Here is a 144,179-nt window from a genome sequence, read left to right as displayed (position 1 = left end):
ACGCATATGTCCCTTCATACTCCGTGATTCATGGCACACAGTGGTTGTCCATGGGCAATCCGTGATACGTGATCCGTACTCCGTGATTGCTTATGGACATATACTCACCTACCCCCGCTCCTGCTCTCTGTGGTGCTGAAGAGTCCCGCGAGTAAACGGTACAGGAAGCAAGATGGCAGACTGGGGAGAAAGGAGGAAATGTATGCGGACACAGTATGGAGAGTGAGGGTAATGAGTACGGAGGTAGTGATGAGACAAGCGGTAACAATGAAGGAGAAGGAGGATCCAGCACAAATTCCTTTAGTTAAAAATAATTTCTTCCTTTATTTAATGTATTAAAAACATTCTGAGACCGAAGATGAAGACATATTATAACGGATAGGTACCTATAGAGTACCTATGCCTTATAATATGTCTTCATCTTCGGTCTCAGAATGTTTTTAATACATTAAATAAAGGAAGAAATTATTTTTAACTAAATGAATGTGTCCAGGATCCTCCTTCTCCTTCATTGTGACCGCTTACCTCAGGCTGGCCTGGACCTACCAGCGGATCCATGCACCCTGAAGATCTGAGCAGTCTGGCTGGCAGGTGAACTGAATTTTTTTTTTTTTTTTCATTCACGCTCAGTAGTGATGAGATAGTATGGGATGAATGAAATATGAAGGGGCACAAAATAGAGACTGGTTAGTGGGGGTATGGTCAGGGGTAGCATGGGGGGTAGTGTGAGGCTATAGCGAGGATGGGTGTGTGAGGGAGGACAGTGTGAAGAGCGGGCTTAGTATGGAAAGGAGAGGGCACTAAGGAGGGCATGCACCATTAGACCGACAGTCTGTGTGTCATATTTTGTGCAGAGAACACAGTGAGGGGCAATTATTTATTCGGTGGCACTGCGTAGGGAAAATATTTTTAAATAGGAGTATTACAATCATTCTGCTATTTTTAAGGGCATCGTGTTGGGATGTGATGCAGAAGTCCACAGAGGATAGGAGTCTGCAGAAATGAGATGTGGATGGGAAAATTCATCATGGTGTCTGGACAAAATGAAGAAAAGAAAGGAGTTCTGCGAGGAAAATCTGCATATTCCCAGTGCATTCTGGGATAAGCAAAGAATCTTCGCGAACTCATGGAGCACCGGATTTTGGCCGTTCCAGCTGAAAGGAAGACTTCTGAAAACCGCACGCCGCTAGGCCAGTCTTTACCCGCTTTCACATCTAATACACATTAAGTACATGGAAGAGGCCAGGAGCCATTTGGTGTGCTGCACTTCATGCTACATGTTCACAGACTTACCAGTGGAGCAGCCAAACTTCACCTGCCAGAAATGCAAGCTTGTGTCCCTGTTGGAGGAGAAGCTACAAAGTCTAGAAGAGAGAATAGCTACACTGAAAACTATTAAAGAAGGTGAGGAGTTCTTAGACAGAGCAGAAGTATCTCTTCAGAATACAGAAAGAGAAGAAATTTGAAGTGCATCTGAAGAACTAGAGGAATGGAAGCATGTGACCCAGAGAAGTAAGAGGATTGGGAGACAGTCAGCACACATATCTCTCAGGAACCAGTATCAGACACTCACAGACGAGAACGATGATCCAACATATCAAGATAAGACTTTGCCCGTAAAGTACATCCTTGAAAGCACTCAGAGTCCTCTTGGATGGAGAAAGAAATACGTTGTTGGTCTACTAGGCATTGCTCCCACCTGGCCAGAATCCTACTCCACACTGATGAGGGGCAATACCCCGAAACAGCTGTCTGTGGATGTATACCTGGCCTTGGTATTTCCCTTGTCATATCTTTAAACTTGTCAAAGAGTTGGATATTGACTAAAAGGGCCACTTAATATGGTGGTTATGGTGGTCTCCTAAAAAGAGCCACTCCTTGGCTAGGTCCTTCCCGGAGGGATATCTGGCTAGTTTCTGTGTCGAGACTCTTAACAGAGGCTCCACAGACTTTTTTCAGTTGTTGAGAAGAAGAAACGGAGAGTGGATGTCATGGAGGATTCACTGTTGAGAGGAACAGAGGCCGCCATCTGTAGACCGGATATAACTTCAAGAGAAATGTGCTGTCTTCCAGGTGCAAAAATCAAAGATGTGTCTGACAGGATATCGGGACTCTTCAGACCATCAGATGACTACCCATTCCTGCTAATACATGTGGGGACAAATAACACTGCAAGAAAGGAGCTGGAAACCATCTGCAGTGATTTTGAAGACTTAGGCAAGAAAGTGAAAGAACTAGGAGCGCAGGTGGTCTTCTCATCCATCCTAGAACTGTGTGGGAAGGGAAGAAAAAAAAAGGCCAGGGAAAGCCATACAGGTGACAAATACTATAGAAAACCCTGCTGTTAGAAATGGAAAGGAAGAACTAAGACAAAAAAATTAGGGTAAAGAAAATATGGGGGAAAGAATACACAATCACAAACTACAATGTTTTTATACAAATGCACAGAGCATGGGCAACAAACAAGGAGAATTGGAGTTACCGTATTTTTTGCTTTATAAGACGCACTTTTGTTCCTCCAAATTTTGGGGGAAAGTAGGGGGTGCGTCTTATAATCCGAATATACAAATTATATACTGCAGGGTCCAGGGGAGGTGAGGGTAGCTCTGGAGCGGTGCTGGAGGCTTAGGCAGGCTGGTAGAGGCTGGTGAAGGCTGCAGCGGGAGATCTCCTGCTTACGCTCATATAATATGCACTGCCGCTGTCCATCACCGTGGTGCTGAAACTGCACCGCGGTGACGGGCTGGGTGAGCGGCGCATATTGTATGTGCCTGTGCTCCCTTTGATGGCACATGCCCCCCTGTGTGAGATATGGCCCCCAGGCTGCTGCCCATAGTAAAATAAAAAACTCTTTACTTACCTCCTCCAGCGTGTCTCCCCGGTGTCTCCCTCCTGCCACTGTGATCATGCACGCAGAGATGTCACGCTGCTGTGCCGATCACATGACCGGCACCGAGAACCAGGAAGTGCAGGAGCTCAGCAGCATGGAGGGAGACACGAGGGAGGACAGCACTGGAGAAGGTAAGGAAAGAGTTTATTTTACTATAAGCAGCAGCATGGGGGCCATATCAAACACAGTGTGATGTGTGCCATCCACAGGGGGCCATGGGCAGCAATAGGGGATGTCTGCAAGCCACAGGGGGCCATGAGCAGCAATAGGGGCCATGTGCCAGCCACAGGGGGTCATGGGCAGCAATAGGGGCCGTGTGCCAGCCACAGGGGGCCATGGGCAGCAATAGGGGCCGTGTGCCAGCCACAAGGGGCCATGGGCAGCAAGAGGGGCCGGGTGCCAGCCACAGGGGGCAATGGGCAGCAATAGGAGCCATGTGCCAGCCACAGGGGGCCGTGTTGAAGCTACATGGGGCTGTGTGCCAGCCATAGGGGAAGTGTGCCAGCCATAGGGGACATGTGCCAGCAATAGGGGACGTGTGCCAGAAATAGGGGAGATGTGGCATCACTGGGGGACGTGTGCCAGCACAAGGGGGCTATATTCAATATAAGGGGGCCATATCCAGATTAAGGGGGCTAATTTTAGTTAATTTTAGGATGGGGGGCTATGAGGGACATATACCCTATATGATTTGTTAGACCAGGGGTGGGCAATTAATTTTCCCATGGGGCCGCATGAGAAATTGGGATGGTTTTAGAGGGCCGGACTAATATAATTAACTCGGTTCTACATATATATATATATATATATATATATATATATATATATATATATATACACACAAACACACATATATACTGTGCGTGTATAATATATATACACATACACACAATGTATACATACACACACAATCCCCATATACTACATCACTACACCCGCCACATACTACACCTGTAATATACATCAGTATACACTACACCTGTAATAAACTACACCTCTATATACTATACCACTATATATTACATCACTACACCCCTATATACACCTGTAATATGCTACATCACTATATACTACACCTGTAATAAACTGCAGCACATCACTATATACTACACCTGTGATAACTTACATCACTACACCCCTATATACTACACTTGTATTATACTACATCACTACACCCCTATATACTACACTTGTATTATACTACATCACTACACCCCTATATACTACACTTGTATTATACTACATCACTACACCCCTATATACTACACTTGTATTATACTACATCACTACACCCCTATATACTACACTTGTATTATACTACACTCCTATATACTACACCTGTATTATACTACACTCCTATATACTACACCTGTATTATACTACACCACTACACCCCTATAAACACCTGTATTATACTACACCACTACACCTGTAATATACTACACCACTACATCCCATATACACCTGTAATATACTACACCACTACACCCTTATATACACCTGTAATATACTACACCACTACACCCCTATATACACCTGTATTATACTACACCCCTATATACACCTGTATAATACAGGTATATATAGGGGTGTAGTGGTGTAGTATAATACAGGTGTATATAGGGGTGTAGTATAATACAGGTGTATATAGGGGTGTAGTGGTGTAGTATAATACAGGTGTATATAGGGGTGTAGTATAATACAGGTGTATATAGGGGTGTAGTATAATACAGGTGTATATAGGGGTGTAGTAGTGTAGTATAATACAGGTGTATATAGGGGTGTAGTATAATACAGGTGTATATAGGGGTGTAGTATATTACAGGTGTATATAGGGGTGTAGTGGTGTAGTATAATACAGGTGTATATAGGGGTGTAGTATTATACTACACTCCTATATACACCTGTATTATACTACACCACTACACACCTATAAAACTACACCACTACACCCCCCCCCATATACCACACCTGTAAAACTACATTCCCATATACTAAACCACTACACCCCAAATATTTGTCAAAAGTTACCCCTCTCCCCCAGCCCCCCGCCTGTCCGCCCCCATTGTCCCCGCAGGTTACTAGTAACCACTCACCTCTCTTCTTATCGTTCCCGTCCTCAGACACCTCCGTACGAGCCCCCCGCTGAGCTGCTTCTCCTTCACATGGCCAGGCTGCGCCGACGCTGTATTCCTAGGAGCCCCCGCCGCTGCCTCTCTCCATACGGCCCCCGCCTCTGCAGCTTCTCCTGCCGGGCGGGAACTTTTCAAATGACACACGCGCGCTGTACTGACGATATCAGGGCGCGCATGTGTCACAGAGAAAAGTGTCGGGCAAGGAACAGAGGAGAGATTCCTGCGTTCCGCTGCCTACACTGTGCGGAGCTTCAGGATCTGTCCTCTGTTTCCTACCCGACACGCAGCGTGTGATGAGGGTCAGGGCCGGCTCCAGGTTTTTGTGGGCCCCGGGCGGAAGAGTCCCAGTGGGCCCCATCAACACGCAGACACACATACGTACACATACATATTTAAAGACAAACTCACAAAAATACATATAGAATGGACACATCTATACAGCCATATACACTGACATACATAGATACACATTATACATGCCTACAGACACACAGCTCTGCTGCATACATACAGACACACATAGCTCTGCTACAGACACACATAGCTCTGCTACATACACACATAGATCTGCTACATACACACATAGCTCTGCTACATACACACATAGCTCTGCTACAGACACACATAGCTCTGCTACATACATACACACATAGCTCTGCTACATACATACACACATAGCTCTGCTACATACATACATACACACATAGCTCTGCTACATACATAGCTCTGCTACATACATACACACATAGCTCTGCTACATACATAGCTCTGCTACATACATACACACATAGCTCTGCTACATACATACACACATAGCACTGCTACATACACACATAGCACTGCTACATACAGACACACATAGCTCTGCTACATACAGACACACATAGCTCTGCTACATACATAGCTCTGCTACATACAGACACACATAGCTCTGCTACATACAGACACACATAGCTCTGCTACATATATACATACATACACATTTCTCTGCTACATACACACATAGCTCTGCTACATACATACACACATAGCTCTGCTACATATATACATACATACACACATAGCTCTGCTACATATATACATACATACACACATAGCTCTGCTACATATATACATACATACCCATTGCTCTGCTACATACACACATAGCTCTGCTACATACATACACACATAGCTCTGCTACATACATACACACATAGCTCTGCTACATATATACATACATACACACATAGCTCTGCTACATATATACATACAGACACACATAGCTCTGCTACATATATACATACAGACAGACACACACGCGGCTCTGGGGCCCAGCACATACGGCACCGGGGAGGGGGGGGGTTTGCAGGGAATACACCTAGGGGGGGAGAAGAGCCCATACAGCTCACCAGGGCCCATAAATCAGGGGGTGGGGAGGGCACATACCGCTCAGGTCACGGTGGAGAGGGGGCCCACACAGAGCCGGAAAGAAGCACTGTGCTGGGGGTCGCTGGCTGGCACTGCAACTCTCATCTGTGGGATGAGCAGGACGCCGGCTGGTAGCTCCGCCCACAGATTAAGTCCAACCAGGAAGTCTTTGCTCCTTAAAGGGACGGTGCTGCAGATTCCTGCCGAGGACTGCGGTCCCCGGAACTCGGCCCGGGGGCAGCAGAACTAAGGCGAGTGGGCCCCGGCCAAGGGGCACCAGAACTGACGAGGCCGAGTGAGCCCCCCCGGCTCTCCAGGGCCCCGGCATTTGCCCGGGCACTGATGAGGGCAATCTGACCACGCGCCTCCCGGAGCCTGGAGCTCCGGACAACAGGTCAGATTGCTCTCATCAGTGACCGGCCAGCAAGGACGCCCTGAGCCAGGCGGGCTGGTCACAGAGAGTAGGCGGGCCGGATGTGGCCTGCGGGCCGCCCCTTGCCCAGGTCTGTGTTAGACGGACACTGGCATTATAAGACGGACCCCATTTATTAAAAAAAAATTCTCTTTTCCTTCACCATATATGGGGGTGCGTCTTATAATCAGGTGCGTCTTATAAAGCGAAAAATACGGTACTAACTCAGGAAAAGAAATATGATGACATTGGCATCACTGAAACTTGGTGACTAGAATACAAGGCTGGAAGGATACAACTTATTTTCAAGAAACAGACATAGTAAACGAGGAGGAAGTGTCGCATTGTATGTTAGAAAATCATATATCTCCACAGAGATTGAAGCTTCAGAGACTGGAAGTTCTGTGGAAGTTGTTTGGCTAAGAATACAAGGAGTAAACAAGGGACAGAACACCATTGTAGGTGTGTACTACAGACCGCCTCAACAAGCGGAGGACATGGATAAACTCTTTATACATCAGATGACTAACTTCTCAAAAAAATGTTGTAGTGATCATGGGAGATTTCAACTATCCAGACATCTGTTGGGAATCTCTCTCAGACACAAGTAACAGTTCCAACAAATTCTTATCCTCTGTTGCTGACAACTTTATCTTCCAAAAGGTAAGAGGAGAAAACAAGGGGATCTGCTACCTTGGATCTAATCCTTACAAACAGGCAGGAAATGGTTGAGGAGGTAAGGGTGGCTGGGACCCTGGGAAGCAGTGATCATGCTATCATAGTGTTTTGGATAACTAGAGGAGGAAGACCTGTGAAAACTCAGACTTCAAGGCTGGATTTCAGAAAGGCAGATTTTAAGGGACTCAGAATGAGGACAGCAGGGATTCAATGGCCGTATGTCCTTAAGGACAGAAATGTCCAGGAAGGATGGGACAACTTGAAAAAATGAGATTCTCAAAGCGCAATCGTTAACAATCCATAAAAGAGGGAAGAATAAGAAACATTTAAGGAAATCAGGATGGATGAACACAGAACTTAAACACATGCTAAAAAGGAAGAAAGATATGTTTATCAAATGGAAAGAGGGAGGCATATCTAAAGAAGAATATAACAGTCTGCAAAACCTGCAGGGCACGCATCAGATTAGCCAAAGCTGATAATGAAATAAGGCTTGCAAGAGATGTCAAAAGCAATAAAAAGGATTTTGAAGTTATGTAAAAAATAAAAGAAAAGTCAAAGATGTTATAGGAATTTTACAGGATGATAATGGTGAAGTTGTAAAAAAATGATGTTGAGAAGGCCGAACTTTTAAATTCCTATTTTGCATCTGTTTTCTCTGAAAAAGTAAATGTAAAACCAACTGATCTTCACCGTTCTATTGAAGGATTAGAAGAATCCAGGCCATCTATAAACAAAGAGATAGTGAGGGAATACTTGGCTAACATAAATTAATTCAAGTCCCCAGGTCCAGATGAATTACAGCTCAGAGTACTGAAGGAGATAGCAGAGGAAATATTAGAACCACTTTTCATAATTTTTGAAAATTCTTGAGAACAAGACAAGTTCCAAAAGACTGGAGAAGAACAAATGTTGTCCTTATCTTTAAAAAGGGGAAGAAATTGGACCCAGGGAACTACAGGCCTGTGAGCCTGACTTCCATACCAGGCAAGATCTTTGAACAAATTATTAAACAACATTTATGCAAGTACCTGGATGAGAATGAAGTGATTAACCAGAGCCAGCATGGGTTTGTAACTAATAAGTCATGTCAGACTAACTTAATTTCCTTCTATGACAGAATCACTGCCTGGGTGGATCAGGGAAATGCAGTAGATATCTTGACTTCAGCAAAGCATTTGACAAAGTATCTCACACAATCCTTATTGAAAAAATGACCAAGTGTGGAATGGACAAGACAACTGTTAGATGGATTCGTAACTGGCTTAGTGATCAGAGTCAAAGAGTAGTCATAAATGGCTGCACATCCAGTTGGAAGACTGTATCAAGTGGGGTACTACAGGGCTCTGTCCTGGGCCCCGTGTTGTTCAACATCTTTAGCAATGATTTAGATGAAGGAATTAGGGGTAAACTGATTAAATTTGCTGATGACACAAAGCTAGGAGGAATAGCTAATACTAGAGAAGAGAGAGAGGCTTCAACAAGATCTAAATAAGCTAGAACAATGAGAACAATGGGCAGCAACTAATAGAATGGTTTTTAACAGCGAGAAATCCAAAGTCATACATCTTGGCAAGAATAATGAAAAGAGCATATACAGTATGGGAGGAATAGAGATATCCAACAGCATGTGTGATAAAGACTTAGGTATAGTAATAGATCACAGACTGAACATGAGTCAACAGTGTGATGCAGCAGCAAAAAAGGCAAACACCATTCTAGGATGTTTTAACAGAAGCATACATTCTAGATCACGTGAAGTCATTATCCCCCTTTACTCCTCTTTGGTCAGACCTCATCTGGAATATTGTGTCCAGTTCTGGGCACCACATTTTAAAAAAGACATCAACAAACTGGAGCAAGTTCAGAAAAGAGTGACGAGAATGGTGACTGTTGTGAATACGTTTTCCAGTTTGGGGCTCCCTCTTGTTGTCAGTGCTGGCGGTGCAGTTGATGTGTGGAGTGAAAGCTACACACCTGTGGAGGACTGGCAATCAGGGTCAGATTGGGCTATTTAACTGAGTAGTTTTCTCGTTACTTGCCGGTGGTCAATGTCTCGTGTGTTAAGGACATTCTGTAACCAGCTCTACTCACTTCCACAACTCCTCTCAGATAAGTGGTCTTTGTACCTCTGCTGTTTGTTTTCCAATTTCTTGGTGTTTATTCTGCTTTAATACCAAGGCTTGATTCCTATTTTGTCTGTGTGGAGTTCTTGGTGGAATGGGATCATTCCCTGCTGGGAGTGTCTGTATACTTAGCTCCATGATTCTGCAAGGTATTGTGTTTGTCATGCTTGGTATTAATTCAGTCCCTCATCTGTATTAGTGTTTTTGGATCCTAGTAACATCAGAGTGCTGATACAGTGGGGGAGAGGTTGTGTGACCTCAGGATTTTTCCATATCAGAAGTGCTGGTATATAATAGGGTTTTTACGGCTGCAGACAGTTGCTCTTTTCTATCCTTTCCTATAAAGATAGTTTAGGCCTCACCTTTGCTGAAATCTGTCTTTTCTGGCTTTGTATTGTGTTTTTCTATATCACCGTAGCCTTTACTTGTGAGGGGCTATCTATCTATCTTTGGAGACTGCTCTGAGGCAGATTAGCTTTCTTATATCTCTATCTGTGAAATTATTTAGTTCTCCGGCTTTGTCGAGGCGTCCAGGTCATCATAGGCACGCCCCACGGCTACTTCTAGTTACATAGTTACATAGTTACTTAGGTTGAAAAAAGACCTAGGTCCATCTAGTTCAACCTTCCTCCTCCTAGTTGTGTGTCAGTATTAGGTCTGCAGTCCGTTAAGTTTCCAGTCACCCTGTTACCTTTTTGGGATTCCGCATTTTTTGATCCTCCTCTGTCCCTGAATCATAACAGGTGACTGGTCTGCAAACCATGTCCTATGAGAAACGGTTAAAGGATTTAGGATTGTTTAGCTTGCAAAAGAATAAGAAAATATCTTAAAGGCTGTCACACTGTAGAGGGATCACTTTTATTCTCCTTTTCAAAAGGAAAGACTTGAAGCAATGGGATGAAACTGATGGGGAGGAGACACAGATTAGATATTAGAAAAAACTTTTTGACTGTGAGGGTGATCAATGAGTGGAACAGGCTGCCACAAGAGGTGGGGCGTTCTCCTTCAATGGAAGTCTTTAAAAAGAGATTGGACGGACATCTGTCTGGGATGATTTAGTGAATCCTGCTTTGAGCAGGGTGTTGGACTAGATGACCCAGGAGGTCCATTCCAACTCTACCATTCTGATTCTTTGATTCTACAGTCATGGCCAAAAGTTTTGAGAATGCTACAAATATTAATTTTTACAAAGTCTACTGCTTAAGTTTTTCTAATGGCAATTTGCATATACTCCAGAATGTCATAAAGAGTGATCAGCTTAACAGCAATTACTTGCAAAGTCAATATTGGCTAAGAAAATGAACTTCAACCCCCAAAACACATTTCAACATCATTGCATTCCTGCCTTAAAATGAGCAGCTAACATTGTTTGAGTGATTGTTCCATTAACACAGGTGTGGATGTTGATGAGGACAGGGCTGGCGAACAATCAGTCATGATTAAGTAAGAATGACACCACTGGACACTTTAAAAGGAGGCTGGTGCTTGGTATCATTGTTTCTCTTCAGTTAACCATGGTTATCTCTAAAGAAACACGTGCAGCCATCATTGCTCTGCACAAAAATGGCCTAACAGGGAAGAGTATCGCAGCTACAAAGATTGCACCTCAGTCAACAATCTATCGCATCATAAAGAACTTCAAGGAGAGAGCTTCCATTGTTGCCAAAAAGGCTCCAGGGCGCCCAAGAAGGACCACCAAACGCCAGGACCGTATCTTAAAACTGTTTCAGCTGCGGGATCACACTACCAGCAGTGCCGAGCTAGCTCAGCAATGGCAGCAGGCTGGTGTGAGTGCTTCTGCACGCACTGTGAGGCGGAGACTGCTTGAGCAAGGCCTGGTTTCAAAGAGGGCAGCAAAGAAGCCACTTCTCTCCAGAAAAAACATCAGGGACCGACTGATATTCTGCAAAAGGTACAGGGAGTGGACTGCTGAGGACTGGGGTAAAGTAATTTTCTCAGATGAATCCCTTTTTCGATTGTTTGGGACATCTGGAAAACAGCTTATTAGGAGAAGAAGAGGTGAGCGCTACCACCAGTCTTGTCTCATGCCAACTGTTAAGCATCCTGAAACGATTCATGTGTGGCTTTGCTTTTCAGCCAAGGGAATCGGCTCACTCACAGTCTTGCCTAAAAACACAGCCATGAATAAAGAATGGTACCAGAATGTCCTCCAAGAGCAACTTCTCCCAACTGTCCAAGAGCAGTTTGGCGCCCAACAATGCCTTTTCCAGCATGATGGAGCACCTTGCCATAAAGCAAAGGTGATCACTAAATGGCTCATGGAACAAAACATAGAGATTTTGGGTCCATGGCCTGGAAACTCCCCAGATCTTAATCCCATTGAGAACTTGTGGGCAATCGTCAAGAGACGGGTGGACAAACAAAAACCAACAAATTCTGGCAAAATGCAAGCATTGCTTATGCAAGAATGGACAGCTATCAGTCAGGATTTGATCCAGAAGTTGATTGAGAGCATGCCAGGGAGAATTGCAGAGGTCCTGAAGAAGAAGGGTCAACACTGAAAATATTGACTTGCTGCATTAACTCATTCTAACTGTCAATATAACCTTTTGGTACTCATAATATGATTGCAATTATATTTCTGTATGTGATGTAAACATCAGACAAACACAATTAAAAACCAGAGGGAAACAGATCATGTGAAAATATAATTTTGGTGTCATTCTCAAAACTTTTGGCCATGACTGTATGTCTCTGATCAGAGACAACGTTATCTAAAAGGTACCTGAATGTAAATTATTTGTGATACTTACTAATTCTCATCAGTAATGTGGTTCCTTTATGACTGCAGACTGATGATAACTGATAACAATAGTAAGGAGATACTGGGAGTTAAGGATGTACTGGAGGTTGTAGGTTCATGAAATACAAATGTAAATGGGACTAACCTGATCTTACAGTTGATCTACGATGGTGGTTCTGGTGATGTATTTCTGTACTGGGGAAGGTTTTAATGCTGTGTTTCTCTACTGATGGGGTTATATGGATGGATTTATGTACTGCTGATGGTTCAGGTGAGGAATGTCTGTACTGCTGGTGGTTCTAGTGAGGAATTTCTGCACTGCTGGTGGTTCTGGTGAGGAATTTATGTACTGCTTGAGGTTGTGATGCTGTGTTTCTATTCTGAGGGGTCCTAATTATGTATTTCTGTACCTCTGATTGTTCTGGAGATTGTATTCCTATACTGTTATTAGTTGTGATCCTGTACACAAGTAACAATTCATAACTTGTAAGATTATATTATACATGGCTATATTATAGAGGTTGTCCACTACTTTAACATTGATGGCCTATCCTTAGGATAGGTCATCAATGTCTGATGTGAAGGGGTCAGGACCCCCTGCCAATCGGCTGTTCTAGTTACTGGCGGCGGCAGCAGACAGCTGGAGTGCTCAATTCCAGAACTGCTCCTTTTCTTGATAGAGGCCACGGCTGGGTACTCCACATCCGCTCCTATTTAAATCAATGAGGTGGATATGCAGTATCCAGCATACTTGTGCTCACATGACCGTCCACTCTTGCCACTGGCTTGGGAGAATCCTAAAAAGTGCAGAGCGAGCGTTGTAAGAATTCAGAAGCCTGCATTCACCTAGAGTGACTATAGACATTCATCATAATATGTATTATACAATTTTAATCCAAATGGACAACATATTATAAGAAAACTATATTTTACTGGTAATAATTATATTGGTGTCACACAGTGCAAGAAAAAGGGTGCTAGATTAAAACCAATGCATAAAAGATACAGAGAAACAGCATCACAGGGCAGTGTGATCCAAATAGAAGTTAAAAATGATTTGAAACAATCCTATGTGTATGTAGGGTTTGCATTTAATACAAAAAAGCTCTAATACATTTAAAAGCCATAATAATAATGTGTATATTGATATGACCCATACAGTAAAGTGCTTAGCATAGTGCAATTATTACCTATAAGTCATTTATATGGCATATATACACTTTCCCCATAGTTGATATTTTAAAAGATTGAAAAAACATTTTCAATATTAACAGTCTGGGGCATAAGTCGACCTCATAGGTTTCCCACCCGCTGTTGCCATGCTGTTTGATGGAACACACTGCCCTGCACCTCGATGGGTTTCGCCAAAGCTTCGTCCTGGAGCATGTTGTATATGTCTGTTTGTTGCACCCCTACAGCCATGGGTGGGCTGTAACTGTGTATTTTAGTCAAAGTGGGTGGTATGTAATTGTGGGTTTAATTGTATATAATTCAGTATATGCTTTTCATATTGATTACATGTGCTAGTATTATATTGTGTATTAAGCATAACCTTATTAGCAAATATTTTATTATTATAACAAATTGTCTTGAGTGTGCGCTTGTTTGGAATATACCTGGTAGGTAGGACAAAGCAGTAATATTAACAGAGAAAATATACCCTTGGAAATATATACAGTATAACTGTGGTGTGGGAATAGGCAGCCCTTTTACAAGGCTGGGTGGTATTCCCTTTTACAAAGATGAGGTTTTTCAGAACCCTTTTACATTCCATGGATCCAGTTTTGGGCTCCACATTTTAAAAAGGATATTAAGAAGTTAGAGTCATTTCACAGGCGGGCAACTAGATTATTACAGGGAATGGAAGGCCTCCCATATGAAAAGAGGTTGAAAGGGGCGGAGCTAGACATGGCTGAGTGAGGACGTGCTTTTCTGGAGCTCCTCTATATAATCCCCCATAAAGCCGGCTTTTACATAAAAAATGGGCAAATCCACTGCCAAAAAGAACAAGCCCAATACCCCAAGTCGGCCCCCTGCACCCCAGCACAATATTGGGGCTTATTTCACCCGTTCCAGGGAGTCTGGGGCACCTCCACAGCCGGAGCATGAACTGAGGCCTGCAGAGCCTGAACCGGTCCCTGCTCCTGTCCTGGTGCCCGAGGATACCGGAATGCTGGAGGCCCAGAGGAAGGAGGGCGCAACAGAGACCCCCCGGGATATAAACGGTCCCACCGAGAGACCCACAGCGGCGGAGCGGTGAGTGTGCCGGCGCCATTCCAAGATGGCGCCCGCCTACCTGCGTCACGGCCTGGAGGATCAGCGCTCGAGGACGGGACACCCGCGACCGCGACCTTGCCTGCCCCACACCCCAATGCGTTGCCGATGGGACCGGGGAGCGCCCACAATCCACCTGCAGCCGGCGCCAGCGAAGTCTGGAGAGCGGCGGCCCATGAGCGAGGAGTGTACGCGTGCCCGGGCCTAGGTGATGACTCACCGCTGCAGCCCCGGGCACTGAAGAATCAGATGCCGCGCAGCGCGGCTGAAGTCCAGGAGCTGACAGCCTCCCACACAGGGGCGCCTGATGCCAGCGAGGAGGCAGTAGCAGACACCCCTGAAGGACTGCCTGGCCCACAGTTACAGGTGCAGGGGTGGAGGGGAGACATGCTGACAGGGGCCCATATCAGGAGCGTTGGCAATGGCACAAACCACACTCCCTCACCAGGGACCCCACAAACACCAGGGGGTCCTGGAGATGGGGGAGGACTGCACGGCTCTCAGATGGCGACTACTGAATTCTGGGGGATACCTCCAAAGGAGGTGCCCCCCACCTCTCCAGACAGTTGGCGCTCGGGATCCTCCTGGGCCGAGGGACAGATTGCCGCAGATGGGGTTCTGGATGGGGGCACTTTGATACCAATGAACAAGGGGCCCATGGCAATGGGAGCTCCTCCACGCCGTCTTGTAATCGGGCCACCGCTGTGGGAGGGCATGAACAACCCCCAAAATACACAGAAAATGATATATGGCCCAGCTATACAGGACTCTTTTTATGCATACCCCAATAAGTCTCATGCTACTGCCTCGACGAGTAAAGATCGCCAGGCATCCTTGGCAGATCTGCGAGCACTGTTACAAGCAATCCCCACCAAAAACGACATTGCAGCACTGGCTAATCAAGTGGTGGCGGAATGTAAACAGGAATTTATCCAATTGCGGTCTGACCTCTCTTCACTTAAGGCCCCGTCACACTAAGCAACATCGCTAGCAACATCGCTGCTAACGAACAACTTTTGTGACGTAGCAGCGATGTTGCTAGTGATGTTGCTGTGTGTGACATCCAGCAACAACCTGGCCCCTGCTGTGAGGTCGTTGGTTGTTGCTGAATGTCCTGGGCCATTTTTTAGTTGTTGCTGTCCTGCTGTGAAGCACAGATCGCTGTGTGTGACAGCGAGACAGCAACAACTAAATGTGCAGGCAGCAGGAGCCGGCTTCTGCAGAGGCTGGTAACCAATGTAAACATCGGGTAACCAAGAAGCCCTGTCCTTGGTTACCCGATATTTACCTTCGATACCAGCCTCCGCCGCTCTCATTGCCTGTGCTGCCGGCTCCTGCTCTGTGCACATGTAGCTAGCTGCAGGACACATTGGGTTAATTAACCTGATGTGTGCTGTAAGTAGGGAGCCAGCGCTAAGCATTGTGCGCTGCTCCCTGCTCTGTGCACATTTAGCTGCAGCACACATCAGGTAATTAACCCGATGTGTGCTGTAACTAGGAGAGCAAGGAGCCAGCGCTAAGCATTGTGCGCTGCTCCCTGCTCTGTGCACATTTAGCTGCAGCACACATCGGGTAATTAACCCGATGTGTGCTGTAGCTAGGAGAGCAAGGAGCCAGCGCTCAGTGTGCGCTGCTCCCTGCTCTCTGCACGTGTAGCTCCGTGCAGTGGTAACGAAGGTAAATATCGGGTTGGTTACCGATATTTACCTTAGTTACCAAGCGCAGCATCTTCCACGCGGTGCTGGGGGCTGGTCACTGGTTGCTGGTGAGCTCATCAGCAACTCGTGTAGCCACGCTCCAGCGATCCCTGCCAGGTCAGGTTGCTGGTGGGATCGCTGGAGCGTCGCAGTGTGACAGCTCACCAGCAACCTCCTAGCAACTTACCAGCGATCCCTGTCATTGTTGGGATCGCTGGTAAGTTGCTTAGTGTGACGGTACCTTTACTCATAGGGTTGATGCCCTTACCGAGCAGCAGTCAACCTCTCAAGTCTCTATTCAATCCATCCAAGAGACAGTGCTGAACCAATCTAAGCAATTATTTGCCCTTCAACAACACGTAGATGACCAAGAAAAGAGAAATAGAAGGAACAATCTACGTATTAGAGGACATCCTGAATCAATTGTGGCCCCTGATATCCCTAGTGTCCTCCGTTGCATTTTTAACAATCTGTTAAAGAAGCCACCAGGAACCCCTCTAGAGCTTGACAGAGCCCATAGGGCCCTACGCCCCCCGGATCCACAAGACCCCCGCCTAAGGTATGTTGTGTGCAGGGTTCATTTCTTTGCGGCAAAGGAGGCCATCTTACAAGCAGTCAGGAAGAAACCGAACCTAACATATAACGGCTACGCCATCCGCATTATGCCTGACCTCTCAAGACACACCCTAGCCCAACGTGCTACCCTCAAGCCCCTCCTGGATGTCTTAAAAGAAAAGGGACTACCGTTTCGGTGGGGATTCCCATTCTCACTATCGGTGCAGAAGGACTCTCGATGGTGGGTCCTGCGCTCCCCAGAGGACGTCCCGACATTCACCAAGAACTTGGGACTGCCCGCAACTCCCATCGCAGCCTGACCACTTACTTTACTCCAGCCCTGGGTCCCCAGGAAAAGACTCGCCTATACCAGACCAACCCCACCTTCTGGGTCCAACAGGGGGCTACCTCCGAGAGGAGAACGGGGCCGTGGGGCGGGTCGCCCTCGCTACCCGACTTAGTGAGGCTCAGAGGCTGCATACGCCCCTATGACCTATCTTATTTACAGATATTCAAAACAAAATGGCCTTTACTTGTTGCTTTAAAGTTTATCCACTGCCCATATTATATCAGCATTTAATTTTTTTGCCGGTATTTATGGTTATCTCTAACGTTTTTAGTATATCCAGAGCTCTACTTGGTTATGTCTGACATCCTTTTTCCCCAAATAGGTCGGGATCCTCTGTCCTGCCTAGACAAGCCGAATATGTTCCCTAGGAACGTTTGTTCGGATTTAGGTTACTGTGCAAGGTCTTTTTACCTGATGCTCTTTTTGTTTTCTTCCCCGCTTTACTCTACCTATCTAAAATCTCTTCCTTTCCCTTTCTTTGACGACCGGGCTGATGGTGTGCGATCCCCTTTCTCATATATCTCTAATGTCTTACTCTTTTATAGATGGTGGACCTAACTATCGCTTCTTTCAATGCCAGGGGCCTCAATGTTCCGGAGAAACGATCGCAGATATTGTACCACCTTCATAAACGGAAGGTGAGCATGGTGTGTTTTCAGGAGACCCATTTCAAACAAGGCCATGCCCCCATTCTTAAAAATAAGTACTATCAGACATGGGTATCCTCAGACAACCCGGATTCCCGCTCTAAGGGTGTGGCAATAGCTATCCACAAATTCCTCCCACATCAAATCCTAAAGTGCACTACAGATAGTTTTGGAAGATATATTATCCTCTCACTGAGGGTGGGGGATCAAACACTCACAATCATTAATGCATACGCTCCAAATCAATAACAAGACAGCATTGTTACACGTTTGGTAGAGGCTGCGATCCCCCTGATACAAGGTACAGTTATTTTATGTGGCGACCTCAACGTCAACCTTGACCCCACTTTGGATAACTCCAGGGGGAAATCTAATATTGCTTACACCACTATTAAACAGATCAAAAAAGCTTTATTGCGCATTCAACTGTTCGACGCCTGGAGACTGAAATATCCGTCCGACAGAGACTATAGTTTCTACTCCCATACCCAAGACTCGTATAGTCGCATAGACTACATATTATTACAGCACAGTGCTCTCCCTTGGATTCAGCACACTGAGATGGATAGCATATTGTGGTCAGACCATGCATCGGTCTATTGCACGATTGAGATTCCCTCCCTCCAGGCCCCCAGAGGGTCGTGGCGGCTGAATGAGTTGTTGCTGCTGGATGAGCTCTGTGTTAATGATGTTCAGACCTCTATCACAAGGTTTGTAGAAGACCACTCAGTAGATGACACAGCCCCCACTTATAAGTGGGAAGCATTGAAATGTGTCATACGAGGTATTTTTATCAAACATGGGTCCCGAATCAAAAAAGAACGGGCACAAGATATAGTAAAAGCTCTTCAAAGGGTTTCTGAACTGGAGCTCATTCACAAGCGAGCCTTATCAGCTGCAAACTTACAGGCTCTTCTACAGGCCAGGATAGAGGTTAAAAAACTATTGGATTCTTCATATAAGCGCCTAATACAGGTAGGAAAGGGGAGATTTTATGAGTTTGGGGACAAGCCAGGCAGGTTGTTGGCTAATGCATTGAGAGAAAGGAGAGCCCACACCCTCATACCCTGCATCAAGAACTCACGCGACGAATTACTCTATGCCACCCCTGACATATCTAATACTTTTCATGATTTCTATTCCAAGTTATATAATTTACCTGTCGAGCCCCCTGAGTTGAGTGACGGATGCCCCGCAATATCCTCACCTTTTCGGCGTCTCAGTAGCTCCATAATTGAGGACCTGGAAAGTCCATTTATATTGAATAATTTGTTGACGGTGATCCGCACACCGGGTAACAAGAGTCCTGAACCCGACGGATTCCCTGCCAAATTTTACAAGGCCTTTGCGGAGCAGTTAGCACCTTTAATGCTTCTCTCCTTCAATTCAATTTCGGACTCTGTCCCTTTCCCGCCTTATTCAACCACTGCCCATATTTCCCTGATCCGTAAAGAGGGAAAGGACCCCACGGCATGTGGTAGTTTCAGACCGATATCACTCCTTAATGTTGATTTAAAAATCTACGCCAAGCTACTGGCAAATAGATTGGGCCCTCTGCTCCCTGACCTGATTCATCTAGACCAGGTCGGGTTTGTCCCGGGTAGGGAGGCAAGGGACAATACTATAAAGACCCTAGATCTAATCCAACACGCACACACTAAGAAACTCTCTCTTATGTTACTATCTCTGGATGCCGAGAAGGCTTTTGACAGAGTCTCATGGCAGTCACTTTCACAGACACTAGAGCATATAGGCCTGGGACCTGTTTTCTCATACAAGATTTTGGCCTTATATCATTCCCCGACTGAATATCTTAAGATTAATGGCACTCTGTCGAGACCCTTCCCCATCCGGAACGGGACCCAACAGGGATGTCCCTTGTCACCTTTACTTTATGTTCTAGTAATGGAGCATCTGTTATCGGCCATCAGGAATAACCCGGATATACAGGGTATTCGGATCGCCAACCGGGAGCATAAATGTGCCGCGTTTGCCGATGATCTCCTTATTTATCTATGTAACCCTCTCACATCCCTCCCGTCTCTACTGCTGGAGCTAAACCGCTTCAGCAAATGGTCCAACTTCAAAATCAATTTTGATAAATCAGAGGCCCTAAATGTCTCTCTGCCCCTAACAACGGTAAATGCTCTTAAACCAAATTTTCCCTTTCGATGGCCGGCCCACGGCAGTATTGGATACTTGGGTATAAAGATCCCCGCTGACCCAACCAGGCTCTTTCAATTAAATTATCAAACTTTTCTGTCAAGGCTCGAGGGAGATTTGGCCTCATGGCAAAAAGGTACCCTATCGTGGTTTGGCAGGATTAGCGCTCCCAGGATGACGGCCTTGCCACGACTGTTGTACTTAATACAGACGGTCCCGGTCTACATCCCGGCAGCATACTGGGCCAAGGCACAACGCCTATTCAATCAATTTGTTTGGTCCAAAAAGCGCGCTTGCTTGAGATGCAGCGTCTTAACTAGGACCAAGAACGCAGGAGGAGCGGGTCTGCCCGATTGTAGGCGGTACTACATGGCAGCCGCTTACGCCAGGGTTCTGGACCTTCTGCACTGCTCTGGATCTAAGCTCTGGGTTGGTCTGGCGCAGGATTTGTGCCCTCTGTCAATATCGACCCTGCCGTGGACCTGGCCTCTCCTCACCAAACATAAAATTGAGATGTCCTATAGCACCGAACAAACATTGAAAACGATACATTCTATGTCATCACGCAACCTCATGATCCAGCCTAGAGGACCCCTTATGCCATTAACTGACAACCCAGAGTTCCTGCCGGGAGCATCGTCCAACAATTTTCTGGGCAGCACAAAACTAAACCCCCTGAGATTAAAACAGGTGGCCCCGGGGGGTTCCCTCCTTCCGCTCCGGGAGATTGTAGAGAATCGCAACTTCAAACTGCGGTTCCATTTTGAATATGCCCAACTCAAACACTTTATAACCTCCCCAGACACTGTCATGGCCCACTGTCTGCCCCAAACACCTTTTGAAAACCTTTGTAGTGGGTCTTCTGATACACGCCATGCAATATCAAGGGTGTACAAGTTTATGACGGGCACGGCAGAGACGTCCCCCCCTCGCTTTTGTGTGGCATGGGAAACAGAGCTCAATCAGACGTTCCCTAGGAAACAATGGGAGCGTTGTTTCCGTCTGACCCACAGGTCAGTGGTGGCCACCAGGATGCAAGAAACCAGCTATAAAATTCTTTTTAGGTGGTACAGGGTCCCAGCATCTCTCCATGCGTGGTGTCCCGAAGTTCCTGACGCGTGCTGGCGCTGTGGAGCGCAGGGGGGCACCATGTCACACATCTGGTGGTACTGCCCGAGCTTGTCGGTCTTTTGGAACAAAGTATTGGTGGCCATTCAAGAGGTCACCGGGATGGTAGTTCCCAGACGCCCAGAAGCAGTTTTGCTGTACATTTTTAACATATCCGAAAAGGTCTATAAAAAATCTATCCAAGGTCACCTCCTCCAGGCTGCCAAGACAGTGATCCCACGACGTTGGAAGGATCCTACCCCCCCTACGCTGGATGAGTGGGTAATGGAGGTGAATGTGATTCACCGAATGGAAATGGTGATGGCCCAGTCACGTGGGCAGACGGTAGAGACAGCCACCAAATGGTTTCAGTGGGATTCATTTCTGTCGGGTAAAAAATTTCTGGAACTAATCTAACCTCCGGAGGACAGGTACCCTGGCCCCCTTATTCTTTAGATAATATACTACCCTTTTGGCAAGTTTTGGTCCAACAGACAATGTATCAGTCCTGGTCGCCGCGCACTACTTACTTTCCTTCCACTTCTTTCTCTGACCCGCTCTTTTTTCTCTACTCTTCATGACTGCCTCTTTTCTTAAGCTTTCTTCTTTGTTTCACTATTTTCTATAGTTTAAAAATGATTATCCATGTATTCTTGTAATCATCCATATTCCATTATGAAGCCCATGATAGTTTATCGTTCAGACTATCGATGAATGCTATTTAATGCAGCATGGTTTTGTGTTCTTCTCATGTATGTTTTTTGAAAATTCAATAAAACTTTAAATTGGAAAAAAAAATAAACAAACTTACAAATAAAATTTCTCCTCCCACACGGAAAAATAAAAAAAAAAAAGAAAAGAGGTTGAAAAATTGGATTTGTCTAGCTTAGAAAAAAAAAGACATCTCAGAGGAAATCTCATTTATATGAAATATTAAATACATGTGTGGTCAATACAAAGGATTAGTACATGACTTATTCCTTCCAAAAACCATACTGAGGACCAGGGGGCACTCACTGCGAGTGGAAGAAAGGTGATTCTGGAAGCAAACTAGAAAATTGTTCTTAACAGTTAAGGGGGCTTTACACGCTACGACATCGCTAATGCGAACTCGTTGGGGTCACGGAATTGGTGACGCACATCCGGCCACATTAGCGATGCCGTTGCGTGTGACACCTATGAGCGATTTTGCATCGTTGCAAAAACGTGCAAAATCGCTCATCGGTGACATGGGCGTCCATTCACAAAAATCGTTACTGCAGCAGTAACGAAGTTGTTCCTCGTTCCTGCGGCAGCACACATCGCTCCGTGTGACACCGCAGGAACAAGGAACCTCTCCTTACCTGCCTCCCGGCCGCTATGCTGAAGGAAGGAGGTGGGCGGGATGTTACGTCCCGCTCATCTCCGCCCCTCCGCTTCTATTGGGCGGCGGTTCAGAGACGCAGCTGTGACGTCGCTCTGACACTGAACAAACCGCCCCCTTAGAAAGGAGGCGGTACGCCGGTCACAGCAACGTCGCCGGGCAGGTAAGTAGTGTGACGGGTCTGGGCGATGTTGTGCGGCATGGGCAGCGATTTGCCCTTGTCGCACAACAGATAGGGGCGGGTACCTACGCTAGCGATATCGATACCAATATCGCAGTGTGTAAAGCGTCCTTTAGAGCAGTCAGACTGTGGAATGCCCTACCACAAGAGGTAGTAATGGCTGAAACTATGGCCTCTTTCACACGTTCGTGAAAATCACGCACGTTTTTCACGGACGTGTCAAAGGTGCGTATTGCCCTGCGTGAGCCGTGTTTATGCCACACGTGTTCTCTGTATTATCCGTGATAACACACGGAGAACGGCAACTTTCTGCTCACCTGCCCCTGGCATCGCTGTCCGTGGTGCTGATCTTCGGTCTCCGGTCCTGCCGACTCCCCGCTGCTGCTGCTTCCGGCCGCAGTGAAGTGAATATTCGTACGTGTTCTCTCCCTATCTGCTCATTCACGGTGGTTATGCCAGTTCCCATTCCGATCACCTTGACTACTGGGGTGAGGACACTGGGGGATGGTGTTTTCACGCATGTGCCTAGATATGTGGTCAACTGACAAGTAAGTACCAATCATGTGATCAGTACATTGGACATATAAAACCACCTAGACCACTGGGTGTTGCATGTTATCTCTTCCCCACCTGATGAAGCAAACAATTATGAGAATCATATGTCAGAGCTGATTCAATCCTCTGTGCTGCTACTACTGGGATTCTTAGACCTTTTAAATCATGGGTATGTTACTAACTACAGCGTTGTGTCAGCCTTGTGATAGCATTTGTTGCTACCTTTATTATTTAGTATGGCCAATGTGAAAATGAGCTCACAAGCTCCATGTATACGATCTTATACTCCGGCTCACTTTTTTGTTTTTATGTAGTTTTTTTTGTATTCAGTACAAATAGGGTGCGGCCCCCTTCTCAGTGAGCTGGGCATTTCATTCTGTGCATCCCCTGTGTGTCCGGTTGGGACCTGGTCACTCTCAGCTCTTAGACACATTGAGGCCTATTTTAGACCCATGGTAAGGTTTTAATATTAGAGAGTGTAGGCACTATCCCAAGTGGGTACACCTTGGCGTTGGTGGGATAGCTTTATGCTTTTTTTTTTTTTTAAATCAAAAAGTGTTTACTAAGTACCCTATGTTTATATGCACTATGCTTTTATTTAGTTACAGCAGGGTATGTTTTCACAATTTGTCCCTTGGTTTCTTTTTTTCCTTATTATTTATTAACCATGTTCAGATTCTAATCTGTTTTCTGACACTAATGCTGTTAGATGGCAGATTGTTATTAGCACGTTATCTTTATAGATCTCTTGATTTGATCATGCAGTTTATATGGTAAATTGTGCCCAGGTTGTAATCTCTTGCTGGAAGGTCACCAATGTAATTTTGTGTGGTTTGGTGGGGTGATTATTCTCCATAGTCCTTTGATGTCGCCCTGCTATGCTGCACAATTTTTACCTCACCTTAGGTTGTTCCATCATTGATCCCAGTACATTCTGCAGCCTCATTTTTGTTAAACTGTCTTGTCACTGCGCACACTTGTTATATGTATGTTAATAGTATGTTTTTTTGCATTATACGTCTATGTTCTCCAGTTTTTCAGTTTGCAATGGAGTGTTTGCTGTCCCATTAGAGCATACAATAAGCTGCCTAATGGTTACATCTTTCATTATCCTTATTAAGGATTTTGTGTTCATCATTCATCGAGTAATTGGATTTTTTTTTTTATGCCAGAATAAAAATTATTTTCTCAGTAACACGTCGCTTGGTGTAAAGTGCAGGTGTGCTGCTTCTAACCTAATATGTATGGGAACAGATTAATGGGCAGGGAACAATCACTAGTAGGTCATTCTTCCTCATCATATGTAAAGAGAACAGTAAATAAGCGCAGAAAAACTTGAATATTGTAGCACTTGAATGGCCTTAACTCAGCCCTTGTAAATGCAACCTAAAAGTTTGTATACAACCGTGCAATATTTAGCATTTCAGACCCGACTTAGTCTAAAATCAGTCCGACCTGCATGAACTGTTAGTTTACTACACACCACAAGCCAAAGCACCAAGAGGAGTCATACAAAGTAATTATCCCAGATCATGTCAGTACCATCACAGGATTAGGGGGAAAATGAGTCCTGAAAGACCTTGTCTTGGGTTTCTGGTCATTTCCTTTTAAAGACAATTGCGTTCATCTTTTTACTGTATTTATTTTTTTTTTTAATAATTAATGAAGCATTGTTAATGTTTTTGTAATGTTAAAACTACAAGTAATAAGTTATCTCTCATGTTCTTAAACTGATCCAGGTGCTAATCTTGATCAAGAGAACGGAGGAAATAACAGAAGGCCTCCTCTAAGGCCCCCCTCACACATCAGTGAAAAACAGTGACGTGTAAAACACGCACATGTCCCTCAGTGTTCCGTGATTCACGGCACACGTGGGTTGTCCATGTGCAATCCATGATCCGTGATTGCAAATGGACATTACTCACCTGCCTTCACTACTGCTGTCCATGGTATGGAACTCCTCGGCTCTGCAGCGTCCGCCCACCGCTCTCTGCAGCTACTTCTGGGTCGGCTGTTCCTGCTTTCATGAATATTCATGAGCCGGGCAGGAGCTGCAGAGAGCAGAGGCTGCACAGCGCGTCGCTGGAAAGGTTAGTTGAAAATATTTATTATTTGATATGTCAGTGTTTTTCTGATACGTGTTTCATGGATCACACCACAGTGTGGTCCGTGGGTCATCAGTGATGCCAGAAAAAAACTGACTTGTCTCTGTGCAGAACCATGGACCTGCGTGTACGCTACACGGAGACACGTTCAGTGAAAAATCACTGATGTGTGAGCAGACCCATTGATTATAATGGGTCTGCGTATGTCAGTGATTCTGGTCCGTATAAAAAAAAGTAGGTAGTTGCAGTTCTAAACGCATCCTCTGGCAGAAATGGTTTTTGCCAAACTTGGTTTTGATCATAAAAATGCGATAAATACGCGTGCGTTTTACCGCGTTTTTAGCGCTTTTTACATGCTTTTTCATTGCTTAAACTCAGATGCGTTTTGAACATAAGGACACTGCTAAATAAAGTTTATACATACAAACACTTTGAAAAAAGGGAAAAAAAAGAAAACAAATTATTTATATGGAAACGAAAATAGTTATATTTAATATAATTATTACGGTTTTATACTATCGGACTGTGTGTGTGTGTGTGTGTGTGTGTGTAAAGGGACATATCATTCCATTATTTTGATGTCAGAAACGCATGCGTTTATGTAGTCCAAAACGCATGTTTCCTGCACCTAAAAAGCAGGTAAAACGCTGAAATTTTGAAGTTTCTTGCTTTTTCTACTTCTCATTGACTTCAATGTTAACAAAACGCAGCTCAAATGGCAAAAACAATTGACATGCTGCTTCTTTGAATGCTCAGTTTTTGCCCAAAATTATGCAAATTAAACGCAGCGTTTTGAACACAATGATGTGCACAAGAAATCCCTATTTCTCATAGACTTTGCTTGGAAATCAAAACGCATTAATTTTGGCATTAAAAACGCTGCTGAAAAGCATGTAAAAACGCATCGTGGACACATACCCTAAGAGTTAGCTCTCAAACCAAACTTTATGGTTTGCAATTTTGGTCGATTTGTTAAGTGTAAGGCCACGTACACACCTTGACTATTTGAGGTTTTTTTTACCTCAATATCTGCGATCCAAAACCAGAAGTGGGTGAAAAATGTAGAACTGATATGTGTTTCTATTATACTTTTCACATGATTGTTCCACTCCTAGTTTTGGCTTACAAATACTCAATGTGTACACATGACCTAAAGATGCACAGTGGGGTGGGTAACCATTTTAGACTAGGTGGTTTTGTATTGGTTACACCCATACCACCCACATGTCACACTTAACTTTAGCGATGTGGTCATGACAATGAATAACAGACATTATTGCAGATTCACTGCAATCAAATATGAAAAAATACAAGGTTAGTGCCATTTATAGAACTAGAATAGGCTCCCATATATTAATATCTCAGCCAGGTGCAAACAACAAATTGAGTGGCAGTGTGCAACGATTGACAAAAGATTCAGAAACGGAGTATTCAGACAGGATTATTAAGAGAGCTAGAAAAAAAAAAAAGCAGATGAGAAAAATCGGGATCAGTATTTGGGAAAACAAAAATAAAGATTTCTATATCCCTAAATCGGTCAGAAAACACATTAACAGTTTTTTTTCTACTAAATATACAAATTATTATTTTAACATTGTGGGTATTATTAAAAAGTATCTTCCTGTCCTCTCAGCCAATGATATCCTCAAAAAAAATTCTGGATCAGGGTGTCAGCTTTGTTTCCAAAAGGAATATTACTTTGGGAGGGATCATTTCACCTAGTGACTATACCAATAGGTCTAAAAATGCTGATCATAAAAAAACACCTGGTTACCATCTGTAGGATCCTATAGATGTGGCAAAAAAAAACCAAACATGCGGCCTGTGCCACTATATGATTAATAGAAAGTCACCAGCTCATGTGTATCCAAAAGAGAGTACAATATCACATCACTAATCAATTGCAGCACCGAGAATATCGTATACATCATTACATGTAATATTCAATATATCGGCAGCACTACACGAACATTGAGATGTAGGATTTCTGAGCATAATATATACGGTGTATGTGTGTGTGTGTGTATATATATATATATATATATATATATATATAAATAATGGTAACTGTGACAGTCTAAGGGCTTGTTTGCATGTACCTGCTGAATATTCTGCAGTGATTTGACAGCACATGTGCGCTTCAAATTGCTGCAGAAACACTGCATAATGGATGCAGTGTTTCAGAAAAAAAAAAGCAGATTTCATGCGCTATGGATGCTGCCCCCACCATAGACAGAGTGGGAGCTGCATCCAAAAGGGCACAAATTAATTGACATGTTGCTTTTTTGAACGCACAGATCTGTGTAAAAATTTTGGCATCCAAATCGCTGCGTTCACAAAAGCATCGGGCGCATAGATTATGCACAATCTTCATAGATTGTGCTGGGGACACAGGACGCATGCATTTACACAACGTGCGCACAAAGCCTAAAGGTAAATGCAATTGAAAAGGTTTCCTTGCCAAGGAGAGGAAGCCATCTGAAAAAACTGTTATTTTCCCTATAATGTAAGTGGATAGTGCTAATAAATACAAGAACCCCATTAGGTATGAACATAAGAAATGATTTAATTTAGGTCTATTGATCTTTATTCACTTTGTCTCCTTTTTCATTTGAGCTGTGTAGTTAATTTCCCATTTAACCCATGCCGCTATCAGTAACATCACATTTGCATAATTAGATTTGCACTCACCTGGTTTTCTGTTTCCATCAAATCTTGGGAATAGCTTTTATCTGTGTATCCATTTGTGTCAAGAGAGAGTTAAGGTACCGTCACACTAAGCGACGCTCCAGCGATCCCACCAGCGATATGACCTGGTCAGGATCGCTGGAGCATCGCTACATGGGTTGCTGGTGAGCTGTCAAACAGGCAGATCTCACCAGTGACCAGCCCCCAGCCAGCAGAGACACGTGGAAGCGATGCTGCGCTTGGTAAATATCGGGTAAACAACCAGATATTTACCTTGGTTACCAGCGCTCACCGTTTAGCGCCGGCTCCCTGCACTCCTAGCCAGAGTACACATCGGGTTAATTACCCGATGTGTAGTCTGGCTATGTGTGCAGGGAGCAGGGAGTCTGCACTGACAGCGTGAGTGCGGCGGACACTGGTAACTAAGGTAAATATCGGGTAACCAAGGAAAGGGCTTCTTGGTTACCAGATATTTACATTGGTTACCAGCGTCCGCAGAAGCCGGCTCCCTGCTCACTCAGTTGTTGCTCTTTCGCTGTCACACACAGCGATCTGTGCTTCACAGCGGGAGAGCAACAACTAAAAAATGGTCCAGGACATTCAGCAACAACCAGCGACCTCACAGCAGGGGCCAGGTTGTTGCTGGATGTCACACACAGCAACATTGCTAGCAACATCGCTGTTGCGTCACAAAAGTTGTGCCTCAGCAGCGATGTTGCTTAGTGAGACGTGGCCTTAAAGACCCCTTTACACACTGCAACATTGCTAGCGATATCGCTGTAACGTCACTGGTTTTGTGACGTAATAGCGACCTCCCCAGCGACATTGCAGTGTGTGAAACACATCAGCGACCTGACCCCCGCTGTGAGGTCTCTGATCGCTACAAATCTCTCAGGACCATTTTTTGGTCCTTTGTTTCCCGCTGAGCAGCATGCATCGGTGTGTTTGACGCTGTTACTACGACTTAGTTAGCGACTTCCCTTTCAAATAGCTGCTTTGACACGTCCCCAACGACCAGCTAGGTCATTCTTCAGGTCCGTATCGCTGCTGCGTCGTTGGCCAGGTTTCCCTGTTTCACAGCTCACTAGGCCAGGTCAGGATCGCTGGTGGGATCGCTACAACGTCTCAGTGTGTAAAGGGGCCTTAAGGACACAGTCTGAAACTAGTTCTTGCTGGTCTATTTTGATCATTGGATTTTAACAGACTTTAAAAGTGTATGGAGTTTTTATTAAACTTTGAATACAATTTTGGGATTTTAATATGACCAGATCGTGACTGCTGGATATTTGACCTGAATTTACCTATGTGAGTGCGTGCCTGCTCTTCTATATTTGTGCACCGTTCGGCCGAGTGATCTCCTGGCGACTGGGTGAGCTGGATCTATTTTTTTCCCTCAAGTTATACATGTCAGTATTAGGAAAACCTAAGACAAATTACCATTTTCAGTTTACCATGTGTTCATAGGCCACATTGTAGGTCTATCCAAAATTAAAATGTCCTCTCAAACAATGCAGGACCTAAACCAGGATTCTATGATGAGCTCAGTATTGGTAAATATGGTTGTGGTGGTTAGGCAAATACACATAGCCATACAGTAGGACTATGACTATCTGTTTGGACATACCAGAAATACTTATCTTCAAAATCTTGACTTGGAGAAATTGGATTGAGAAGTTCTTTTAATGCTGAATGGAATTAACCCAGCTCTTAGAAGTCAGCCTTCAGTGAGACTAGCCTCAAATTTTACAACAATTAACAAGTCCTTTATTACTATACATCTGAAATATAGATATTATTAAAACCTATATATTTAATTAGAAATAACATGTTTAAATTAACTTGCTCCCATCATCTTCTTGCTCATGCGTTTCCTCCCCCAGTTCAGCGTCATATTCTTCTTGGTTGTCAGAGTACAAGTCATGGTCTGTTGCCAGTAAATAGTCTTGTGGATCCACAGGTCTGTGTTCTGCCCACCTTTGCTTTTTCATTTTTTTCTTTAGCAGTCTTTGCTTCCTAATCTCTACAAGCTGTTCTTGTTGCTGCTGTGAAAATTCAGGAGCTTCCACTTTTTCTTGCTTCTCCTTCAATCTTTTCTTGTACTCGGCAATTTTCTTGTTAAATTCCACATGGTCAATTCCAAACACACTAAGAGATGTGGTCACCGGCACTTCAGCAACGGAGGAAGAATCCAATTTACTGAAATAAAATTAAATAAACAATTAACTGCAAAGTAAAGAGTAGGAACTAATTTTGTTATAGTCTGCAATTGTACCAGATCTATTCAACATTGGTTTATGGTTCAATTCCCATAATAAGGGCATATTAGGGCAACAGCAGGGAATGTATACTCCCCATAGGTCTACACTCTGTATGATTTTTTTTTTTTTGGTAAGGCCAGTGTCACACTTGCAATTGCCTCGCGTGAGTTTTGCAGTGCATCATCTGGCACAGACAAACACTCTCCTCATAGGAGCGGGTCGGTTGCATGCATCTCTATGCAGCTGAGACACTCCTGTGAGGAGAGTGCGAGACCGTGCCGGGTGATGCACCGCGAAACTCACGTGAGGCAATCGCAAGTGTGACACTGGCCTAAGAGAAGGACTTATAGTATACTGCGGGTGGAATAAGTATTGAATACGTCACCAATTTCCAAGTAAAAGGGTTTCTAAAGGTGCTATTGATGTTGGTAAGAACCCATTCAATACACACAAGCAAAGAAATCAAGCCACAGATGTCCATAAATTAAGTTGTGTGTAATAATGAAAAATGGCATATGGAAAAAGCATTAAACACGCTCATTGAAATCTAGTTAATACTTAGTATAAAAGTCTTTGTTGGTGATGACGGCTTCAACACGCCTCGTGTGGAGAAACTAGTTACCGTATTTTTCAGACTATAAGACGCAGTTTTTTTCTCCCAAAATTTTTGGGGAAAGTGGGGGGGGGGGGGTGCGTTTTATAGTCCGATGGCTGGGGGGGTGCGGTGGTGGTGGAGCTGGTCATCAGAGGCAGGAGCAGGCTGTAGTAGCACCTAACGTGACCACGTGGGCCCGCTCATTCGCCTCATTTCATATGAACTGCATCCCGACGCCCATCAACTCTCAGCCCTAAAGCCGGCGCTCAGAGGTGGGCGGGATGATGGGTGGGGGATGCGAGCATACTAAACAGCCGGCCAGCGTGATCATCCCTGGCTCCTACAGCCTCGAGTGAACATATGTGGCTATATTCACTACCCCCTGCATATCAACATCAGCGCAGGGGTAGTGAATAAGTATACTCACCTGTCTGCCTGCCCACGATGACGATGACCTCCTGTCTCCCTGCCCGCTGATGTGTGTGGAGAGCGATGCTCACAGTGATGACGTCATCACTGTGCGCACGGCTCCACACAGGTCAGCGATGCTGCTGCTGGCACAGACAGGAAGTCTAGTGATGCTGCATGGAGTGAGGAAAGGTGAGTATACAGCAGGAGTCCTCCACTTGTGACCGCATATCAGGTTTGTGGCTGTAGTGAGCATGAGATTGAGCGTGACTTCAGTCAGGTGATGTGCGGTGACAGCTTTAGTCCCCGATGATCTCGCACAGCTCACTTCACTTGTGGCCTGACCCTCACAGAGAGCGGTCGTGCTCTATGGCTGCTCGCTGAGATTCTCAGATGTAGCAAAGCTGGATGCGACGTGGAACCTCATGTGGATTACTCTGACCTGGAGGGGTGTCTTAGGGGTTAATAAAGTGGTGAAAGAGTGGTCTTTTTTGTGTTTTATTTTAAATAAAGGATTTTTTGGGCGATTGTGTTTATTTACTTTCACTTACAGCTTAGTGATGAGGGGATGTCAGACTCCTGCCATCACTAAGCTAGGACTTAGTGGCAGCTATGGGCTGCTGCATTAACTGCTTATTACCCAGATTGCTACCGCATCAGGGCAATCGGGATGAACCGGGAAAAAGTCCCGGGAATGTCGCATCTAATGAATGCGGCAATTCTGGTCAGCTGCTGGCTGATATTTTTAGGCTTGGGGGGGCTCCCAAACACGTGGGTCTCCCCAGCCTGAGAATACCAGCCACCAGCTGTAAGACTTAATCTTGGCGGTTATCAAAATTGGGGGGGGGGGGGAACCACACGTCGGCTTTTTTTTTTTCATTTGTTTATTTAATTTACTATACGATGTAGACCCGGCCACCGGAGTCTGTGATTGGCTATAGTCAGACAGCTGTTACTCAGCGGTGGGGCGGGTCTGCCTGCAACCAATCACAGCCACTAGTGAGCAGGGAAGGAGTGAATATGTTATGAGCCTAATGAGCGGCTAGCTCCGGAAGATGAAAGAGCTGCCGTGGCAGTAGTGTAACAGCCGACTGGTGATCGTTGAGTATGAAGCGCTTGCTCCTACCCCATTGCGCCAGATTCTGGTCCCCATAGACTTTATATGGGGAGCAGTATCTGGCCAAATACCAGCCCTCCGACACGCAGGATCAAAGCGCAAAAAGAATTGACATGCTGCATCTTTGTGGTCACCACAAAGACGCAGCCAAAAAACTGCAATGTGCGGACAGCAAAAATGAAATCTCAGACTTTGCTGGGGAAGGAAATTCATGCAGTTTGAGACCAAAACTGCACCCAAAAAACGTGTCAAAAAACGCAGCGTGCGCACATAGCCTAAACGTTTGTTTTTATGTGATGGGGACATATATACAAGGGTAGGGATAACATACAAGGTAAGAGGATCATTACCAGGATGGAGTACCTTAGTATAGAATTTGGGGACATTACCCCCATAACAGTGTCAGCAGCAGCTCCTCGCCCCATAACTGTGTCACATTTTTTGCTTAAAATTGTATTTCTCTATTTTCCTCCTCTAAAACCAGGGTGCGTCTTATAGTCTGAAAAATACGGTACATGCATTGCTCAGATGTGATTTTGGTCCATTCTTCCACACAAACATTCTTCAAATCCTATTGGATTCAAGTCAGGTGATTGGCTTTGCCATTCTTGCAGCTTTATTTTCTTTCACTGAAACCAATTGATAGTTTCCATGGCTGCATTCCTGCAATTACATAGCATTTTCCAGTGCCTTATGCAGAGAAACCGCTTTGCACCATGATGTTCTCACCTCCAAACGTCACTGTTGGTATGGTGTTATATGCAGTGCCATTTGGCCTCCAAACATAATGTGTATTCTAAAGAGTTACATTTTGGTCTCATCTGATCAGACTTCTCCCAGTATTTCACAGGCTAGATTAAATGTTGTTGGTCAAACTTTAAGCATGCTTTTTGCTCACCAATGGAGTCTTGCATGGTAAGCGTGCATCATGGAGGTTGAGTAAATTACTTATTATTTTCTTTGAAACAATTGCACCCATTTCCAGGTCTTACTGTAGCTCTCCAGATTATGATCCCAACAGTGCTCATTGAAACCTTCAGTAGTTTAGAAATTCTTCTGAACCAATGCCATCAGTATTTTTTGGAACAATAATGCTGCGAAGGTCTTGAGACAGTGCACTGGTTTTACCCATTAGGAGAGGTTTCTTTTGTGGCACCTTGGTAATAAGATGGTTCAACTGATGGCCCAGTAAGCTAAGTGATATTTTTCACTAAGTGGAAGGATTGCTTTCCAAAGATTTCAAATGGTGTTGTCATGATCCAGGCCGGTTTTTCCCTGCTGTGGTTACACCCAGCTCTGGCCTGGTCATGTCAGGCGTTAACTTCCCTTGCCTCGTTCTGGATACCAGGACGCTATATCTTGCCTCGCTACCTATGGCTCAGTGCCAGTGATATTTCTGCCTTGCAGCTTGTATACTAGTTATGGTGAGTGTTCCTGATCTGTCCTGCCTCCCTGCTACTGTATCCTGACTTGTACCCTTCACAGTTCGTCTGCTTGTCCCTGTCTTCCCTCTCCTGTCTGTTTTTTGTGTTTATCTGTATACCTGATCTCCCGGCTTCCGATTCCGTTCTGTTTTCTGATGTGATTTTGATCCTCCCTTTGCAGTAAACTTGACTTTTCTAGCTAGACCCAGAAGGTTTTGACTACTCTATTGTCCCCTGGTGGTTCGCCTGTTTACTGCCTGTTGAAGTTACTCTGCTGTACTTCAGCTGCCTTTCTGTTACAGTGCGACTTTGTCTCCCCTTCACTACTCTGCTGCCACCTAGTGGGGAATATGCTGTACTATGTCTTACTAGCCCTTTGTACAGAGTGACAGGTGTCATGATTTTCAACAGCTTTTGTACTTCTCTTTTGTCATGTGTTCAATACTTTTCCCCTGTGTCATTGCTGATTACTATAACACATCAATTAAGTTATGTACATGTATGGTTTGATTTGCATCTTATTCTGTAGATGAGGGAGATTTGCAGATACCAGGAAAGGTGTCTTGTAGCAGCTTATTCCCTTCTCCTCTTTGAAAAGACTTGCAGGCTCGGCAACTTAATTACAAATTATACTGATTTGCTCAAATACTATTAGTGAAATAAAAAAAAAATAAAATCACTGACACTGGAAAAAAGCGCCTAATTTTTACGGATGGACCAAACTACTTAGTTGGAAATGAAGCAGCAACAAAGATGGAATATCAAGGACAATCAGGGTTATGCCCTATCCCAGCGGCTATAGTAAGTATCAGATATATTACAGCACACATCCAATACTTATAGCTTGCACAATAATATGAACATTGCCCTGTAGCAAAATGAAAATGCTATTTTATTAAACTGAATCATGATGTATTTATGCATTAGTAACCACCTGGCTAAACGTATCATATAAAGTATATTTACAATGTAAGATTACAATATTAAATTTAGTCTGGGAATTCCCAGCGCAATTTGAAACCATTTTAACTTAGAGAAGACAACTTTTAGGATAATTAAATATGAATAAAAAAATAAGAAAAATAAACAGATATGCAGGGAGAGAGATATAGCAAGTCCTCAAAAAGCCAGAAACAGTTTGCAACCCAAATTTGTAAGCAAGTTGAAACTTGGGTGTCTTGGGTTTGGTGGTGCAACTCCCCCAAAATCAGTAAGTTAGCCACAAAATAGGGGATAATTTGACAATTTGGGAATAAACTTTAAAAAGACCACTGTACATATTTTTAAATAGTGTAAAAGCTAAATCTAAGGAAACATCTAAAATATATCTGCCTAAATGTTTCACTACTATAAACAAAAATATTAAAATAATTAAAAGTAATACCTGGGGACATCATCGCTTTTGACTGTAGGATCATTAGTATGATCATTACTTTGCCCAAAATCAAGAGTTGCAAATAAGTCTTCCAACTAGATATGGGAAAAAGAAAAATCAGTATTTTTGCCACGTTTTAGCCATTTATTTAATCTGGTTAAAAACCTTGCTAAAATTCTTGAAAGAATTGACATGCTGCAGAACTGAAATTAATTCAAATTTGCACATAAAATAAGCAGCACGAGATTTCAGAAAAATACACATACAGTAAAAAAAACACAGTCTGTTCATTCTACGCTTTTTTGCGACATGTGAACAAACACTAACCAATGCAGGATATAAAGGATATAAAATAAATGGAAAAAATACGAGTAAGGCCCCTTTCACACATCAGTTTTTTGCCGTCAGTTACAATCCGTCAAATTTTGAAGAAAAAAAAAAAAAAAAACGGATCCGGCAACTGATGCCGCTGGATTCGTTTTTTTCCTCATCGACTTGTATTAGCGACGGATGGCCTCACGTTTCATCAGTCGTTCGACGGATCCATCGAAAATTGTTAGTCCGGCGGTCGGAGACGATGACCAAAGTAACGTATTTTATCTACGTCGAAAAATCGGACAGAGACAGATCCGTCACTATCCATAGTTTGGTAGAATGGAAACCTATGGGCACAGGATCCATCGTAATCTGTCAAATGACGGAATCTGGCAACAGATTCCATTTTTATTTTTTTTAACTGAACATGCTTGAATTCTTATTTAGGGTTCATTCAGCTGCCCACACTGCAGTGCGAGCAACCGCAGGGCTGATGAGCGTTGCAGTTAGGTTAGTAAAGTTCATTACCTGCGGTGATCAAGTCCTGCACTCCTGACGTCAGCACTTGTCACTGACTTTTATGCCCATCGCGTCCTCTCGCGGGCGGCCCGCGACTGTGACTAGCAGTGACTTCACGGGCTGCTCGTGATACCTTTGTGAACACTGTGATCATTGATCTCAGTGACCCCAGCGCTGACGTCAGGAGTGCAGCAGCTTCCATCACCGCAGGTAATATACCTAGCTAACCTCCTGAACTCAGTGCTGTTCATGCCCTATAGCGACCTGGGCTGACCTCATGATGTTAGCTCAGGTCACTGCACTGCTCTCCCAGCCAATGGGGAACAATCTGTTCTTCACTGACTGGGACAGTGAGTATGGATTGTCGTGGGACCCCTTCATTGGATTACGCCAGACCTGGATTTGCTTTTTCTTTCCAAAAAATTGGTGAAAGAGGGAATGTGTTGGGGAGTGTTTTTTCAAATTAAAAAAAAAAAAAATACATACACGACACATTTTTATCACTGACTGAGTTAGTGATATCAGGTATCTGATAGACGCCGTGACATCACGACCTCAGGGCTTGATGCCAGGTGACATTACACATCTAGTATCAACCCCATATATTATCCAATTTGCAACCGCATCAGGGCAACGAGATGAGCCGGGTAAAGTCCCGGGACTGTCGCATCTAATGGATGCGGCAATTCGGCCGGCTGCTGGCTGATATTTTTAAAGAAAACCCAAAAAATATTCAAAGGAAACAATGGTAACAAGCATATCAAATTTTTATTCAGCAAAAAATATTTAAATGACATAAAAACAGACATTTAAATGAAACTGAGAAATGATCTCTTGGTGTGTAGGGGGCACAAACATCAGATCGGCAGTACAGTGTCAAAATATTATTCTAAAGATTTGCAAAACTTTTCACTCAAAAATATCACTGGTTGTCCTCTTCATCACAAAAAGATATATATGAGGAAAGGGAGGTGTATTCAGCAAGAGATTATATATAATTATGGCATAATAGTGCGATCAGATAAAGTATTTGAAATAATGTTTAAGTGCCATACCAATATCATGTGTGGCCCCACACACCACTCCAACAATCGTTTCACGATTGATATTTTTAGGCCGGGAGGGCTCCCGATGACGTGGGTCAGCAGCTGCAAGGCTTTATATTGGCTGGTATCAAAATTGGGGGGGGCAGGACGTTATTTTTTTTTAAGTATTTATTTATTGAACTGTATGAAAAACTGTACATACAGTGCTGGCCAAAAGTATTGGCACGCCTGCAATTCTGTCAGATTGCAATCACTTTCAAGAAAAAATTGAGTACTATCACAAATTCTTTGGTCTTATCTTCATTTAATTTGTCTTCAATGAAAAAAAAAAAAAAATTGTCATAAAGCCATATTGGATATTATTCCAAGCCAAACATAAAAAAGGGGGTGGACAAAAGTATTGGCACTGAAAAATCATGTGATGCTTCTCTAATTTGTGTAATTAACAGCACCTGTAACTTACCTGTGGCACCTAATAGGTGTTGGCAATAACTAAATCACACTTGCAGCCAGTTGACAGGGATTAAAGTTGACTCAACCTCTGTCCTGTGTCCTTGTGTGTACCACATTGAGCATGGAGAAAAGAAAGAAGACCAAAGAACTGTCTGAAGACTTGAGAATCCAAATTGTGAGGAAGCATGAGCAATCTCAAGGCTACAAGTTCATCTCCAAAGACCTGAAAGTTCCTGTGTCTACGGTACGCAGTGTCATCAAGAAGTTTAAAGCCCATGGCACTATGGCTAACCTCCCTAGATGTGGAAGGAAAAGAAAAAAAAAAAAAAAAAAAAATTGACGAGAGATTTCAACGCAAGATTGTGCAGATGGTAGATAAAGAACCTCGACTAACATCCAAACAAGTTCAAGCTGCCCTGCAGTCCGAAGGTACAACAGAGTCAACCCGTACTATCCGTAGGCATCTGAATGAAAAGGGACTGTATAGTAGGATACCCAGGAAGACCCCATTTCTTACCCGGAGACATAAAAAAGCCAGTCTGGAGTTTGCCAAAACTTACCTGAGAAACCCTAAAACGTTTTGGAAGAATGTTCTCTGGTCAGATGAGACAAAAGTAGAGCTTTTTGGGAAAAGCCATCAACAGAGTTTACAGGGAAAAAAAAAAAAAAAGCATTCAAAGAAACGAGCACTGTCCCTACAGTCAAACATAGCGGAGGTTCCCTGATGTTTTGGGGTTGCTTTGCTGCCTCTGGCACTGGACTGCTTGACCGTGTGCATGGCATTATGAAGTCTGAAGACTACCAACAAATTTTGCAGCATAATGTAGGGCCCAGTGTGAGAAAGCTGGGTCTTCCTCAGAGGTCATGGGTCATCCAACAGGACAATGACCCAAAACACACTTCAGAAAGCACTAGAAAATGGTTTGATAGAAAGCACTGGAGACTACTAAAGTGGCCAGCAATGAGTCCAGACCTGAATCCCATAGAACACCTGTGGAGAGATCTCAGAATGGCAGTTTGGAGAAGGCACCCTTCAAATCTCAGGGACCTGGAGCAGTTTGCCAAAGAAGAATGGTCTAAAATTCCAGCAGAGCATTGTAAGAAACTAATTGATAGTTATCGGAAGCGGTTGTTCGCAGTTATTTTGGCTAAAGGTTGTGCAACCAAGTATTAGGCTAAAGGCCCCTTTACACACTGAGACTTTTCAGCGATCCCACCAGCGATCCCAACCTGGCCGGGATCGCTACAAAGTCTCTGGTGAGCTGTCAAACAGGCAAACCTGGCCAACAACGCAACAGCGATCCGGACCTGCAGAACGACCTAGCTAGTCAAACACTGGAAACGAGTGATGTGTCACAATATCTGTCAATCACTATTCTCTGTCAGTCGGTCTCTCCCTCTCGGTCGCTATTCTCGCTCTGTCGGTCCGTCACTATCTCTGTCCCTCTCACACAGTCTGTCGGTCATTTTCCCCTCCTCTCTCATACTCACCGATCCCCGGCGCGGCGCTGCACGGCATTCACACTGCTGCGGCGGCTTTTACTATTTTGAAAAAGCCGGCCGCTCATTAAACAATTTCGTATTCCCTACTTTCCCCGCCCACAGGCGCCTATGATTGGTTGCAGTGAGACACGCCCCCACGCTGAGTGACAGGTGTCTCACTGCACCCAATCACAGCAGCTGGTGGGCGTGTCACTATGGAGTATAGAAATAAAAAATTAAAAAAAAAAGAGAATTTTGTTTACTTACCGTAAATTCTTTTTCTTATAGTTCCGACATGGGAGACCCAAACCATGGGTGTATAGCTTCTGCCTCCAGAGGACACACAAAGTACTACACTCAAACGTGTAGCTCCTCCCTCCGGGCTATATACACCCCCTGGATGACAATCTAACCAGTTCAGTGCAAAAGCTGAAGGAGGACATCCACCCATAAGTAGAGATAGAGTAAAACTCGGAAAAAACGGAACTCTGTCTACTAACAACAGCCGGTGAAACACACGGAACAAAAAACTGCCAACAGGCAACAGGGAGGGTGCTGGGTCTCCCATGTTGGAACTATAAGAAAAAGAATTTACGGTAAGTAAACAAAATTCTCTTTTTCTTTATCGTTCCTTATGGGAGACCCAAACCATGGGACGTTCCAAAGCAGTCCATGGGTGGGAAATAAACCAAACTGAGAAGTAGGCAAAACCTAACTTCACAAATGGGCGACAGCCGCCTGAAGAATGCGTCTGCCCAAGCTCGCATCTGCCGAAGCATGAGCATGCACTTGGTAGTGCTTCGAAAAAGTGTGCAGACTGGACCACGTGGCAGCCTGACAAACCTGCTGAGCCGTAGCCTGGTGCCTGAAAGCCCAGGAGGCACCGACAGCTCTGGTCGAGTGCGCCTTAATCCCCGGCGGGGGAGGCACCTGAGAACACTGGTAGGCATCGGTGATAGCCGACCTGATCCAACGAGCTAGGGTCGGTTTAGAAGCAGCGAGACCCTTGCGCTGACCAGTGGTTAGCACAAAAAGTGGGGTGCACCGCCTAAAAACGGCGGTGCGTGACATAGATTCGGAGCGCCCGCACCAAATCTAAGGAGTGCAACGCCTTCTCAAAGAGATTCACAGGGGCCGGACAAAGAGAAGGCAATGAAATGTCCTGGTTAAGGTGGAAAGGAGACACCACCTTAGGGAGAAAGTCCGGAGTCGGACGGAGAACCACCTTGTCTTGGTGAAACACCAAAAAGGGGGATTCCGAAGAGAGCGCAGCCAAATCAGAAACTCTCCTGAGAGAAGTTATGGCTACTAGAAAAACAACTTTCTGTGAAAGTCTAAACAAAGGAACCTCCCTGAGAGGCTCAAAGGGGGGTTTCTGTAAGGCCGTGAGGACCAGATTAAGGTCCCAGGGATCCAAGGGCCGCCGGTAAGGAGGAATGATGTGAGATGCGCCCTGCATGAAGGTGCACACCTGGGCCAGTCGGGCGATACGCCGCTGGAACAATACCGACAGAGCCGACACCTGTCCCTTGAGGGAATTGAGGGACAGTCCTAGCTGTAGACCGGACTGTAGAAAAGACAGGATGGTCGGCAAGGAGAACGGCCAAGGAGCATGGTCGGAAGAGCGGCACCAGGACAGGAAGATCCTCCAAGTCCTGTGGTAAATCTTGGCCGAGGAAGACTTCCGAGCCTGAGTCATGGTGGAGATGACCTCAGAGGGAATGCCTGAAGCCGTCAGGATCCAGGACTCAAGAGCCACGCCGTCAATCTGAGAGCCGCAGAATTCTGGCGGAAGAACGGACCTTGAGAGAGAAGGTCTGGACGGTCCGGGAGATGCCACGGCGCCTCTACGGACAGACGGAGCAGGTCTGGGTACCAAGCTCGCCTGGGCCAGTCCGGAGCAATGAGTATGACTCGACGGCCCTCCATTCTGATCTTGCGCAGAACCCTGGGCAAGAGCGCTAGAGGGGGAAACACATAGGCCAGACGGAACTGAGACCAATCTTGAACCAGTGCGTCTGCTGCGAAGGCTTGAGGATCGTGGGAGCGAGCCACGTAACCGGAACCTTGTTGTTGTGCCGGGATGCCATTAGATCCACTTCCGGAGTGCCCCACTTGCGGCAGATTGATCTGAACACTGACGGATGCAGGGCCCACTCGCCGCTGTCCACGGTTTGACGGCTGAGGTAATCGGCCTCCCAGTTTTCCACGCCTGGGATGTGGACTGCGGATATGGTGGACTTGGAGTCCTCCGTCCACTGGAGGATTCGTTGAACCTCCAACATCGCCAGACGGCTGTGAGTCCCGCCCTGGTGATTGATGTAGGCAACCGCTGTCGCGTTGTCCGACTGAACTCGAATGTGTCTGCCCGCCAACAGGTGGTGAAAGGCTAGGAGAGCTAGAAACACAGCTCTGATCTCCAGCACATTGATCGAGAGGGCTGATTCGGACGGAGTCCAAGTGCCCTGTGCTCGGTGATGGAGAAATACTGCTCCCCAACCGGAGAGGCTGGCATCCGTGGTGAGGATCACCCAGGACGGAGTCAGGAAGGAGCGTCCCTGTGACAGAGAGAGGGGCCGAAGCCACCACTGAAGGGAGCTCCTGGTCTGTGATGACAGAGCCACCAGCCTGTGCAAGGAAGAGATCCGCTTGTCCCAACAGCGGAGAATGTCCAGCTGCAGGGGACGCAGATGGAACTGGGCAAAGGGAACCGCTTCCATTGACGCCACCATCTGACCCAGCACCTGCATGAGGTGTCTGATGGAATGACGGCGGTGCCTCAGCAGAGAGCGCACCGCCAGACGAAGGGACTGCTGTTTGACTAAGGGCAACTTGACAAGTGCCGGCAGAGTCTCGAATTGCATCCCTAGGTACAAAAGCACCTGGGTCGGGGTCAGAGTGGACTTGGGCAGGTTGACAAGCCACCCGAACTGAACTAGCGTGGCGAGAGGGAGAGAGACACTCCGCTGGCAGTCTGCACTGGATGAAGCCTTGACTAGAAGGTCGTCCAGGTAAGGAATCACTGCCAACCCCTGTAGGTGCAGGACCGCAACCACTGCTGCCATGACCTTGGTGAATACTCGAGGGGCCGTGGCTAAGCCGAAGGGGAGAGCCACGAATTGGAAATGTTCCTCTCCGATTGCAAAGCGTAGCCAACGCTGGTGTGAAACCGCAATAGGCACATGCAGATAGGCATCTCTGATGTCGATGGATGCCAGAAAATCTCCTTGGGTCATTGAGGCAATGACCGATCTCAGAGATTCCATGCGAAAGTGCCGCACCTGAACATGCTTGTTGAGAAGCTTGAGATCCAGGATGGGCCGGAAGGAACAGTCCTTTTTGGGGACTAGAAAGAGGTTTGAGTAGAAACCGCTGAACCGTTCCCGGGCGGGAACCGGAACAATTACACCGTTGGCCTGCAGGGATGCCACGGCCTGAGAGAAGGCGGCGGCTTTGGAGCAGGGGGGGGGGTGGACAGAAAAAATCTGTTTGGCGGGCTGGAAGAAAATTCTATCCTGTAGCCGTGGGAGATGATATCCCGCACCCACTGATCGGAGACGTGTTGAAACCACACGTCGCCAAAGTGGGAGAGCCTGCCACCGACCAAGGACGTTGCTGGCGCAGCCAGATAGTCAAGAGGAGGCTGCCTTAGTGGCAGCGGCTCCTCCGGTCTTCTGAGGACGCGGCTTTGCGCGCCAGTTGGATTTACGATCCTTGGCTGCGGTAGTGGACGAGGTCGAGGGCTTAGAGGAAGACCAGTTAGAGGAACGAAAGGAACGAAACCTCGATTGGTTCCTGCCCTGGACAGGTTTCTTGGCTTTAGTTTGTGGCAAGGAAGTACTCTTCCCGCCAGTAGCTTCCTTAATTATGTCATCCAGCTGTTCCCCAAACAGCCGGGACCCAGCAAAAGGGAGACTCGCAAGGTACTTCTTAGAGGAAGCGTCTGCTTTCCACTCTCGAAGCCACAAGATCCTGCGGATCGCGAGGGAGTTAGCGGAGGCCACCGCCGTGCGGTGAGAAGCCTCCAGGATGGCAGACATGGCGTAGGATGCAAAAGCCGAAGCTTGAGAAGTTAAGGCATCCGTCTCAGGAATAGAGTCCCTGGTGAGGGAATGTATCTCCGCCAGAGAGGCAGAGACTGCCTTAAGAGCCCACACTGCCGCAAAAGACGGGGAGAACGAGGCTCCTGCCGCCTCATATACAGACTTGGCCAGAAGGTCAACCTGGCGGTCAGTGGGATCCTTAAGAGAAGTGCCATCAGCCACAGCTACGACTGTGCGGGCTGAGATTCTGGACACCGGAGGGTCTACCTTTGGGGACTGGGCCCAGTCCTTAACCACCTCTGGTGGAAAGGGAAAACGGTCATCTGAACTACGCTTCGGAAAACGTTTGTCAGGACAGGCCCTGGGCTTGGTAACAGTGGTGTGAAAGCTGGAGTGGTTAAAAAAACATTCTCCTAGCTTTCTTAGGTGAGGTAAACTGGTGTATCTCTACCAGAGAGGGTTGTTCCTCTGACTCTTGTGGGTTGAGGTTCAGAACGGAGTTAATGGACGCAATCAAGTCACTAACATCCGCATCACCCTCAGACAAGTCAATGGGGTACATAGAGGTAGCGTCTGAGCCCACAGTAAACGAATCCTCCTCGCCCTGCACCTCGGCACGTGAATCAGAGCCGTGGGAAGAGGAAGGAGAAGGGTCCCTGCGTCTCCGTTTAGGGGGACGGGGTCCTAGGACCTGCTCTGAGAGCTCTGCAGAGCTCGGAGCAGCAGAGGCACCCTGAGAAGGGGGCTGACGCATGGTCAGCAGTGTCCGGGACAGCTGCCCCATGGAGTCGGCAAAAGACTGGGAAATAGCTTGTGAAAAGGAAGCTACCCAAGCCGGGGGTTCAGCCACCGGGGCCGGAGCAGCCGGAGGGACCCCTGAGGAGGCTCCAGGCTGAGACACAACCATATTAGCACAGGCATCACAATGTGGGTATGTGCTTGGCTCTGGCAGAATGAGCTTACAAGCAGTGCATATAGCGTACATGTTTGCAGCCTTGCTTCGGGTGACAGACATGCTGCTGAGGTGGAAGCTCTGCAGTAGTAATACACTCCTATAGAATGCCCTTAGAGTGTAATAAAAGCCCACAACCGGAGGTTGTGGCTTACCAGCCCGCTCTCTGTGTGCCCTCCGGATTCCACACCTCAAAGCCCCAGTGAAGCGTCAGCCTTCCTAAACAGCAGCAGCTGCAGCATCCAGCGCCGTCCAGTGTAAGAACGCTGAGAAAATGGCGCTGGAAGGAGGAGGGGGGGCGGGTATTAGCCCCAGAGCGGGAAAACGGAGGGCCAGGGAGAGATACAGAGGAGGAAACATCTCCCCAGAGAGGAGTGTCCTCCCCTCTGCTGGCCGAGCGGTGGGCGGCGCCACGCTATGCATCCTGTATGCATGACATGCAGAGGAGCCGAAACCGAAACTAGGCCCAAACTGAAGCCGGGGCCTAGATTTTAAAATGTGGCCGACGAGCAGGCACCTTCGGCGCGGTTCTCAGGGGAAACCCCCAGAACCGGCCGGAATTTACAGTAACGATAAAACACATACTGTCCCCCTAATAAAAGTACCCGGGACCCCTGAGAAACGTCTCAATACTTAGCTTTGAGACGCAGGGCCAGTCCCTGAGGGGGGGTAAACGCTCCTTCCAGCAGAAACCAGACAGGGCTGTGGATGGAGACCGGTCTCCTGCAAGCAGAGAGGACCGAGACGGCTCCCACTTCAAACCAGAGCCTCGACAGAGGATGTGAAGGAGCGCGGCATGTGAAGGCTCCAGCCTTATAAAGTCAACCTTAACAGCACCGCCGACAGAGTGGGGTGTGAAGGGACATGCCGGGAGTCCAGACTGGACCCGCTTTTCTTCCAAATCTTTAAAATTAAAATAAATATGAAAAAAAAAAAAAAAAAATATCAGAGAATGCAAGTGTGTGTGACCTCCTGAAACACAAAGCATTGAACTGGTTAGATTGTCATCCAGGGGGTGTATATAGCCCGGAGGGAGGAGCTACACGTTTGAGTGTAGTACTTTGTGTGTCCTCCGGAGGCAGAAGCTATACACCCATGGTTTGGGTCTCCCATAAGGAACGATAAAGAAAAACTGGCGTGCGGTTCCCCCCCAAATTTAATACCAGCCAGATAAAGCCATACGGCTGAAGGCTGGTATTCTCAGGATGGGGAGCTCCACGTTATGGGCAGCCCCCCAGCCTAACAATATCAGTCAGCAGCCGCCCAGAATTGCCGCATACATTATATGCGACAGTTCTAAGACTGTACCCGGCTCTTCCCGATTTGCCCTGGTGCTAGTCAGATCAGTCAAAAAACAGATCCGTCGCATCAATTTTTCCACAATCTGCGATAGATCCGTCGAGCCAACGGATTGTGACTGATGACAAAAAACTGATGTGTGAATGGGGCCTAACATGCAGTTCTGTCGCTGACTAGCCGTGAATTTTACCCTATGCTCTGCAAAAGTTGAAAGGAGAGGGAAAAGCCAAACCATATGACATCCTATGGATTTATAATTTCTACTGCCGCATCCATCAGTATATTAAAATTTAACCCAATAAACGCCGTAAAGATTCTCATTATTTTCATTTCCCATACTCACATACCTCCTGTCTTCTAGCACTTTCTTGGTCTTTCAAAAACAGAATCGTCGGAACATTTCCAAGAATTTGATGAGTCAAAAGGAGATGTCTGAAAAACAAATTAAAATTTTACTTTAGGTGCAGGAAAACTTTATTATGAAATAGCAACTATGATATTTTACAAAAAGTCTAAAGTGGAAATTTATGAAACAAACGTCTAAAATAATATTCTGCTCTTGAGGAAGGAAAGAAACTCTGATTGGACGCTAAGGATGACAAAGAGTTTCTCTTTGATGCAGTTTCATATATTTGTTCCATGTTAGAATAGAATAGCAACAAAATCTGCCAGTTTCACGGCAGCCATATGCCAGAGCAAACCTTAAAAGGGAACCGGTCATCATTTTTTTTTCCCTAATAAACCAAAGATATCACCTTCTGCAGCTCCTGGGCTGCATTCTAGGAAGGTGCACCTTGTTGCTGGCCCCCCTTGCAGACCACTAAAGGAATTTTATAAAATCTTACCATTTCCTATGCAAATGAGTTTGGTTGGCCAGATGGGCGGGCTCTAATTAGTCTACTGTCTCCCCCTCCTGCAGCTGTTCGCCGTCCCCCAGGCATGATTTATTAAATAAATGACGACGACGCCTCCATCTTCGTGCACGCTGCTGGAGTCTCGTGCAGGCACATTTTGCTATGCCCCTATCACGGGGCTGAGCATAAAACTTCCCTCGCGCGAGCACTGGTGATGTAGTTGCGCAGGCGCGAGATCATGGGCGGGTAGGAGAATGACGCTGGTGAGGTCATACACAGCGCCACCCATATTCTCGCGCCTGCGCAACTACATCACCGGCGCTTCACGCAAGGGAAATTTTATGCTCAGTCCCACGATAGAGGCACAGCGAAATGCGCCTGCTCGATACTCCAGCAGCGTGCATGAAGACGGGGCGGCGTCATCCATTTAAATCATGCCTTGGGGACGACGAACAGCGGCAGGAGGGGGAGACAGGACACTAATTAGAGCCCGCCCATCTGGCCAACCAAATTCATTTGCATAGGAAACGGTAAGATTTTATAAAGTTCTTTTAGGGGTCTGCAAGGGGGGCCAGTAACAAGGTGCACCTTCCTAGAATGCAGCCCAGGAGCTGCAGAAGGTGATATCTTTGTTTAATAGGGAATAAACTGATGACAGGTTCCCTTTAAGACCTGTAAGCTTTGGTCATGTTCAGTAACCATCCATTAGAATGGATCCAGCAGCAATCCATTGGCCAAAGTTGTACATGTATAGATTTTTTTGCCTGTCAAAAACCCCCCCCCTCAAAACAGAACAAAAAAACAATTTCAACTGGATTTGTTTTTTTCAACAGTGAAGTCTATGGGAAAAAGATCCATTAATTAGCCATTTTCTTCCATTTGAAAAAGCTCCACTTTTTGCTTACTTGATCAGTTTTAAATGAAGATAATAGATGGCTATTTAATGGATCTGTTTTCCATAGACTTCCATATTAATAAATGGATCCAGTTGAAATAATTTTTTTTAGACTGCCAAAAAAGTGGCGTCTGCACAATATTTTGCCAACAGATTGCGACTGGATCCGTTCTAACAGATGATTACTGTAAATGTGTACATAACCTATCAACTGCTATAGTTTGTGGTTTGGTTTCTCCAGAATAACAAGATATTCAATCATATTGAGACCTAAGGCATTTGGAGATCAAGTCAACACCTTGAATCAGGACACAAGATTTACCAGCAGGACATTGCCCAGAACATTACACTGTCTTAGCCAGCTTCCCATGGCATCTCTTCACTAGGTAAATGATGTAAATATGGCATCCATCCACATCATGTAAAAAAAAAAAAAAAACAAAAACTATCAGACCAGGTCGCCTTCTTTCATTACTTCATAGACCAGTTCTGAAGCTCAGGCATTAATTACAATTGCTTTTGGCAGTGGAGGATGGTTAACATCAGCACTTTGATACATCTTTGGCTAACCAGCAAGCTGTGCTGCTGGCACTATTCTATTATTGCCTGCAATGCTCCGCCGGCACGCTCGCCCGCAATGCTCCGCCGGCACGCCCGCCTCAATGTTCCGCCGGCACGTCCGCCTGCAATGCTCACACAGGCCGCATGGGTGATAGGGGGAAGATGCAACACACAGCATGCGCTGTGAGCTGCACAAACATGGCGCTGATCTACTCCCTCTGCTGTGATCTGGACAGCCCAGGGGGCGCACCAGGTCACAGCAGGGAGCTGTCCTGTATTAAGTATAGGGTCGCAGCACGACTATCAGAGTGACTGCACAGAGGGCTGCTATAAAAGGAGGTAACTGTCGTTACACACAGCAAATGCAAGAAAACAGCCCCTAGTGCTTTAGTAAAACTAAAATTAAAGAACTAAATAAACAGTGAATTTAGTTTTGTATTAAAAATACTTGATTTCATAATTACTTATATTAACCCCTTCAGCCCCAGGCACTTTCCGTTTTTGCGGTTTTGTTTTTTGCTCCCCTTCTTCCGAGAGCCGTAACTTTTTTAATTTTTCCGTCAATCTTGCCATATGAAGGCTTGTTTTTTGCGGGACGAGTTGTACTTTTAAATTAAACCATAAGTTTACCATATGGTGTACTGAAAAACAGCAAAAAAATCCAAGTGTGGAAAAACTGCAAAAAAAGTGTGATGGCACAATAGTTTTTGGGATGTTTTATTCACAGTGTTCACTGTATGGTAAAACTGATGTGTTATTGTGATGCCTCAGGTCGGTGCGAGTTTGTAGACACCAAACATGAATAGGTCTACTTGTATCTAAGGGGTTAACAAAAATCACAAGTTTGTCCAATAAAAGTGGCGCACGTTTTGCGCCATTTTCCGAAACCTGTAGCGTTCTCATTTTTTTGGGATCTATGGCTCAGTGACTGCTTATTTTTTGCGTCTCGAGCTGACATTTTTACTGGTACCATTTTTGCGCAGATGCTACGTTTTGATCGCCTGTTATGGCATTTTGTGTAAAACTTGCGGCGACCAAAAAACGTAATGTTGGCGTTTGCCATTTTTTTGCCGCTACGCCGTTTACCAATCAGATTAATTGATTTTATATTTTGATAGATCAGGCATTACTGAACGCGGCGATACCAAATGTGTATATTTATTTTTTTTTTAAACCCTTTAATTTTCAATAGGGTGGAAGGGGGGTGATTTGAACTTTTAGGTTTTTTTGTTTTTTTTTTCACTTTTTTTTTTAATTTTACTAGTCCCCCTAGGGGGCTATCGCGATCAGCAATCCGATCGCTCTGCCCTATCTGCTGATCACAGCTATATAGCTGTAGACAGCAGATATGGTCACTTCCTGATTCATTTGGCTCCGGGCCGAGTGAAAACGAAAGTGACTTGTCATAGCTACAGGCGTCATCACATGACCCTGTGCTACCATGGCAACCACCAAAAGTCATGTGATCACTCACGTGACGTCCGGTGGGGGCAGCGGTAAGTGAAAATCATGACCGCACGTATATACATCTCGCTGACAGACTTTGGCAGCGAGATGTAAGGGGTTAAAGATATGGGTGGAATGCGATTCCACTCGTAACATGCAGGCGCACTTGTCAGCTGTTGAAAACAGCTGATATGTGCGCGGATTGCCGCATCCTGCCGGCGACAGGGGACGGGGCTTAACGTCCCACGCTCCATGACGGATATATCTGTCAAAGGTCGTTAAGGGGTTAATACAAAAATAAAACACGCAACACCTTCCCTTTAAGGCCAGAATCACACTTGCTAGTGCCTCACGTGTAACTTGCGCGAGTCTCTCATGGTAGAACCCGGCATGGCCTCACACTATGCATACAAGAGCATCTGAGCTGCATAGAGATACATGCAACCGACCCGCTCCTGTCAGGGGAGTGTGCGGCCAAGCCGGGTTCTACCATGAGAGACTTGCGCGAGTTACACACGAGGCACTAGCAAGTGTGATTCTGGCCTAAGTCCTTCACCCAGCAGTGGTTTTAATGTTATGTCTGGTTGTGTAGACATCTACATCACCGCTGGTATCACCAGTGACTTGCACTATAGTTGTACCTGTAACATCTTGGTTGCTTGTCACAAATAACATAGAAATGTGAAAGATACTGCATAGCCATAACATAGTTGTATCTTATAGGTACGATCTTGTCCTAACATAAAGCATGCGTATTAAAAAAAAATGCATTATTAATTATATGCGCATCTATAGGATAGAAAACGAATGTGCAATACCGAAAACGAGGAGCATAGTTCTGAAGAACCGTTTCAATCTGAACATCAGTTTCCTTATTTCCGCTGGTTATCCAATAAGCACGACAGATAGAAAAGTCCACTGTTACAGACACCTACAATAATCAAGAAGTAAAGTATGAAAATGCATAGTGATCACTGAAAACAGGTTTTATGTATATAATCTTCACCTCTGCTGTGCCCTTCATACAATGCAAGGACTACCTGGAAAGTCATAGGTCTTCATTAAACATGAAAAGGTTTCTAGGGCTTCAGCCATTGAATGCTCAATAACTATAGCAGAATGTATAGTGTTCAGAAATACATATATGGAACATATGATATACCTTATTTGAATAAAAATCTCATTAATTTCATATTTTTTCCCCAAGTGTGCGTTAGATTAGATTTTTTTCTCACTGTTTTTGAAGAAATGTTGGTACTAAAGTACACTTCTTTATAGGTTGTTACAATTGGAGCAGTTCTAAAATAGGTACAAAATATATATATATTTTCTTATTTCTATAGTGGCAACATATTCCGCAGCAGTTTACAATTCAGAGGGGACATATACAGTCAATATGGGACATTACAGATTAACACAACTCAACAAAGCCCTGTTTGCAAGCTTACAATCTATGTGGAAATGGGGGGGGGGAAACAAGACGTTAAAGCGCTTGTATTGTATGATCCAGCCAGCAAAATAATAGGGGCATTCTAATAATGATGCATGAACCAGTCAGTATTTAGATGGGTACAGATACAAAGTTTTACTCAGTGCATGGAGGGTGTGGAAACAGTATACGGCCCTGTGCGCACGCTGCGGATTTACCGCGGAATTGCTGCAGAAAATGTGTAACATTGCTGCAGTCATTCCCCAGCAAATCCTATGGGTTTGAGAAAATGCTGTGCGCACACTGCGTTTTTTTTTTTATACCCGCGGATTTTCCGCTGCGGAATTAAGGAGCATGTCACTTCTTTTCCATAGGTAATGGTAAAAAACACGGAGACCAACTTGCAGAAAATCCGTAGCAAAAACATGGGTGCCGTTTTTACCGCGGGTGCGGGATTCTTTCAGAAGGTCTGTTTTTTTTCCTTAAGAAAAAGGCACTATCTAGTGCGCACATAGCCTAAGAGGAATTACATTCTGAGGAAAATATAGGAAGGGAGCAGCACAGTGAGGGGAGTTGATAGGCCAGCCTAATGAAGAAGGGAATTTTGTTACTTACCGTAAATTCCTTTTCTTCTAGCTCTTATTGGGAGACCCAGACGATTGGGGTATAGCTACTGCCCTCCGGAGGCCACACAAAGCACTACACTAAAAAGTGCAAGGCCCCTCCCCCTCTGGCTATACCCCCCCGTGGTATCACGGGTTCTCCAGTTTTAGTGCCAAAGCAAGAAGGAGGAAGCCAATAACTGGTTTAAACAAATTAACTCCGAATAACGTCGGAGAACTGAAAAAACCGTTCAACATGAACAACATGTGTACCCGCAAACAACCAAGAAATCCCGAAGGACAACAGGGCGGGTGCTGGGTCTCCCAATAAGAGCTAGAAGAAAAGGAATTTACGGTAAGTAACAAAATTCCCTTCTTCTTCAGCGCTCTATTGGGAGACCCAGACGATTGGGACGTCCAAAAGCTGTCCCTGGGTGGGTAAAGAGATACCTCATGTTAGAGCTGCAAAACAGCCCTCCCCTACGGGGATGTCACTGCCGCCTGCAGGACTCTTCTACCTAGGCTGGCGTCCGCCGAAGCATAGGTATGCACCTGATAATGTTTGGTGAAAGTGTGCAGACTCGACCAGGTAGCTGCCTGGCACACCTGTTGAGCCGAAGCCTGGTGTCGTAGCGCCCAGGACGCACTCACGGCTCTGGTTGAATGGGCTTTCAGCCCTGAAAGAACCGGAAGCCCTGCAAAACGGTAGGCTTCCAGAATTGGTTCTTTGATCCATCGAGCCAGGGTGGCTTTAGAAGCCTGCAACCTCTTGCGCGTACCAGCGACAAGGGCATCGGAACGGCGTACGGGCGCCGTGCGTGAAATGTAGATTCTGAGTGCTCTCACCAGATCTAGCAAACGTAAATCATTCTCATACCGGTGAACCGGATGAGTGCAAAAGGACGGTAAGGAGATATCCTGATTAAGATGAAACGAGGATACTACCTTAGGGAGAAACTCCGGAATGATGCGCAGCACTACCTTGTCCTGGTGAAACACCAGGAAGGGAGCCTTGGATGACAAAGCTGCCAGCTCAGACACTCGCCGAAGCGATGTGATCGCAACGAGAAACGCCACCTTCTGTGACAGGCGAGAAAAGGAAACTTCCTTCAGAGGCTCGAAAGGCGGCTTCTGGAGAGCAACTAGAACCCTGTTCAGATCCCATGGATCCAACGGCCGCTTGTACGGGGGTACGATATGACAAACCCCCTGCGGGAACGTGCGCACCTTAGAAAGACGTGCTAGACGCTTCTGAAAAAACACGGATAGTGCTGAGACTTGCCCTTTGAGGGAGTCTAGCGACAAGGCCTTTTCTAACTCCTATTGTAGGAAGGAAAGAAAGATAGGCAATGCAAATGGCCAGGGAGACACTCCCTGAGTAGAGCACCAGATTAAGAAAACCTTCCACGTTCTGTGGTAGATCTTAGCAGACGTGGGCTTCCTAGCCTGTCTCATGGTGGCAACGACCCCTTGGGATAATCCTGAAGACGCTAGGATCCAGGACACACAAGCCACACAGTCAGGTTCAGGGCCGCAGAATTCCGATGGAGAAAACGGCCCTTGAGACAGTAAGTCTGGTCGGTCTGGTAGTGACCCCGGTCGGCCGACCGTGAGATGCCACAGATCCGGGTACCACGATCTCCTCGGCCAGTCTGGTGCGACGAGTATGACGCGGCTGCAATCGGATCTGATTTTTGCGCAGTACTCTGGGCAAGAGTGCCAGAGGTGGAAACACATATGTGAGCCGGAACTGCGACCAATCTTGCACTAAGGCGTCTGCCGCCAGAGCTCTGTGATCGCGCGATCGTGCCATAAATGCCGGGACCTTGTTGGTGTGCCGAGACGCCATTAGGTCGACGTCCGGCCCCCCCCCCAGCGGCAACAGATTTCCTGAAACACGTCCGGGTGAAGGGACCATTCCCCCGCGTCCATGCCCTGGCGACTGAGGAAGCCTGCTTCCCAGTTTTCTACGCCCGGGATGTGAACTGCGGATATGGTGGATGCTGTGTCCTCCACCCACATGAGGATTCGCCGGACTTCCTGGAAGGCTGCTGACTGCGTGTCCCTCCTTGGTGGTTGATGTATGCCACCGCTGTGGAGATGTCCGACTGGATTCGGATCTGCTCCCTTCTAGCCACTTTTGGAAAGCTAATAGGGTAAGATACCCTGCCCCGATTTCCAGCACATCGAACTGAAGGGTGGACTCCTGCTGAGTCCACGTCCCCTGAGCCATGTGGCGGAGACAAACTGCTCCCCACCCTGACAGACTCGTATCTGTCGTGACCACTGCCCAGGATGGGGGCTATGGCAATGAGGTGGGAATAAGCCACTATTGCAGAGAGTCCTCGGCCGTCAGGGAAAGGGAGACTTCCCGTCCAGGGAGGTTGACTGCCCATCCCATTGGCGGAGAATGTCCCATTGCCGTTGGCGCAGATGAAACTGCGCAAAGAGAACTGCCTCGATGGCTGCCACCATCTTCCTTAGGAAGTGCATGAGGCGCCTTAAGGGGTGCGACTGGCCTTGAAGGAGAGACTGCACCTCTGTCCGCAGTGAACGCTGCTGGTTCAGCGGAAGCTTCACTATGGCTGATAGAGTATGAAACTCCCTGCCGAGATACGTTAGTGATTGAGTCGGAGACAGATTTGACCTTGCCAAATTGATGATCCACCCGAAAGTCTGGAGAGTCTCCAGCGTAACATTCAGGCTGCGTTGGCATGCCTCGAGGGAGGTTGCTTTGACGAGTAGATCGTCCAAGTACGGAATCACCGGGTGTCCGTGAGAGTGCAAGACTGCTACCACTGCTGCCATGACCTTGGTGCCCACCCGTGGGGCTGTCGCCAGACTGAATGGCAGAGCTACGAACAGAAGATGTTCGTCTCCTATCACAAAACGTAGAAAACGTTGGTGCTCCGTAGCAATTGGCACGTGGAGATAGGCATCTTTGATGTCTGTTGAGGCAAGGAAGTCTCCTCGAGACATTGAGGCAATGACGGATCGGAGGGATCCCATCCGGAACCGCCTGGCGTTCGCATGCTCGTTGAGCAGTTTCAGAACCAGAACAGGACGGAAGGAACCGTCCATTTTTTGGAGCCACAAAGAGATTGGAGTACAAACCCTCGCCCTCGTTCCTGAGGGGGGACAGGGATCACCACTCCTTCTGCTGTTAGAGCGTCCACCGCCTGCAGCAGGGCATCTGCTCGGTGGAGAGGTGGGGCCGTTCTGAAGAATGGAGTCGGAGGACGAGAACAGAACACTGTCCTGTGCACGTGAGCACAATGTCCGTCACCCACCGGTCTGTGACCTGTGGCAGCTAAATGTCGCCAAAGGCGGGGGAGTCTGCCATCAACCGCGGATGCGGAGAGAGAGAGAGAGCTGAGAGTCATGAGGAGACCGCCTTGGTAGCGGTTCCTCCGACTGCCTTCCTTGGGCGAGATTGAGCCCGGCCGGAATCTGAGCCCGTCTGAGGTTTTGTAGCCCTTTTGCACGAGGACAATTGGGACCTGCCGGAGCTTGGGAAGGACCGAAACCTCGACTGTACTTTTAGGACAGCATTAACAGGGTAAGTCGCAGTGCAGACATTGCGGGGTTACGGACGCCTCTGCGGTACAGATGTCCCTGCTCAAGGTCAGCTGCGCAAGAACAGCAGAAAAGGTTAGGTTGCCAATACGGCTGTGGATGCCGGAGCAACCGACACGCCGATAGCCTCCTAGACAGATTTCAACCAGAGTCCATCTGTCTGTGAATGGCATCTTGAAGTGAAGCCCCATCTCCAGTGCAACTATGGCTCTATATGCAAGCCTGGAGATTGGAGAATCCACCTTTGGACCCTGGGTCCAGCGCTGACCACGTCAGGGGAAAAAAGGGATAACGTGTATCCTAAAAACGTTTGGAGAAGACGCTTATCTGGTAAGCGTGGTGTTCCTGGACTGCTTCTCTGAAGTCAGCGTGGCCAGAAAAATACTCAATATCTGCGTGAGACACTGAAAAGGAACTTCTCCTGTTCGTCTCCTATCTCCACTGGGGGAGCTGAGGGAGAAAGATCCAACCTTCCATTGGTGGACGGTATAGGATCATTCCGTATGGCGTTACCACCCGGTGTATCCGGATTGAGAGCGATGTCAGTATCAAAGCCCTGAAGAGCTGCCTTTTGTTCAAGTAGATTGCCCATGGGTGCAAGTCTCTATATTATGACTACTCCGTCCCTGTCCATGGACAGGGTTGACAGGAGGTTTCTTTGGCCACAACTAGTAGAGCCCCGGCAGACGAAGTGCTAGAGACCCCGGCAGACGACGTGCTACAGGGGAGCATGCACACAATGGGACGGTGTCATGAACAGCATCCCATGTAGTAAAAACAGCACTGAAAACTGTGTTGCTTTTTTGCCGCTGCCGACTAGCTATCTAGAAGTATATAGCCAAGATTGGTGACCGTACATTGCAATGTATAGCATACAGGCATAAAGTACAAATGACCACTGCAGCACAAGCAATACAAGCAGCATAGAAGCCTGTGCCCTGGCACCCCTGCTCTTCTGCTGCTGTATACTAGTCATCTAGGGGAATATAGCCCAGAAGAGTGACCCTACAGTGCAATGTATAGCATACAAGCACAAGTACAAATGAACACTGCAGCACATGCAATACAAGCAGCATAGAAGCCTGTGCCCTGGCACCTCTGCTCTTCTGCTGCTGTAGACTAGTCATCTCGGGGAATATAGCCCAGAAGAGTGACCATACAGTGCAATGTATAGCATACAAGCACAAGTACAAATGCACACTGCAGCCCATGCAATACAAGCAGCATAGAAAAAAACCTGTGCCCCAGCACCCTTGGTTTTCTGCTGCTGTAGTCTAGCCATTCCAGGAGAATATAGCTAAGACTAGCGACTGTACAGTGCAATGTATAGCATATAAGCATAAACACAAATGAACACCTCAGTCGTGCAAAACAAGCAGCCTAGAAAGCCTGTGCTTTAGCACACCTGCTTTCCTGCTGCTGATGTGTCGCTCCCCAAGCGGGCATATAGCGACCTATGTAGTTAAAAACACACATGTATACACTGCAGTTATATCGTGGTCAGCACTATTGTGCCTCTTACCGCCCGCCTATAAGCGGGTGTATGATCGCCACTGTCCTGCCTTGGTGCCCCGAGCTCTGCAGTAATGGCTGCCGGCTTCTTCCCCAGCTCGTGTGAGTAGGGGCGGGCCGTGGGCGTGCCCCCAAGGCAGAGCGGGAATCCGGCGTCCGACAGAGTGCAGTGAGAGGGCTGGAGCATGTAAAAAGGCTCCAGCCCTCGGCGCTGCTGATTGCTCAGCGCCTGTCCCCTTCCCTGAGTGACAGGGAGGGGGCGGGAACGAAGCGGCACTAGGCCGCAGAAGCCGGGGACTGGAGTTATAAGCGCCGCCGCCGTAAAAGCGCGGTCGGCGCCCAGTCCCCGGCGAACTACAAGTCCCAGCCGCGCCGCCGCTCCCGGAGCGTCCGGCGCGGTAGTTCCCAAAACACAAAGTCACTCAGCAAAGCTGCAGTGACTGTAACCCTTTACTGTCCCCGGCGCACTAGCACACCCAGCAAGTCTGGAGTGTGCTGTGCCTGTGTGTACGGGGACACAGAGTACCTGTAATGGTGCAGGGCCATGTCCCTGAACGGTACTCCAGCTCCGTATCCAGCAGGTTCAAATGGGTCTGTGGATGGAGCCCGGCGTCAGAGCTTTGAGGCCGGCAGGATCCCACTTCCTCAGAGCCCCTCAGGGGGATGTGGAAGGAAAGCAGCATGTGGGCTCCAGCCTCCGTACCAGCAATAGGTACCTCAACCTTACAACACCATCCAGGGGTGAGAAGGGAGCATGCTGGGGACACTATATGTGTCCTCTTTTCTTCCATCCGAAATAGTCAGCAGCTACTGCTGACTAAAATCTGTGGAGCTATGCGTGGATGTCTGACCTCCTTCGCACACAAAGCTAAAACTGGAGAACCCGTGATACCACGGGGGGGTATAGCCAGAGGGGGAGGGGCCTTGCACTTTTTAGTGTAGTGCTTTGTGTGGCCTCCGGAGGGCAGTAGCTATACCCCAATCGTCTGGGTCTCCCAATAGAGCGCTGAAGAAATGTGTTTTTACAGCACAATTGAAACTCAGGATACTGGGATTAACTGGATTGTCTTACGTAGAGCACCAATGCAGCTCAAGAGAAGTATTGGAGTAGGGAGTGGAAGGTTTTAATTCCAGGTAACATCATTAACAGTATGGAAAGTACAGGTGTGTTGGTAGACAGATGAAGGAAGAGAGGTCGAGGTGTGAGAGTGTAAGTTTGTATTGTTCTCTGTAGTAGAAGGGAAACCAGTGTAATAACTGGCACAGAGTGGAGGCAACGGTGAAGTGGCTGCACAGAGACAAAAATATGATCCTGGCTGCCGCATTCAGAATAGATTGGAGAAGGGAGGGTTTAATAAGAGAGAGATAGATTAGAAGAGAGTTGCAATAGTCCGTGAGAGAATAAATCAGAACAGCAGGAAGATGTTTTTGCGTCAAGAGTAAGAAAAGGTTGATTCTTGAGAGGTTTTTGGAGGTGCAGGTGACATGAATGAGCACATGGTGAAATATAGGGAGTCAAGGAAAGATTGAGTCAAATCTAATCCCAATACAGTGAGTGTGCTGCTTGGGAGTTAAGACAGAATCACCCACGGAAATTGGATTTAGGTAGGGAAACAAAAGGAGTTAATTTATGGAAAAATCAGTTTTACATACAAGGATGACATAATATTGGAGACAGCAGACAGTCACTGGTATTTTGTAGTGATGTCATGAGAACCATTTAAAAACACCTTTAAATGATTTCTCCAGGACATATATTTATGATCTATCGTAATTAATAGTTATCAATAACTATCAATGTCAGACAGTGGGGTCAGACACCCGGCACCTCACTGACTAGGTGTTTACAGCTCCAGCTGCGTCAGAATGACTACAGTGTATAGGGCTGGAACAGTATATCTCCATACACCATATAGGGGCTGCTTCTGGATATTGCAGCCAAGCTCCTAAGTAAATGGGAGCAGTCTCGCAGTACCAGAGGATGAGCACTGCATAGTGTGCGGAGCTGTGCTGTACTGGCTCTGTACACTGTGCGCATCCTGTCGCTGCGGTCCATATTACGATAACACACTGGTCGCATATTCTAAAGATGGTCATGAATCCACAAGTCCTGGACAACCCCCTTTGAGAGGATATTAACAAGTTAGCCATCTTATGACAGGGCTGCATCTTACCTTTGATAGTTCAATTTGAAGATCAAAAACTTCATCGCAGACTTCTGCAGTGCTCAGGAGGCCGGATAATGCTTTGTATAAGATTGAATTCAGAATCTTAATCCGGGCAGTATAGCCTCGATTTTCTTTCTCTTGCGCTTTCATCAAACTCATTAAACCATGTGGTTTATCTTTCTGCAGGGAAACACAATAAAACAAGCTGTAATATACGTCAGCAGCAAATTGTCATTCCTAAACTCCCACGGATTAGTGCAGGATTGTACACTGATAGGCTGTACTATCAATAGCTCATCACATGCTATGCTGAGAAATCTCCTTACATATCGGATCTTGGAGAGAGCCATGAAGCAAAGACGTTCTGTGAACTAATATCACATGAATAACACTTGTTACTTGTTTCAATATCTTGCAGCTGGATAAAAAGTCCCATGAAGAATATCTACATGTATCCCTCCGTATCTGAAGAAATTACACTGGTCTACATGTGAAAAAAAAACAAAAAAACCCCCAAAAAAACTGACGACCTAAGTATTTTTGCTGTTTTTTCCAAATGAAAAGTGCGGATTCTTCCAGACATGAAGTAAAACAATACGCCATACATCAATTTTATTTGGTTTGTATAAAGGTTTTAAAGGTCTGAAAAAGTGCTAGCACAATATAAATGTTTCATGCAAAGAGCGAGTCTATCGTCTAACAGAGAAAAATCGTTGTGTAAATTTTAATTGTTAGAGCACAATCTTGGTAACTGGCGTCTTCAGAAAAATTGGACTGACAGAATTCATCGTCATCGGAAATTTTAAAACGAGGGTAGGTAGGTCAGGGGATCATTGTCGCAGTGAGCAACCAGTCTTACAGCAGAGGGGAGATATGGATACTGAATGAAAGGTCTCAGAGATCCACAAATATAACATTGGGAAATTATGTGAAAACCATTAATTTAAAATGTAACCCCTTCCCAGCGAGGCATGTCTTCCTGACTACGCCAAATTTTTTTCCAAATCTGACATGTCATTTTATATTATTATAGCGCCATTTATGACATGGTGCTTTAATGTGAAAAGGGGCATACATAGACAAGCACAATAATCATGAACAATACAAGGCACAGACTGGTACAGGAGGAGAGAGGACCCTGCCCGCGAGGGCTCACAGTATATGGTAATAACACAAATACTTCTACATATCTCGGTGAGTATGGGCTGGGGCAATGGATTTTTGGGGGAAAGCCATGTTCTTTTTCCACAGCTTTTTTTATCACCAATAAGATGGAATCTTCTATATTTCTGTTGACAGATTTTGGGCATGAGTAGCGTTTTTTATTTTTCTTTTTACAGGAAGAGTTAGTTTTTATTGTTACAATTTTGGGGGAAATTACATTTTGAATTGAGGAGGTTTGCCTTTATTTTGTGCTCCTAGCTGAGCATTTATGGCAAGATTTCCATCGAAATCTCCAAAATATTTGATTCAGACAGAACCAGTCACTGTAATGAGACAGATGGGGACACTTTGGGCTTGATATGGTTTCTGTTCATAAGGTGCATAAACCTGGTCAACTGTACTACTGTGCACACATATAAAGATGAAACACCACCGACAAAAAGGTTATACTAAGTCCAAAGTGAATCAATCTTGGCTCGTTTAGGGGGCTTTACACGCTACGACATCGCTAATGCGAACTCGTTGGGGTCACGGAATTGGTGACGCACATCTGGCCGCATTAGCGATGTTGTTGCGTGTGACACCGATGAGCGATTTTGCATCGTTGCAAAAACCTGCAAAATCGCTCATCGGTGACATGGGGGTCCATTCTCAAAAATCGTTACTGCAGCAGTAACGAGGTTGTTCCTCGTTCCTGCGGCAGCACACATCGCTCCGTGTGACACCGCAGGAACGAGGAAGCTCTCCCTACCAGCCTCCCGGCCGCTATGCGGAAGGAAGGAGGTGGGCGGGATGTTACGTCCCGCTCAGCTCCGCCCCTCCGCTGCTATTGGGCGGCCGCTCAGTGACGCCGCACGGACCGCCCCCTTAGAAAGGAGGCGGTTCGCCGGTCACAGCGACGTCGCCGGGCAGGTGTGTGACGGGTCAGGGCGATGTTGTGTGGCACGGGCAGCGATTTGCCCGTGTCGCGCAACAGATGGGGGCGGGTACCCACGCTAGCGATATCGAGACCGATATCACAGTGTGTAAAGCCCGCTTTAGTCCGGGTCCCAAACCGATCTTAATTTAAAGTTCAGCTGAAGCCACTGAACTGAACTTCCAGGGGTCGGTCATCTCTAAGGCTATGTGCGCACTTTGCGTTGAGTTTATTGAAGTTCTAAATGCATCCTCTGGCAGAAATTGTCTTTGTCAAATTTGGTTTTGACCACAAAACGCTGCAAATACGCTTGCGTTTTTACCGCGTTTTAACCGCGATTTACATGCTTTTTCATTGCTTAAAGTCAGATGCCTTTTGAATACAAATACACTACTAAATAAAGTTTAAACATTCAAACACTATGAAAAAAAACGGGAAAAAAAAATGATAAATATCATGATTAAAATAATGTACAAAATAGCTAATTTTATTAAAATTATAACTGTTAATATTTATGCATAAAATAACGTTAAATTATGCATTTTCAATCATTTAATTGTCGGACTATGTGTGTGTAAAGGGACATATCATGCCATTATTATAAAGTAAAAAACGCATGCGTTTATTTTGTCAAAAGGCATGTTTTCTGCATCAAAAAAGCATGTTAAACGCTGGGATTTTGATTTAGGTTGCGTTTTGAAAGTTTTCATTGACTCTAATGTTAGCAAAACGCTGCCAAAAATGGCAAAAACAATTGACATGCTGCTTCTTTAAACGCTGAGTTTTTGCCAAATTTTCTGCAACTGAAATGCTGCGTTTTTAACAGCATTGTGCACACAAATCACAATTTCCCATAGACTATGCTTGAAAATCAAAACGCATGCATTTTGGCATTAAAACGCTGCAGTTCAAAACGCTGCGTAAACACATGCAAAAACACAAAGTGCGGACACAGCCTAATTATAACAGGATAGATCTGGCTTGTAGACTAAAAAGAAGCTCTAATGCGAGCTTTACACGAGATGATAGATTGTGCGATATGTCGTCGGGGTCACGGTTTTCGTGACGCACATCCGGCATAGCGCATGACGTTGTTTCGTGTGACACCTCTGAACGACGCAGTATCGCTCACAGATCATGAGTCGTGTACTCATCGTTAACTTTCATAATCTCGTTTATTTTCATGGGTGCAGGTTGTTCATTGTTTCCGTGGCATCACACGTTGCTCCATGTGACACCACGGGACCGATGAACACAGCGTACCTGCGTCCCACGGCACCCGCCGGTTTAATGGAAAGAAGGAGGTGGGCGGGATGTTTACATCCCGCTCATCTCCGCCCCTCCGCTTCTATTGGCCGGCGGCTGTGTGACGTTGCTGTGACGCCGAACGTCCCTCTCACTTCAGGAAGTGGATGTTCGTTGCCCACAGCGAGGTCGTCCGGAAGGTAAGTACGTGTGACGGGGGTTAAACGAGTTTGTGCGCCACGGGCAGTGATTTGCCCGTGACGCAAAAACGACGGGGGCGGGTACAATCGATTGTGAAATCGCACAATCGGTCGTCCTGTGTAAAGCAGGCTTAAGGCTATGTGCCCATGGGAAATTAAACCTGTAGATATATCTGTTATTTTAGTTATGGTTTATCTATGGTTTAGTTATTTTAATTTATGGTTTATTTATGTGAGGATAAAATTTCAGAAAATCTCAACGAAAAACCCTACTACTGTAATAGGTAAAAAACTAAAGCAAAATAACTCTTAAAATTCACAATTTTATTAATATTCAGTAATTAAAAAGGGGAAAGGAAAAATCCCAACACCTATATCATAGATTAATAATAAAAACTTCAATAGATATTTATAGAGTACAAGGGAGGGGCCTGACCCTTATATCGCCCTAAACTCGCCCTTTCCTTTATGCCGCGGAGGTCGGCACCCTAAAGCCTGCGCACCTGGCGCCCCCGCTCAACGAAGACTATCCCTTCAGGCCCTAAAATGACCCTAGCGGATGTGAAGGTGATAGTACTAGAAAGGATTCAAAATCCAACAATGAACCAACAGTCAGATTTAGTATAGATAATACGGATACACTATAGCCAATATGGTTAAATTGGGAACATAGCAGGGTACAATGACCCAAGAAAACCACTCCTTTGCCCCCTGAACCTGCACCCTCACTATTTTGACCGCATCTGGGCTGGAGGGTGAGAAACTGAGGAACTGACTGATGGCTGTAATGGGGATATTGGATCGGCTTCTTATCCAGGTATTCCTTTGAGGAATGTCCTTATCTGATGAACACTGAGACCATGTGCCCACGCTGAGGAAAATGCGCGGATTTTGCCACAGATTTCTAGCGGAAAAGCCGCGGATTTTCCAGAAATCTGCAGCACAGCTACTCCCCAGCCATTTCTATGGCATTTGGGAAATGCTGAGCCCACACTGCGGATTTTTCCGCAGCGGAAATTGTGCGGATTTTCGTGCGGAAATATCTGCAGCATGTCAATTATTGTTGCGGATTTTCGTGCGGATTTTGCCTATTCAAATTGAATATATATATAAAAAAAAAAAACGTCAAATCCGCACCTATGAAAAGGTGCGGATTCCGGGGGAAAGCTGCGGATTTTGATGCAGAAAAATCCGCAGATACAGAGTCCCGTGGGCACATAGCCTGAGGCCTAAGATAAGTGGCTAACGCCTTGTATTTTGAATGGTGGCTGCTTCTTGTTCCTTTTAATTTGTTTCTATCGCTATTTAAGGCTATGTGTCCACGGTAGAATGTTGCTGCGGATTTTTCTGCATGAAAATCTGCGACTTTCGCGGCAAATCCGCACCTTATTTTTGCCGCGGATTTACCGCGGATTTTTTTTTTTTTCCCCCATTCTATACCCAAAATCCGCACCAAAATCCGCAACAATAATTGACATGCTGCAGATTTTTCCGGATCAAAATCCGCAGCAAATCCGCCGCGGAAAAATCCGCAGCATGGACACAGCATTTCCAAAATGCCATTGAAATGGCTTGGAAGTGCCGCTGCTGCAGATTTTCGGAAAATCCAAGGTAAATCCGCGGCAAATTCGGCGCAAAATCCGCAGCGTGGGCACATAGCCTAATAGTCAAAAAACTGGTGAGAGGTTCCCTTTAATAAAGACCATTCCCGTCAGAACTTCACATATATTATACACTGAAAACGAGTGCAGCCACTGTGGGGGGCCCCCCCGGAGCGCTGTGCAGCCACTGTGGGGGGCCCCCCCGGAGCGCTGTGCAGCCACTGTGGGGGGCCCCCCCGGAGCGCTGTGCAGCCACTGTGGGGGGCCCCCCCGGAGCGCTGTGCAGCCACTGTGGGCCCCCCCCCCCCCGGAGCGCTGTGCAGCCACTGTGGGGCCCCCAGAGCGCTGTGCAACCACTGTGGGGCCCCCAGAGCGCTGTGCAGCCACTGTGGGGCCCCCTTGAGCGCTGTGCAGCCACTGTGGGGCCCCCGGAGCGCTGTGCAGCCACTGTGGGGCCCCCGGAGCGCTGTGCAGCCACTGTGGGGCCCCCGGAGCGCTGTGCAGCCACTGTGGGGCCCCCGGAGCGCTGTGCAGCCACTGTGGGGCCCCCGGAGCGCTGTGCAGCCACTGTGGGGCCCCCGGAGCGCTGTGCAGCCACTGTGGGGCCCCCGGAGCGCTGTGCAGCCACTGTGGGGCCCCCGGAGCGCTGTGCAGCCACTGTGGGGCCCCCGGAGCGCTGTGCAGCCACTGTGGGGCCCCCGGAGCGCTGTGCAGCCACTGTGGGGCCCCCGGAGCGCTGTGCAGCCACTGTGGGGCCCCCGGAGCGCTGTGCAGCCACTGTGGGGCCCCCGGAGCGCTGTGCAGCCACTGTGGGGCCCCCTGGAGCGCTGTGCAGCCACTGTGGGGCCCCCGGAGCGCTGTCCCCTCATTCTGTGTGAAAACACTTAAGTAACCTCGAGTCAACACTTACAGGCTTAATAAAAGATGGACTGTCATACCAAGGCTTCTTCCTGTGGAGGCAGAAAGAACAAAAATCAGCAGCACTCTACAATGGGTGACTGTCACCCGCAGTAACTCACTGTCGCCAGCAGGTGGCGCTCTGCTTACTTGGCTTTGGTTGAGAATTTATGTATCAGGGACTTGGCGGAGACTGCTGGGGACAGATGGACACATCTTCTGTGCTGGTCAGGACTGGCGACTAAGCAGGGGCAGCGTGACCTGGCAGCATTCGGATACGAGGTGGCACGGAATAGCCGTGACAAGACTGCCGCGGACATCCTCATGGCTCTGCAGTCTACAGCCTTCCTGTAGATAGGCAATCTGCGGCTACGACTGCTCAGACCTAAGTAGCAGATACAAGGTAATATTGTGTGCATCCAGCAGATGGCGCACTGAAGCGCTCAGCAAATACATGTGTAATGCGCATGTGCGAGCAGTGACCGTGCAGTCGCGATTCTGTAAGCAGCAGATATGGCCGCAGGCTGCAAATCACGTGACAGCAGCACATATCTGCGTATCTGTCTGTGCCTTCATTATGGCAGCTGTAAATGACTTATGCATTACACTACAGTACAACTACACATTTTGTTTTACATTTTTTAATCAAAATTATGGCTAACTTGTTGGAACCAAACAGACCCCATAAATTACAAGGCCCTGGCGCCATTGGCCTCAGTCATTTTCAGCTTTTCGGAATTTTACTTTCTCCGCAACAAGTACAGGAGATCAAATTCTTCCAAACTTTTCATTTTCGGAGCGATACCCATGGCTATGGCTGTACGAGTGCACGATATTACGGAACGTCATTTATAGATTAGATTTGATTAATTTTTTTGCGAAGAAAGAAATATGATTGACATGCCACCTTTGTTTTCTTCATGATTCATTTTTTTTCACTATTTGCTGTGATAATAAAAAGTTCCATTTTTTTTCCTTGGCTAAATACTTTAATACCTTCACAGAATGAAATATCTTATGGAAAATTAGTAATGTATATCAACACAGGGAAATATACTCAACTAGTACACCAGAAAAAAAGGGGGGGAAGAGGTTTCAGTTTCTCAATAATTACACTCCATGTGGTACATAAGGTAAAAATGCATGAATCGGAAAAAAATGATAATAAATAGATTAAATATGCCCATGAAGGTATCTACAGGGTATATAATATATGTACAATCTACACAACCAGTAAAAGGAATATATCTACAATTCATAAATATATAAGATTGATCTTTAGATACATTTATATATAAGATTAATCAATAAATATGTGCAAAAAAAAGCTATATATAAGCAATCTACAGGTATATAGATACAAATATTGTTTGTGCTAAAAATTACAAAAATTGATCATAAATATATAAAAATACATAGCTTAAGCCAATCAATCAACATGTGCAATCCAACTGATGGATGTACACTGTGTGCAGAATTATTATCCAAATGAGTATTTTGATCACATGATACTTTTTATACATGTTGTCCTACTCCCAGCTGTATAGGCTTGAGAGATAACTACCAATTAAGTAAATCAGGTGATGTGCATCTCTGTAATGAGGAGGGGTGTGGTGTAATGACAACACCCTATATAAGGTGTGCTTAATTATTAGGCAACTTCCTTTCCTTTGGTAAAATGGGTCAGAAGAGGGATTTGAATGGGCTCTGAAAAGTCCAAAATTGTGAGATGTCTTGCAGAGGGATGCAGCAGTCTTGAAATTGACAAACTTTTGAAGAGTGATCACCGAACAATCAAGCACTTCATGGCAAATAGCCAAGAGGGTCGCAAGAAGCGTGTTGGGCAAAAAATAACTGCCCATGAATTGAGGAAAATCAAGCGTGAAGCTGCCAAGATGCCGTTTGCCACCAGTTTGGCCATATTTCAGAGCTGCAACGTTACTGCAGTATCAAAAAGCACAAGGTGTGCCATACTCAGGCACATGGCCAAGGTAAGGAAGGCTGAAAAACGACCACCTTTGAACAAGAAACATAAGATAAAACATCAAGACTGGGCCAAGAAATATCTTAAGACTGATTTTTCAAAGGTTTTATGGACTGATGAAATGAGAGTGACTCTTGATGGGCCAGAGGCTGGATCAGTAAAGGGCAGAGAGCTCCACTCCGACTCAAGACGCCAGCAAGGTGGAGGTGGGGTACTGGTGTGGGCTGGTATCATCTAAGATGAACTTGTGGGACCTTTTCGGGTTGAGTATCGAGTGAAGCTCAGCTCCCAGACCTACTACCAGTTTCTGGAAGACAACTTCTTCAAGCAGTGGTACCGGAAAAAGTTGGTATCGTTCAAGAAAAACATGATTTTCATGCAGGACAATGCTCCATTACATGCATCCAACTACTCCACAGCGTGGCTGGCCAATAAAGGTCTAAAATATGAAAAAATAATGACATGGCCCCCTTGTTCACCTGATCTGAACCCCACAGAGAACCTGTGGTCCCTCATAAAATGTGAGATCTACAGGGAGGGAAAACAGTACACCTCTCAGAACAGTGTCTGGGAGGCTGTGGTGGCTGCTGCATACAATGTTAATCGTAAACAGATCAAGCAACTGACAGAATCTATGGATGGTAGGCTGTTGAGTGTCATCATAAAGAAAGGTGGCTATATTGGTCACTAATTGTTTTAGGTTTTGTTTTTGCATGTCAGAAATGTTTATTTCTAAATTTTGTACAGTTATATTGTTTTACCTGGTGAAAATAAACAAGTGAGATGGGAATATATTTGTTTTTTATTAAGTTGCCTAATAATTCTGCACAGTAATAGTTACCTGCAAAAACAGATATCCTCGAGGCTAAGAGCCAAATCATAAAAAAACCCACTCCAACTTCCAAAAATATTAAGCTTTGATATTTATGAGTCTTTTGGGTTGATTGAGAACATAATTGTTGATCAATAATACAAAAATACTCTAAAATACAACTTACCTAATAATTCTGCACACGGGGTAAACTTTATGCAAGGAGTGCCAAAGATTAGCTTACTCTTAAGATCTACCTATGATTCAACATATAAGATGTGACACCCTGTGTGCATGAAAAGAGAAATCTCAGAATTCAATGGTAAATTTAAGTGCTAGGGGATCTTACAGCACAGACTAAACTGGTATGACAACCTGCATATCTAAACGAAGTTGATGCATGAACATACCGCCAGAATTGGTGTAAATGTTGTTACCTGAAGTATGTTAAGTCATGCTGTGAAAATCCCCTGGAGCTGGAACCCATGTGCCTGACGCGCGTTTCGCGGTGGCTTGTGTGACACACCTCGTTGATGAAGCCACAGTGAAACGCATGTCAGGCGTAGGGCTTCCAGCTCCAGGGGATTTTCACAGCACAAATTAACATCAGGTAATAACATTTACGCCAATTCTGGCGGTATGTTCATGCAACAATTTTGTTTAGATATGCAGGTTGTCATACCAGTTTAGTCTGTGCTGCAAGATCCACTAGCACTTCAATTTCACATTGATTTCTGAGACTTCTCTTTTCATGCACACAGGGTGTCATATCTTATATGTTGAATCATAGATAGATCTTAATAGTAAGCTAATCTTTGGCACTCCTTGCATAAAGTTTTATATCCAGCAGTTGAATTGCACATATTGATTGATTGGCTTAATCTATGTATTTTTATATATTTATGATAAATTTTTCTAATTTTTAGCATAAACAGCATTTGTATTTATGTACCTGTTGATTGCTTATATATAGACTTTTTTGCACATATATATTGATCATTCTTATATATAAATGTTTTTATTTTGATCAATCTTGTATATTTATGAATTGTAGATTAACTGGTTGTGCAGATTGTACATGTACTATATACCTGTACATACCTAATTGACAGATATATTCATGGGCATACTTAATCGATTTATTATTAATTTTTTCTGATTCATACCTTTTGCCTTATGTACCCATATGGAGTGTAATTATTGATGAACAACTGGAACCCCCCCCCCTTTTTTTTTTCTGGTTTACTAGTTGAGAATATTTCCCTGTTTTGATATACATTGTGTTAAATTAAAAAAAATAATTTTTCCTTATCATTAATAAAAATCGAATTTATTTTATTGTAATTGATATTGACCTCATTTCTGGGGTCCTGAAACATGGACCTTCAGCTTGTTCATATAGTGCTTCAGAAGACGCCTGCAAAAAAAACCACTCAGAACACAAATGCATGAAGCACTCCTCCTATATAAAAGCACTAGGATGTTCTCATGTACAATCTTGAGTGTCTTCCACTTTCGATTTAGAAAAAACATCATCTGTGAGGCAAAGAAAGTGCATATATTGTTTTTGAAGCAGCTCTAGTGGCTAACGCTGCAAACTAGATACTGTTCAATCAAAAGGCTACAAAACAAAAACCAGTTCCAAAATGCTTTAAGAACCTATCAAAACCATTTCAGGAAAGGAAGAAGTCCTCTGAAGGGCTGTGCACCATGCCAAAGACGTCTATCAGTCAGATTCCTCCTGAAACCCACCGGAAAAAGCACTAAATAAAATAAATAAATAAATAAATAAATAATGAGCATATGCACCTCATTCTCAAAACAACATTGCTGTGCATATATTCTGTCTTTGGTCACTTCATAGCTCTGCTTCACGCTTTGAAGTAGTGACCTGTCCATTCTTTAGAACTTAGGTTTCTGCCACTATTTTATATATAGAATGTAAAAGAAAGACACCAGCAGCAAAGTCATCACAGAAGACATGCAAAAAGACGTAAGAAAGGACGCTTCTGATAATACACTACCGGCGTTTTGCTGAAGCATATTCCTACAGTAAAAACTAACCAAGGTCTAGTGGACTCTGTGTGCACATAACCTGAAAGCTACCAAAATAAGGGGCATTACCTGAGACATTTTTCATTAGATAAGGCCTCCTTCACACTTTTGTATAAAACACGTACGTGAAAAAATAGTATTGTACCGCCCCAGCAGCGGTCGAATTGCTCGTATCCGGGTATCGCTACTCGTAGCTCAAGGGTCTCCAGACCTGGGGGCTCAGGGTCACTCTTAAATGTAAAAGGGGGGTTATTTACAGGGGATTGGATAGTTCATAACGCCACCCGTGGTGTGCGGTAATAGAGAGTACCGCCGCTTCCGTTGGGAGTACCCGGGGTGGTGGAACGGGGGCAGCCAGATGACGTTTCCCTCCACGGGTAGGGAAGGCCCCGGGACTCTGGATGGTGGAATGGATTGAAGGGGAGTGCAGGCTCGCTGGGAGCAGGGGGTAATCAGGTACTCACTCAGAAGGAAAGCAGACGCCGACAACGTAGTAAATTAAGTCTCTGGGTGCCACTGCTCTCTTGGGGGAGCTCGTCCGGGTCTCCATCCCCCACAGCACTGCCTGATGGTCCAGAGCCTTCCTCCGTGCACACGTTTTATTAGTGTCAATGTGGCCCGTAAGCTTGAAGCTGTCCGGGCCCCGCTCCCAAATTTTTGGTGTGAAGGAGCTGTGCTCTCAGGAGCTCACACTTGGAATTTCAGTGGGCTGCTTTGGTTGGAAAGTCCTATCCCCCTTGTAGCGCTAGTGCCCCTGATCTCTGAGCTTTGTGGGGACAGTCCATAAAGGCCCTATCCTCTGCTGGTTAATTGCTGGATTGCTTGACCTAAGGTCCAGTACTCCGACGTGCTTTCGGTCCCAGACCGGCTATTGTACTCGAGCTGCTGACTGTCCTCCAAGACTAGTCCAGGCACCCAGTCCCAATACCCCGCGACCGGGTCTCCAAATCTTCCGGGTGCAGACCACCGTCTGCAACCCAAACTTCTCCTCCCAGGGAGCCACATGCTCCCGCCTAGCCCCTCACTGCTCGAGGGATACTACTCCACTCTTCTCTCGCTTCGCTCCCCTGGAGCCAACTCACTTGTCACCTCCCACCTCTCCGCCTGACCGCTAGGTGGGCGACCCTATTCCAGGTTAGCAGCCCACTGATGTACCTGACAGGGTGTAGTACAAAGTGTGATTAGGATTTTTGGAAGCTAATGGAGGCAGTGCTGCAAGTTGGGAACCCAGAACCAAGAGGGGTTGAGTCCTGCATTGGGAGATAAAGAGCGTGCAGTACCCTGTGACGATCTGACTAGTCCAGGGGCGTCATAGTATCAGTGTCATCAGAGAGTTGGATCAGCGTGTCATCCATATGTCCATTTTTACCATCAGTGTGTCGTCAGTGTTTTGCCTGTATGGATCAAGAAAGAATGAAATTACAAAGCTTCTCCTATACTTTGCAATGATGCCATCCCGTGAACTGTACATGTTTTCAACGGACCCATAGACTTGTATTGGCCCTTGTCATCCATGCGGCCGGTGACAAACAGACATGTCTACCTGTGGTTTGCATGGACCCTGTAAAAACACGGACATGGGAGCAACCCCATAGGTTAAAATGGGCACGTGTGGTATCTGCGAAAAAAAGGGTACCACACAAACGGTAAACACGGATGTGTGAAGATGGTTTAACTTTTGACCACCTCAAAAAAATCTCTGTGTGCACAAAGTCTTAAAGCACCACTCTAGCGATTTAGGTTTTTTTCAGTGCTGGAGTGGTGTTTTAAATGTAATGCGGGCGTCACACGAGACGATCTGTCGTGCGATATGTCGTCGGGGTCACGGTTTTCGTGACGCACATCCGGCATCATTTGCGACGTCATTTCGTGTGACACCTCTGAGCGTTCGCAAATCGGTAACAAATCATGTATCGTTGACACGTCGCTCATTTTTAAAAAGTCGTTTATTTTTCTTTGCGCCGGTTGTTCATCGTACCCGGGGCAGCACACATCGCTTCGTGTGACACCCCGGGAACGATGAACACAGCTTACCTGCGTCCCGCGGCTCCCGCCGGCTATGCGGAAGGAAGGAGGGGGGAGGGATGTTTACATCCCGCTCATCTACGTCCCTCCGCTTCTATTGGCCTGCGGCTATGTGACGTCGCTGTGACGCCAAACATCCCACCCCCTTCAGGAAGTAGATGTTCACCGCCTACAGCGACATCGCTCAGCAGGTAAGTACGTGTGACGGCGGTTTAACGACTTTGTGCGCCACGGGCAACTAATTGCCTGTGACGCACAAACGACGGGGGAGGGTATGATCGCTCGTGCGATCGCACGATAGATCGTATCGTGTGACACCCGCATTAGTCTCCTGCCTACTGTCATGTACTCACCTTCCAGCGACTTCATGGTTTTTCAGCTCCAATTTGGTCCTGTGGCGCCATGTTGTGCCCTTAACTTCTGTCTATACAAAATTTACCTCACAAGGTCTCACTGCACCTCTATGAGACCTCTGGCGCACTCTATGAAACACTGGAGCTGCCGGCAGGTCACAAATCACAGGAGACTGGCAGGAGTGCTGCTGGAAACATATGAAAACACCGGAAGGTGAGTATAGGACAGGGGGCAGATGACTTACATTTAAAGCACCACTCCAGTGCTGAAATAAAAAAAATGATGGAGTGGTGCTTTAAAATGTGTTATGGTGTTATGTACACACTTTTAGGATTCGGCTCCTGCTTGCTGGTACGAGCAATCGTCATATGAACACTCATATGTGATTTTCAAATTTGAGTGCTGGCTAGATTCTTCTCCGCTCCTCTCTACTTTTAATGTTACTTTTCCATAGCTTTAGTAAAATACATGGACGACACCCCCCCCCCCCTAAAAAAAAAGGTGATCTAATAGGCAAAAATGTATGCAACTGAACATTAGGTTCTTAGCTTAATATTCTGATCAGACTATATGAAACCCACTGCCACGTCACAGGGAACCAATGAGTCCTTAACGTTATTAACCCCTTAATGACCGCCGATACGCCTTTTAACGGCGGTAAATAAGGGTACTTCTTCCAATCTGCCGCTTTTTTAAAGCGGTCGGAAAAAAGGGTATAGCGCCCCCTAGAGTCAGAAAATCTCCGGGATTTCAGCTACCAGGGGTAGCTGAGACCCTGGAGATCATGATTCAGGCTGGTTTTTCCGGTCCCCGCTCACATGATCACCGGTATACACGGTATACCGATGATCACGTTACAGTAAATTACAGCGCCGGTAAAGAATGATTTATCTCCCATCTGGCATGATCAAACATGCCAGATGGGAGATAAATCTCCTCCCCGGTCCCACCGGTCCCCCAGTGTCACCAAAGTGCCCCCCCAACCTCCTCCTGAGAATCCAAGATGGCCACGCGCACAGCAGCGCGACACCCACATTTACCCTTTCCCTCTGGTTTCTGTCGCATGTGCCATGTGCCATGCCATCTGGTTTCTGTCGCATGTGCCATGAGAAAACTGCTCCCCAGGCCCTGCCAGGTCACCCCCTATAACACCCCGGTGTTCTCCGGTGTTCCCCCGTACCTGTCGCAGCGCTGATCCCCCACGGCCCCCTCCTTCACAGTGCACGCTGGTCACATGCGCAGAGCGGCTGACAGCTCCGCTTCCTGTGTTCAGAGAGGTGCGCTGGCTGCACGGACTCTGCTGATGTGTCCCGGGGAGAGTGGGTGCAATGCCATTGCACCCACTCTCCTCAAATGGAGGGTCTGCACTCCTAGAAAATGGGGGATACGTTCCCTGAGCGTGCCCCCCATATTCTAGAAGGTCCAGAATCGTCGTGGGACTTCCAAAATGGATTACAGGGGACCCGATTTTATTTTTCTTTTCAATAAATTGGTGAAAGAGAGAATGTTTTGGGGAGTGTTTTTTCAAATATTTTTTTTTGTCAATTTTTTTGTTTATTACTGTCAGTTATGTCTGGTATCAGATAGACGCTGTGACATCACTAATTGCTGGGCTTGATGCCAGGTGACATTACACATCTGGTATCAACCCATATATTACCCCGTTTGCCACCGCACCAGGGCAACGGGATGAGTTGGGGTGAAGCGCCAGGATTGGCACATCTAATGGATGCACGACTTCTGGGGCGGCTGCGGCCTGCTATTTTTAGGCTGGGAAGAGTCCAATAACCATGGCTCTTCCCACCCTGAGAATACCAGACCCCAACTGTCAGCTTCACCTTGGCTGGTGATCTAATTTGGGGGACCCCACGTTTGTTTTTTAATTATTTATTTATAAATAATTAAAAAAAAACAGCTTGGGGAGCCCTCCAAATTGATCACCAGACAAGATGAAGCTGTCAGCTGTGGTTTGCAGGCTACAGCTGTCTGCTTTACCCTAGCTGGCTATCAAAAATAGGGGGGACCCCACGTCAATTATTTTTATTTATTTTTTTTGGGCTAAATACAAGGCTAGGCACCCTGTAGTGCCACATGAAAGGCACTAAAGGGAGCCAGCTTAGAATATGCAGGGGGGGACGTTATATATGTTTGACATCTATCCATTCATCCATTGTAGAATTTTAGGCTATATGCCCACAATCAGGGTTTGCAGCGTTTTGGGCGCAGAGTGTTTTCCCTGCATACATAACGCTGCGTTGTGCAGTACAAGCACAGTGGAAGGATTTTTAGAAATCCCATGCCCAATGTGCTTCTTTTCTCCGCAGCATAAACCGACCTGTGGTGCAGCTTCCCGAGCCTCAGCATGTCAATTTATGCTGCGGAGACAAGAGTTCTCTCTGCAGGTAGAATAGAGCTAAAGTCCACAGCAGCCTGAACCCAAATCGTGGGCATGGGCAGCTGCGTTCTCCAGTGGACAACACTCACATCTCTGCAGGAAGGCTGACACTGTGTACTAGACGCCGTGTTGCTGGATCATGGCCACATAGCCTAACAGTGAGAATATTGTTGCTGCAGCAACATTTTTGTGAAGTACCTGTGGATTCAAAATGCTTACTATACTCCTGAGTAAAATCCTTGAGGGGTCCAGTTTCCAAAATGGGGTCACTTGTGGGGGGTTTCTGCTGTATAGGTACCCAAGGGGCCCTGCTAATGTGACATGGTGCGCGCAATTTATTTCAACTTTTCCAAAATTCAAATGGTGCTCCTTCCATTCCAAGCCCTCCCATTTATCCAAACAGAGATTTTTGGCCATATGTGGGGTATCCCTGTACTCACAAGAAATTGGATAGCAACCTGTGAAGTTCACGTTTTGTTGCTGCCTCTTGAAAAAGTGAGAAATGTGATGCTAAATCAACATTTTTGTGAAAAAAATGAAAATTTTCAATATGGCAACCTAAGCTTATCAAATTCTGTGAAGTATTCGTGGATTCAAAATGCTTAATATACACCTAGATAAAAGCCTTGAGGTGTCTTGTTTTCAGAATGGGGTCACTTGTGGAGGACCTCCACTGTTTAGGCACCTTAGGGGCTTTCCAAATGCGACATAGCGTCTGCTAATTATTCCAGCCAATTGTTCAGTCAAATGGCACTTTTTACCTTCCGAGCCCTGCTATGCACCCAATCAGTTGATTTCCACCACACATAAGGTATCAGCATACTCAGGAGAAATTGCAAAATACATTTTATGCTGTTTTTTTTCCTTTTACTCTTGTTAAAAAAAAAAAAGCTATCTGGTTGAAGTAACAATTTTGTGGTAAAAATGTATTTTTTTTATTTTCACAGCTCAACATAAACTTCTGTGAAGCACCTGGGGGTTCAGGGTACTCACCAAACATCTAGATAAATTCCTTGAGGGGTCTATTTTCCAGAATGGGGTCATTTGTGGGGGACCTCCACTGTTTAGATACCTCAGGGGCTCTCCTAATGCAACATGGCGTCCGCTATTGATTCCAGCCAATTTTGCAGTCAAATGGCACTCCTTCCCTTCCGAGCCCTGCCGTGTGCCCAAACAGTTGATTTCCACCACATATAAGATATCATCAAACTCAGGAGAAATTGCACAATAAATTTCATGGTGATTTTTTTCCTGTTACCCTTGTGAAAAAAAAAGCTAGCTGGTTGAAGTAACAATTTTGTGGTAAAATTTTATTTTTTTATTTATTTTCATGGCTCAACGTTATAAAATTCTGTGAAGCACCTGGGGGTTCAGGGTACTCACCAAACATCTAGATAAATTCCTTGAGAGGCCTAGTTTCCAATATGGGGTCACTTGTGGTGTTTTTTTGCTGTTTACGTACCTTAGGGGTCCTCCAAATGCGACATGGTGCTCGCAATCTTTTTCAGCCAAATTTCCTTTCCAAAATTCAAATATTGCTCCTTTCGTTCCAAGCCCTCCCATTTGTCCAAATGTGTTTCAGATCATATGTGAGGTATCACCACGCTCATAAACAAGTGGGTAACAAATGTTTGGGTCAAATTTTTGGAATTACCTCTTGAAAAAGTGAGAAAATTGATGCTAAAGCAACATTTTTGAGAAAAAAAAAATGACAATTTTCAATATGACAACGTAACGTTATCAATATCTGTGAAGTGCTTGTGGGTCCAAAATGCTCACTATACCCCTAGATAGAAGCCTTAAGGGGTCTAGTTTCCAAAATGGGGTCACTTGAGGGTGGTTTCTGCTGTTTAGGTACCTTAGGGGATCTGTAAATGCAACATGGTGCCCGCAATCTGTTTCAGGCCCCCTTCACACGTCCGTGATACACGTGCGTGTTTGGTCCATTTCCGTATATACCGAAGACACGGCCAAACGTGCACCAATGTTATTTAATGTTTGAGGACACGTGCGTTTTTCATTAAGGTCCGTGGGTCCGTGTGCGTGCTACGTTTGTGTCTCCGTTTTGCACGGATGCATGTCCGTTTTCAGCACGCAACACGCAGCACGGACCCAATGAAAGTCAATGGGTCTGTGCGCATGTCCGAGTGACACGGACGCATCTCTGTTTGCTCCCTGTACGTTTTTTGCTTTTTTCATGTGATGTCGGTCTTTTTTCTTTTTCTGTTTCGTTCTCTCCCTCAGTCTGTCGGTCGGTCGGTCTCTCTCTGTCTGTCGGTCGGTCTCTCTGTCTTATCTGTCCCTCTCGCTGTCTGTCGGTCAGTTCCCCCCCCTCTCTCATACTCACCGTTCCCCGATCTCCGGCGCGGCGCTGCACTGCTGTTCTCTAAACTCCGGCGGCTTTTCCTCTTTTGAAAAAGTCGGCCGCTCATTAAACAATCTCGTATTCCCTGCTTTCCCCGCCCACCGGCAAATATAATTGGTTGCAGTGAGACACGCCCACACGCTGAGTGACAGCTGTCTAACTGCAACCAATCACAGCCGCCGATGGGCGTGTCACTATGGAGCAGAGAAATAAATAATTAAAAAAAACGGCGTGCGGTCCCCCCAATTTTAAAACCAGCCAGATAAAGCCATACGGCTGCAGGCTGGTATTCTCAGGATGGGGAGCCCCACGTTATGGGGAGCCCCCCAGCCTAACAATATCAGCCAGCAGCCGCCCAGAATTGCCACATACATTAGATGCGACAGTTCTGGGACTGTTCCCGGCTCTTCCTGATTTGCCCTGGTGCGTTGGCAAATCGAGGTAATAAGGAGTTATTGGCAGCCCATAGCTGTCACTAAATCCTAGATTAATCATGTAAGGCGTCTCCCCGAGATACCCTCCATGATTAATCTGTAAGTGACAGTAAATAAACACACACACCCGAAAAAATAATTTATTAGAAATAAAAAACACTAACAAATTCCCTGGTTCAACAATTTAATAAGCCCCAAAAAGCCCTCCATGTCCGGCGTACTCCAAGATGCTGCAGCGTCTCTTCCAGCTCTGCTACATGGAGGTGACCGGAGCTGCTGAAGACACCGCCGCTCCTGTCACCTCCACGCAGGAAATGAAGACAGCCGCGCGATCAGCTGAGCTGTCACTGAGGTTACCCGCTGTCACTGGATCCAGGTAACCTCAGTGACAGCTCAGTTGATCGCGCTACTCACATCAGTTGCTGCGTGGAGGTGACAGGAGCGGCGGTGTCTTCAGCAGCTCCGGTCACCTCCATGCAGCAGAGCTGGAAGAGATGCTGCAGCATCCTGGATTACGCCGGACATGGGGGCTCCCCATCCTGAGAATACCAGCCTGCAGCCGTATGGCTTTATCTGGCTGGTATTAAAATAGGGGGGACCGCACGCCGTTTTTTTTAATTATTTATTTATTTCTCTGCTCCATAGTGACACGCCCACCGGCGGCTGTGATTGGTTGCAGTTAGACAGTTGTCACTCAGCGTGTGGGCGTGTCTCTTGGGTGTGTCGCGTGGCCGGCTTATTCGAAAGAGGAAAAGCCGCCGGAGTTTAGAGAACAGCCGTGCGGCACCGCGCTGGTGATCGGGAAACGGTGAGTATGCGAGAGGGGTACTCCATTCAGTCACTCAGGGGATTAGCGGTCACCGGTGAGTCCTTCATGGGTGACCGCTAATCAGGACGCGACACAGACAGAGCCGCGGTATGAGGCTGAAGTCGGGTGTAGTTCACCCGAGTTCATTCTCAGCGCGCGACTCTGTCTGCTGTCAGCCGGAATGTATCAACGACATTTAACATCACACACGGACATTTCACATGGACAACACACACACACGTCAGTTAAGTTTCACGTGCACACACGGCCATTCCACACGCACACACGGCTAGCATACGCAGTTCACACAGATGCCACACAGACCATAGAAACGGACACAAAAACGGAAAACGGACCCGAAAAACGGACGTAACACACGTGCGTGTTTTTTCACGGACGTGTGAAGGGGGCCTCAGACAAATTTGCTTTCCAAAATTCAAATATTGCTCCTTTCGTTCCAAGCCCTCCCATTTGCCCAAACAAAGGTTTCTGACCACATGTGGGGTATCGGTGCGCTCATAAGAAAGTGGGTAACAAAGTGTGATGTCCAACTTTTGGTGTTACCTCTTGAAAAAGTAAGAAAATTAGTGCTAAAGCAACATTTTAGGTAAAATGTTAATTTTTATTTTTTTTCATTCGACATTGCTTTTGTTCATGTGAAGCACCTGAAGGGTTAATAAACTTCTTGAATGTGGTTTTGAGTACCTTGAGGGGTGAAGATTTTAGAATGGTGTCACTTTTGGGTATTTTCTGTTACCCAGGCCTCTCAAAGTCACATCAAATGTGATGTGGTCTCCAAAAAAATGGTTTTGTAAATTTTGTTGAAAAAATGGGAAATTGTTGATGAACTTTGAACCCTTCTAACTGCCTAACCCCAAAAAATTTTGTTTCAAAAATTGCGCTGATGTAAAGTAGACAAGTGGGAAATGTTATTTATTAACTATTTTGTGTGACAACGCTCTGATTTATGGGCATAAAAATTAAAAATTTGAAAATTGAAAAATTTTACATTTTTTTTTGTCAAATTTCAGATTTTTTCACAAATAAAATAAAAAAAATCATCCTAAATTTACCTCCAACATGAAGCCCAATATGTCACAAAAAAACATTCTCAGAATCACCGGGATCCATTTAAGCGTTCCAGAGTTATAACCTTATAAAGTGACATTGGTCAAAATTACAAAAAATGGCCTGGGCATTAAGTACAAAACTGGCTTCGTCCTTAAGGGGTTAAATCTTAAAGGTATAGTGCTGGGTGCCAACCACCGCCTCAGCGACATTGCATCAGCAGGACCGGTGACTCGGTGCCTCACAACACCCATGCTGCAAGGTTCAGTCCCCAAGACTTCATGCTACAGCCAGGGCTGCCACTAGGAATTTCAGGGCCCCATACTGGCAAAATTTTAGGGCCCCCTTGAGACTCCGCCCATGCTCCACCCCTCAAACTTCCCCCAGTTTCTCTGCCACTCTTGGAAAAAACGTGTGTATGTTATATGTATTCCTAAAGATCCCTTATGATATGCTAATGAGCGCAGGGACTAGTCACAATGACGTTATTACCCCTGACTAGCCAGTACCCTTAACATGATATTCAATACCCAGCGTCATCGGCGGTGATGCGCATACCTGTGTCCGTTGTCACTGCCTCAGACGCCAGGCTTAGGGTAAGTATGCATCATGAGAAGGCCCGACACTTTTGGTCATGCACACTAGACCTCTTTGAACCCGGGACGTTTCATAATGCCCTTGACCGGAAATGCATGGACTTCTGATCATGCGCATTGACCTTAATCCCTACATCTGAGGCAATAACAAAAGGACACAGGTACGCACATCACCACTGATGATGCTGGGCTAACATGTTAAGAGGGCGGACTAGTCAGGGGAAATAACGCCCTTGTGACTAGTCCCTGTGTTCATTAGCATGTCATAAAGGATCTTTAGAAAGACGTTTTCTAAATATCTCTTTATGTATGCTAGTAAATTCTGGGACAGTTAGGCAGGGATTACAAATATGCACCCAAAACTGTTTGCGGTTCTGGGTGCATAGGGGACCTGACAGGTTCACGTTAACTCTTGCTAGCTTATCTATGAATCAATACACAGCATGTCAACACCCAAGTCTGCCTGCCGTTGCTCCTGGACACCAGAGAATCTCTCAGGCATAGTGTCAGAATCTGCTATCTGAACAGGACCTGAGGACACCATGATAGTCAGCGAGGTTAGTGAAATTCTCCCCCCTATTGCACTTGTGACGCCCTGGCAAAACCAGGTAGTCACAGAGGTTGTACAAATCTCTCAGGTACAAAACTCCATCCTCCTTGGCAGTCCAACACAAAAACCACACCCAGATGCACTACACCAGCCAGTAAAGTCTAGTCACCCCCATGACAATAGGGACACACCAGTGGGCAGGGCCAGGCACCTACCTAGGGGTCCTGAGGTGTCAGGGGTGGGAACACAACAGAACAGTGAACACAACAGAACAGAGGACACAAGAGAACAGTACTGACTGTTGAGGAGAGAGGAGTCTGAAGTACAGCGGAGTCAGGGGTTGGGGCCCCTGGACTATCGGATTAGGTGGCAGATGGCAAGCAGGACCACAGGCGATGGAGATCCAGTCGCGGGAGACCTTAAGTGGACCGGGGCAGGGTTGTAGCCCGCCGGTGCCAACAGCGGGAATCCGTTCCGGAGGCCGTGCACAGTCGGGGTGCCTGGACCCTAGGGCGAGTAAGGTTGCAAGCCCCTTGTCAATTGACCAGCTGGGGACAAGGTTTCAGGCCTTGTTCCACAGTAAGCCCAGAGAGCGAAACGGAAGCCCAACGCGGGGGATAGGGTGTCCGCCAGAACCCACAGAGATACCAAGGGTCAGATTTTGCGGGCCACAGCTCCCAACATACACAGTACCGGGAGTGGACTTCCCCGTTCCAAGCGGAGTTGTCCCATTGAAGACACAAACACTGAGTGCAGGAGGAAGGGACCCCTGTTTGCTACACCCGGGTGTGGGACCCGAATACACCCGCCGGAGACAACTAGTCACCGGCAATTTGGTTTACCACTGGACTTTGTGTGCAATTCTTTGGAACTGTGAGTACACCATCCATCCCCGGTCCAAACCTGCACGTTATTCTCCGCAGCCACCACTCCCGTACACCGTGAGCCCCGGGACTACACCTCCCCTACCCGTGGAGGGGATTTCATCCTACTGCCCCGCTCCATCAGCCCCGGGCGTCCCATCACCAGGCAGCGGCGGTGCTACTAACTCTCACCGCAATCCACGGGTGGCGTCACTGACAAACCAATCCCCTGTAAATACCCCCGTTTCTTACGGTTGTGAGGACGGACGGCTGTACGAGCCCGGGTCCGGCTACTACTCGAGCCGCCGTAACGAATCAGGATCCGATCAGCCCCTGCAGCGGCCCAGCCCCCGTCCGCAACAACCCGAACCTGGTGTCACGAACAGGATACTTACCCCATCTACTAACCTGGGTGAAGTGCTCCTTTTCTGGACTGTAAACCGTGAAACGCTAAAATTTTTGGACTGGTGCCATCTTGCCCACAATATTTGGTGCCAAAAACAACCTCGCCATAGTCTTCTCCGAAAAGGGCGAAAATCTGAAGCTCCGCCCCCTAAGAACGCGGGCGGAACCTGGTGATCCCCAGAGCAGGAAATTGCAAAGGACAGTGGGTCCCGCGAGACTGTTGTCGAAAACCAAGTGGGAGGGCAGGAAAGAGCGGCATGTGAGCAGAGAAGATAAAGTGCAGGGACACCAGGACTCTGCAGAAACCCGTTCCTGGACACCAAAGCGGTAAGATGTCCCAGCAAACTGGCAAACAGCGTGTGGAAAAGATGTGCCAGAGGATCCAGGCTGCAACCCCGATGACATCTCATCCGGCCCCGAGCCAGGCCACAACCTTGATGACATCTTCACTGGCCCCGAGTGTGGCCGCACCGGTGATGACGTCGGCTCCGTCAGTTCGCCCGGCCGCAACGGAGGCAGCACTTGACCTGAAGTCTACACCAGCTGCAGCGCCAACCGCTCCTAAGCATCCCGTCCCGGCTGTGGAGCAGCCGGAGTGCACCTGCAGAGAGGCGGAGCAGGCGACTGATCGGTGGGGCCCACGGCAGTGTGAGAGGTCGGTCATAGCCACACCGAGGGCACCCGTGCCCCATCCTGGGAGCGGCAGCAGCAGCAGCTGCACAGGAGGCTGCGCTGGCAGCGGTTGTAAAATGTTGTTCTATGGACTTGGTAGTGGATCCCGGCTACCTCTTTTCCTCAGGACAGTTTCGTAACGTCAAAAAAAGTTTTTTTGGGGTTTTTTTTATGTGCCTTCCCTCCGGGGAATAAAATGTTTTGAAATGGTTTACTTGTTATCTTTTTCAATTGCAGAAGCAGAAAAATAAACGTCAGTGGCCGGACAGCCCAAAGCCGGGCTGTATTCTACCAAGGGGGAGTGTGACGCCCTGGCAAAACCAGGTTGTCACAGAGCCTGCACAAATCCACCAAGATGCAGGCCATTCTCCTCTTTGGCACCAACACAGTCCCCACACAGGTATATACCAGCCAATCAGGCCTAGTCACTCCCCCCCAGGACAATGGGAGGGATCGAGAAGAGCTTAGGAAGTCACAGGGCAGAGTTTAGTTTCAGTTTGAGCTGGAGTGAGGAGAGCTGACAGGAGGGAGTTGGAGCTCCCTGGAGAGGGTGATAGTCAGGGTTGGAGCCCCGGACCACCGGACAACTAGACTAGCTGCGCTGACTGGGTGGCAGTGAGGGCCACAGGTGACGGAGATCCGGTCGCGGCGAACCTGAGGTAGACCGGGGCAGGGTTGTAGCCCGCCAGTGCCGAGAGAGGGGATCCGGTCCGGAGGCCGTTTCAAGTGGAGTAGTCCAGACAAGAGAGAGACAGACAGAAAGTGTGGAAGAAAGGGCCCCTGGCAGTATATCTGTGTGTGGACCCGAATACAACCGCCAGAGGTTATCAGTCACTGGCAATTTGGTTTACAATGGACTCTTTGTGTTTACTAACCCTCCAAATCAGCACCAGCTCATCCAGGACCACGACAACAAACTGTGAGATGCCTGCTCCCTGCAATCCCTCACCATCCTCAGGGCCCTGGGACTATACCTCCCCTACCCGTGGAGGGGTTTCCATCCTGCTGCCCTGCTCCATCAGCCCTGGGCGTCCCATACAAAGGCAGCGGCGGTGTCACCAACAAATCACCGTAACCCACGAGTGGCGTCACTGACAAAGACTCTGTCCCCTGTAAATAACCCCTTTTCACTCGTGGGCGACGGACGGCTGCGCGAGCCGCGAATCCGGCTGCTACTCGAGCCACAGCCACCGCCCAGATCCGAGTGCCTCGAGCGGCCCCCCGGTTGTGATCGATCCCCCGCCCGCGACACACTCACTCACATAAGAATAGACCTTTTCCTGACTAATATCTCAACTCTCAGAGGGATGGGAGTATTGAGATGGGGTCTATCACCTGGTCGAATGAAACTCCGATTATTTTGGACCTGAATTCGGTCTACTGTAATTGCAGCCTTGTCATTGGCAATGAAATTAATTTCTACTCAAGGATATTTAAATTGTCTCTCCAGGAAGGAGACAAACTCTAGCGCTACCTATTGGAAGTAGCAATCCTACAAGTCAAAAGTGGCTTTTTTTAGCAAGCTTTTTCATATGACTAGGGATTTAGGCCAGATCAGAACCCCAATTTGCAGACACGGTGTTTCGGGGTGATTGCCCCTCGTCAATGCAAAGTATGGGTCTCTGATCTGGCTTATGAGAAGCTATAGTGGGGAACACAGGGAAGACTATTCTCCTTGCGGAGACCTGACAAACCAGTCTGGCTGTCAGTACTCAAGGATAGTAATATGAGATACGCTATTTAAATATCTTAAAGAATTTTTCCAGCACAATACTGGCTGGGTGTCTTCACCATCTACTGTACTTTGTGAGATGCTCATAAGGCGGTGATGAGGGGTTATTGTATTGCAGAGGGGACCAAGTTAAAGAGAGATGCCAATGATGTATATTCTAAACTCTCCTCTTAAATAACTTAAATATCTTGAAACTAAATTGGACTTATCGCCCTTTGCAGGGGTGCTGAGGAGGGTCTTAGCAGCAACAGATAAGACATATCAATGCGCAAGGTTGAAAAACCTCATTTACGCCAAGCAAAAATATTATGAAAAGGGCAATAAAACTCACTACTTGCACGACAATTTAAAGATTGCGCTGTTGCCTCGGCCCCTCAAGCCCTTAGGGATGGTGATGGCATATTACAATACAAACCATATAATATCTCTAATGTTTTCTTTAAATTCTATAAAAAGCTTTTATAATCTCTTTAATAATCTCCAATCAAAACTGATTTGTAGAACTTCCCTACTTAATAACTATCTGTCTAGGGTTGCCAGTTCTTTCGTCAGAAGCGATTACCTCTTTTAATAAGGCGATGTCTGGAGAGATTTTAGAGATATCGAATAACCTTCCCCGGTAAGTCCCCGGGTCCTGATGGTTTGACCTACCTCTAATATAAAACATTTGCAGATGAATTGAATACCCATATGGTTAAATTATTTAATTCCTTTTTGACAGGTTCTCCTATTCCTGAAACTATCCCATTCATATTTGATTCTTATTCCTAAAATGGGTAAAGATCCTTTTGACTGCTCTAATTGTAGCCCAATCGTTCTCCTTAATGCTGACCTGAAATTTTTACTTGCTTGTAGGCAAATAGACTTTATGAATTAGCTGCAGGAGTCATAGATTAAAGACCCAGTTGGTTTTGTCTCAAATGGTAAAAGACAGGGTTGTCCGCTGCCACCACTATGGGTATTGAGCCATTAGCAGTGGTTTTATGTAAAAAAAAATCCCAATATCTGTTGGGTGGAAATAAAGGGTAAAATAGTCAAAATTTACCTAATTGCGGATGATGTGTTACTAACTCTTACAAGACCCCATATTACATTGTGAAATCTTAAAAATGTTCTTTACGAATGTGGGTGTTTGGCAAGTAATGAGATCAATGTCTCAATGACGGAGGTGCTTCCGTTGAACATTCCACCTGATGTACTAAACTATCTCAAAACAAATTATAGGTTCCGTTGGAAATTAAATGCTATTAATTACTTGGGTGTAAAGTTAACTTCTTCATATAATACTTTGTAATCTGGCAATTTTCCCTCCTTTTTAGAGACCTTAAATATGTATTATCCAAATGGAAATCACACCCAATCTCATTTCTGGGGCGTATGGCGGCAGTAAAAATGTGCCTCCTTCCTAAATTTAATATATTTTTTTGAGACTCTCCCTGTAAAGGTCCCCCTGGGTGAACTGAAGTCACTTCAAGCCAGTATTATGAGATTCATATGGAATGATAAATTCTTACAGATTAAATCCATTGCAATTTTCTATCAGGGTTTCCTAGTCAACTGAGATTTGAAAGTTGTGTAGATTAGGTATGTCTACTAAGGGATGATCTCTGATATCTATAAGCTGATAAATACTCCTCTGTGTGTATTTCATCCCATGCATTTGTGGCACCCCTGAGGCTCTGGTTGCCATAGAGTACTGCACCTCAGTTAAGGTGCGGTATCCATCTCAGGTAAGGGGTGGGGGAGTTATTCACCGGTGTTCCATATTCACACTCTACATACAGCTTAAAAGCCTTCTCACAGGGTGGGATGGCTCAGGGTCGGCAGGGGGGTTGTCACCACGATAGCATCTGACTTCCCGGTCACTGAAGACAGCCACCTGGGGGGCAGGGTCCATGGTAGAAGTAGGCGCAACATACTTACATAACTCAAATGAGATGAGTCGGGACCATAGTTCTGACAAGACACTCCTGGAACTCTTGAACCTCACTAGGCCCAAGGCTTGGAGCTGGAGCTCAGCCTGCGTGCCTAACCGCTGAGGGGGACATCCTGGGAAAAGGACATTTTCTCTCTTTCTCTCTTCAAACACTAGTGGTGGCTCCTTTACTTGCTTGGGATTGACCGGAGCCCACGATGGCAGAGACCAGTGTGGCGCCCCTGAGTATATCAGGGTGCCACAGGGTACTGCATCCCCCAGGGTGCATGACCTACCCCACATGGTTCCAGGTTCTTAACAAGCTGGTGTCACTAACATCAGCACAAATCCCAATCATACCTCATGTCATGTTCTGTCAGACACACCAGTGGGTTGGTTAAGCGGAATAAGGCCACCCACCTAGGGGTCAAGCAGACTGGTGGGAGAGAGGAAGAGGAGTTGAGTGAGAGCCCTCAAAGAGTGAGGAGCTGGGGAGTAGTAGTTCCCAGGGAGCTAGACCGAGGTTGGGTCACAGACGGTAGTCCGGGACCAAAGGAGTCGGGGACTGGTGGCAGCGACATTAGAAGGGTGCGACGGACATAGTCTAGGAGGACTGTCAGCATCAGACATCCAAAAGAACTGACCGGTACCGAGCATGACGGGGTACAGGACCCTAGGTCAGGAGTCAGTTCATCATCCTGATAACGTGGGAGGGAGAGTCTCTTTATAAACTTCCCTAGGAGCTCAGAGATTGAAGGAAATAGCACACCACGGGGAATAGGGCTTTACAGTAACATGGCCCACTAAAATCCCAAGTGCCAGCCATCAAGAGCACAGGTACACTGAAAACATAGTGAGCGGGGCCCAAACAGCTTCAAGTCGATAGGCCACACAGAGAACTAACTTGTGCACGGAAGTGGCTCCGGATTACCCAGTGACACCGGTGGGAGTGGACACCTGGACGGGCTCCCCTGTAGAGACTCTGATGCACAGAGTCTTTGGTTTATTTTCAGTGTGAGTGTCTGCTTTATAATCCTCATCCTGCAACACAACTAACCGCAGTGAATAACCTGGCTCCCCTGAACCCTGCGCTCCCAAACATCTCACCAACAACCCCAGAGGCTGGAGCCTTCCGTACCTGCGGAGGGACTGACACCTTGCTGCTCCCCACCATCTACCTCAGTACTCCTTCCAGCAGCGGCGGTACTCCCATTACCACAACCCGCAGGTGGTGTCACGAACTTCTCCCCTTTAAATAATCCACTTTTCAAGGATCTGAGTGTCTGCCGAGCCCAGGTCCGATTCCTCGAGCCACGACCACCCCGGATCCGAGCATCCCGGTCTGTGCCGGGTCGGCACACCAGCACATGGGTGCAGCTTTAAATCAGTAAGTAAAAAGAACCTGTAACCGCAGTTACCGACTCAGACTCTGATTAGCGATACTGTTGCCCTGCGCTCTAGCGCTTCCAAGGGACTGCCAAACCCCATCATACACCCGGGGCCAGCTCCGCCTGTGGGGAGCAACACCATCCCGGCTGCCATAACACCTGCCCTGGTGAGGAATTCTGCAGCGGCGACTACTCCCTGGCTGCATACCACAGGTGGTGTCACAACAAACTTTCCCCAATTACCCCGCTTTCCCTTCATTTACTGTATGCCTCGGGGCAAGGAAACCGGGCAAGGCCACTCGTGAAAGCGCCTGACCCGACCCTCAACAGCCCCAGCAACGAGTAGGTTAACCACTTGCCCCATGGGGTACTGCACATTCATATATCGTCAAAAGGGAGTCCTCCTTGGGATGGAAGCTATTGCCGCAGATCTGGCCGCTCATTTGGAACAAGCAGCAAAAACATCAATTTGCACGCTTTATAAAAAGAATCAATACAAGATACTCATGTTCTAATATCACACACCACAACTATTACATAAGCTTAGCCCTCCAGCTACCGGATGTGTGTTGGAGCTGTGGTTCATCCTTGGGCTTATTGCCGCATGTTTACTGGTCCTGCCCAGATTAGTTGGGTTCTGGAGTCACTTAAAACTTTGATTCAGATGGTGCTATACATAGAGATCCCCTTATTTACATCAGAGGATCTTGCTCCAAAAGGGATGGGAAAAAAACTCTGCCAAATTGCTGCTGTACTTGTTACCAGCTTCCAGATTTCTCTTTATTGGAGGAAAATGGTTCCACCTTCCTATCAGGATTTGCTTAGCGAAATTTCTGATATACACAGGATGGAATACTTGACAGCTAACCTTTAATACGAGGCTAGACTTATTCGAAACAGTATGGACACCCCTTGTGTGGCCTACCTTCTTTCCACGCCCAGTATTATTAACAGACCTCAACAACAAACACAAATCATCTACCCTGGGGCCTGGTCCTACTTGCGGAGGGCCCAACATCCAGGCTGCCACTAACATCAGCTCCAGCAGTGAGAAATTTTGCAGCGGCGGCCCCATCTAAATAGCTGCAACTCGCAAGTGGCGTCACAACAAAAACTTTATTATTATTCCCCTGTACATAATCTCTTTTTTAAGCGACCCCCAGAGTAAGGAAACTGGGCAACGGCCACCCAGTGCACTGTCTCAGTAAATATACTGCCCGGGACCGAGTACCCCAAAGCCCTGGGACGAGTCATAGACTCATATTAATATGTGATTATTTGTTTGGTAATTGTATCTGACAATGTTTGGGGCCTTTAGAGGACCTTTATAGTAACTCAGGCTTCATTGTTTGCATAATTACGCTTTTTCTTGCTTTGCCAAAATTACCAGTATGTTGTGTGTGTATGTTGTTTGTAACTCTCTTATAAACTTTAATAAAAAATTATGGTTTTAAAAAAAAAAATAAAAAAAGTATAGTATATCAGATGCAAGCAACAGTTTTTAGACAGGAAGTTAAACTTTTAAAGGGAATATGTCACCAGGTTTTGCTATGTATTTTTAGAGCAGCATGGTGTAGGGGCTGAGACCCTAATTTCAGGGATGTGTCAGTTACTGGTCTGCATGCTGTTGTTTTGATGCAATCAGTGTTACTTGAGCTGCAGATCCAGCAGTGGTCAGAATCATGAGCCCTGGAAAGCCCCTCCCACATCACTGATTGGCTGCCTTCTGTGTACACTGTATATTGACATAAAGCTAGCAGTCAGTAGTGGAACTGATATTTGATTAGGACACATGAGACACTAAAGACCTGATAAGGATCGCTGGTAAGTCTCTGGGAAGTCGCTGGTGAGAAGTCACACAGTCAGACCTTACCAACGACGCAGTTCGATGAGCGACCTGTATAAAGATGAGCGACCTGTATAGGAGGTTGTTGGTAGGCGTCAAACACAGCGATGTGAACTGCCCAGCAGGACATAGCCTTTGAAGAAAATGGTTTGGACCATTCGGCAACGACTAGCAACCTCACAGCTGGGGCCTGATCGCTGGTAGGTGTCACACATAACGAGATCGCTGGCGATATCGTTGCTGTGTCACAGAAATGGTGACTCAGCAATGATCTTGTTAGCGATCTCGTTGTGTGTGACGGGGCCTTTACAACTGACACATTACTGGAATCAGGATCTCTTTCCCTACATCATTCTCCTCTCAGATTACATGGCAAAAACCTGCTGACAGATTGCCTTTAACAATTTTTGTTGCAAATCTGCCTCCGGTCATGATTTCAGATATCATAAATAAACACAATTCATTTACAGAAACTTATTGCTTGTTCAAAATATGTATGTTATTCGGACCATGTTTCTACGTATTCTACTTCTTGCTTACCTTTTTCTATTTGAAGATGTTTTTTACAGTTTGTCTTCAGTAGTTATAGGTAAGAATATAATACACTTAGTTTGCAGATTTGCAGAAATGATGGCATATCTACATTCCAGTAACTGTATCAACCTGTTAAATCGGTTCTTCAAGAGACACATTAACTTCCACCTGTAGCGTCATAGTGTTAAGGTTTAAAGGAAGACACAAGTCCACTCCGTTCAACCTTTGCCCAAGCGTGTCAGAGAGGAGAGAGAGAAGAGCGTAGTAAGTAATTGTCCGCTGGGATCTATCATATTTTACAATTTATCAAAGTAATGTGTTATATGTGCAGGCAGAGTACATGGCAGGGGTGCACAAATATCTGTGGTGCATTATCAGATTGTGCTACTTAAATGAACCATAATAAAACTGTATATAAATGTAGATCAGCAACAAATATATTTATGCCTTTACAATGCAGTGACATAGCAATGCCATGAAGAGGGTCTGGTTTTATAGTGTGGGATATTGGGGAATGAACCCATTCTATGAGCCGAAGACCCTCATCTGAATAACCGACATGTTATACCAGCTGGTAATTGGATTTGGAAGATAATCTATGTTTATATAAAAGGGGTTGTCTATGACGGCAGAACCCTTCCTATACCCTAGTTCCTTGAGAATATCACTGTTCATGGCAGCTATTCCAAATCTGATGTTTGAATAAATCTCCTATTTTGTCATTTATATGGCTACGTCAGTCAGTAGTTTCAGCAAACTCCTTCCACAGAAGATCAAAAGAAAGTTTACCTCTCGAGCCTCACTAGAAGTATAAAAAACACTACTCGACATCCTAGAACTCAGCTTATAGAAAGTCCTATTACATAGTGACATACTGCTGTAAATCAGACTTCACAATTTTATATTCACACCAGACAATCTCTTCAATGAATACTGGAACATAACGCAGAGGGTTTTAAGTTTTTGAGTTTTTGTTTTTTTTTTTTTTTTTTTTTTCAAAATTCCCACACTGTATTTATTTGCTTTACACAATCTGGGCACATTCAAAATCTTAAATATAATAAATGTAAAAAATAGAATAAAAACATTAATATATTCTAAAGTAATATACAATACATACAGTGGCTTGAAAATGTATTCATACCCTTTGAAACTTTTCCACATTATTTTATGTTACACCCACAAACTTAAATGGATTTTATTTTTGATATTATGTGATATACCAACACAAAGAAGCAAGAATTTGTGAAGTGTAAAGGAAATGATTAGTGATGAGTGAGCATGCTCGCCACTGCTCAATACTGGATTGAGCATCGGGGTGTTCGGGTACACTCGTTTGATTATTGCAGGTGCTCGACGACCCGCCTCGCATATTGTGCTGTTGATTTTCAACTGCTAAACATTCTGCCTACCAATCATAATAATGCTGTAGCCATGTTGGCAACTGATGTTAATGTGACTGGCCGACCGCATATACTATAGTAAGTATAGCATATGGTTCAATAACAATGAAGTAGAGGTGCTGGATTGTCCCTACAGTCCCCAGATTTCAACGCAATCGAACACTTGTGGGTAAAGTTGAAGATAAAGCTATATACATACCCAAGTGAGTTGACCAGTATGTGTCGCGGGTGGAGGGGACGCGCTCGCCACGCTCGGGTCCGGGGCTTCTGCTGCTGCTCGGTGGCTCGAGCGGTGGACCAGACCCGGGGACTCGAGCAGCACTCCTCGTCCACAAGTGAAAAGGGGGTGGTTTGTTTAGGGAGATAGTTTGTGACGCCACCCACGGGTCGTGGTGATTATTAGCACCACTGCTGCTGGTGACGGGGATCCCGGGAAGGATGGTAGGGAGCAGCTAGGATGTTGTCCCCTCCGTGGGTAGGGGTTGGTGATTCCAGGGCCTGGATGGTGATACGGGGAGGCTGGATGGCTAAGGTGCAGGGTTGCAAGGGCAGCGTGGCGCGGTGCCGGATGGCACTGGTGTACTCACTCAGGCAGTCAATGACAGAGTCTCTGGTAAACCAAACGGCTGGATGGACGGGTCCCGCAGCCGGCTGCAGTGTTGTGCTCTACCCGGACGGCTGATAGTGGCTGTCTTTCCCTGCATCTGTTAGAATGTTCTGACTCCTGTGGTTGCCCACCAGTAGTCTGCTCCCCGGCGTATAGGTGCCGTAGGAGCCCGTTTTGCCCGCAGGCGCTGGCCCTTGGATCTCTAGCCTATGGCGGTGGCTGTATATCCTCTCAGTGTGGACTGTTGCCTTCTGTCGGGTCTTGGTTGTTGGGAAACCCCTGGGGTTCCTGTCACACTCGGATTTGACTATTGTCGGCGGCTCCAAGCCTGGTCGGGGTCTGATGGCCCTGCCTGTGTGCTTAGCTTCACTCCGCTCCCCGGTTCGGTACCGGCGGGCCAACGCCCGACCCCGGTCCTACGGCTCTGCAGAGATTCACTAACTCCTGCAGACGGCCACCACTGTCTGCCAACCTTGCTGTTTGTGTCTGGGCCCCTACCCAGACACCAACAGTTTCTGTCTCCTCACTTTCACCTCCAAAACTGATCTGTCTGTTTTCTCGCCTCCAGACCTGTGAACTCCTCGGTGGGTGGGGCCAACCGCCTGGCCCCGCCCCACCTGGTGTGGACATCAGACCCTGGAGGAAGGCAACAAGGGTTTTTGTTTGACTGGTGTAACTGTCTAGGGGAGGGTGTGTGTGTGTTATGTCTGTGACTACCTGGCTAGTCCAGGGCGTCACATATGCACCAACATTAGGAACATATAGAAGAGTCCTGACATCAGATTTCCGTCAGGACATGCTTGAATCTGAAAGAGCTTGCCCAGATGGGCTCAGACAGTGTTGAAAGTCAAAAGGAGGATTTAAAAAATACTAGCAAAATATTAAAAATGTAAATTTAGATTTTTAGAAACAAAACAGTAATAATGCAGTTACATAATAAGAATCTGCATAACTAATCATATACTAAATAGTTGCAAGTCACATTGATACATGAGATAACCAATATGATTGTCTATAAAATGAAGGTCATCTCATGTTCAAAAATGTAGTGAATGGTGAGATATGGAGCCGGAAATTCAAAAGTTCAAAACATTGTTACCTTTTTGCTCGTCGGTGTAAATGTTAGAGTGGTCTGGTACTAAAGAAGCATCAGAGCAGTGAGACACAAATAAACACTACAAATTACAGTTCATTTAGTAGTCACATCTAATACTACATTTCCCATGTAATGCTTATGTAGCGCCCCTGAGACCCTCAGGGCACTACAGGGATCTGCATCCTCTTTGGGATGCAGGACCTACCCCCTGGGACCTGGAGTATTAGTGCCGATACCACCAAAGCACAACCAAAATCCCAGTTCTCCACTCCACACCGGGCATAGAGGGTTAACCATGTAAGGGGATGGTCGCCATGGAAAGGAACGAGTCCCTGGGATTTGCCAGCCTAGTGGGAGGGGTCAGCAGTCAGTCAGGAGAGTGTGGCACACAGGAGAGGTGTGCGGATGTGCCTCAGCTGGGTCCGTGCAGCGGTTACTCGGGGGCACAGGAAAGAAGTCGCCAGGTCGGGTACTGGAGATACCGCTGGGACCGGAGCACGCATGGGGCACAGGGCCCTAGATCAGGCGCTAGTTCTACACGGCTTGATAAATACCTGCCCGGTGAGGACACCTTCACGGACTTCACCGAACCAAATAATCCGGGGGCATCAGCAGTAAACTATGATCTAAACTATGGGTTTGGACACTTACCTCCCAACAGGCTTCGCACTGCCCGCTGTACGGAGAAGGAGACTGTATCCCCAAAAGGGACAGTCGGGCCACAAACGCTACACGCTACGGGGACTCAACCAACAGAGAGTGCCGGGGACAGAGCAACCTGGGTCACTACATTGGCACTGATACTCCAAGGGACCTGAACCAGTAATCCAAGGGCCTGAGTGAGTAGAGACTGTTAAAGGCAACCTGGTGTGGTCTCCGTTATTACCCCTCATCATCTCCAAGGCACGGCTCTACCTGCGGAGGGTCTAACACCATTGCTGCAATTTAGCAGCGGCGGTTCTTTATCCTTAACTGCAACCTGCAGGTGGCGTCACATGACATTAACTCTATTCTCCCCTTGTAAATATACCCCCCTTACAAAAAGGGACCCAGGGCACGTAACCGGGTAACGGCCACCAGAGTGACATTCCCATTTGTTACCGCCTGGGACCGAGTACCTTCTTCCCTGGGCACTACACTTATAAGAGAAATTAGCATACAATCACAAAAACCTACAGCAAGTCATTTGTTTAAGAATGGCTCTAATTTGACCCCTCATAGTCATTTGTAGATGTTGTAGGGGGATCACTCACTTCTGGCAGCTCTTGATGTATGCACAGGTAGCAAATCATTGATTAAATGGGAAGATTTATTTTACTTATAAGGGCTCACTCACACTTGCGCTATTTTGACGCAAACGGAATCCGTCACTAATGTAGTACAGTTCATTTATTTACAGTGGAAGCGCGACATCGTGTGGACACAAGCGGGTACTGCATGACACACACACGCGCCATAGTAACGTGCTTCCACTGTAAATAAATGAACTGTACTACATTAGTGACGGATTCCGTTTGCGTCAAAATAGCGCAAGTGTGAGTGAGCCCTAACTCTTCCAGAAGAAACAAACTGAAAAACAGTCTTGTTTTGGCACAAAGGACCAAAAATAAACAAAACAGTCCATATATGTCCTCCACAAGTTTCTCAGACCTAGGCAGCCTCTTGCAGAGCTGATAACACCAGAAGAGTGTCCAACTCTACTTCAATTCACTAAGTGAGGCAGCTGAACTGCCCTATATATCCCATTCCAAGTCCTGGAACTGGAGGTAAGGGAACGGCGAGACTGGGAGCATTAAAAACAACTCTGAGCATTATATGTGCTGGAGCCGTTTTGTCCTGGGGCCTACATCACCAAGGCTTGCCACGTTGGTGACACATACCTTCTGTCCAGGACCTGTCCAGCTGCCCCCTTACATTGTATCATACTATAGTACAATCAGAAGTGTGTCCTTTCTCCATGGCGATCCATACACAGAAAGAAAGTTGGAAGCTGCATCCACCTGTCTGCTATTCATGGTATTGCTCTAGGCATATTTATGGTCAACTGTAGGGGGGGTGATATTCCCTTTTTATGTTATATTCTTAAGTTTCATTTATTCATTAAAAAATAATCCCCATCATATCTGCAGAACTTGCCAGACAGATCTTTTTCTGTGTCACTTAGCTAATATAAGGGAAGGGTGGATTTGGGCTTTGAGTCATCAGTGGTTACACTAGATAGACACTCTTGTGTTTCATAATACAAACAATGTACTCACTTACTTTGCAGCCATAATGGAGGAACATCCGTATGCTCTCATGTCACACAGTGGAGGGTCCAAAGGGTTTCCACAAAAGTTTGAAACCATTGTAAAGAAGCATTTCCAATTACTCTACCTGGAAGAATTTTCCAATAATAAGAATGCATATGCTTCAAAGGTAAAAGCTCTGCTGCTCTGGTGGCACCAGCCTGTAGTTGACAAAGAACTATTGGATTCTCTTCCCAATCTTAAAGTCATTGCAAGCTCTGGAGCAGGGGTAGATCACCTGGACCTAAAGTTGATCACAAGTTATGGTATTAAAGTCACTAACACACCTCGTCTTGGAGATGACTCCACTGCAGACATGGGAATGGCGTTAATGATGGCATCTGCTAAAAATATAGTAGAAGGTAAGTTACTGCATTTGGATCCAAGTTTATCTTGTGTGTTTGTTTGGAGTTTTTTGGGGTTTTTTTTTAAATCTAAAATTTATTTATTTGATGTGTTAGTAGAGTTGATCGAATCCGGGACCGGCGGATCACTGCGAAATTGAGAAAAAAAGAAATCCTTATCCGCCCCGGATTCTTGTGCCCATGTAAGTCTATGGGGACCAGAATCCGGAGATTAAAAACGTTTGTGGAGGGGATGGGGGGTAGGAGCGCGCATGGTGTACTCACCAGAGGCTGTGTCATGGCAGCAAACTCCTTCCGGGTCACGCTTTTCCTTTCCGGAGCCGACAATTCAATATTCATTGTTTTGCCCGCCCACCGACATGTGTAATTGGTTGCAGTTAGATGCGTCCCCACCCTGAGTGCCAGCGTGTCAGCTGACTGCAACCAGTCACAGGTGGCAGGACGGCCGTTGGGCGGGGAAAGCAGTGCAAGTGTCTGCGGGTCAGTATGGTGAACGTGCATGTGTTACAGAAACACATTCACGTTCCTGTCAGAAGTGTGTGCGGCTGTGCCGATGATACGCTGTCAGACTCGTACAAGTCTGACATGACATCAGCCGGCACAGCCTGCGCTCTCTGAACATGAGCGTGCATGTACCTAGAAACACATGCACGTTAGTGTCAGAAGTGTGCGCGGCTGTGCCGTTGATGCGTTTTTTTTTTAATGTGAATACATTTTAAAAAAAAACTACGTGCGGTCCCCCCTAATTTTCATCCACAGCCAAGATAAAGCCAGCTGGGGGCTGGTATTCTCAGCCCATAGCCGCCCGGTATTGCCACATCTATTAGATGTGACAATCCCGGTGCTTTACCGGCTCTTCTCGATTGCCCTGGAGCGGTGGCAATCAGGGTAATAAGGGGTTAATAGCAGCGCACAGCTGCTACTAAACCCTAGGTTAGTGATAGTACAAGCGTCTATGAGATACCTGCATAACACTAACCTGTAAATAAACACAGACACAGAGAAAAATCCTTTATTTGGAATAAAGTACAAAACATACCCTCCTTCACCACTTTATTAACCCCCAACACCCTGCAGGTCCGGTGTAATCCACACGAGGTCCCACGCCGCTTCAGCTCGCTACATAACACAACCAGCGTGACCCACAATGCATTGCTATTTGATTGACAGGTGCAACAGGAAGGGAATATGTGGGTCGTGTCTTGCTATCTATTTCTGTCTGTCTGTTTGGCCTTGCTTCCCCTGTCACTGTCATAGACCTTAATTCTGGTGCAGGCAGACAGACAAGGGTGGAAATAGCTAGCAAGACCCAACCCACAAATTCCATTCCTGTTGTACCTGTCAATCAAATAGCAGTGCATTGATAGAACTTTACTTGCACGTATTTCTGAAATAACAAAAAAAGACAGTTGCATTCTGAAATACTAAAGCATGCAAACAATGAATGCAAGAATATAGATATGCTTTACTGCTTAAGTAAATCTAGGAAAAATTGACATATTTAGCATACTAAAATGGCCATTTTAATATCTGCCCAGTAGCCATGTCAAAACATATCTTGTTACTGGGAACCTACACTAAACAGAAGCCTCTCTCTGGGTTACAAACCTTCATGTGTATGGGCATGTAGAAACCTGCTGCTGAAGAATAAAATCACTTTTGGCTAGTGGGGCAGGGATGCACGGTCAGAGGGCATGACTCCATAATCTAGACAAAAAAGACTGACAGCACTCCCAAAATGCAGTCTGCATTGTATGCTACAAATGTAAATTTTTCCTAGATTTCTTTAAGCATAAAAGCATATCTATATTCTTGTGTTCATTGTTTGCATGCTTTTGAATTTCAGAGTGCAACTGTCCTTTTTTTGTTATTATATGTCATGTTCAGTTTTGCACCTGTTCAAACTGCATTTTGGGAGTGTCATCAGCCTTTTTTGTCTAGATTATGGAGCCATGCCCTCTAACTATGCACCCCTCCCCCCATTAGCCACAGGTGATTTTACTATTTAATCTGGGAGCAGCATAATGTAGGGACAGAGACCCTGACTACAGTAATGTGTCACTTATTATGTTGTGTTCTGTAATTTCACTACAATCGGTGTTTTATCAGCAAAAGATTATCACTGCCTGACTAGGTTTTTTGTGTAGACCAGTCAGGTGAATGTGTGTAACCCTTTCCCCCACTGCTGATTGCCAGCTTGTTGACAATTGCAGCTTCCTGTGTGCACTGTAAAATCAGGGATGTGGGCAGAGTTATACAGGACTCAGCATTCTGACCCCTAATACATCTACAAAAGAGAAAACAAGGATTCTTTCAAAACTGCACCAAGAAGTCCAATAAGTGACACATTGCTGGAATCAGGCTCTCTGCCCTTTATATCACACAGTTCTCATATTAATTAGCCAAAATGTCATTGTCACTGTCATCAAGCAGGATGGCTATAAGGCCGGAGTCATACTTGCTAGTGCCTCGCGTGTAACTCGCGCGAGTCTCTCATTGAATCACCCAGCATGGCCGCACACTATGCATACAGGAGCGTCTGAGCTCCATAGAGATACATGCAACTGACCCGCTCCTGTCGGGGAGTGTGCGGCCAAGCCGGGTTCTACCATGAGAGACTCGCGCGAGTTACACGCGAGGCACTAGCAAGTGTAATTCTGGCCTAAGGCTATGTCCGCACGTTGCTTTTTACCTGCTTTTTTGCTGCTTTTTCAACGGCAGCGTTTAATGCCAAAATGGATGTGTTCTGCTTTTCAAGCTTAGTCTATGGGAATTTGGGTTTCTAGACCGCACTATGCTGTTCAAAATGCTGCGTTTTTGTGGCAGAAATTTGGGCAAAAACTCTGCTTTGCAGTTCAAAACGCAAATGGCAAAAACAATTGACATGTTGCTTCTTTGAAAAGCAGAGTTTTTGCCCAAATTTCTGCCACAAAAAGGCAGCATTTTGAACAGCATAGTGCGGACAAGAAACCCAAATTCCCATAGACTTTGCTTGAAAAGCAGAACACATCCATTTTGGCATTAAACGCTGCAGTTGAAAAAGCAGCAAAAAAGCAGGTAAAAATCAGGTAAAAAGCAACGTGGACACATAGCCTAATAGCCTTAAGGGTATGACCGCACTTTGCGTCGTCCTACTTGCAGTTTAGAATGCACGTTTTTGCCTTAATTGATTTAGCCAAAGTTGCCTTTTCCAGAAATTTATCGCTAAAAAACGCATGCGTATTTACCGCGTTTTCAGCGCTTTTTACATGCTTTTTCACCTGCGTTTTGACAGATACATTTTGAACATCAAGACATTGATAAATAAAGATTAAATAGTCAAACAGAATGAAAAAAGAGAAAAAAAAGGAAAACATAATTTTGGAATTAATAAAGAAAATAGTTATATTTCATGAAATTATAGCGATTTTATAATATTTAATGCTAAAATAGCAATAAAATCAAAATTTTCTTTAATTTAATTGTCGGACTATGTGTGTGTGTAAAGGGACATATTATTCCATTATTTTAATGTTAGAAAAGCATGCATTTTTGAAGTCCAAAACGCATGTTTTCTGCACCTAAAAAGCAGGTAAAATGCAGGAAATTTGAAGTTTCTTGGTTTTTGCGATTTCTCATTGACTTCAATGTTAGCAAAACGCACCCAAAATGGCAAAAACAATTGCATGCTGCTTCTTTGAATGCATGGTTTTTGCCACAAAATATGCAAATTAAATGCAGCGTTTTAAAAGCAAAGTGCGGACAGGAAATCAACCTTTTCCATAGACTATTATGGAAAAGCAAAACGCATGCCTTTTGGCATGAAAACGCTGCAGCTCAAAACGCTGCAGAAACGCAGGTAAAAACGCAAAGTGCGGTCATACTCTAAAAGTATGTTTTGTCTCTAAAATGATGCAGCGTTTCAGAGTGAAACATATCTGGAGGTGACCATACAGCCAGAGGCTGATACATGCTGCACACGGTTTGTGCAGCATGTTGCAGCTGACAGGATGCTTTAGGCTATGTGCCCACGCTGCGGATTTACCGCGGATTTTGCCGCGGATTTGCCGCGGATTTACCGCGGATTTGCCGAAAATCTGCAGCAGCACTTCCAAGCCATTTCAATGGCATTTTGGAAATGCTGTGCCCATGCTGCGGATTTTTCCGCAGCGGATTTGCCGCGGATTTTGATGCGGAAAAATCTGCAGCATGTCAATTATTGTTGCGGATTTTGGTGCGGATTTTTCCCATGCAAGTCAATGCAAGGTGTAAAATCCGCAAGAAATCCGCAGGTCTGTTCCCACAGGCTCTTTTTCCTGCGGATTTGGTGCGGATCTCGCAAACAAATCCGCAGGAAGTGATGTAGGATAGTTCAGGAAGAGGAAGTTTCACCATTTTGTAGTGTAGAGTAGTGGCAGTGTAGTCGTGTTGTGTCCGGACTCTGGACAGGGATGTTTGTGTGTTTTTATTTCAAATAAAATTTTTCAAAAAGTGTTTTCTTTTCTTTATTACCAAATGGAGGTTCATAATGGCCGTGTCTACACAGGCATGACATTATGAACCTCGGGCTTAGTGCCAGTTTGCAGAAAACTGGCATTAACCCCTTCAGATTACCCAGCCAGCCAAATGCATCAGGGCGGCTGGATGAGCCTCGGTACAGCACCTGAGAATGGCGCTTCACAATGAAGCCGCCATTTTCAGGGGCAGCTGAGGACTGTTTTTCTCAGCGGGAGGGGCAGAGAATGCTTCAGCCTTATCCCGCTGAGAAGCACAGCCCTCAGTTGCTTGCTTGCATCGGGCTGGACAGTGAAAATACAGCGGAGCACATTTTTTTTTTTTTTTTTTAAATAACAGTGAAAGGGAACATGGGACCACATTTTTTGGCTGTAAGCTGCGGCCACCACCACTGGGTTATTATATACAGCCTGTTAGAATGTAAGAGCCCAGTGGTGTTGGCCGCAGCTTTTCTGTATAAGCACACTGTGAGACTGCTAACAAAATGGATAATGGAGAAGAAAGGAGGGTTGGGACAGGAAATGACACAAAGAGACTTTTTTTTGCCTTCAAAACAGTCAAAGCTTTATTCAGAAACACATTAGAGTACAATGGACAAAATCCGCATCAAAATCCGCAACGAAATCCGCGTCAAATCCGCGTCAAATCCGCAGCTATGCTAAGGTGCGGATTCTGGGGGAAAGCTGCGGATTTTGAGGCACAAAAATCCGCAGCAACATTCTCTCGTGGACACATAGCCTTAAGGTTTTTCCATGAACAAAGATCATTGTAATGTTGATTTTCAATCAATGGATCTTGGAATAATAATAATTTCCACAATTGGATGTGTTTAGAAAAATGTTCCTGCGCTGAGATAATGTTATATATGGGTCCCTGCAATGTACTGTGTAATGGCTGTGTCTGACCATACAGGGACATAGTCTGATCATACCACATCTCCTGGGCCAGAAAGGATGTAAAAGAGAGTATAGAAATAGGGCAGAATATGATCACAGCTGCTACTTTTTGTGAGGTAAAGCATTTTCCTGCTTGTTTTTAGAAAATGTTTTACCTCAAAGAAAGAATAAATTGTGATCACATGCTGACATGTTTGAACACTTTTTCACTTCTTCCCCGCCCCAAGAGATGTGATATTATCAGACCATGTCCCTGTACGGTCAGAAACAGCCATTACACAGTACATAGCAGGGGCACATATATAAGATTATCTCAGTACAGGAACACTTTTTTTTAAAACACATCCAATTGTGGAACTTATTATTATTCCAAAGTTAATTGATTAAAATGAACTTTGTGGGGAAACCCATTTAAGGAAAAGAATAAAGCCCATTTAAGGACATGAATGTGTAAAATAGAGAAGGTTAGCAACGATAATTTTCCATTCTCTGATGTGGTCCTGCTTTCCTTTTGAGCAAAATCTAAACTGTCAATTTGGCTAAATTCTTACTTATGATGTATATTGCCTGCTGACTGATGTTTGGTACATGTAAGGGCCTAGGCATTTTGAAATTATGGGGCCCATAAAGTACTGATGATTGCCTATTCAGAAGCAAAGCCACTGAGCTCAGTTATTGGCTACAGCAGTGACGTGAGCGGTCGATGTACACATAGCCAACACATGGAGAGCTGCACTGGACCTGGGGAGGGTGTGTACTTCCTCTTTTTTATTATTTTACAAGTTTTAAAAGTTTTAGAGACCACTTTTCTTATAGTGGAAAACTCCTTTAACACTTGACTTGAACAATGTGGTCAGTATTCAGCCATATTAAAGAATTCATGTTTCTTCTCTATTCAGACACTAAACATTTCTCTTGCAGGGAACAGAATATCACAGTCTCCAGAGACTAAATATTTTGATTTTAACCGGGAAGGTAATGATATCACTGAAGCTACGCTGGGCATCATCGGCATGGGAAGTATTGGCTACAGCATAGCTCAGCGAGCCAAGGCTTTCAGGATGAGGATTCTTTACCACAATAGGAAGAGAAGGTCAGTGTGGCACCCTATTTATTATCCATTTCAATGACTACGTGGCATGTAGCAGTTGAGAAAAAATTGAGACTCGGATACAGCCAGGTATAACCATTTGAACCTCTGATTATGCCATCACTTCCTTGTGTGGGCAGGAGGCAGCTTTTTTCGCCATTCTTCTTCCGAGAGACGTAACTTTTTTATTTTTCAGTCAATCTCGTCATGTGGGGCTTGTTTTTTATGGAATGTTAAGTTGACCAATAGGTCACAACTGTTGACCAAATGCGGAGGGAGTACCGGCAACCCCTCCTGCTTCCCCCAGCCTCAATGAGATACAAACGGACGCTGGTATCTACACATAAAAGCTGGAGTGTGCGCTCCGAAAAGAATACTGATTTATTGATATATAACTATGTGACATGCATATTCATTAGTTTAGATTCATCATAGGCATGGATTACATTTTCCCAGCAAAACAACATAACATAACTTTTATTCTCAAAACAAAAAGCAGTTTCTTTTCCAGCAAAGCCTAATCTCTCCTTTTAAGATATAACATTCCGAGTCCTTGAATCTTCTCTCAGAGTCTGTTACGTAAAGAAGTCTGTTTGTGCACTTTGCAAAGAAGAATGAATTTCTATGATTTTCTATCCATTAGAGTTAACTTTTTCCTCACAGGAACAAGATGTAATTTTAAGTGAAACCATACGTTTTACCATATAGTGTAATAGAGAATTCCAAATGCGGAAAAATTGGAAAAAAAACTTCGATAACACTATTGTTTTTGAGATATTTTAGTCACTGTGTTCACTATATGGTAAAACTGATGTGTCAATGTGATGCCTCAGGTCGGTGCAAGTTCGTAGACACCAAACATGAAAAGGTTTATTTTTATCTAAGAGGTTAAAAAAAAACAGAAGTTTGTCCGAAATAAGTGATGTACGTTTTGTGCCATTTTCCGTGACCTATACCGTTCTGATTTTTTGGGATCTATGGCTCAGTGACAGCTTATTTTTTGTGTTTTGGGCTGATGTTTTAATGGTACCATTTTTGCGCCAATGCTACGTTTTGACCGCCTGTTATTGCATTTTGTGCAAAATATGCAGCAACCAAAAAACATAATTTTGGCATTTGGAATTTTTTTTGCCACTTTTCTATTTACCAATAAGATTAATTCATTTATATTTTGATAGATCGGGCATTTCTAAACGCAGCGATACCAAATGTGTGTATATTTTTTATTTTTTTAACTCTTTAATTTTTGAATGGGGCTAAAGCAGGATGATTTGAAGTTTTATTTATTTATTTTTTTAATTTTTCAAAACTTTTTTTATTTTACTACTACCCCTTGGGGACTATAAGGATCAGCAGTCTGATCACTCATTTATTTCTCCCGATCAGAGCAGCACTGCTGAGAACGGGAGAAATGGTCATCTCTTATAACCTGGAGTACTCGGCTGCTGGTTAAAGAACCCGAGTCATGTGAGCTACAGGAGTCATCACATGACCCTGTGCTAACATGACAACCACCAGATCCACGTGATTACGTCACGTGACTTCCGGTATCGGGCGGTGAGCAAACTTCTACTGCCATCGCCATTAATATGGCGCTTTCACATCTTGACAGCGCCATTTAAGGGGTTGACAGGTACGGGTGGATAGCGATTCCACTTGTACCTGCTAGGCACACGTCAGCTGTACAAATCAGCAGCCCACAGCAGTAGGGGGGGATTGACACTATGATCGCAGGGACATAATCTTACTGCCTGCGGTCGTTAATGGATTAAGGATCCGATTTCGGTACTCAAAATGAAAGTCTTTCACCGATATTTCCAAGAAAATCCTATTACGTTGGATGTGCAGAAGAAATGTTCGTGGGACCTTGGACCCTTTTATTTTTAAGATTAGTAGCATTGTCTCACACTTATCTGTCACAAGGAGGTTTTTGCAAGCATCACCAACTGTTATGGCGGCATCAGGATCTGTGGAAACCGCAGATTCTTGCACTCTGCCTTCTAACCTCTCTGATGTCCGTGATAAGCGCAGGGAGTCTCAGGTGTCGACACACAGACTTGTAGTTCATAGGCGGACTAGCAAAAGTTAATCTCTGCTGGTCTGCTTGTTAATCTCCTTAAGTCACATGCTATGGGAGAGACACTCCCCTCCTATGCTGGCTGGACACTTCCATTAGTGCCAGCTTTAGCTTGTCTATACTGGTCTGGAGAGGTGGTTTGATCCAGACTTACTGGTGGTTGATGTGCATTATTGTTGTGAACAATTATGGTGTTAACCGTTGTTGTCCTTTGGTTACTGCCTTACTTCTCTTGCTTTTTTCCTTACTGTTTGTTGCTGTGACTCTGCAGTGTGTCTGAGTTTCTGTTTTCCTTGGTCTGTCTTAATCTGAGCTTCCATCACACTCCTGCCCCTTCCTCCTTTGGGGGGGTTGTTGTAGTGGAGTACAGATTAGCTCTGGACAGGTGGACAGGAGTATAGCCAGGCATGAGACACAGGCAGTTCCAAAATTAGGGGTAACCCTGAGGACAGGGATAGCCTAGGGTCCCATTACATGAGAGACAGTATAGGAGCCCCCTGTCCCTTGCTATCCTACAATCACATCGTGACATTATCCTAGCGGTATGGCATGGGGTAGCGATATGTCAGAATATTCTTAAACCACTGTGATATATTTACACAAATTTTCTCTTAAAATACTATTTTACAATTTGAACAAAATATAAAGACTTAGTGAAATATGTGTCTGTTTTTCATACTTATTCGAAATATTTTATGAACAAAGGACCAATAAAATACATATAAAAATGGGGTTCTCCTTTCTGTAGGATTTAATTTTCATTTCAGACACTTTTTTTTATTTGAGATTCAGGCTGAAAATAGTTATTCTGACTGGCAGCAGCTTTTTTATAGTTACATAGGATGAAAAAAGATCTAGGTCCATCTAGTTCAACCTTCCTCCATGAATTATACATTTTGTCACAAAATCATTTATAACTGACAATGTTATGTACTGAGGAAATCATCCAGCCCTTTTTTATAAGTTAGGATAAATCCAGCGAGCCAGGCTTGTAATGAATAAAAAATATTTTTCTTTATTTCAAATGTAGATTAAAAATCTTTTTCCATAGCAGCATAGTACAAATACAGGCAGAGATGAGAAAATTACTGCTGTAAAGCGCACGGTAAGACGCGTTTCGGCTAAACCTTTATCATTGCCATTCATGGCAATGATAAAGGTTTAGCCGAAACGCATCTTGCCGTGTGCTTTACAGCAGTAATTTTCTCATCTCTGCCTGTATTTGTACTATGCTGCTATGGAAAAAGATTTTTAATCTACGTTTGAAATAAAGAAAAAGATTTTTTGTTCATTACAAGCCTGGCTCGCTGGATTTATCCTTCCTTTATATCAATTGCTGGCAAGAGCTCCTGCCATTTATCCAATGCTGAGCACCTATATGCAATAGCAGCCTATCTATTGAATCAACTTGGTAAGCTGGCATTTTTTCTTTTTTCATTTTTTATAAGTTGTTATGTCTGCCATTACTACCTCTTGTGGTAGGGCATTCCATAATCTGAGTGCTCTAACTGTAAAGAACCCTTTCCTATTTAGCTGCCGGAATTGCCTTTCTTCCACTCGCAGTGAGTGCCCCCTGGTCCTTAGTATTGTTTTTTGGAAAAAATAAGTAATGTGCTATTCCTTTGTATTGACCACACATGTATTATTATGCATTATTCATTTATTTTTCATTTATTTTACACATTGTCTACCCCATAAGGTAATTGTGTATCCCATCAAGAGATTCCACTATTTTAAATACAGATTTTTCCTCTGTAACTGGGGCTGATATAGTGGTCCCAGTCACAAGGCAAATTAAGCTAACTGCCTGCATTACAGCTCTGATCGGAGTCTGTTGAGACCCAGCACTTCCTGCTCCCTCTGAACACTGCGCAAACACATGATTAGTGCTGTATGTTTAGTAATCAGGAAAGTCATGCAGTTTCATAAAAATGTAGACCTATGTTAGCTAGTTTTCAAAAGACAAAAGTACCTTGGCATCATCGCTGTGGTAAAAATAACCCGGCAATATGATTCTTCAGGTTAGCACAATTTTATGGCGATATCAACATATTTAAGTTGTTTTATTATTTAATAATAATAATAATAATAATGATATTTAAAGCAGGGCTTTATCATTTTTTTTAATTGCCTCAAGGGATGAGCGGACCAGTGGAAGTTCTGGTTTTCCAGGTTCGGCCGGACTTTAGTTAAAAGTTCAGTTGGGATCCGGACTTGATGCGAACTTGACCAAGAACCCCGAACCCTATATAGGTCAATGGAGACCCAAACTTCTGTCCTGTAAAATGACCTTAAAATAGTCGTAATAAGGGCTAGGGGGCTGTAAAAGGAAGCAAAATGTGAGCAATTGTCCTACAAACAAATGTGTATAAGGAATAAATTTTAAAAAATACCTATGTGCAGTCCCGCCTATTACTGATAACGAGGACAGGTAAAGCAGACAACTGTGGGCTGTAGTTGTTTGCTTTACCTTGGCTGGTTATCAAAATAGAGGGGATTCCACACTGTTTTTTAAAATTATTTAAATAAATAATTTTAAAATACGGCATGGGCTCCTCCCTATTTGTGATAACCAGCCAAGGTAAAGCAGACAGCAGAGTGCTGGTATTATCAAACCACACCCATTGAAATTACCAAATGGGAAAAAGAGTGAAAATACTGCTATAAAAATTCTGGAACAAATTTTTGATTTTAAAACACAGGTTCTTTATTAAATATGAAAAAAAAACAAATAATTAATTTATAATAATAAACAGGGAAAACACACCTCAGAGGGACAAATGCTATGCCTGCAGTGATGAAATGCTGAAAAAAAAACATTTAGGACCACCATGTCGCAATATTTGGACAATAATAAATGTTCTGCAAGGAGTTTGTATGTACTCCCCGTGTTTGCGTGGGTTTCCTCCGGGTACTCCGGTTTCCTCCCACACTCCAAAGACATACAGATAGGGAGTCTAGATTGTGAGCCCCAATGGGGACAGTGTTGCCAATGTGTGTAAAGCGCTGTGGAATTAATAGCGCTATATAAATTAATAAATATTATTATTATTATATAGACTTAGATGTCAAAAAAAGATAACGGTAAATAATCAATTAAATATATTGACAAAAGTCTACAGAAAATTACACTTCAATGAAAGTGCTTGGTGCCTGAAAAAATGCCTATTATCAAGGTGACTAAGGGGTACTTTGCACGTTGCGACATCGCTAGCATCGGCTAGTAATGCCGAGCGCGATAGCACCCGCCCCCGTCGCACATGCGATATGTGGTGATTGCTGCCGTAGTGAACATTATCGCTACGGCAGCTTCACACACACATACCTGCTCGGCGACGTCGCTGTGACCGCCGAACAATCCCTCCTTCAAGGGGGAGGTGCGTTCGGCGTCACAGCAACGTTACTGCGACGTCACTAATCGACCGGCCAATAGAAGTGGAGGGGCGGAGATAAGCAGGACATAACATCCCGCCCACCTTCTCCCTTCCGCATTACCGTCGGGGCGCAGGTAAGGAGATGTTTGTCGTTCCTGCGGGTTTACACACAGCGATGTGTGCTGCCGCTGGAACGACAAACAACATCGTACCTGCGGTCGACCTGACATTATGAAAATGACCGACACTACACAGATCACCGATTTACGTCGCTTTTGCGATCGTTTATCGGCGCATCTAGGCTTTACACGTTGCGATGTCGTTACCGGCGCCGGATGTGCGTCACTAACGACGTGACCCCGACGATATTTCGGATACGATGTCGCAACGTGTAAAGTACCCCTAAATGTAGCAGCATAAAAAAACATACTATATATTTGAAATGCCTATTATCAAGGTGACTAAGTGCAGCAACAAAAACAGATATGTACTCAAATTGCATAGATCATAGTTGAAAAAAAATATATATGTATATGCTCACTATATATTGGGATATACAAATCCTCACAAATAGCAATAGTCACCACAACACTTTAAACAATAAATAGACTATAGCTATAAATAAATAATAATAAATGGTCAGTTGAGATAATATCTTTACATTATATCTGCAAAAAAAATTTTTTTACAACAAGGTGCTTGATGCCTAAAAAAGTGCCTATTGTCAAGGTGACTCAGTGCAACAGAATACACAGATATATATTTAGATTACACAGATGATAATTATTAAAAACATAGCAAATATGCACATGTGTGGAACACTATAGTATGATGGTATGATTACAATGAGTCATATACTGTACAAATGCATATCACTGCTCTCAATATATTGGGATACACAAATCCTCTTAATTAGCAGTGATTGCCGCAACACCACATCAGACTGCAGTGTAACATTACACAAAAGCTGCCTGTCCCTCCACCCTGTCGAACGTTTCGCACTGCTTTTAAAAAGGGGGCGTGTCAGGGTGGGAAGACGCTGCCTGTGATATACTTGTGAACCGCCCATGGAATGTGCTAATTAGCGGGAAGGGGCAATCAAAACGTACCGCAGGTGAATTCAGCTTTCTAATAGCGCATGAAGCCGTCGCCGCTTACCTCCCATATGAGACGTCTGAGTTGCGCGTGCTGGACCGCAAGCGTGAAATGCTCAGACCCATAATGCATGCAGCCAGAAGTCTGAAGAGTGGAGAACAGCACATGCACATTGCCTGTTGTGATGTACAAATGCGGAGAACAGTGGATGCGCATAGCCTATTATGATGTAAGATGGACTGCATCCGCTAGACCAAGGTATTGAAGTGAAATGAAAAATAGTGAAGTATGTAATATAAGTCCAGAAGAGGACAGGCGCTTAGGACACACTATGTAAGAAAAAGGGGAATAAATATTAAGTAAATATGCATGCAGTTACTCAAAGGAATGCCACCTCATAATAAATATTAACAATCAAAAGACCCCAAAACGTCCCCATATAGCACATTGGAAAACTTAACAAATGTAGAAAAATTCATGCAGCAATGTAAACTGTTTTACAAATAAAGTGTTTTATCAAGAAATAACAACACATACATATATTATAACACTTTTACAATTCCCTAATTAAAGAAAGTGTTTTCCTTTCACTTCCTCTTCATCCAGCCTTTCTAGTCTTGGTTGTCATCATCCAAAAAAGAACCCTTGATGATGATCACATCACAATAGCCAGAGATTATAACCAACTTCCATTATCGTAGCCCTGAATTCCAGCAGGAAATGTATAAAAATGATTTGTCTAAACTCAATAAGAAATATACACATTATTAATATAACACAACACAACTTATCAGGCTGGGAAGGTCCATGGTTATTTGGCCCCTCCCAGCCTAAAAATAGCAGCCTGCAGCCACCCTAGATGTGACGCATCCATTAGATACGCCAATTCTGGCGCTTTACCCAGCTCTTCCCAATTGTCCTGTTGTGATGGAAATCGGAGTAATACTTCTGGGGTTCATCATAGGAACTTAGCCTTACAGACAGATGCTTCTGGAAGATCTTTGGACCTGGTAGCTCACTTTGAACTGTTATATCAATGTGACTGAAATCTCTTACTAATGCATTTTGTAAAATGTCCTAATATAAATGTATTATTTTACTTTTTCAGACCTGTGGAAGAAGAACTGGCGGTAGGTGCTGAGTACTGTAGTAACTTGACTGATTTGCTTCGGCAGTCTGACTTTGTAATGATAGTTGTCACGCTGAACTCAGACACACACAATTTGATTGGACGAGAGGAACTTCAACTAATGAAGCCCACAGCCCATCTTATTAACATCAGTAGAGGTATGAATGGTTGTATTTATAAGAGTTTAACTAAAATTCATGCAGATGTCAAGCATTCTCCCACCTAACAAACATTTTTTTTCAATTTACCCTAATTTAGCGGGTTCAGTCAACTGTAATACAATCTATTTGGAGGCATTAAAGGGAATCTGTCAGCAGGATAAACCCTCTAAACCATTTATATGTTTATGTAGCTCTTTCAAAGATATGTCTGGCAATACCTTTAGATGGCCCAGTCCCGCTTCCTCTTGCTTGACTAACAGTTTGTATTCTGTGTGACTTCAAGGAATGGAGCCATAAGACAAGCAGAAGGAGGCGGCGCAGGGTGGGGAATAGAGCTGGAATGACAGAGGCTTCAGAGTGACAGCCTCATTTGATTCAATTCAAATGCTGATTTCTCAATAACTGAGGAATGGACTGGACATGTAAAGGTATTGCTGGACTTGTCTTTGAAAGAGTTTTATATATACTGTATACTATATATAATATATATATACATATATATATATATATATATACACATGGCCAGCTTTAGGCATGTGCGACTTGTGCGGCCGCACAGGGCGCCGACAGCCATGCTTCAGGGGGGGCGCCGCAGAGAGGTAAGAGGTTAATTTCCTGTCTCTCTGTGCGGGAGGACGGCCGGGTGCCAGCCTCCTTTTACGGGCGTCTGGGTGCCTGCCTCTCTGTGCGGGCGGCCGGGTGCCTGCCTCTCTTTGCGGGCGCCAGCTGCTTGTCCGTGAGGGTGGCTGGCCAGCTGCCTGCCTCTCTTTGCGGGCGCCGGCTGCTTGTCTGTGCGGGTGGCCGGCCGCCTGCCTCTCCTTGCGGGTGCCGGCTGCTTGTCTGTGCGGGTGGCCGGCCGCCTGCCTGCCTCTCTTTGCGGACGCTGGCTCCTTGTCTGTGCGGGCGCCGGCCACTTGTCTGTGCGGGCTGGCGGCCGCCTGCCTCTGTGCGGGCGCCGGCCGCTTGTCTGTGCGGGCGGGCAGCCGCCTGCCTCTCTGTGCGGGCGCTGGCCGCTTGTCTGTGCGGGCGGGCGGGCAGCCGCCTGCCTCTCTGTGCGGGCGCCGGCCGCTTGTCTGTGTGGGTGGGCAGACAGCCGCCTGCCTCTCTGTGCGGGCGCCGGCCGCTTGTCTGTGCGGGCAGGCGCCGGCTGCTTGTCTGTGCGGGCGGCCGCCTGCCTCTCTGCGCGGGCGGGAGGCCGACTGGCTGCCTCTCTGCGCGGGTGGTAGGCCGACCGGCTGCCTCTCTGCGCGGGCGGGAGGCCGACCGGGTGCCTCTCTGCGCGGGTGGGAAGCCGACCGGCTGCCTCTCTGCGCGGGCGACCGGCTGCCTCTCTGCGCGGGCGACCAGCTGCCTCTCTGCGCGGGCGACCGGCTGCCTCTCTGCGCGGGCGACCGGCTGCCTCTCTGCGCGGGCGACCGGCTGCCTCTCTGCGCGGGCGACCGGCTGCCTCTCTGCGTGGGCGACCGGCTGCCTCTCTCTGCGGGCGGCTGGATATCTGTCTTTGCGGGTACCGGTGGCTGTGTGGAGCAGGGCGGTGTGGCTGATGTCCCAGATGCTCGGTGTTCAAATGATGGTGTCCGGGGCAGCGCGTGTGCAGATGGAGCCCTTAGCTCAAGATCTTGTCATTGAACTGAGAGCTCAATCTTCTCCGGAGGCTATTTCTTTGAAGCCCGCACCGCCGACAGAGCATCTGGGACACCCGCCGCACCAGCCTGCTCCACACAGCCAGCACAGCTTCCGCTGCCAGCACAGCTTCCGCTGCCAGCACCGCCACACCGTTCCCACCGACGTGCCTGCGTCCTGTGACTCTGCTCCCTCTCCAGTAAGACAACAATGGAGTATAAGACAGACCCCATTTTTTTAATCTCTAAATTTGGGGTGCGTCTTATAATCCAGCACATCTTATAAAACCAAAAATATGGTATGTGCTTTTGTTACCATCAAGGATATGTGATTGTGTTCCTGGAGTGGCATCATTTTCATGCAAGGGGTGTTTGTGTGTATGTGTGTGTGTGTGTGTGTGTGTGTGTGTGTCCTTACATAGTAGTATATTAATATGCACCATTACTGTAAAATGGCACGTTCTTGAAGCATAACCACATACACCCTTTGTAATAAAATGATGCCTCACTCCAGTCCATAAAAGGGAAGTCCACTACTTGGACAACCCCTTCTCATTCCCCTTGTTTGCTACAGAAAAATAAAGAAAGCTATACACCCCTCCAATGCAGCCTCGGTTCCAGCGATGTCTAAAACTGCGTTCCAGGGACATCTGTGACATTGTTATGACACAGGAGCCCCAAAAGCAATCAGCGCCGGCTTTCTGATGCCCACCTTTGGACATTTCGGCAGAAATTCAGTGTAGCGCTCACATCATGCTCAGATGTCTGAAGGCGGAGATAGAGACACTGGGCGCTGTTTGGTCAAGAGGCCTCATGGAACGCAGCTTTAGACATCGCTGGAACCGAAGCCGTACCGGAGGGGAGTATAGCTTTATTTATTTTTCTGGGGCAAACAAGGGGAATGAGAAGGGGTTGTTGACATCCCTTTTATGGATTGAAGTGAGGCATCATTTTTTTACAAAGGGTGTATGTGGTTATGCTTCAACAAATGGAATGAATAAGGGTTGTCAAATTTAGTGGACAGCCCTTTTAAAGGGGCTGTTCTTTTAGTAAATGTCTAACCTAAGGTGTAGGTTATTATAAAGAAATTATAATGCTGTTACGCAAACACCGTAAATTAAAAAAAAAACCTCTGGGAAAAATCACTCCAAAAATGTTTTTTAGTCTTACTGAAAACACAAAAATTGAATAAAAAGCCAACAAAAGTCATATTTGAAGGAATAAGCCCTAAAAGCTCTTTTGAACAAAAAAATTAAAGTTACAGCTCTCAGAATATGGCGATGCAAAAAGAAATTAATTTTTGTAAAATATTGCTTTTAGTGTGCAAATGTGACGCCCTGGCAAAGCCAGGTTGTCACAGAAAGAGTTAATCCTCCTTGGTAATCTGATCTCACACCGGTGCAGCAGGACAAACCACAGCCCCCAGGGTAAGAGAAAAGCAGAGCAGAGGGGAGGGGCTGGAGCAGAGTGTATGGAGAGACAGACAGAAGAGGAGTCTGGAGTTGTAGCTCCCAGGCTGAAAGTGAAGCGTGCTCCGAGAGGGCCGGGACAGGCTGCGAGTGAGGAAGGGGCCAGAGGTAGCCGGGCAGGGTAGTGGCCCCCAGGTACCTGGGTGACCCGGATCACTGCAGGGGAGTGGATTCCCCGTTCCCGGCTGAGGAGAGGAGGAAGAGAGTGGAGAGAGAGGCACCTGGCTGCAGGGAAAGAACAACAAGGGCTGCTGCACCGTGTGTGGGACACTAACACCCCGTACTGAAGGCTGCGGACACCGGCAATTCCTAGTTACCAGTGACTCTGTGTGAACTACTTGTGAGTACGCCCGTGCCCTCGGGCACCGCACCGCAGCACTGCGCCCTGCTCCCTGCTTACCCCATCACCGGGCCCCGGGACAACCAACCCCCCTACCCACGGAGGGGAGAAATAACAACCAAGCTGCTCCCTGTCACCGCTCCCGGGATCCCCATAAAGAGCAGCGGTGGTGTCCACAATCACCACAACCGTGGGTGGCGTCACGGACAATCTCCCTTAACAAAACCCCTTTTACTGTGGAGCCTGGGATCACAGACCGGGTCACGCCACCGTGATACCCACAGAAGTGACCCCGTGGCCCGGATCTGAGTACCCCCTGGTCCCCGGGCGACACATTTGGCGTCACGAACAGGATCGAACCAATCTAGTTACCTGGAGGAAGTGCGCCTTATTCTGGACTGTCAGCGGTGATCCGCTGCAAAAATTGTGAAAGTCGCCATCTTTGCCGACATTTTGGGCGCGAAAATCTCCCGCCCAGCGCCTTCTTCCCCAAGTGGTGGGCGCGAAAAAGAGGCTCTGCCCCCTGAGAACGCGGGCGGAAGTGAAGCTCCGGAGGACCGGAAGCGAAAGGAAAACTTTAAAAGTTGCTGAAAGCACTGCTCCCGAGTACCAAGGGGGAGCAGGAGGAAGGAACCGCAGTTCATGTGACCAGGACTGTAAAGGCAGGGACGCCAGGACTTTGCCTAATTCCGTTCCTGGACAAGCAGTAGCCGCAACCCCGATGACATCTTACCCGGCTCCGGCAGTCCGCCCAGCCGCTACGGTGATGACGTCGGCTCCAGCAGTCCGCCCGGCCGCAACGGAGGTGGCACCCGATTGGAAATCTGCCCCAGATGTGGCGCCAGCCGCTCCCAGGTACCCCGTCATGGCTGCGGAGCAGCCGGAGTGCACCTGCAGAGAGGAGGAGCAGGCCAGTGAGAGATGGAGCCCTCGGCAGTTAGCGAGGCCGGTTGTAGCCGGCGCCGAGGGCATCCAAGTGGGCCTGGCTTCTGAGCAGGAGGCAGAGCACGGAACCCGTGCCCCACACTGGGAGTGGCGGCAGCAGCAGTGGTAGTGGAGCATGGACGGCTACCCACAAGTTAGAAAGTTGACTGTTTTATGGACTGTCACCCCTGTTGAACGCCCTCAAGTTCAGGAGGAGGCCATCTGCTCCGCAGGTGTGGGGTGGCAGAACGGTTTAAAGTTTTAGAAAACGTACCTCCCGATGTGGGAAGATGTATGATTGTAATGTGTTGATTTTTCCAGTTTTAATAAATGTTGGTGGCCAGACGGCCCGAGGACGGGCCGTGTTTTACCAAGGGGGTGTGTGACGCCCTGGCAAAGCCAGGTTGTCACAGAAAGAGTTAATCCTCCTTGGTAATCTGATCTCACACCGGTGCAGCAGGACAAACCACAGCCCCCAGGGTAAGAGAAAAGCAGAGCAGAGGGGAGGGGCTGGAAAAGAGTGTATGGAGAGACAGACAGAAGAGGAGTCTGGAGTTGTAGCTCCCAGGCTGAAAGTGAAGCGTGCTCCGAGAGGGCCGGGACAGGTTGCGAGTGAGGAAGGGGCCAGAGGTAGCCGGGCAGGGTAGTGGCCCCCGGTACCTGGGTGACCCGGATCACTGCAGGGGAGTGGATTCCCTGTTCCCGGCTGAGGAGAGGAGGAAGAGAGTGGAGAGAGAGGCACCTGGCTGCAGGGAAAGAACAACAAGGGCTGCTGCACCGTGTGTGGGACACTAACACCCCGTACTGAAGGCTGCGGACACCGGCAATTCCTAGTTACCAGTGACTCTGTGTGAACTACTTGTGAGTACGCCCGTGCCCTCGGGCACCGCACCGCAGCACTGCGCCCTGCTCCCTGCTTACCCCATCACCGGGCCCCGGGACAACCAACCCCCCTACCCACGGAGGGGAGAAATAACAACCAAGCTGCTCCCTGTCACCGCTCCCGGGATCCCCATAAAAGCAGCGGTGGTGTCCACAATCACCACAACCATGGGTGGCGTCACGGACAATCTCCCTTAACAAAACCCCTTTTACTGTGGAGCCTGGGATTACAGACCGGGTCACGCCACCGTGATACCCACAGAAGTGACCCCGTGGCCCGGATCTGAGTACCCCCTGGTCCCCGGGCGACACACAAACGTCGCAAAGTATAAAAAAATTGTATAAATCTGGTATAGTGTAATCGTTCTGACCCGAAGAATAAATCAGTCATCACTTTTATCGCATGGTGAACTGAGCAAAAAATTGAAAAGAATAAGCAAATCGCTGGTTTTCCCTAAAAAATCTGAATAAATAGTAATCAAGAACTGGTATGTACCCCATAATAGTACCAAAAATCCTTCAGCTTATTGTGCAAAAAATAAGCTTCCACATAGCCCTGTTCGCTCCAAAAAGAAAAAAGTTACAGTTCTAACAATATGGCAACGAAAAAACTTTTTTTTTTTTTTTTATAAAAAAAAGCATTTTCACTGTGTGATAGAAGCTGAACAATATAAATCTGGCATTACTGTAACAGCACCAACAAAGAGAATCTGTCAGCAGAGATTACTGACTGCATCCGTTCTGACATATTCTAAGATTTAAGATTTTAGGCCTGTTTTGCATGTCAATGAAAAACAGACGTTTTTCACTGACGTGTTAAAAGCGCATGTGTCCCTCTGTGTGCCGTGATTCACAGCACACGTGGGTTGTCAATGTGCAATCCGTGATACATGATAGCACATGGAGATAAACTCACCTGCCCCCGCTCCTGCTGTCCATGGGGCTCAACTCTCCGGCTCTGCTGCATCTGGCCGCCGCTGTGTCTCCCCTCTGCAACCACTTCCTGGTCTGCTGTGCCATGCATAAATGAATATGCATGACAGTAATTAGCCGGGCAGGAAGCAGCAGCCAGCAGAGGCCGTAGACAGCTGGAGAAGTTGAATGTAAAAATCACTTTATGTTCAATGTCCGTGTTTTTCTGGTACATGTTTCATGGATCACACCATAGTGTGGTCTGTGGGACATCAGTGATGCCGGAAAAAAGCGGACATGTTTCTGTGCGCAAAAGATAAAGCGTGTGAGCAACAGGGAGTACCTGCCTAAAAAAGCGCTGCAAATACACCATAGCAAAGGGACATGATGCACAGCAATTTCAAAATGATTTTGCTGTGCACATGTTCCGTCTTTGGTTAATTATTTTAGCTGCTGTAGGCTTCAAAAGCCATGAAACGGCTAAAAGAGGTAACCTTCTCATTCGTGGGGCGTCTAAAATTGGAAGAAGCCACTCGCTCTATATACTTAACCCCTTAACGACCCATGACGTACTAGATACGTCATGGATCGTGTGCCGGTAAGCCCCGCCCCCTGCCGCCGGCAGGCGGCGGCGAGACGCGCACATATCAGCTGTTATCAACAGCTGATATGTGTGCCGGCTAGCCGCGGGTGGAATCGCTTCCACCCGTGGCCATTAACCCCTTACATTTCGCTGCCAAAGTCTTGGCAGCGATATGTATATGGGCGCCGCCATGACAGTGACTTACCCCGCCCCCACCGGAAGTCACGTGACATGATCACGTGACTTTCGGCGGTTGCCATGGTAGCACAGGGTCATGTGATGACGCCTGTAGCTAACATGAGTCACTTCCTCTCAATGCCGGAATACAGCCGGCATTGAAAGTGAAGCAGCAAATCTGCAGTTCTCAGCTCTGTAGCTGAGATCTGCAGATAGTGCAGAGCGATCGGATTGCTGATCGCAATAGCCCCCGAGGAGGACTAGTAAAATAAAAAAAAAAAGTAAAAAAAAAAGTTTTAAAAAATTAAAAAAAAATAAAAAAACCTAAAAGTTCAAATCACCCCCCTTTCACCCCATTGAAAATTAAAGGGTTAAAAAAATAAAAAATACACACATATTTGGTATCGCCACGTTCAGAAATGCCCGATCTATCAAAATATAAAATCAATTAATCTGATCAGTAAAGGGCGTAGCGGCAAAAAAATTCCAAACGCCAAAATTACGTTTTTTGGTCGCCGCAAATTTTTCGCAAAATGCAATAACAGGCGATCAAAACGTAGCATCTGTGCAAAAATAGTACCGTTAAGAACGTCAGGTCGAGACACAAAAAATAAGCCATCACTGAGCCTCAGATCCTGAAAAATGAGAACGCTACGGGTTTTGGAAAATGGCACAAAGCGTGCGCCACGTTTTTTGGACAAGCTTGTGAATTTTTTTTAACCCCTTAGATACAAGTAAACCTATACATGTTTGGTGTCTACAAACTCGCACCGACCTGAGGCATCATACCCACACATCAGTTTTACCATATAGTGAACACGGTGAATAAAATATCCCAAAAACTATTGTACAATCCCACTTTTTTTGCAATTTTTCCGCACTTGGAATTTTTTTGCCGTTTTCCAGTACACTATATGGTAAAACTTATGGTTTCATTTAAAAGTACAACTCGTCCCGCAAAAAACAAGCCCTCATATGGCAAGATTGATGGAAAAATAAAAAAGTTACGCCTCTCGGAAGAAGGGGAGCAAAAAACAAAAACGCAAAAACGGAAAGTGCCCAGGGGCTGAAGGGGTTAAAGGACACAGAATACAGTCATTGCATAGACACCAGAAATGAAGCCAGTAACAACGGCGCATACATATAGACTTTCAGGATGTTTTTTGCAAATGATTTTTATTTTTTTTTAAATAACTAAATTGCAGTATGCTTAGGGCGAGGCTTTTTTTGTCATTTTACAGTACATGAAAAAAACAAATGCAGCAGAAAAGCAATACAACCGGGCACTGGGGTCTTGTGATCTGCAGCCAATCAGCGGCTGCTTCACTATCCCTCTTTCAAAACTGTAATCCAGAAGAAATGAGAGATGCTGCTGGTTTATGACTTCCTCTGGAGGTCAGTTTTATCTAAAGGATGAGAGAGTAAACCAGCTGCTGATTGGCTGCTGGTCGCCTGTGACATGGCTTGGGGGCACCAAAGGGTAATTTGGCACAGGGCGCCATTTAGCCTAAGGCCGGCTCTGTATATATATACTGGGTTCAAATCCCACCAAGGATACTATCTGCAAGGAGTTTGTATGTTCTCCCCGTGTTTGCTTGGGTTTCCTCCGGGTACTCCGGTTTCCTCCCACATTCCAAAGACATACAGATAGGGACTCTAGATTGTGAGCCCCAATAGGGACAGTGTTGCTAATGTATGTAAAGCACTGTGGAATTAATAGCACTATATAAATGAATACAATTATTATATATATAGTACAGACCAAACATATGGACACACCTTCTCATTCAAAGAGTTTTCTTTATTTTCATGACTCTGAAAATTGTAGATTCACATTGAAGGCATCAAAACTATGAATTAACACATGTGGAATGAAATACTAAACAAAGTGTGAAACAACTGAAAATTTGTCTTATATTCTAGGTTCTTCAAAGTAGCCACCTTTTGCTTTGATTACTGCTTTGTACACTATTGGCATTCTCTTGATGAGCTTCAGGAGGTTGTCACCGGAAATAGTTATCACTTCACAGGTGTGCCCTGTCAGATTTAATAAGTGGGTTTCTTGCCTTATAAATGGGGTTGGGACCATCAGTTGTGTTGTGCAGAAGTCTGGTGGATACACAGCTGATAGTCGTACTGATAGAATTTGTATTATGGCAAGAAAAAAGCAGCTAAGTAAAGAAAAACGAGTGGCCAGCATTACTTTAAGAAATTAAGGTCAGTCAGTCCGAAAAATTGGGAAAACTTTGAAAGTGTCTCCAAGTGCAATGGCAAAAACCATCAAACGCTACAAAGAAACTGGCTCACATGAGGACCATGGCTACCACAGCATCTTGCAGCGACATGCTATTCCATCCGGTTTGCGTTTAGTTGGACCACCATTTTATTTTTCAACAGGACAATGACCCCAAACTCACCTCCAGGCTGTGTAAGGGCTATTTGACTAAGAAGGAGAGTGATGGGGTGCTACGCCAGATGACCTGGCCTCCACAGTCACCAGACCTGCACCCAATCGAGAAAGTGTGGGGTGAGCTGGAGCGCAGAGTGAAGGCAAAAAGGCCAACAAGTGCTAAGCGTCTCTGGGAACTCCTTCAAGACTGTTGGAAGACCATTTCCGGTGACTACCTCTTGAAGCTCATTAAGAGAATGCCAAGAGTGTGCAAAGCAGTAAGCAAAGCAAAAGGTGGCTACTTTAAAGAACCTAGACTATAAGACATATTTTCAGTTGTTTCACACTTTTTTGTTAAGTATTTCATTCCACATGTGTTAATTCATAGCTTTGTTGCCTTCAATGTGAATCTACAATTTTTAGAGTCATGAAAATAAAGAAAACTCTTTGAGAGGATGTGTCCAAACGTTTGGTCTGTGCTGTGTGTGTATATCTATCTATCTATCTATCTATATATATATATATATATATATATATATATATATATATATATATATATATATATATAATGTGTATATATCACAGGTACAAACATAAAATAGGCAAGACACCTGGTAAAATTGAATAATCCTCAATAAAATATTACAGTGCAGGGAGGTATAAGTATTAGAAGTTGGGTACTGTATATTTTTAACCCCTTGAAAGCATTTTTTTATGTACTCATTGTATATTTCTTAATCCGCAGTAGTAATTCTTGCTGGGGTTGACCTTATTTAAGGCATAAAAATAAGGCACAAAAATAAATTATAGTGGTTAGGAAAAATATTGTATAGGTATATGAGTATATGGTTGCATAGCAGCAGTGGTAAAAGCCTACTGATGAAATACCTTATAAAGGCAACAATATAACCCAAAAAGGGAATAAATTGTAAGGTAGTGAGTCAAAGAACAATGAAAAAAGGAAAGAAATATACAATACCCAATATGTAAATGATTCTGCACTGAGAGGCTAGATAGCCAGGATTCTGCCACACCAGACGTGCGTATATGTGGAGGCATGCTGAAGTTAGATGCTCCTGACTCATTTGGAGTGTCTGATGGGCGATGTACACCTCCATTTGTTATGCCACAAATCTTACTCCTGTCAGGCACCTGAGTGTTATGAATCGGCGGCGCCGTTGCCGCAAGCAGCCTGCTGCGGTTCTTGTTACGCCCAGGCGCCGGCCATCGTTTTTGGCCATGCTTCGGGTTGTCCAGCTGGCTGCTTCCTCCTCCACGTCTAAGTGTGGAGAGGTGGCTAGTGCGCATGTGTGTGCCGATTTACCTCAGCCAGAGCCTAAGTCCAGTGTTTCCCATAGTGAGCATGCTCAGCCTGTTAGTACCTTTTCTGAGGCTAAGTCCTCAGTTCAGGCTACTGAGCATGCTCAGGCACTTAGTGCATCAGAGGCTAGGTCCAGTAAGGACCTCATTGGGCATGTCCGTGAGGTGGTAGGCCCTAATAGGCCGGCAAGCATCAGGTTAACTGATGACGTGGCCACTCCGGACTGGCTCGCGGAGGCCCGCTCCTATGACACGGCACCTCACCATTGGTCATCAGACAATGACTGGTGAGGTGTTTGGGGTGGGGCTACTATGAGGTCATCAGTGACTTGGCGGTTACGGATAGGCCGCTGGTGTTGTCACTGATGACATGACACTCGGCTATTGGCCCCTGGATGTGCCATTGTGGTCCACCCTGGGTTTGGAGTGGACCCTAGGTAATAAAAGGGGATGGAAACAACATGGAGGTGCACAGTGTTCTCATGTGCTCATACAGAGCACACCTCCATGTTTGGAGCCTCATTGCGGCATAAGCTTTTAGATTGGAAGCGATAGGCAGGGTTAGGCGTCCGGTGCTTGTCACGCCAAGACACCCGTGGGTCAGCACGCTAGAGTCAGGCGCCGGGCTTCCACCTCCTACCGTCCAGTCCTGCTTGTGCGGCTCAGTGGAGTCAACTGGATTGTGGCTGCTGCGCCACCTGTCCGGTTGTGCCCCTTACGCACACGGACAGCGTAAACCAGGACCCCCGTGGCGTGAACAGGGTGAGTGGACCCTGTGACGCTAACAGGGTTTACAGTCTCCTGATCCAAGTGCTATTTAACTTGGATCAGGCCCCTATTATTTCAGAGCCACCCAGCTCTGTACTCTCTTCCTAACCTTTGGGTTGACAGTAGCTCCTTTGTCTTCTGAAGCATGGTGGGCCCCGACTGGCAATTGGGATATATACCACGTTATCCTAATCTGCCAGTCGCCCAGTAACACTTAAGTGAGATTTCTGGGATAGTGAACACCACAGCTTATCGTGAAATAGACGAGCTATAGCATCTTGTCCCCGCTGCACTCCCATCCCGCACCAGATCTGACGATTTTGTCGGAGCTGGGAGAAACTGGCAGGAAAAGGCCAGTAGTCCCAAAATATAAGTCCAACATTGAGTTGTGCCTACATTTTGCGACTTTTCAAAACTTTTAGGTCAGAAATCTGGCATGAAAGCTTTGATAAATCGGTCCAAATCATGTTAAAGGGATTCTGTCAGCCCAATCTGTACCTGTACCTTTATTTTGTTTTCACCAAATTCACCTATTTTCACATCATGTCTATTTTAGACGTTGACGTGTTTTGATTTTTTTTAGTTCTTCTCTATGGGCAGAGGTCAGGGTTTCCTGATGTTTTCGCCTGATTCATCATTTGTGACTTTTCAAAAAGTTGTGAAATTTGTAACAAACATACTCCAGTCTTACCCTTGAGTGATTCAAAGTAAATTAAACATTTTTTTGTAGAGTTTTTTTTATAAAAATGTTACAAAAGAAGGGAAAAAAAAAGGAACTGAAATCAACAGCGCTTCTGTTGGAAATATGTGCAGGAGGTGGAAAAAACTAAAGGGTACTTTACACGCTGCGACATCGCTAGCGATGTCGAGCGCGATAGCACCCGTCCCCGTCGTTCGTGCGATATGTGGTGATCGCTGACGTAGCGAACATTATCGCTACCGCAGCGTCACACGCACATACCTTGTTAGCGACGTCGCTGTGACCGCCGAACAATCCCTCCTTCAAGGGGGATGTGCGCTCGTCGTCATAGCGACGTCACTGCGGCGTCACTAAGCGGCCGGCCAATAGAAGCAGAGGGGCGGAGATGAGCGGGACGTAACATCCCGCCCACCTTCTTCCTTCCTCATTGCCGGTGGAGGCAGGTAAGGAGATGTTCGTCGCTCCTGTGGTGTCACACATAGCTATGTGTGCTGCCGCAGGAACGAGAAACAACATCGCTACGTACGAGACAACGATTTTTGGTTTTAGGACGACCTCTCCAAAACCAACGATTTTTGTCTCTTTTGCGATCGTTTTAGGTTGCTCGTATGTGTTACACGCTGCGATGTCGCTAACTGCGTCGGATGTGCGTCACAAACACCGTGACCCCAACAATAAATTGTTAGCGATATCGCAGCTTGTAAAGTACCCTTAAGAACTATGAAACTTACACTGTGAGTGGCTGAAAATCACTCACAAACACAACCAAGCATTCAATGAATTGTAATGAGCCTGCAGTTTTCACCCGGACGTCTGCCTTGATGCCACAAAATGAGCACTGAAAAAAAAGCAAAAATTTAAGCGCCAGCTGACAATTCATAAACCATGGAAGGTGATGGTAGAAATGAGGAAACTTACATGGTAGGGTGGAGGCAGGTGGCCACCAAACTCTATATCCTGGTGCAACGAATCCCTGTCAGGAGTATCTTCACTATATAGAGCTCACACTGCTGGATTTCATGTGGAGCCTTCAGCTCTATATCTGAGTCAGGATGCTGGGTCAGCAGAATTGTAACGCAGCTGCATACCATTAACTCCTCTTGTTGCGGGTAATGATGGATCACTTCCACGGACATCATTGGGAATAGTGAAAGGAGATTTTTAATGTCAACATAAAAACATGCACAAATACGACACGTTTACAGGGGAGCCCCCTTCCTCATGCATAAAAACATATACAATAAAAAACAGAAAATGAATTTTGACTCTTATGTAATTGGTCTTTATTAGAGATGAGAGGACTCAAAGATAACTGGGACCGGTGGGTTCCTGTTATCTTTTTTTTAAATCCAGTTCCGGACTGGAATCCGTCCTCATGTAAGTCTATGGAGATCAGAAACTGGAGATTAAAAATGTTGGTAGAAGGGATGGCAAGATAGGAGCATGCGCGGTGTATTTACCGATGCTCTGTCATGGCAGCAAGCTGCTTCCAGGTAGCACCCACCCGCACTTGTGATTGGTTGCAGTTAGACGTGCCCCCACACTGAGTGGCAGTGTGTCAGCTGACTGTTTCCAATCACAGGCGCTATGCTTGTCTATATTGTAGGCCGAGGTCACACTGGTCACACTGCGAGAGCATCGGATGTGATATGCTCATGACCCTCTGCTCATGCTCTGCTGAGAGCGTGAGTCGAGTATCATGTGACTGTGATCCGATCCTGCGATCGGATAACAGCTGCGGAGGAGAGGGAGGGATTCATCCACCCATCTCCTCCATTGTCAGCCTGTGTGTATATCACACTGTACTTGAATGTCACCAGTATAGTCCGATGTTTTTCCCACACTCATAGCTTGTATGGGTGCAAGTGATAGAAGACTCGCAGACAATCGCATCATGCTGCAATTTTTTACCTCAGTCCGATTAGTGCTGAGGAAAAACTCAAAAGCAAAAGCATTGTTTTACATGGGGCCAAGTGCAATGCGAGATTTTCTCACATTGCACTCGTGCAATTCATACGTCAGTGTGACTCTAGCCATACAGTGAAAATAAGTAAATAAAAAAATTGGCATAGGGTCCCCCCATATTATAATATCTAGCACAGATAAAGCCCATAGCTACAGGCTGCAGCCCCCAGCCCTGCACTTATCTTGGCTGTGTATCAAAATAAGAGACTTTTTAAAAAAAAAATATTTAAATAAATAATTAAAAAAACAGCATGCAGTCCCTCACAATTTTTATATCCAGCCAAAACAAAGCCCGACAGCTGGGGTTGGTATTCTTGGACTGGAAGTGCTATGGTTATTGGCCACCCCCCCAGCCTAAAAATAGCAACCTGCAGCCGCCCAGGATTGTTGCATCCATTAGATGTGACAAGCCTGGCATTTTACCCAGCTATTCCCGATTGCCCTGGTGCGGTGGCAATCTGGGTAATAAGGAATTAATTGCAGCACACAGCAGGCACTAAGTCCTATATTAATGATGGCTTGTGTCTATGAGAGCCCCCCATCACTAGTCTGTGAAATTAAATAAACACAAACACCAAAAAATCCTTTATTTGGAATAAAATAGAAAAAACACCCTCTTTCACCACTTTATTAACCCCTTAAATACCCCTGCAGGTCTGACATAATCCACACGAGGTCCCATTACGATTCAGCTCTGCTACATCTCAGTCACAGTGAGTGGCCATACAGCATGACTGCCCGCTGTGAGTGCAGACAGACAATGACTTAGCCGCGATGATGTCACTCAAGTTATTTGCAGTCACAGGTGTGAACCTCCAGCGTCATCATTCATCGCAGCTCAGTCTCTGTCTGCACTCACAGCGGGCAGTCACAAAGCTGAATGGCTGTGGGACCTTGTATGGATTACGTCGGACCTGCAGGGGTGGATAGGGGGTTAATAAAGTGGTGAAAGAGGGTGTTTATTCGTATTTTATTCCAAGTAAAGGATTTTTCTCTGTGTTTGTGTTTTTCTTTTTACTTATAGGATTAGTGATGAGGGGTCTCATAGACCACTACCCATCACTAATTTTGGGCTTGATGACAGTTGTGCGCTGTTATTAACCACTAATTACCCCAATTGCCACTGCACCAGGGCAATCGGGAAGAGCCGGGTAAGCGCCAAACTTGTTGCATCTAATGGATGCGGCAATCCCGGGCAGCTGCAGGTTGCTATTTTTAGACTGGGGGGTCCTAATAACCATAGGCCTCCCAGTGTGAGAATACCAGCCCCCAGCTGTCGGGCTTTATCATTGCTGGGTATCAAAATTGGGAGGGACCGTACAACAGTTTTTTTTTAATTATTTAAATAATGAAAAAAAAAAAAAGCTGCATGTGGTTCCTTTTTGTCATGCTGTATTAAGGCCCGTTTCACACGTCAGTGAAAAACAGTGACGTTTTTTACTGGCGTGTAAAACACGCACATGTCCCTGCGTGTGCCGTGATTCACGGCACACGTGGGTTGTCTAAGTGCAATCCGGGCTCCATTCTCCGTGGCCCGTGATTGCACTTAGAAAACAACTCACCTGTGCGCGCTCCCGCTGTCCATGGTGCTGATCGCTCCCGCGGTGCAGCATCCGGCCGGCGGTGACCCCCGCAGCAGCTGCTTCCGGGTCGGCTGTGTCGCGCATAATGAATATGCGCGACAATAATGAGCCGGCTCAGAAGCAGCAAGCTGCATGGGCTGCAGAGGACATCGCTGGACGCCGGGTGAGTTAAAATGTTTTTTTATTTTCAAAGCACGTTTTTTTCTGGCACGTGTTTCACGGACCACACCACTGCGTGGTCCGTGGGACATCAGTGATGCCAGAAAAAAATGGACATGTCTCCGTGCGGCAATCATGCACACGCGGGTACGCCGCACGGAGACACGTGCAGTGAAAAATCACTGATGTGTGAGCAGACCCATTCATTATAATGGGTCTGCGTATGTCAGTGATTCTGGTACGTTTTAAAAAAAGCACAAACGTCCCAGAATCACTGACGTGTGAAAGAGGCCTTACTGGTAGTTCATGCAGTGTAACAAACTCCACTAGATGGCAGCAGAGTGGAGAATGAGCAGAATAATCCTGCACTGAAGCAGACCAGTATAGGTACAGCGAAGTAACCACTAAGTAGCAGTGGAATAGACAGAGAGACGGGACGATGCCAGAGACAAACAAAGTACAGTTATGTCCAGAAATATTTGGACAGTGACACAAGTTTTGTTATTTTAGCTGTTTACAAAAACATGTTCAGAAATACAATTATATATATAATATGGGCTGAAAGTGCACACTCCCAGCTGCAACATGAGAGTTTTCACATCCAAATCGGAGAAAGGGTTTAGGAATCATAGCTCTGTAATGCATAGCCTCCTCTTTTTCAAGGTACCAAAAGTAATTGGACAAGGGACTCTAAGGGCTGCAATTAACTCTGAAGGCGTCTCCCTCGTTAACCTGTAATCAATGAAGTAGTTAAAAGGTCTGGGGTTGATTACAGGTGTGTGGTTTTGCATTTGGAAGCTGTTGCTGTGACCAGACAACATGCGGTCTAAGGAACTCTCAATTGAGGTGAAGCAGAACATCCTGAAGCTGAAAAAAAAGAAAAAATCCATCAGAGAGATAGCAGACATGCTTGGAGTAGCAAAATCAACAGTCGGGTACATTCTGAGAAAAAAGGAATTGACTGGTGAGCTTGGGAACTCAAAAAGGCCTGGGCGTCCACGGATGACAACAGTGGTGGATGATCGCCGCATACTTTCTTTGGTGAAGAAGAACCCATTCACAACATCAACTGAAGTCCAGAACACTCTCAGTGAAGTAGGTGTATCTGTCTCTAAGTCAACAGTAAAGAGAAGACTCCATGAAAGTAAATACAAAGGGTTCACATCTAGATGCAAACCATTCATCAATTCCAAAAATAGACAGGCCAGAGTTAAATTTGCTGAAAAACACCTCATGAAGCCAGCTCAGTTCTGGAAAAGTATTCTATGGACAGATGAGACCAAGATCAACCTGTACCAGAATGATGGGAAGAAAAAAGTTTGGAGAAGAAAGGGAACGGCACATGATCCAAGGCACACCACATCCTCTGTAAAACATGGTGGAGGCAACGTGATGGCATGGGCATGCATGGCTTTCAATGGCACTGGGTCACTTGTGTTTATTGATGACATAACAGCAGACAAGAGTAGCCGGATGAATTCTGAAGTGTACCGGGATATACATTCAGCCCAGATTCAGCCAAATGCCGCAAAGTTGATCGGACGGCGCTTCATAGTACAGATGGACAATGACCCCAAGCATACAGCCAAAGCTACCCAGGAGTTCATGAGTGCAAAAAAGTGGAACATTCTGCAATGGCCAAGTCAATCATCAGATCTTAACCCAATTGAGCATGCATTTCAATTGCTCAAATCCAGACTTAAGACGGAAAGACCCACAAACAAGCAAGACCTGAAGGCTGCGGCTCTAAAGGCCTGGCAAAGCATTAAGAAGGAGGAAACCCAGCGTTTGGTGATGTCCATGGGTTCCAGACTTAAGGCAGTGATTGCCTCCAAAGGATTCGCAACAAAATATTGAAAATAAAAAATGTTTTTTTGGGTTTGGTTTATTTGTCCAATTACTTTTGACCTCCTAAAATGTGGAGTGTTTGTAAAGAAATGTGTAAAATTCCTACAATTTCTATCAGATATTTTTGTTCAAACCTTCAAATTAAACGTTACAATCTGCACTTGAATTCTGTTGTAGAGGTTTCATTTCAAATCCAATGTGGTGGCATGCAGAGCCCAACTCGCGAAAATTGTGTCACTGTCCAAATATTTCTGGACCTAACTGTACAATGGGGAAATTAAAAAGACGAGAGCAAAGGTCAGTAGCCGGTCAGAAGCAGAGATTTCAGAGGGGAGAGACTGAATCCGGTCAGGAACCAGTGTAAGGGGTGCTTCACACATAGCGAGATCACTACCGAAATCGCTGCTACGGCACGGTTTTGATGACGCAACAGTGACCTCATTAGCGATCTCGCTGTGTGTGACACTGAGCATCGATCTGGCCCCTGCTGCGAGATCGCTGCTCGTTACACACAGCCCTGGTTCGTTTTCTTCAAAGGCGCTCTCCCGCTGTAACACACAGATTGCTGTGTGTGACAGCGAGAGAGCGACGAAATGAAGCGAGCAGGGAGCAGGAGCCGGCATCTGGCAGCTGTGGTAAGCTGTAACCAGGGTAAACATTGGGTAACCAAGGTGGTTACCCGATATTTACCTTAGTTACCAGCCTCCGCAGCTCTCACGCTGCCTGTGCTGCCGGCTCCGGCTCTCTGCACATGTAGCTGCAGTACACATCGGGTTAATTAACCCGATGTGTACTGTAGCTAGGAGAGCAAGGAGCCAGCGCTAAGCAGTGTGCGCGGCTCCCTGCTCTCTGCACTGTGACATGTAGCTGCAGTACACATCGGGTTAATTAACCCGATGTGTACTGTAGCTAGGAGAGCAAGGAGCCAGCGCTAAGCAGTGTGCGCGGCTCCCTGCTCTCGCGGTTATGATCGCTGCTTCGGCTGCTGTGTTTGACAGCTAAGCAGCGATCATAACAGCGACTTACAAGGTCGCTGTTACGTCACAGAAAATGGTGACGTAACAGCGACCTCGTTGTCGCTGTCGCTTAGTGTGAACCAGCCCTAAGTCAAATACTGGGGAATCCAAACACACAGAGAGATAAGGAGCAGGGAATGGTCAGGGAAGGTAAACAGACACGAGTAGGGTCAGGTACATGCAGCAGGACAGATAATGAACTCACCAGTGCCAGCTACACATGCTGAAGCCGATCAATATAACTGGCACTGCACACAGGTTGCAGTACAGAGATATAGCAGGCCGGAAGCAGGAATGAGGCTGGGGAAGTTAACCCCTGACATGACCAGAAACAAGGAAATCCCTGCTTGGATCATGATACTCTTATTTTGATAAACAGCCAAGATAAGTGCAGGGCTGGGGGCTGCAGCCTGTAGCCGTAGACTTTATCTGTGCTGGGTATCATAATATGGGGTGACCCTACGTCAATGTTTTTATTGTTATACCACGACATCAGGCAGATGCTATTGTGCCACCCCTGTGCCAGCAGCCGAGCTGCTCGGATCCGGGAGTTTGGTGGCTCGAGGGTCCTCGTGCGGCCACTCAAAAATGAAGCGGAGGAGATATTTACAAGGGAGGTTATAAGTTCGTGACGCCACCCATGGTATGTGGTAATTTAGGAGTACTACCGCTACAATTGGGAGTACCCAGGGATGATGGAGTGGGGCAGCCAGGTGTTGTGACCCTCCACGGGTAGGGGGGGATACCCCGAGGCTCGGTGATGGTAGGGGAGCGCCGTTGGGTGCAATGGCGTCACTTGCGTACTCACTCAGTCCATCAAACTGACACCGACAACTGGTAAACCAAAGTTCTGGATACCGCTGCCGCCGAGGGGGAGTTTAGTTCGGGTCCCGTCCCCGATGGTGTTGCCTGGTGATCCGTGACCTGCCTCCTGGCACTCCAGTTGCTTTTTTTGGTGGTCCCGGTAGTATAGAACTTGCCGAGTCCCGCTCCCCACTATGGCTAAGTGTGGGAGCTTGCTGTCAGGGTTCACGCTTGGGATTTTCTCGACCGTTTTGAGTGGAACGTCCTATCCCCCTCGTTGCGCTAGTACCCTGATTCTGGAGTGGGTAGAAAACGGCTCTTGAAGACTCCGTTCTCTTCGGGTAAATTGTCAGGTTGCCTGAAGCTACTTCCTGACCTAGGGTCCACGTACCCCGTCGTGCCTTGGTCCCAGCCCGGTGATGGTGCAAGTCCGCTAGCTATCCTCCTCGACAATTCCGTGCCCCTTGCCACAATCCCCTGCGACCGGGGGTCCAGCTCCTTTAGGCCCAGACCACCGTCTGCTACCTAGACTGTTTTCCTAAGAGCCCTGCTCCTGACCTCCGCTCTCTACACACTTCTCCTCACAACTGACACCCCTGACCTCCCTTCTCCAACCCCCCAGGTGGGCGACTCTATTCCACTCAAGCCGTCCACTGGTGTGTTTGGTTGGTATGGTGCAAGATGTATCTAGGGTTTTGATTAGTGATGTAGGCAACACCATATATTAAGGAACCCAAAACCAAGAGGGAGGTGGATACTGCATGGGAGGGCAGATTGTGCAATACCCTGTGGCGACCTGATAGTCCAGGGGCGTCACACTATCACACAGGCTGGGGGCGCGTCTGACTGCAACCAATCACAGACGCCACGCCGGCTGGTGGGCAGCAATCATGAGCGGCCCAGGAAGTGAAGGAGAGGCTACAGGAGCAGTGTACAGCCACGATAGAGCCTTGGTAAGTATGAAGCACAAGCTGCATTCTTATTTTCTTTATTTTTCCATTATTTTTATTCTTGAGTGCTGTGTCTGGATCAAACATCTAGAATCCCCGTCACCTTTGAAACCGTGAGGATCCGGACTTTATAGTTTGTGTATCACTAGTTTTTATGTGACGCCCTGGGCAAGCCAGGGGTCACAGGTCACAACACCACACGCACCCCACATTCCCTGCAGGAACACCAAGCTAACCCAAAATCCTTGTTGCCTTCCTCCAGGGGCTGATGTCCACACCAGGGGGTGGGCCAGGCGGTTGGCTCCGCCCACCGAGGAGTTCACAGCCCTGGAGGCGGGAGAAACCAGGCAGATGAGTTTAGGAAGTGAAAGTAGAAGGAAGTGAAGTGGTAGAGGAGCTAAGGAGAAAAGCTGAAGTGACAGAAAAGTGAGAGTAGTAAAGCCTGAAGTTGGTCCGGGTGTGTGCCCTGGACAGTGACAGCAAGGTCAGCAGACGGCGGTGATAGTCTGCAGGGGGACTGCTCGGAGGTTGCTGGAAGGACCGCGGATGGGTGGTGACCCGGCGGTACCGGAGCAGTATACGAAGAACAGTCAGCACCAGGGGAGGGGCCTTTCGGATCCCGGCAAGGCTAGGAGTCGCCATAATTTGCCAAATCCGTCAGTGAAGGGGACGTCTGTCTCCTAACAACCAAGTCCCGATTGAAGGCAACAGCCCGACCGTGAAGGGGAGACACCACCACCGCCAGGGCACCAGTTTCCCAGGGCCAGCGCCTGCGGGCAAAGTAGGGCTCCTTCGGCCCAGCTTGAAGCCGAGGAGTGGGTAACCGGTGGGGACCCATCGCTACCAAAGAGACTTTCATAGGTGCAGGGAAGAGACCGTCACCGCTAACTGCAGGGAACATCAGCACCGTGAACCGTCCGAGGGACCCGTCCAACCAGCCGTTTGTTTACCGAGAACTGTGTCGTGTTTACTGGCTGAGTGAGTGCCTCCGTGCCGTGCGGCACAGCGCTGCCCCTGCGCCCCTGCACCTCCACAGGCCCCAGACCCACCTGTCCACCATTCCAATCCCATCACTGGGCCCCGGGAGCACCACAACCCCTACCCACGGAGGGGCAAATCAACAACTGGCTGCTCCGTACCATCACTCCCGGGCTCCCCAGAAAGAGCAGCGGTGGTGTCCACTTAATCACCACAACCGTGGGTGGCATCACGGACAATAAACTATCCCAAAACCCAATCCCCTTTCACTCACGGGCGAGGAGCGCCGCTCGAGTCCCCGGGATCCGGCCCATCGCTCGAGCCACCGAGCAGTAGCAGGCCGCAGCAGGCGCGGCAGCCGGACCCGAGCAGTGGCGGAGCGCGGCGTCCCCTCCTCCGCCCGCGACACCTTGGCGTCACATTTATCCAACCCTCCCTTCGTCACCTTTTGTTAACCCTCACAAGACTGCATGCAATTAACCATATGTGGGGCAAGGTGGTGCAAACACCAGTGTGATAACCTTACTGGGGAAAAACAACAACCATTCATGGGGGAGAGTACTCCACCAACAGAGTGATGACCTTAGTGAAAAAAAAAATAAAAAAGAGGCAAAACTGCTGTTATGACCTAACTGAAAAAAAACACTAAAAAAAAAACCAAAACCATGTTATGACTTTCTCCACGGATATGTTTAACCCTTTAGGGCCTTGGCTGTCAAGTCTAAAGATCCAATACATCTCTCTTCTGCAGAAATTTCTATATCTGGCTAGTGAGGAGAGGATCTGTTCAATGGGTGTGACTCTTGACATATTATACTGTGTTTCCCCCAAAATAATTCAGTGTCTTATTTTTGTGGAAACGCAAGCTAAGTTTACCACCAAAAGAAGGCAGACACCCCACAGGAGAATTGCACTTACCAGACCCTGGACATGTAGAGTTGGCAAGTGAAAGGGCTCCTTTCACATACAGATCTGCTTCGCTGTCAGGTCCCCCTGCATTCCAGTGGGTTCTTCCTGCTGACCGGGGGCAGTATCACTTGCTCAGAATTAGTAAGAATGGAGTGATACTGTAACTCGATTTGTGTGTGAGAGTGGAATGATTGATACTGCAATTGGATGTCTGTTTTTATGGGAGCACAGTGATACTAGGAACGTGTGTGTGTGTGTGTGTGTGTGTGTGTGTGTGTGTGTGTGTGTGTGTGTGTGTGTGTGTGTGTGTGTGTGTGTGTGTGCGCATGCACATGTACGGAAGGATACTGAACTTGATGTGTGTGCGTGAGTTGAACAGCGAGGGACATGACAGTGATGCAGATCTTGGTAGGAGAGCCCATCCACCGTCTGCACTTGCCAGCTGTAGTTTGGGGTCTGGTGAGTACGATTTATTTTTTTTTTGCCTGTCTTCTCTTTTGCCGGTGTCTGCTTTCTTTAATGAAGTGTCCTGCTGTATTCTTTCCTTTTTTTTTTTTTTTTAGCTGCCTGGACACTTCTTTATTGAACTGCAACTAGGCCTTATTTTTGGGGTAGGGCTTACATTTTAAGCATACTCCGAAAAGGCTGAAAATGCCTATTAGTTGTTGTTTTTTTTTCGGGAAACGCTATTATGCTCCAAGGAGGAATGTTGTGAAATGCTGAGTTTTGATTTTGTGTTTAATATTGTATGTGTTGTGATTCTGCTCTGCGGGCTCCGCTTTCCAGCAGAGCCTTTCCTGTCCCTATGTTTTTCCCCGGGTTCCAATTGTTTCCTCGTGTTGTGGGGGAGGGGTCTTTCCTTCGGGCCTTGTTTTAATGCCGCCATTGATACTTCCTGCTAGTCAGTGCTCGTCTCTGGTTCACTTGAGTGTCCTATTTGATCTTGTCCCACTACCTTGGTTCCTCGTTCCCCTACCAACTCCTTCCTTCTGACTTGATTTCCTCATACCTTGACCTCGGCTTGCTCTCTGACACCGTCTCTTCCCGCTCCCTTGTACTTACGTGACCTCTCTGTGTGTGGGGGGCATGGGGCTGGCAGAGGTAATCGTGTGTACAGAGGATACCAGTCCGCAGCGCGGCCGCTTGGTAACCTCTTGCCTCCCAGTCGCCGCATCACTTAAAGCATTACTCTTCCACAGTCCATCCTTTACTCCATCCTCACTCTGAGACAATAAAACATAGACAGGAGTATTCTTTTTAGGCTATGTTCACACAGTGCATCTTTTGTATCCACCAAGATAAAGGATTTTTGGCCCCAAAAAAACGCACAAAAACCACGTTTTTACTGCATTTTTTATGTATTTTTTTAAGTCAAATCTATTAACTGTAAAGGCTCAAAAACACTGGAAAATGCTAAACGAATTGACATTCTGCATCTTCAAAAATGCAGCCAAGATGCAGCCAAAAAAAGATGCAGTGTGGACAGCAAAATAGGAATCTCAGACTTTGCTGGGAGAATGAAATTCATGCATTTAGATGCATCTGTGTGACGTCAAAAACACAATAAAAGATGCACTGTGTGAACATAGCCTAAAACAACAGAACTTTACTTCTTTTCTTCACAGACTTTCTCGTTACTTGCACAACACGGGCACTGCTCCTGGTCCCATAGGGGTTCCCTCCAGACTCCACTCCACAATACAATTTAACGGCTGACCGCTTTCCTGGCACCGGGGCTCCGTTAGATAATGCTAGGCCCCTCATTCTCCCATCTGATGTCACGCTGCACAAATTCTATCCGTCCCACCCACAGAGATTAGCGCAGGCTACATATGACAGCACTCCTCCATTCATGCTTAGGCCAGGACCTACCCTTCTCAGACAAGGGCCCACTGACCTTTGGTCTTGCAGAGGATTTATTAGGGTTTTCGTATCCAGGAAAAACGGACGCCTCCCTGACCGATCGGACTATACCCCGCTTCTGGGGACGCAGTTCCATAGTCCTCAAAGTGCATGACCCTGCGTGTCTGTGATCAAAGGGGTGAAACTTAGGATCGATAATTGAATAGTATGTTTGGGCTTGTTTTCTGTATCTCCACCTGGGGGCTCTCCTGCCCTCCTTCTATATCCTGTCCTATATATACCCTACTCTCCTCTTACTTAATCCTTTGGCTGCCTACACAGGTGCCAGGACTGCTGTCCTTAAGCCACACTGCCACCTGGTGGCCATTTACAAATTATACCATACATTACATTGTATTACACAAAACCTTGGGGTGTGCTGGCTACTTTTGCAGGGGAGCGGCGTAACCTTACTCCCCCTATATGTGTACCGACTTCGGCTAGCTCTCTGACTCCATCTCTGCCCTTCCCTATGTACTTATGTGACCTCTCTGTGTATCGACTCCAGCTTGCTCACTGACTCAGTCTCTGCCCGCCTCCTTGTACTGACATGCCCTCTCTGTGTACTGACTCTTGGCTTGTTTGACTCATCTCTAGGTTATGTTTCACCTAGTGCAGGGTTCCCAAACTCCAGTCCTCAAGGCCCACCAACAGTGCATGTTTTCAGGATTTCCTTAGCATTGCACTGCTGTTGGAACCAGCACCTGGGCAGGTAATAACATTAACACCTGTGCAATACTAAGGAAATCCCAAAAACCTGCACTGTTGGTGGGCCTTGAGGACTGGAGTTGGGGACCTCTGACCTAGTGTTTTAACTCAGCCGCTCCTATCTACTAGTGTTCTGGCGGCATCTAGTGGTTTGTTGGCTAACTGCACCCGGGTTAACATCGTCACAGTATGTGTTTATTTACTCTTTCCCGCAGTTAAAGGGAACCTGACACCAGGTTTTTTCCATATAAACTGTGGCCACCACCAGTGATTCCTTATGTATAGCATTCTAGAATGCTGTATACAAGTCCCCAAGCAGATCTGTATAATATATAAAAGACCTTTTATTATACTCCCCCTGCGGGCGGTCCAGTTTGATTGGCATCACTGAGCTTCATCTGGAGCCTCTTTTGTTGAGATTGCTATCTTCTTTCCCTGCTTCATGTGGATGACATCAACATACGTCATCCAAACATTGCGCCCAGGGCAGAGCAAATTACTGTAGTGCGCAGGTGTGTGGAAGGGTCAAGAAACTCCTGCGCATGCGCATTACAATACTTTGCTCTGTCTTCATTTATAAAACATTGGTTAAAGGACAGGAAACAGAGTCGCTGTAAACGGTACATTCTCTAAATTGGCTAAAGTCAGCAGTTGGGACCACAAGGATCTGTTTTAGGCCCAATTCATTTTAATCTTTTAGTGATCTTGCAGAACAGTTATATCAAGCAGTAGATGTAATGCAAATAACAATTTAGGATGTATGAAAAGATAGATCAATTCCTGTTATTCCAGTGTATTACGGCCACATCTAGAATATGGGATGCTGTTTTGTGCTTCACATTCTAGAAATGGTATTGGACAGTAAGGGTCAGTTAAAAGGCGGGTGTCTACATTATTAAACAGAATAGAAGGTTTCTTGTGAGAGTTTAGAAAATTGGGTGTGTTTAGAAAAAAAGATGATCTAATTTCAATTTATAGATGTGTGTGGTCAATGTAAAGGACTGGTACAGGATTTATTCCATTAATGGACCTTAAAAAAGTATAAAAGGATATTTATTACGTATGGAGGAAAGGCAATGTTGGCAGCTAAATAAGAAAGGATTCTTTACAGTAAAAGCAGTAGGAAACCTGTTGCTTTTCTCATAACAAATGGCCTTGTAGGTTATAAATAATTCAGTGACAGCTAATGTATAATTGAGAAATGTTGAACTTGGTGAATATTACTTTTTTTTTTCTTTCAACCTTTGTAGCTATGTAAATATAAGCAATCCTCATAAAACAGGTATCCAGGAACAAGAATTAATTGAAAATTAATTTCTTTATTTCATGCAATTAAAAAAATACAGTCATCCACCCCACGTCATATGACCTATAACATACTACATGTCATATGAACTGTAACATACTACATGTGACAGACTCACTGGATGGAAGGCTTATGACTGTTAAAAAGAAGAGTAGATATATTCTAATATTTGAAATGTCAGAAATGTATTTTTGTACATTTTGAGTTGTTCGTTTATTCTTAACTGCAATGGAAAAATTTAGGTTTTTCATTTAGCTGTATAATTCTGCACAGTAATAATTGACCAGTAATTATACACACATAAATATGCTCTTAAGAAAGATAAAACCTCACTTTTACATTGTTAAAAATTCAGGTTTATTTACCTTTTGGATTGACTGACAGCTCAGTAGTTGTTCAATAGTAAAATTAATCATTTAAAATACAAATTAACTAATAACTGTGCGGGACAGGACTTTTAGCCATGATCAGGCCTTGGAGGTCAATCCGTGCTGTAAGATCATGACAGTGTCTCATCAAGAAGTGCTCCATGATCTTATGATGTCTCCGAGGCCTAGTCGTGGCAGACGTCTTGGGCTATAGTGAAGAGGCCAAAGATGTGTCACGCAACAGCAGAAATAAGAGGACCAGAAGGTTCTGGAACACGACAAATGGAAAGGTAAGTATTCGATTTTTGTTTTACCAATACTCACCTCATCGCTTACCTCTCCAGCCACCTCACTCCTCGCAGTCCAGTATTCTTCTTTCCACTATCACGCGTTGCATCTCCATCCTCTTGACTGTAGGCCAGGGCTTATGTCTACATCTAGGCCTCGGAGGTCACTGCGCATCATAAGGTCGCGGCACAAGTCTTGACTTTGTGACCTTACAACACCCCATGACCTGTGAGGCTTGGTCGTCGACAGAATTCCTGGTCTACAGTGAAGAGGCCAGAGACATGGCACATGACAACAGAAAAAAAGGACTGGATAGTGAATAGAGAATGGTGGGTCTCAGAGAAGGAAAGAGGTTGGGTTAATACTACTTTTTTTGTTTTGCTTTTATGTTCATAAGTAGTAGTATGTAAATTGGATGTTCGTAAGTTGGGGACTGCCTGAATATTCTTTAATTATTTTTCAGGTCAGGTGATTGACCAAGATGCACTAGTGGATGCTTTGAACAATGGAATAATTAAGGCAGCTGCTTTAGATGTCACATACCCAGAACCACTGCCAAGGTAAGCAGCTTAAGCTAACCCAACCTATACTGAGCACACGAACACCACCAAAGGGCAATGATGATCGCTTGATCAATTTATCCCCCTTGTAAATATGTTATGACATTTCACTTTGGGCATTTATTTTTTACTTTGGGCATTTACAGTTAAACCAGTGATACTGTTTAATATAGCACCATAGAAATATTTTAGAAATAACTATTTTTTTCCTCCAGAGATCATCCACTGCTAGCAGTAAAGAATATTATTGTGACGCCTCATAGTGGAAATGCAACAGATAAGACAAGAAGAAGCATTGCTGCGAAAATTGTACAAAACGCATCAGACATCCTTAAAGGTTTACCCGTATCAGACATAGTGGCAGCTCAATGACGTGTGTTCTGTGCGCACAGGACCTGTAATGCTGATCATTGTCGTTCAGCACTGCCTGCTGATCCAACACGTGCACCATTCCTATTAAGAGTATATATTTCACCTTCTAATTCTGCTTTCTGCATTTCCACTTTTAATTCACTTTAAATTTTGAGATTCTCAAATTTAAAATCAGAAATATAATTGTGCACATAATGAGTTAATGTCAATTACGGTCTCTTATTTTTTAAAGCTTATAATACAATGAAAAGATAACTAACAACAAAAGAACTACAAGACTCAGCAAAGTAAAAGGTTATAATCACACAACATGCGCAATGTTTTGACACCTCAAGGGTCAATCTAACCCTTTTCCAGCAAATTGATCGCTGGAAAATCATGAGTCTCAGTCAGATCAATTAGTTGCTTTGTGCCTCACACTTCTTGATGACTAGTATATATTTTGGTCAGAGCAGCATGGCCTTATATAAAGAAGACATGGCTGATGTGCAAGTGCAATAAGTGACTACCTGTGTCTGCTGTCATTGTTATGGAGGAACTGGTACATGTACCAACATTCACTATGGCCACTTCTACCTATTCCTGATCTGCTAGTAAAATCATCAAACTTTTTTCCCACAAAACTAGATGACATACTAAAAATATGTGGTCATTTCCATGCTAGAGATGTACAGAAGACTTGCTATAGTACCCCTTCCTCTGAAGATATTTTATACTTTCGAAGAAATGAAGCTGTCCATACACGTTCCATAGAGTTAGTCAGATAAAGATTCTTTACAAAGATAAATCCTCCAAAAATAAAGATGGACATTTTTTGTTTGTATCTTAAATTTTTTTTTTATAAATTCTTTATTTAAATTTTTTAAGTCATAACAAGGTATAGGACAAAAAAAAAGGGGGGGGAATGGCATCTTTTACAGGACATGACATAATATACATACACGGAGTGTTATACACATTGCGACACATATCTATATATATAATTGCCTTATTCTGTCTGTCTGTCATGCTCCAAAATTGTTTCCTTACGGTGACACAAAGCTGATTGGCCGCTGGGCTCGCCATGGCCCCGCCCCCCCACGAATTGGCCTCTCGCCCCGGCTCTCTGCAGGCCCCGCCCCCCTCACGCAATGCACGCTCGCTCTGGCCCAACTGACACGGAGCTCCGACTCCCAGGTGAGTACACACACACATCAGATCACACTCACTCTCACACACACCTCACACATCACATCCACACACTCACAACATCCTGGGATATCGCTTGCTTCTACACCGGCTCCGTCACGATCCCAGCAGCGCCAGACATAACCTTGCGATGCTGGGATCTTGACGGAGCCCGTGAACGCTGGTAACCATTATACACATCGGGTAACTAAGGTCCCTTGGTTACCCGATGTGTATCATAGTTACCAGTGTACACCGGCTCCGTCACGATCCCAGCAGCGCCAGACATAACCTTGCAATGCTGGGATCTTGACGGAGCCCGTGAACGCTGGTAACCATTATACACATCGGGTAACTAAGGTCCCTTAGTTACCCGATGTGTATCATAGTTACCAGTGTACACCGGCTCCCGGTACACATGTGCAGGGAGCCGGCATTATACTCCTCTCCCCCCAGGACTACTTCTCCTATTACAGTCCTCCTATTATACTCCTCTCTGAGTATAATAGGAGAACTATTATAGCATGGGGGATGTAGCACGATGGGGGGTGCGCAGCATGGGGGATGTAGCACGATGGGGTGCGCAGCATGGGGGATGTAGCACGATGGGGAGTGCGCAGCATGGGGGATGTAGCACGATGGGGAGTGCGCAGCATGGGGGATGTAGCACGATGGGGGGTGCGCAGCATGGGGGATGTAGCACGATGGGGAGTGCGCAGCATGGGGGATGTAGCACGATGGGGAGTGCGCAGCATGGGGGATGTAGCACGATGGGGAGTGCACAGCATGGGGGATGTAGCACGATGGGGGGTGCGCAGCATGGGGGATGTAGCACGATGGGGAGTGCGCAGCATGGCGGATGTAGCACGATGGGGAGTGCGCAGCATGGCGGATGGAGCACGATGGCGGGTGCGCAGCATGGGGGATGTAGCACGATGGGGAGTGCGCAGCATGGGGGATGTAGCACGATGGGGGATGTAGCACGATGGGGGATGTAGCACGATGGGGGGTGCGCAGCATGGGGGATGTAGCACGATGGGGAGTGCGCAGCATGGGGGATGTAGCACGATGGGGAGTGCGCAGCATGGGGGATGTAGCACGATGGGGGGTGCGCAGCATGGGGGATGTAGCACGATGGGGGGTGCGCAGCATGGGGATGTAGCACGATGGGGGGTGCGCAGCATGGGGGATGGAGCATGATGGGGAGTGCGCAGCATGGAGGATGGAGCACGATGGGGAGTGCGCAGCATGGAGGATGGAGCACGATGGGGAGTGCGCAGCATGGGGGATGGAGCACGATGGGGGGTGCGCAGCATGGGGGATGGAGCACGATGGGGAATGCGCAGCATAGGGGATGGGGCATGATGGGGGGTGCGCAGCATGGGGGATGGAGCACGATGGGAGGTGCACACTTCCCCCCAACACACACACACACACACACACACACACACACAGGGAACCACAAACACCGCCATACACAGACACCCACACACACAGACAACGCTGCACACACACAACACCCAACACACAAACACCGCGGCATACATAAATATACGCACATACCGCACAACACACACATTGCACAAAACATACCTCCCCCCAAAACACACCACACCCACACAAACCGCGCAACACACACACACACAACGCGACAGACACACAGCGCTCCACAAACAACGCAACACACATACAACACCGCTCTCACCCCCCGCCACACCCAGACAACACCCAGAACATGTACAGCGCCCTACACAAACACTTGGTAACTACACACAACAACATCTATATATATATAACAAAAATCATACATGAACTACACAATACGTAAATTCTAGAATACCCGATGCGTAGAATCGGGCCACCTTCTAGTGATTCTATATCAATAGAGTACAAAAGAGAGAAGCTTTGATGCTGTATTGGCTTGACAGCTAATTGCAAAAATGGTGATTTGGGCCAACCCAGCAATATTATTATTACGAAATGTGTGGAGTACTGGTAGATTGAGCAACGTACATAATGACCAGGCTGCAGTGATGGCGCAAATGCGCATTCCTTCGATCAACTGATAGTGCCATGAGCTGGAATAGTCAAGAGCCAGCAAGAAAGCCCCTTTAAGTACGCATTCATCTCATACAGAATCTTAACATGAAAGTGTCACTTATTTTATTTTACTAATTCCACTTCTATACAACTTTTTTAAATGTGCCCGATTGTATGATCACTTGTGCTATACATGGCAGTTCATCAGCACTGCTTTGTATAGCAGAAATCACGATCTCCTATGAAAGTCGTTCACAGGAGAATCATAATGGCAGGCATGGGAGTCATCAACAAACTCCTGGCTGTAATGAAAACCCAATGGTGCTCTGCGACCATGTCATGGGCATGCCAATGGGCAGGAGGAATGACATGCTATCCTGCTAGTGTGTGTTAAATGCCTTTGTCAGAGATTGACAGCGGTATTCAACTGGTTAATAAATGTGTTGCAAGATCATTTTTACCACACAGTAAAGTTCTGCTCCACCTGCGGCTGTTAAAGCCACTTGAAGGCTGATAAAATCAGCCATCATGTGCAGGAAAGATGTGGGCTTGCAGGCCGAGCTCGCATTTTTTCCTGCTTATGATGGCTGATCTAATCAAGTCCCATCAAAAGTCGGTAATGTCTTAAAGGGAATTATCAGCAGGCTTTGGCTTTGTAATCTATGGGCAGCATGAGGTAGAGGCTGAGATACCAATTCCAGCTATGTATCACTGATTAGCCTGTGTGCTACTGTTTCAATACAATGAATTCTATCAGTAGGAAATTATCATTGCCATACTAGCTACTGTGTGCATCCTGGTCCAATGTGCCCACAGCACTGATTAATCGCTTACTGTCTATATACAGTGTACACAGAAAGCTGCTAATCAGGGGTATTGGTGGAGTTAGCTTTCTGAGCTATGCTACATCTAAGAACACTGATCATCATGTGTGGTACAGCCCACAGAGCCGTGTATCTAATCCCTTCATGTGTAATGCACATCATGTGTGATACATCCAATGCCCATAATGTGATACAGCTTGCAGAGCCATGTATCTATTCCCATCATGTGTAATAAAGCCCACAGAGTTCAATATTTAATCTAATTCCCATCATCTGTGATACAGCCCACAGAGCCACGTACCTAATGCCCATCATGTTTGGTGTGATACAGCCCACAGATCTGCGTATCTAATGCCAATCGTGTGATAAAGCCCAGAGACGTGAATCTAATCCCCATAATGTGTGATACAGCTAGCAGAGCCGTGTATCTAATTGTGTGATACAACAAAAAAGCCATGTATCTAATCATGTGTGATACACTCCACTGAGGTCTTTCCCTAATCCAATAACGTGTGATACACTACACTGAGCTCTGTAACCAATCCCAGCATGATACAATCTGTGTATCTAATCCCATCCTGTGTGATACTCAGCTGAGCTCTGTATCTAATACATCATATGATACGCTCTGCGTGTCCAATTGCAGCCCGTGATACAGTCCGCATATCTAATCTTATGTGTGATACACTAAACTGAGCCTTGCATCTAATGCCAATGTGTGATTCAGTACGCATTTCTAATTCCAGTGCTTCATACAGTCTGGGTATCTAACCCCAGCGTGTGATATAGCATGCAGCACCAACTAATAGATTTGGTACTGCCTGCCATCCTCTTGTGAAACTGTTATATTGAAGTCACCAACAAAATAGCTCCACATTGTGATCCTAAACTTCATCTTCCCTTATCCTTTTGAAAACGCCCAGATGGGTGGGGGGGGTGGAGTGACATCGCACACGTTAACAGATCCTGCCCACTTTTACTGCAGCCATAATGTGAGCCAGCAATACACTAGATTTTCATGGCATATTTCTGCAGCTGCTCTCCCTGGTGTTTATAAGTAGAAAATATCAAACTTTTTTACATTATTTTTCATATATTATACCATAAAAATTTTTGTATATTTTTTAAAAAGATATTAATACCATAGAGTTGTCCTGTGAGCACCTAGTATCACTTGATTGGAGCTTAACTTCTACAGGTCAATGGTCTGTGACACTATATGAAAGGTAACACAAATCTGACATACAGAAGCGTGATTTCGGTGCACACCCCAATATCTATTATAGATAAGAACTGATATGAGTACGACTCCAGTTCAAAACATTAACCATGACATACAAAGCCATGCACAACCTGTCTCCTCCCTACATCTGTGACCTAGTCTCCCAGTACCTACCTGCACGCAACCTTAGATCCTCACAAGATCTCCTTCTCTGCTCCTCTCTTATTTCCTCTTCCCACAATCGTGTACAAGATTTCTCCCGTGCATCCCCCATACTCTGGAACGCTCTACCTCAGCACATCAGACTCTCCCCTACCGTGGAAAGCTTCAAGAGGAACCTCAAGACCCACCTCTTCCAACAAGCCTACAACCTACAATAGCCCTCAGCCCAGTAGACCACTGCGCAACCAGCTCTGTCCTCACCTATTGTACCATCACCCATTCCCTGTAGACTGTGAGCCCTCGCGGGCAGGGTCCTCTCTCCTCCTATATCAGTCTGTCTTGTACTGTTAATGATTGTTGTACGTATACCCTCTTTCACTTGTAAAGCGCCATGGAATAAATGGCGCTATAATAATAAATAATAATAATAATAATAATAATATGAGGGTAATACAATTTAGCATTAGAGTTAGATGAGCGCACGCAAGGTTCGGTGTTCGTACCAAACACAGACTTTGGGAAAAAAAGACAGAGTTTGGGTGCTTTACATATGCATTGATTAGATGCAGTGATCAATGATCGTAGGCGGTATGGAGTTTTAGAAGTCACTGCACAGGAACGCAGTGGTGTCTAACACATGTAGCGCCATGCCACCTACGATCACTGCATATGATCAATGGGGTCAGTTTGAACTTACTGCACTGATTTGGATTTTATCTTTGCAATAAAGTTTTGGAATTTTATCATGATCTTGTAGCTGGATTTATTTTCACTTTCTTGGATCTTCCATGCTTCCTCAGAGCGATTATATGTGCTCCATGTGCTTCAGGTGAGCTGGCTTTTCCATTTTTTGCCAGTCTTTTATAATGAGCTTATAAACACTGAATTGAAGCTATCCAGGACCCCTTTGATACTTCATGGTTACAGCCAGCTTTAGAGCAGCGCTTACAAGCTAGTCAACAGTGGTGATCAGTTCCCTAGGCAATGAGCTGTAAGCAAAAGAAAAGTGATGTTATCTCAAATTATAATAATCTATTAATTGCAAAGTAATTGTTTTCCAAGTACTACCTGAAAATACCTATCTATGAAAATGGGAATAATCCCTTAATCAGGCAGCTCCCTGAAGACAATGCAATGCTTACACCATCATTGTACTTTCCTCCAGTGGACTGTAATTTGCACATAAATGCTGTGCACAGAACGCAATTTGCAGGGTCTCCCATGTTTTACCATTTGCACTAGACCTGCATCTATTCCCTTTCAGCATCCTGATCAATTTGCAATGATCTATGCAACTGTAGGGGGTAGGGGGGGTCAGGGCTACGCCACCTCCTTTCAGAAGTAGCCAGCACACAGAAGGTTTTATTAAATGTAATAAAATGTAACTTGTATGTTGTAAATGGCTACCAGGTGACAATGTGGCTTAGTAATGGCTGTGCTGGCACTTGGGTAGGCAGACCAAGGGTTAAGTGAGAGGATAATAGAGAATAAATAGGACAGGATGCAGAAGGAGGATAGAAGAGTCCCCATTAGGAGATACAGAGAACAAGCCCAAATATACACTTTGATTTACTAGATCCTAAGGATCAACCCTTTGATCTCAGACATGCGAGTTCTGCTCTTGAGAGGACTGTTG

The 144,179-nt window shown here is 45.9% G+C and overlaps 2 protein-coding genes across 3 annotated transcripts; one reads left to right on the top strand and one right to left on the bottom strand.

Moving 5' to 3' along the window:
• Positions 1 to 29,837: 29,837 nt before the first annotated feature.
• Positions 29,838 to 64,845, bottom strand: RBFA (ribosome binding factor A). Its single transcript, XM_075314666.1, has 7 exons — positions 64,602 to 64,845; positions 64,465 to 64,504; positions 58,435 to 58,608; positions 49,960 to 50,072; positions 45,733 to 45,817; positions 35,286 to 35,371; positions 29,838 to 30,295 (listed from the first exon to the last, which is right to left on the bottom strand). The coding sequence occupies exons 1-7, from the start codon at positions 64,775 to 64,777 to the stop codon at positions 29,929 to 29,931; spliced, it is 1,041 nt and encodes a 346-aa protein (XP_075170781.1). The 5' UTR covers positions 64,778 to 64,845; the 3' UTR covers positions 29,838 to 29,928.
• On the top strand, positions 64,665 to 138,430 carry LOC142243089 (putative 2-ketogluconate reductase). Of its 2 annotated transcripts, none has more exons than XM_075314669.1 (6): positions 64,665 to 64,854; positions 94,627 to 95,007; positions 101,322 to 101,493; positions 109,145 to 109,323; positions 136,660 to 136,756; positions 136,972 to 138,430. In XM_075314669.1, exons 2-6 carry the CDS (start codon positions 94,632 to 94,634, stop codon positions 137,126 to 137,128), a joined length of 981 nt encoding a protein of 326 aa, XP_075170784.1. In that variant the 5' UTR covers positions 64,665 to 64,854; positions 94,627 to 94,631; the 3' UTR covers positions 137,129 to 138,430. The 2 variants fall into 2 exon arrangements, with proteins under 2 accessions (XP_075170784.1, XP_075170782.1); XM_075314667.1 differs by lacking the exon at positions 64,665 to 64,854 and adding an exon at positions 89,487 to 89,515.
• Positions 138,431 to 144,179: the final 5,749 nt, after the last annotated feature.

This window comes from Anomaloglossus baeobatrachus, chromosome 6 (genome assembly GCF_048569485.1).
Source record: "Anomaloglossus baeobatrachus isolate aAnoBae1 chromosome 6, aAnoBae1.hap1, whole genome shotgun sequence".
In the NCBI taxonomy this organism is placed as follows: Eukaryota; Metazoa; Chordata; class Amphibia; order Anura; family Aromobatidae; genus Anomaloglossus; species Anomaloglossus baeobatrachus.
This window is presented reverse-complemented; position numbering and strand designations above follow the sequence as displayed.

Coding starts and splice junctions, on each gene's coding strand:
- RBFA (XM_075314666.1), bottom strand. CDS start 64,777: ATGAGGATGTCCGCGGCAGTCTTGTCACGGCTATTCCGTGCCACCTCG. Junction 50,073..58,434: donor TTCAAATTGAACTATCAAAG/GTAAGATGCAGC, acceptor TGATTATTGTAG/GTGTCTGTAACAGTGGACTT. Junction 35,372..45,732: donor AAAGTGCTAGAAGACAGGAG/GTATGTGAGTAT, acceptor TCCCATATCTAG/TTGGAAGACTTATTTGCAAC.
- LOC142243089 (XM_075314669.1), top strand. CDS start 94,632: ATGGAGGAACATCCGTATGCTCTCATGTCACACAGTGGAGGGTCCAAA. Junction 109,324..136,659: donor TCTTATTAACATCAGTAGAG/GTATGAATGGTT, acceptor ATTATTTTTCAG/GTCAGGTGATTGACCAAGAT. Junction 136,757..136,971: donor TACCCAGAACCACTGCCAAG/GTAAGCAGCTTA, acceptor TTTTTCCTCCAG/AGATCATCCACTGCTAGCAG.